The sequence below is a fragment of the Aplidium turbinatum genome, chromosome 14, assembly GCF_918807975.1.
Source record: "Aplidium turbinatum chromosome 14, kaAplTurb1.1, whole genome shotgun sequence".
Taxonomy (NCBI): Eukaryota; Metazoa; Chordata; class Ascidiacea; order Aplousobranchia; family Polyclinidae; genus Aplidium; species Aplidium turbinatum.
In genome coordinates, this window is record NC_137485.1 from 8642659 (window position 1) to 8786837 (window position 144179).

The following is a 144179-nucleotide window of genomic DNA, read 5'->3' on the forward strand; positions in this document are numbered from 1 at the left end:
CAATCAACTAATACTTCACAGAATTCTATTTCGACCATCTGAAAAGTCAGTTACTGGTGAGACGGTTTTGATTACTGGAGCTGGGCATGGAATGGGGCGACTATTTGCTTTAAGATTTGCTGTTTTGGGTGCTGAAGTTATTGTGAGTTTTTGTTTATTAATAGGATAATGTCTGAGTAGAGTTACAATATATAGAAAGAATAGTGTGCCTCGGAGGCTCATGGTTAATGGTCATCGTACAGTACTTAAGCATTATAGCCTACCATATGTTCAAGCGTATCTTTTTGTAAACTATACCCAAATACAGTAGAATTCGCCTATAACGGCTTCGTTTATAACGTCAATTCGCCTATTATGTCACATTTCGCTCGGTCCCGGCAGAATTCCTATCTTTTACGTACATTGTAGTTCGGCTACAACAGCATCGCCTATAACGTCAATTCGCATGTAACAGCACCCTTTTTTGGTCTCTAGACGTCTTTTGTTCGTTTATAACGTCACTTTAAGCCATCACCTTCACCACGAGCGGTCAGTCTTTTAATCCAGTTAGCGCTGCTGCTTGCAAAATGTCTTCCCCTTTATTTTGCTACGTCGTTCGCAGCAGGGACTTTAATTAACTGAATTAACTTTTTTCCCGCGTGAAAAACTATCACGTGTAAAAAGCAGCTCTACAGCTGACCTTTAAACAACTCAAAGCAATAGTTGTACGTGCAGTACTGTATAAACTAGAAGCTGAGTTTGAAGCAGGACGCAATCCAAACTAAAAAGAAAGCGAAAGCACAATATTCTTTTTTAAACAATTTCTTTGTTTACAGTATTTTCTGCGTGACTTTTGTCAGTTTGTTGGTACACAGTAAACCTGACTGGATTATACAACTATTTCTTTAATCAAAGGACAGTTTTGGAATAGTTTGCAGTAGTTCGTCTATAACGTCAATTTGGCTATAACGTCAGTTTTTGCAATCCCCTAGAGGTGCCGTTATAGGCGAATTCTACTGTACTGTTTTAAATATTCAATTTTGTTGATTTGTGCAGCCACCAAACCTACTTGTTGATAATAAAAGTGTAAATACAAAATAAGACTGTTCACCAAGCATATAATTATGAGATATTTTCTTGCATTTTTCTGGTGACTTCAGGCCCAGACAGATGACAACTACTTTGTCCCATGAAAAAAAATGAGATTAAAATGAAGCAGCGTCGATCTCGCTGATCACTTAACTCTAACCCATTTTAGACAAATAAAGATTTCCTAATCATTCCAACAAAATTCAAAACATGTTGTGGAAACTTTGAACAGCGACTTTGGTGCCATTCTAGTTTTTATCAACCTTTTCAGGGACGAAGTAGTTTGCATGCACTGCAGGCTAAGCCAGCTGCCACAAGCAAAAAGGATAAAAACTAGCTTTATTTTCAATGCTTTATCCATCAGTACGATTGACAATTCCAAAAATATGTAGGGCATATAAACAGTCATATGCCCAATCTAGGCTAGAAAGTTTCAAGTGCCAGAGGACCGTAGGTGTATAGACTAAGGCTGCCATATAATAGCAACCATAGCCACTGCATACAATACAGAATAGGCAAAAATGTGCAAATTTTCTAAATATACCGGTACCACTCCACACTGATGATCTCAACCTGACAAATTGCAAAATTTTAACCAATAAACTGAGAAACTTATCTGAATCAGTAAAGAAATGTACAACAATATCTACTGTATGTTATGCTCATTCTGTAAACTCATCCTCTTATACGCAGCATTAACTTATATGCTAAACTTAGCTGATACATTTGTCAAGATTTATTTCTGAACTTACTTTACCACAACTACTTTTCAAAGCTAGTGACTTTTGTTACATTTTTTCTTTGAGATTGTAGATATCAATGCGACAGCAAATCAAGAAACAGCTGAACTGCTTGAAAAATCCAGAGCTGTTTTTCACAGTTATACATGTGATTTAAGATGTAAAGACGATATAAAAAGGTACATACCGGTACTGTTAGATACAGAATGAAACTGTTTACCATGCATTTCATTACACTATAACTTGCATTCTTCTGGAAGAATGCAAGTTATTCTATACCATTAGATGTTGCTTTTTACATAGTGTAAATATTATGAGACAATGTATTCATGCTGGTGATTAGGCTATATCTCATGGTAGGCACTTTAACATGCAGATATCCAATCCAGCACGAACCAATCAGAAGCTACGCTGTTCATGACGTCATCAAGGTTGCGTTTAGAAAGAACAAAGGAAAAACGCAAATTCTAGCTGAATTAAGTCATCGCTTTGCCATCGGTTGGCTTAGCGCAGAGGGTTAGGGCGGTGGTAGGCTAGTCATTTCATTGACGTGGGTTTGATTCTCACCACTGCTATAGCTCTTTTTTCTTCTGTAATTACCGAACAAAGTTCAAAGTAATAGTCAAGTCTCTGGCTGAATGCTGGAATGGTCACAATTGGACAGACAACGTAACATCTGATTGGTTCGTGCTGGATTGGATATCTGCATGTTAAAGTGCCTACCATATCTCATGACAACTTTTCAGTTTTCACGCAACTTTAAATAGCATTGGTCAGCTCTTAGCAGCTTATCCAACATCCTTAGGCACTCATTGACACATCTTGCTTCTACCAAGCAAGCAAAACATGGGCAATGGATGTGCAGTCAAGAAAAATAGATGAAGAAGATGAAATCTTCTTTCTCTCATATATTGTTTTTATAACATTGCAATATTAAAAGTGTTTAATTAAAATTGTGTTTCAGTGATCTCATTCAAAGTCTTCGCCATTGGTGTAACTTTAATTTTCCAGAAACTTTATAGAATATTACTATTAGTAATCTAGGATGAATATACTATAAATGTGTAATAAATACAAATAATTTAGTGGTTGGGAAATGTGTTTAAATTTAATATGAACTTAAGTTCACACTTTGCTGGGCCACTCTGTATATAAAATTTACTTGCTTACCTGAGTAGTTATTACAAATGTTCTACTACCATATTGCTGAATTACTATATATACTTGTAGAGTTTAGCACTTTATATCATTCACTGTATTTAAATTCTCTTTGTTGAGCAATTATACTTGACTTGACACCAAATATTCTTTGTGGGATACTGTTGATTGTATACTTGTATAGGCTTTAATAATAACATCTGAAGGTTTACAGTATTTTAAAAACGTGCATTTTTTTAGGTTGGCAGAACAAGTGAAAACAGAAGTGGGTGATGTTACTATCTTGGTGAATAATGCAGGTGTATTATTCAGTACAGATATTTTATCTTTGTCTGACGAAATGATATCTACAACTTTTGACGTCAACATTTTATCTCATTTCTGGGTAAGCCACATTCATCCAATCACAAGAAATATCCAATTACTTAAGCGTTAGATGAGCTTCTGCTGGGCCCATATTTGTACGAAATGGCCCGTTTCGGTGAGTACGATCCCTTAATGGGGGATTTTTTTTTATTTTTTTCTATTTAAATTATTGGGTACCGTAGCCTAATTATCATTGCCGTTTTAGGGTTAGGGGTTAGAGGTTAGGAACTCACTGAATCATACTCACCGAATCGGACTCACCGAATAGTAGCAGACCCATATTTGTAAACATAAAATTATAAAGGGCTTTTTTTGGTTTTGAAACTTTCCATAGAGTCAGTACAGAGTAAACTTTTTGAACTGAAACTGTTTTTAATGACCAACGTCTGATACTGTAGTGGTTGTCACTATTTATGTGCCCCGATAGCTGTTGCACTTGTAAATAAAGGCATGATAAGATCAAGCGGCGCTGGTTCGACTCTCGGGGTGTGTGCTTGAGCAATGCACGTTAAGTCGTTAAGGACTGCTCTAAATTCACGGAATGGCCCGTTTCGGTGAGTCCGATCCCTTAACGAGGGATTTTTTCAATTTTTTTTTTAAATTATCGTGTACCGTAGCCTAATTATCATTGCCGTTTTAGGGTTAGGGGGTAGAGGTTAGGAACTCACCGAATCGGACTCACCGAATAGTAGCAGACCCCTAAATTCAGTGGCACCTAATGGATGGAATAATTCACACTCAACAACTCTTCAGTGTGCGGAAACTTCACTCTGTCAATTTCCTGGACGGGTCTGCTTAAGTGGTTCAAAGCCTCTACAAGTATGCCAAGCTGCCAGGATTAACTTTTTTTCAGTCCGAGAATTAAGATTTTCATAATCAATCTATGTGGCGTGTCAATCAATGGCTGATCAAAATATTATGCTTTCCCAGTTTATATGTTGTTAATCGGCGGCTTTTCGTTGTCCTGCACACACTTTATTGTTTCAGCTAATTCGAGAATTTCTTCCCAATATGAAAAGAAAGAATCATGGCCACATATTGGCGATGGGTTCATATTCATCTAAACAGGGAGCACCATATTTAACAGATTATAGGTAAATTGGCGTCTCAATTGTGTAAAATTGGTGTTATAACGCATGTTGTGATTCTGACGATAGTTGCTGAGTCATTCCTTGTCACTGCATTCTTTCATGTTGAAAAATTAGTAGATACAGTACGGTACTTGATAATTTTGATTGCGAGTTTGCTGTCACAACTTCCTCATAAAATTTCTTTCTCTTTTGGCAAAGTCGTTGTCTAGCCAATAATTGCGTTCTTTTTACATTGATTAAACATCTAAAGACGTCACATGCTTAATCTTACCCTAGTGTAATAAATTGGCTGGCTGGAGTTGGTCACAGAAATGCAGCTGGGAAAGGCATTGACCACTCTGTCACTGGTGCCATTGGCTTATCACAGTCGGAAAATCAATATTTTTACATGGACTCAATATTTGCAGACGTTGGTGCAATGTTAGAATGGACTGATGTAGTGACTGGCACAGCACGACGCTGTGTATGAGACCACATTTGCCGATTTGGTAGTTTTGTGACTTCATCTTTTAGATCGATTGCGACTGGGTGCTGCCAACTGACTTGATTACTTACCGTAATTATTCTAATCAGACGATTAACAGACATCCATGTACTCCTTTGTTTCAAAATAATTTCAAATTATTTTCGTGTTACCAAATCTTCACTGCAAGTGTACACCGAAAATATTAATGGTGTGGTTTAAAGATGATTCTGATTTTTAGTGGAATTGCCCAATAGCAATGTCGTCTATTGCATAACATATCTGCCTGACAGCTCTTCGAAACATGCTGTGTGTGGTTTAATGGACGGATTGCAGCGTGAGTTGCGGTGGCAAGGGAAGACAGGAATTAAAACAACTTGTGCTTTTCCGACTTTTGTTACCACCGGTTTTGTAAAGAATCCTACTACCCGGAATAGCATGCTGATGCCAGTACTCAAGCCAGATGAAGTTGTGGATGCAGTCATGCATGGCATGCTTACCGATCAGTGCCATGTTGAGGTTCCTTCAATGGCTACGATGCACAAAATATCGTAAGTCATCCTGCAGTTTTTTGTGTCACACGTGAAACAGTTTGTTGCAAACTTTTAACCACTTGGTAGATTGAACCTACCAACGAAACAATGGAAACGAAAGAATAACTTACAACTTTTCTCAATTTTCAAGGGTCATTTAATTATATTCCAGTGCGTTCTTTCCTCGAGAAGTAGTGGAACTTATCTTCGATTACCTTCGCCCGCAAGTCGACAAGATCAAGACTGAGAAAAGCGCTTAAACTTTTTCGCAATACTGATCTGACGACTGGAAAAGTACGAGCGGAAAATAAAAACCTATTTTATTGTTTTTGACGTTTAGAAAGCATGTCAATTCCCATATTCACTAGTTGGGAATACATCATTGACTTTAGTTTTAACAGTTCATAGTTCCAGCATTGGGTCTAAACCTTCATCTCCCGCCATCACTTGCAGCGTGTGCCAGATAGCAAATCACTGATTTTATTTCAAATTAAAAAATATTGCAGACTTAACAGAACATCCGATAATAAAAACTGTAAAAAAACGAGTAATTTACTGTCTAGATAGGTACCTTGGAAATTGTGACATTGTACTGCATATGTTTTGAAGATGCGAGTTGCCGCCGTGAGCGAAACGTGAGTTTAACGTTTAAAAAAAATTTGGTTTATGTTTGCTTTTTATTATCGGATATTAAATAAATGCACTTTTTAATTGAATAATTTTGCTATGCAATGCATTTTACAAACTTGTAATCTCGTGGCTTTGCAAGAATGTGTTTTCCCTGTTATCTTGTGAAATTGTGTTCTGTTCCAGTAAACTAATTCGTGCATTTTTAATTGTTTCTCGTAGGCCTTCCTTAATTGGTTTGTTGTTGTGCAGATCGTCTTTAATTCGTATTTGAAGTGGCATGCACAATGCGGTTTATACGATACAGTTGGAATCCTAAAAATTATTAATAACATTATCAGTTCTAAATTTGCAATGTTGTGTTGTGAAAGAAATGCTTTGAGACTCCAGCTTCACCAGCAGTGTGAGTTTGATGTGGGCTCCTCATGAAATTTGTTATATGACATGTCATTTTTCAACAACTTACTTGCATGCAATCATTTATCTCGTCATTGTAATCAATCTGATCACCTCGCTATATGACAAGACGGCTGCATTAAAAAATTCCATGTAAATATTTCTATGAAAAACGGAAATTTCATTTTTTTTTTCAAGAGGTCTTAGAATGTCCTATTGTATTCTAAAACCAGGGCTAAGTTGAAATTAACATTACCTCCCCCCCCTATTTTAAGTTAACTTCTGCAAAACGTACCTGTCATCTGCTGAATTCTACAAAAAAATGTACACAAAAAGCATTATCAAAGTCAAAAATCGACCGATATAAGATAAAAATTTGTCGAATTTCTTATGGCAGGCATCCAGATCCCAGGCTATTTTCATATACTGTATTCTCATACCTCCACTTAAAAGCTGTTTCAATTTAGTTTGTAATTTTTCTGTGCTCTTTGATACTTTAAGATCAGTTTTAACAATTCACTAAGTTTGTAATTCACTTGCAAACGCAGTCCTGAAATATTAATAAGTTACTAACTGAAAAACATACTGCTCAATAGAAAATTTTTTTTAGAGAAAATCCTGAAGCTGATTTTTCAGTTGTTTTTATTTCTGACCATCACAGCAAAAAACAATACACGTCAACATAGCAAAAGTCTAGAAAAAGGTGGAAGCGACAAAACGCGAACGTTAAAACGTGCATGTGACCGAAGTAAGTTATTAAGTTGAAAGAAATTTGGCACGGTCGCAACACCTTCAGAAAAATTTAAGATAACGCTTTTTTTTCTATTCATTTCATTGAAAATTGATAGATTTTTTTCGCAATCAATTAACTTGGTGTCCGACAAATTGTTCGTAAGCAATTGTTCGTAAGCAATTGTTCGTAAGCAATTGTTCGTAAAATTAATTCTTCGTAAAACAATTCTTCCTAAAGCATTTTTTCGTGCATGCAGTTAAAATTTGATGTAGGCTATACGAAGAAATGCTTTACGAACAATTGCTTTACGAACAATTCAACAATTGCTTACGAACAATTTGCCTATAACCAATTAACTTAGAGTTTCACTCTTTTTAATTTGTAGCCCAATCAATATTTTGTTGTAATCACATTTATTGCAAAACTGAGTGTTAGCCTAATAAGCTGCTGATTAACGTTTTTATTTCTAAATTAAGCATTGATCAACAATCTGCTGTCTTGTAAGAATGAACTTGAACATACATATTACATAGCCTTATAAAAAAAATTCTTTTGTATAAAATAATGTTTGATTGGGAAACTAAACTTTTGTGCGACGTCCTTTGAAATTTTAAAACGACGCATCATGACGTCGTAGAGCACAGTTTGAGAATCACTGAATTATTGAAGTTACTTACCATGAATCACTAAAAAAATAAATTCACTAGCCTTTGCAGGCCTATCTCTCTTTTTTTCTTCTAAATTTTTAAAAATCTTTATCTACCTACATGATAAACAAAGTTTTTTTGAGGTGTTGCGACCGTGCCATATTTTAAACTGATTGTTCTGCTTTGGTATCATGCATGTTATAACGTCCGCGTTTTGTCGCTTCTATCTTTTTCTATATATTTTTTGTGATTCGTTGTGATGGTCAGAAATAAAAACAAAACTGAAACTGTACTATTATACGCAAATAAACCATAAACAATTTTTAAATATCGTATTAATCATTTATGCTGAAAATTTGGAAACTTTCACGGACCCCCTAAAAAACGCTTTGCGTAGGGGAGAGTGTCCAACAGTGCCCCGCTTTTTGGAAAATTGAGGTTTAGACATCAAAAAAAAAATTTTTTTCAATTTTTTTTTTCTATTATGAAAATTCCTCCTTTTCTTTAGTATTTCCACATAAAAAAAAGTTTAAAAGATTTACACAAACTTCATAATCAGGCGTTAAAAATCACCTGTCAAAGTGGGGCACTGTTGGATCCTTTACATGATGGATGTCACTGAGCTGGTCAGGTCAAGACAAAACCTTTTAAAGTGGTACATATGCTACACAATTATCACAGACACAAAATATAACAGCAACAATTATCATAACATGTAGGACACGCTATCTGCCCGTCGTGGTGACTGTGCTTAAACGAAATAATGCGAATAGGTTCCAAGGAACCATGCGAACACACTGAGCTGTAGTTTATAGAACAGCCCAAGTTGCTGTAATTACTTTTTTAAAAGCTTTGGTGTTATGACCTAACCCTAACTACCAATTGCAATAAGGAAGTTGTTTATTCAAGAGTCAATCAGTGAAAGAACATGCAATAATAGCCCCGATAGCTCAATTGGTTAGCGCGTCACTTCTGGAACGAAGAAGCTTCAAGATCAAGCGGCGCTGGTTCGACTCTCGGGGTGTGCGCTTGAGCAACGCACGTTAAGGACTGCTCTCCATTTAGCGGCATCTAATGGATGGAATAGTTCACCGGCAACAACAATCGGAAACTTCACTCTGTCAATCTCGGTGACCGGGCCTGCGTCAGTGATTCAAAGCCTCTACAAGTATGCGAAACTGCCAGGATTAAGCTCTACAAGAAGCTTTCCCAGTCCGAGGATAAAAATTCAATCAATGCAGAAGATTAAAGACATCATTGATTTGGCCACATGGAAGGTATGATTAACACAAGATACAGACACAACACACTTTGGTAGGCCTATATTGGCATGTGGTGCACAAGAAATGGCTTGGTTTATGGAGCAAAATAACCAAATTTAACAGACAAAATTACTAAACAATAGGCCTACATATAGTTCAGGCACGAAGCTTCTTCCACAGCCGAAACTTAGAAACACAGGCTACCAAAAACTCCCCAACACCTATAATATTGTTGATATAACATAAAATGTTGATAATCATTTTGGCACTGCATATTGATTAATAAAATCTCATGGCTTCCAACAGTGCTCCACCAGGGCACTGTAGGAGACCTCAGGGTGGGGCACTGTTGGAACCACGGGCCTACAAGATAAGATGGCGTCAGTTTTTTTTACCGAGGCCTACGATCTGAAACGTTATTACTGAAACCTAGTCTAGTGACTGACCAAGCATGAAAAACTTGTGAAGCATCCCTGAAGCCACCGTAAAAACTGCAACAATAAAGTTCTGAAAATTTACTTTTTACCCCCTAAAACAAACTTTCATTTCTGCCAACAACAAGCAATGACTTATTTCTGCCTAACTTAGTTTCAGCAGCTTCTACGGACCACGTGACCATGGTAATGTACAGTTGAGTGAATAATTTGTCACGGATTACAAAAAACGATGGGAGGGCCACTGTAGGCACCCGGGGCACTGTTGGGCACTCTCCCCTACCACCGGTTGAGAACCACTGGCCAGTGGGATTTCGCATAACAACTTTAAACGCTTGTGTCGCCAGTATTTATAAGAATTATCAACAGCTCCGACTCGAAGTTCAGCGTGTTTTCCACGTTTAAAAAACTTACTGATAAAATCGTTTTTAAAAATATGACCTAAAGTTGATTTGGTTTTGAATCTTTATCCTCGGACTGACAAAGTCTTGATTGGTTATTCCTGGTAGTTTCGCATACTTGTAGAGGCTCTTGACGCAGGGCCGTTTTCCGAGATTGGCCGAGTGAAGTTTTCCGATTGTTGAAGTGTTGTTGCCGGGAAATTATTCGATTCACCAGGTGCCGCTGAATGGAGAGCAGTCTTTAGAATGCGTTGCTCAAGCGCACACCCCCAGAGTGGAACCAGCGCAGCGTGGTCTTAAGCCGGGCGCGTAACCACTGAGCTAACGGGGCGGACGGCGGCTGAAATTCTCAGAGGGTAGCCTTCTGTTTGCAAAAAAGGTTCAAAATCCATACCTTTGATTTTTATTCTAATGGCTGGAAAAATAAGCTTCAAAACTATCAAGCATGTAGGGCGTAGGCCACAAATGCTGAGAGCTTGCTGCCTTGATAATAAATTAAATACGCTGCTCCAGAGTCTTTTTTTTTTTATATAGAAAAAAAGGTCTGGACCATCTTCAAACTTGGTTGGTGGAATTTTGAATCTTTATCTTCGGACTGACAAAGCCTTTGATAGGTTATTCCTGATAGTTTCGCATACTTGTAGAGGCTTTTGACGCAGGGCCGATACCGAGATTGACAGAGTGAAGTTACGATTGTTGAAGTCTTGTTGCGGAGAATTATTCACAGCACTAGGTGCCGCTGAATGAAAAGCAATGCTTAACGTGCGTTTGCTCAAGCGCACACCCCTAGAGTCGAACTAGCGCCGCTTGATCTTAAAGCTTCTTCCTTTACGAAGTCACGCGCTAACCAAATGAGCTAACGGAGCAGACAAGTCTTGAACATACGGGGCGACAACTTTCTAGGTTGTTTATGCAGAATTCGTTTTCCAACGTTGAATTTTTTGCTTAAACGATGGGATTTTGGATATCGGCTTTGAATGTATCAATTCCACATCCTTGTAGAGTGGTGTTGAGCTCATTAAGCAGACAGAGTATGTCAATACCGCCCGATTTTGCGCAAAAAGATACCGTTAAGGGCTAGAACAAATAGCTCTGGTTTAGTTTTTGGAGTGTGCGCTTGAGCACAGGCGTCAAAGACACATGGGCAGCTCTAACAATAGGCTACATATTTTTTTTCATCAACACAAGTACGTACCATCCCACGGGTAGAAAAAGCACTGTTTTTGGCTATTCATGCAACTGTGGCATGTTGATTTGGGCAGCCACAAAATATGAAATTATTCGAATCTGACTCTTCCCCTTATAGCTCCCGCGAGCTCTCTGACGTCACCCACTCTTGTCGTGCTGTTGTTCTAACGACGGCTGTGTATGAGCGGGCGTCTGATCATGCAGAGGGAGGGTGGGGAATGGCTTCTTCAGACCGCAGATCATCATGAATGACTGTATGCTACCATCTTCAAGCCACCAAACGGAGTGGAAGGTCTGCACGTCATGGATGATGAAACTAAAGACTGGCTACTCTTTAGTAGCCTTCCAGTGTAGTCCGGGAACATTGTGAATCTGGGGTGGTAAAAGGATAGACCCGAGGCTCACACGTCGACAATGATCATGCAGAACGCCACGTCCGCTACACCCTTTATGAATAAAACTGTCGAAGTCAAAGGTGGGCAACCTGTGAGCCGGACTCGGCGCATGTGCAGCTTTTGTGCTGCAACATTCAAAACTGCTCCATGTATCTGGCCGATAACTACATTAAAAATTAGTGTTTTTTCCTGGTTGGCTGGATGATGAAGTTCATGCTATATTGGACTACTTACAATTTTTTGCGCTTTTGCTCGAGTTTATGTTTTGGCTGTGTCGCTATATTTCGTTGGCCTAATTCGTAAGGAAAATCCAAGTTTAGGCTAAGTTGTCCTCAGATTAAAGACGACAGAAATGCACTTGTGACATTGTTTGACTCTGTAGCCTAAGTTAATTAATGTTTTTTAACTTACACCTTCTTTGGCTGATAAACCAAAAGACACGGCTGAAGAAGTAGATTTTAGTTACCGTATTTTATTAGTATAGACTACCCTTTCTAGGAAAAGATTCAACTAGTTTTGCAAAAATCCTAGCTAAACTTATAAAAAAGAAATTTTCATGTGACATTCCTTCTGTATATAAAACATTTAAAGTGCACCAATATCTTCAATGGAAGTCGCCTGCCCCCTTTGCTCTTTCTTCGAATGTTGTGTATAAATTTAGTTGTTTGCGTGACGCAAACCAGACATACATTGGTATGTCAACCAGACATTTGTTGACAAGGGCGGGGAGCACTGAAACCCAAGCTTTAACAACCAAAAGTGCAATTAAAGAGCACATCGCCGCTTGTGAAACGTGCACTGACAATGTCTCGATCCACCAATCTAAAATCATCTTACGAGGCAGATCTGATTTTCAGACTAAAATCATCGAAGCCTTTAGAATCAAACGTAACACTGCCGGGGAGAACTGAAACCCAAGCTTTAGAATCAAACGTAACAATCCATCTCTCAACTGGCAGTTATTCAACAATGGCTCATCGTTTTTTTTTTGTGTGTGTTCTAATTGTTTGTCAAATGCCTGTAGTTTACACCTCATGTGATCTGTTTCCCACCATATAATTTACTCCTAATAACCATTCTTGTATCCAGTGGCGCCGCCAGACCTTCAACAATGGGGGGGCAAAATTTTGACAGTGCAAGACAGTAGCGTAATCAGGAATTTTGAAAAGGGGGTGTTGACGGCCGGCGGGCGAAGCCCGATGGCGTGTTCGCCGAAGGCGACACTTAGCGACGGGGGGTCTGGGGGGCCTCCCCCAGAAAATTTTGAAAAATTACTTTCAGTTTGGTGCATTCTGAGAGCATTTTCAACAAAATTGTGGGTATGAATATTCCTGTAAAATGGTGCTGTCCGGTGGCATAGCAAAAGGATAAGATCATGTTTTCTTCGGCATTTTTCGAAAATAAAGCTAAGTCTCTATGTTTTGTTGTTGCTAATTCCAGGCTGAGATATTTGAATGTTTAGTATTAGCAAAACTCGCTCTTTTAATGCAGTTTCGTTTAAAATTAGGCAAACTTTGTTTTAGAGACATAGGTTGATTTGCTTTTTTTTTGCGAGATTATTACAGTTTTATTATTTATCAATTTCCTCCTTGGTTGATCCAAAAAACGATCTTATTCCGGTAAGTCACTAACTTTTATGCTTTAAAGTCAACCCAAAGTTTAGAAAATGTAACGTCATAGACGTCATACATCTTGATGAGTGTCAAACAAAAAGCTTTGAGAGAATGAAGTTACTTTATTTCTGATATATTCAAGTTTTGTATAACGAATAGCTTTTTAGACGTTAATCTATATCGAACAAGCGAATTTCGAACAAGTGAAATTACATCATAGGCTAAAGCTTTTCTTGCAAACAATATATTAAACTACGCGATATAAAGCAAAGCAAACAGTATAAAGCAAACTCTCTACCAAAGCTTTACAATATATTAACATCTGTAAATTCAATTTGAAAGGTTGAAACCCCCAACCCCCCTCCCTTGGCTACGCCACTGGTGCAAGACAGTGATATATCATTTAATTTCTCTTGTTTTCTACTGCTATAGTCTACTGTAATATAGACTACCAAAAGTCCTACATTTTTGACATGTTTGATCTGTTGAAAAAAATAAATCACAGTTTGATTCCGTATGGGACTTGCAACTGCCATTGCTAGCGAAATTCTGCGTAGCTGCACTTTCTGATTATCCAACAGTCTGTTAGTTAAATATGCCTCATGATTTGGAGTGGTCTGTCAGTTGATAGAAAAATTATCAAATACTGCACTGAAACGCTGTGAAAACGTTTTTCCATGCTTACAAAATACAGATGTCAAGATATATCAAACACAGAGGCGGCCACAATATGCGTATTGCGTAGCCGTAGCCTTATGACATTGCGAGCATTAAGGCCAACAAAAGTTAATAGAACAAATTTACTGTGACGGCCACCAGGCATAGTTTAATTGCAATAAATGCTCTGCAAATTATTTTTTATTCTTAATATTTCTTTTTCCTTTCCACGAAGATTTCATCAGGAGAATGCACAATATCAAATGATAAGTTTAAAACACAAAGTTAGCGAACAATTCTTATATTTCTTATTAAGATGCCAAAAATGCAGTATGACGGAACAATAGGCTACAGTTAAAGTCAACATGTTTCTTCGTTTATTAGACGTGAAAACAAGCTTCACTTATAGTAAAAATAATCAATTAAAACACAAACCCCAGCCAGCTAATTCTGCTGCTTTTTACATCGATTCAACGTTGTAGGGCGTTGAATCGATGTAAAAAATGTACAATCTTCTTCACGGGGATGCAGGTCTTACAATTTATACAATTGTGCATGAAATCCTCGTGGATAGGAAGAAAAAATATTAAGAACAAATAATCATTTAACACCGGTGGAGCATAATTGCAGTTTAATAAACTTTAAATAATATTAACACTTAACAGGACTATAACATACCAAGCTGTTGAACACTCGACAAGGAAAGCAAAATGCGGCATCCTTAGTTTTTGAACACTCCAGCCAGAGATAGTCATCAAACCATTGTGAGCGAAATTTTCTACCTTTAACTTTCGGATAGTTGGCCTTGACAGTTTTAATTCGTCCTCTACTAATAACATAATTACATGCTTCACGGCATTTTGGCAAAGGGAAGGCAGGATCAAATTTATAATCTTTTAAGTCCATTGTAGAATTTTAGTTGGTAAATAGTAAGATTTACTGAATCACTGCTCTAAATAAAGAACACTGATTGTACGATTTAACAAAATTCTCATTTGTTGACATTTGACAAACCTTTTTCCAGAATTCATTTACAAGGTGATACGCCTAAGCATTATATCACGACTTATTCAAATAGAATCATAATTAACAAATACTCCAGAAAATCTAACATGACCTTTCTTAAATTACGATCAAGAGTTCATTTCAATAGCTCAGTTAACAAATGCAGTAATCTATTTCTAAACTGCTAAACAATTCTATCCATTACTACGTGACCCAAAGGAATGTTCGCTTAGCTGAGCTATTATTGGTGAATTTGAGAAATAATGCGAAGTTCTTCTATTTGAAGCGATGGATTAGGAAAAAGGCTATTCCTGATGCTGAATGTAAAAACGTTACAGATGCATAAAAAGGCGTTCGTTAACGTTTATGCTGAATATTTCACAATACAACAAATTTTCAAGAAATTGACACAAAGAAATAGGCTACGTTTACAAACAAGTGAACCCATTTAGCATAGAAATTAGAATCAACGTCAAACTGTGCTATGCCAATGTATACACAAATGTAATCTCGCAATAATTAATCAACTGGAAAGAATCCGACAACACAGGCTATTTTCGATGCGTTAAAAGTTAAATATAACACAATTTCAGAAATATGGGCTCCACTGTATGAAAAAAAGCGGCATAGACTCCTTTTGAGTCTGAAAACTGTCAGAATCTAAGATAGTTAATAGATGTGAAGAAAGGCGTTCTTCCCGGCTATCAGCACAAGGCTGATTACTCACTAGCACAGCGAGCTGCAGTGACGCTTCGCTAACCAGAACGGTGTAGCTTCCACGCCAGCCATTGAGACCTCCAATTAAACGTTTAAGTTATTTTGGCAGCCGATTGTAGCATCGAATAGACAGCTGTTGGCTCTTTCTTTCCACAAAGATAAGAGTTAAACTGACTGGTAAAGCGGCGGTCGATTACTCAAGTGGCAAGAATACGGTGCGATACTGATGAGCCCAGCCTCATGGGCGAAACACGTGTCTATCGCTGTCTATTCGATGCTACAATCGGCTGCCAAAATAACTTAAACGTTTAATTGGAGGTCTCAATGGCTGGCGTGGAAGCTACACCGTTCTGGTTAGCGAAGCGTCACTGCAGCTCGCTGTGCTAGTGAGTAATCAGCCTTGTGCTGATAGCCGGGAAGAACGCCTTTCTTCACATTGACCTACCCCTGGCACCTGCTGGTTTTGTTGGCTCTTTCTTTCCACAAAGATAAGAGTTAAACTGACTGGTAAAGCGGCGGTCGATTACTCAAGTGGCAAGAATACGGTGCGATACTGATGAGCCCAGCCTCATGGGCGAAACACGTGTCTATCGCTGTCTATTCGATGCTACAATCGGCTGCCAAAATAACTTAAATAGTTAATAGACTTGTTTTTTCCGGACGCTGCAGACAAAGGGAGAATGTAAATGTTTTTCTGTAACCCAACAGACAACCTAATTTCCAGATAGGAAAGTTTTGATTTCGCTCACACAACTTTTATTTTCACAAAAGTGATGTTACACTGTGGAAGCAAATGACCCTTATGCTTATGCAGCAAACAAATTAAACTGAGCTAAAGAATTACAACCGCATGAGATAAAAGATGATATATTACACAACTAAAAGTGAAATAGCCAACCTAAGCAAGAACCAATCTGCTGGGCTGCGACTAGAATCACAAAATCATAATAATAACTGCAGCACAAAGAAAAAGTTAAAATAGAAGAGAGAGCTTTCTAGCCCTAACCCCCCCCCTCCCCCCCCCCCTTACAAACTTGACTTGACTTCAGGTTGAGATCCAAATATTAAAAAAATATATATTAATATGTAGGCTAATAATAAAAAAAAAATTAAAAAGGTGATGCCCAAAACATTGGGGGGGCAGCTGCCCCGCCTGCCCCCCCCCTGCCGGCGCCACTGCTTGTATCATTTGTTCAGTTTGTACTTTTCAGTCCGGTGTATCATTACAGTTGTAGTGCAAAGTCAAATTTATCTTATTACAATCCTTCATTTTATGTTTTTTTTTTCAGATTTAATTCCTGATGAGGACACGCGTAGGCTACGTGTCGAAAACGTTTGAGTTATTATGTTATATATTTTGTTTTGTGTGTAATACATTACTGTATGTTAAACCCGCTAAGGTTACTTTGTTTTGCTTGTCTATTTGTAAAGGATTATGCCAAAAGTAACACTAAACTATAGTTTAATGCGCCATGTAGGATGTAATGTAAAAATCAGTTATTTTTTGTTACTTGAAAAGGGCTAACATGTGTATGGCCGAAAACGTTCGTAGTTTATAGTTTATGTTCAGTTTAATGTATTATGTTAAATGCCGTGTGGTTGCTTGGTTTTATCTGTCTATGGTTGAAGAAAGTCACCTCTTTACCACAATTGTATTTAGCTATCTTGCATACAAAATGCAAACATAGGTCGCATAAATTGTAGCAAAGCTGCATGCGGCCGAGAAGACCCTACTGGTTCACAACGCCGTTTTTGTGGTAGACTGGAGGTTAAATGTAATTTCTCAAGCTCAATGCAGACTACAGATTTGGGCAATGTCAATAAAATTATGCAAGTTTGGGAAAAGTTTTGTTCTGCCGCCCCCTCAAACTGTTTTGGTCTCGTAAACTACTGTAGCCTGGCCAAGGGGAAATTTGAAGAGGCAAACATCATTCAACATGAATAATAACGATATTAAAACCTTGACATAGTAATAAAACATTTTCTGGGAGAGACAAGATAAAATTTTGTGAGGTTGACCCGTCCAGGTGTCTACGTCCCTATTGGTACAGCTAGAGGGATAAAAGAAACGGCAAGGTGAAGCAATGCTGGTTCAGCTTTTTCCGTCGGCCCATTTGTAACCGACTTCAAAGACAGCTCTTTGTAAATTGGCATCTGGTGGATGAAATAATTCACAGGCAACTAGCCCAAACTTTACTGTCACTCTCGTTCAGTGATCGCCCAAAAATATGCCAAATAGGCTATCAAAGTGAACTTGAAAATTTTAGTTTCAAATTGTCTAAGCTCCAAACTATCGTTAAAATTTAAATGGTCAAAGTTCAAATTTGAGTTCTAAAGGCTAAAGTTCAGATTTGACCGTCAAATACATGTCTTAAACTTGAGAAGAAGAATACCTGTGCTCGTATTTGAAGTTGAGCACTTGGGACAGTGGTAGGCTTATATGACATAGAATACAAAAGCGTGATTGACGCTGCTGATATGTGTATTTAAGTATTTAAGTGGTAAGGCTTAGAAAACTTCACAAAAGAGATTGTTATATCAATGCGATTAAAAGTTTGCTAAAGGAGCTGTTAACACAAACAGTGCAATAAAAGATGTTTTAAACGTCCTTTGGACCAGCTGTGTAGAATATATTGGCCCAGGCAACAAAATACATCTTTTTACATTGATTTAACTTTTGCAGACGTTGAATCAATGTAAAAAGAACGAATTTTGTTGTCTGGGAAGCTACTTACGCGCCAAAAAATTTTGTTCGGAGGTTTTTGTTTTTGCGACTTTTCAAAACCAACTGACTTGAAGGTCAAATTTGCAACTCTGGTAGAACAACAGTTTCAGTTCTGTTGGAAACAAACTTTCTTATTCAAGTCTCTAAATACGTTTACACCACGCCGGCTGTCCCTCGCAGTTACATTGTAGGTTATTAGCAACAAAAACAAAGCAGTTCGACAATACAAACTACTTTGATGATCATGTGTTTTTTAGATAAGGGCTACCGCAATAGAAAAAAACAACAGTCAAAGTTACTGTCCGGAAAATACCATCTGCGTTGTGAATACAAATTCTTTGGATTAGTATTTTTAAACGAGCGTGTAAAGTACATAAAGTAAAAAAGGCCTGTGTGCCACAAAAGGGTTCTGTGCCACAAAAGCCAGTATTGTCAAAGTTACGTGACTAATGATTTTTTTCAACAATCATATCTGGTCTTGTCTTGACGTTCTATCGTATCAATTATTTTCTTGTTTCAACAGAATAAAGAATGCGTTTTGTCAAAGGTCAAAATAAATACTTAGGCTACGGTTTTATCTTATTTTTTTGCCACTAACGCAACTGCAACGAAAATGAAAGTTCACTAGCTTCAGTGTGCGCTATATCAGCATGCCGATGAACAGCAAAGAATAGAAAACTTGGGAACTCAAAATTTAAAACACGCATTAATACTATGTAATTGTTTTTAATGTGTTAAGCTTACATGTAGGACAGCTAACACGACTGTAATCTCTCATAGAAAAAGTTCATTCAATGCATTTGTGCTTAGACAAAGTTATAAAACTCAAGCAGTAGAGTAAATATTAATGAGCAGCCTCCCTATAAGTCTACGATATTTTTGCAAATTTGTTACTAATGAACAGTTGGACAAGTAAAATTTTAGGGCCCGCAATGTCGGTAGGCTGCGTAATCGAAAGATATTTGTGGCGTCATAAAAGCCTGGATTAGGAACCACTCTCTCTGGCTATCTCTTCATTACATTGATACTGAAGATAATGTGAGAAACAAAGCTAAAAACTTTACGTTGATTTTGACCGCAACATGAGAAATTAAATAGGTTTGTGAAGGGAGAAATTGAATTCTACTGGTGCTGTAAAAACACATTTTATTTGTGAATTATTTCGTAACATTTATAGCCTGTGCAAATTTTCGCCATTAATGCATAACTTGAACTTTAGCCTATACATAAAATGTTTCAGGGCAGCACTTTATTTATACATTAAATTTTACCAAAAAACAGTGAGCGGATCAAATAAGCTATGTCAAACGTTCCAACGAAACGATTAGGCCGTCGAAGTAGTGTGACAACGCTGAGCAACTTTTCAAGCACTGATTCCAGCCAGAGCGTAGATGGAAATCGCACAAGAAACTCTTCACATTCCGCTTTCCTTGGAGAACTAACGCAGCCTTCAGAGAACGTCTTTTCGCAACAACGATGGAAAAATAAATCTTTTTCACAGCCGCACTCTCTCAATCGGTAAGTTTTGATGATAAAGTTTTGATTTGTTTTATTCTTGCTGTCTTCTTCTTCTTTCGTTTGAGACTAGATCAAATCAAATTTCAGGGCAGGTGATGGAGAGCCAGGTGAGTGTAGCTTCGTCCAGCGTTGCTATACCATGCGTTCCATTTGGTGCCTTATAGATCGGACATTCGAGAACGACATGGTCAGCAGTTTGTTCCTCCGCGCCGCATTCGCAGGCCGGTGAGGGAGCCAAACCCCACTTGTGCATGTTGGAATGGAAGCGACCAACTCCGGTTCGGATTCTGTTGAGCTTGACCCAAGTCGGCCGAGGCAGGTCCATACCAGGGGGGCGCGCCACCGGGTGAGGTATAAAACGATGTAGTTTCGTGTCGGTGGCACACCACGCTGCATTCCAATTGTCTTCCATGAAGTGTGCTGCGCTGATGGCACGATCGCCGAACGGATGTAGCAATTCAACAGCAGCTGACACAAAGGGGTGTCTTGACTTTAATTGCCGGGGAGATTCCTGAAGTGGGATGTTGAGTTTTGCATGAAGCAAGTGGATAGGATCCCCCGCCCGGCGAGCCAGGTGTATAAGGGCTCCCTTTCGGCGAAGCTCAGCAGGTTGGATGCCTGCGAGGATTGGTAAATACTCTGTTGGAGTTGGGCGCAGGCATCCAGTTACAGTTCGCTATTCTTGCTGTTGTAAGTTTGAATTAGGTCAGTGAAAAAGACAATCTCTTTGTCAGAGAGCGGTGGGATGGCACAGCGGATAAGGCGTTCGCTTTCCAATCCTGCAATCCTGGTTCGACTCCCGCCTTAAGCTGGTTGTTGAAAAACACCGCTCACCTCTACCCAGGGTGTAATAAATTGGGTGGGCATAGTTGCTGAAGGAAAGGCGGCCGAGAGAAAGGAACTAGCTCTCGTTAGTGCCAAAGGCTAAGTATAATGAAAACCTTACCTTCTCATTCCCCGATGCTTGGATCAAGCATGGGACTCACCTTTACTTTTTGCTGTTTCAGTGACGTAGCCACAGGAGCTTGAGAGAGCAATGGTCCACTACAATTTTATTTTTCCCCAAAAAAATGTTTTTAATATTGTTACAACGTTTTAATGACATTGTATTACATTTCATAAATGTTTAGCTGTAACATATTCAGTATCTATATTCTTAAACAAACTCTTTATTTGAAACATTAAAATATTTGCCTCTCCCAACAATTGCTTTTGCTCTCTTAAAACTTTCTTACTAGCTACGTCACTGCTCTATGGACTTTTTTTAAGCATGTCATATGAATTGTCGGCTGAGCGACACGCTCTCAACAGATGTCGAACCGACGTCCTTCCTCAGACAGCAAAATCCATCATTTTTACGTTGATTCAACGTCTTGCGAACGTCCACAATCAAACTTATCAATAAATTTCTGCAGCATGTCTCAAAATCGCCTTCGAGTAAGTCACTCTCAAGAATTTTTGAGTGAACTCAGAAACAGAAGAAAAATTCGACCAAACAAACGTCGACCCTCTCAAAGAAAAGTCTCTTCCGTAAGTTTTGCAGTTAATCTTGGTTATTTTTACCTTCAAGTAACTACGTTAACGGGCCTGCACAGTGCACATTTAAAATATCAAGCCAGTTGTTAAATTTTCACAACTAAGCTAGCTGACAGACTACATTACTTTTGGGTACGGTAGCTTTGTTGAATTTGAAAATAGCTTTGATCAGAAAAACAACAGTGACAAGTTTTAGCTTTTCAGGCTTTGCTTCGTAGCCTAATTAAATGATTTTCAACCGGCGTTCCACAATACACTACTGATCGTAAATAGACTAACCGTCAAGTGCTCCGTAAGAAATTTATTGGTTTGACTAGTGTTTCATATACCGGTCGAAAATCGCAAGAGCTTCGTATTTGTCTTTCTCCAATTCCTGCCCGAATATCAACTTTGTGCTCATCCAAACAGGCCAGATATTTTAGGCTACTGACAAAAATTGAAAGTAATTAATCGGTATTGTGTTGTGGTGATTTATTGCATCAATATAAAATCCTGTTTGGTGTTTTGCAAGCTTGTTTTAATGCATAAAGTGTTCCGTGGTTCCAACAAGGTTGAAAAACACTGGCCTAATTGGTGAACACCAGTTTCAATAACAGAATTTTCCCTCAACAAAACTTGTTGCTTTCCAGCCCCTTGAACGGTTTCGACGGATCGTTTCGTTGGTTCGTTTGCTGATTCGATGTTTGCTTGACTATCGAAGGATCACTTTAGTTTCTCATGTCAACCAAATGTCATTTGCTATGCTGTCCACCGATTTAGTTTCGACAAGATCCTACAGACACGGATTGACCTTTGACCCGAACGACTACAAAGTGGCAAAAGAAGTATATTCTTCCATTTTATTATTTTTTAACATTCGGCTGTTGGAGCTATTTCACAATATTACAAGTTTTAGTCAAAAACTGACAGCTAGATCATTAAAACAACTTAAAAACTTTTTTTGAAATGTCACTGCTTATATTGGCTAGTAGTGGGCGTCAACAAAAAGTTTGACGGCGTCATTTGACGGCGTCAACATTTTGTTGACGCTGAGGCTAGCGCCGTCAATTCATTTTTTAGTTGACGGAAGTGATACAGTAGCTCCGTCAACTATTTTTCCCATTTTAAGCGTCAAGCGCTATGCGTCATTTTTTGTTTTCAATTTTCATGAAAAATCTCATTTCACAATGAGAGTTTCACAATGTATTCTGACCAGCGCGTCTCATCCGAATTACCGGCTTTCGCGTTGGTTGGAATGGCTACCTGGAATACAAGCGGAAGAAGTTCGCCAAATGGTGATCACTCATATCGTGAACAGTATCGAGAACGAGGGATCAGAGAGAGAGACAAAACGAAAAATCAATGAATGTCGGAGGTTGAAGATACTTTATTTCAAGAGCTCTATGCCCCTAAAAACAGCGTTATTGGTGCAGTAGACCTCGTTAAAAGATATGTATGTGCTACATCACAGCACGCTTGGAACCGTGATACCTTTCCGAGCAAACGTTTTCAAGGATTGTTTTGAAATACAACAAACCAATACCATCCAGCGCTGCTGTGGAACACATGTTTTCACTTGGAAAGGACGTTATGAGTCCCAAACGCAGCAGACTGTCGGACAAACATTTTGAAATGCTTGTGTTTCTACAAGGCAATAACTAATAGGCTAAGCAGCCAATTACAATACAGTCTCAAAACATTATAACTTACCTGCTCTTTATTTATAGCTATTGTTAGCCTAAACTTGGTTGAAATACTTCTGTTTTATGAGACCCTGGCTAAAATAGCGCTGACGCTGACAATTTCTTAAAGAGCTGACGCAGTACTTTACGCCGTGAAGTTTTTAGGCAATTCGCGCTGACGCCGTCAATTTATTTCATTGACGCGTACAACACTGACTATAAGTTGTCCTTTAACAGATTCTGTAAATAAATATCTCTTAGACTTGATTGAATCTTCCGTTTTTCATCCTAACGTCTATCATGTGATTTTGGAATCATTCCCACTGAAGGCGCCAGTGAGATGTTTCACAGTTTGGGTCGATGAAGAGAATGGCCACGAGCTTTCTCATTGTGCATGAAACTAAATTTGTAGTAGGGAGATGTAACAGCTCAAGTAAAAATTACTTTCCAGGCATAGGACTATCACTGTAGTCAAAATCAGATCTCTTTGTACTGATTCAATACGGAAGCCTCAATTTAAAGTAATGTGGTTGCTTAGGGAGCTTTTAGAAAACAAGACTTCAACAATCGGAAACTTCACTCTGTCAATCTCGGTGACCGGGCCTGCGTCAGTGATTCAAAGCCTTTACAAGTATGCGAAACTGCCAGGATTAAGCTCTGCAAGAAGCTTTCCCAGTCCGAGGATAAAGATTCAATCAATCAATCAATCAATCAACAATGCAGTATCAATATTCCAATCTAGAGATTATCTCTTTTACGGCAGTGAATTGATATTACAATTAAACTAAAATATTTGATGATACTTTCAGACTCCACTAACTGACAAACTCAGAGCTATACTTACTCTTGTTCCGTACCAAAGAACAAAGCAGCAATTAGAATACGTAAGTCAAATCCAAGTATGTTTTCTGTTTGCAACATTGCAAGTACTTGTTTTTCAGTAGCCAATTGTAGTAAAAATTGAAGCAATTTAACACAAGTTGTCAATTGGTCATTGCCTTGTTTTATATAGAAATTAAGCCCATGTAGCCTAATCATTCTGTTGACGACAATTAAAGTTAAAAAGAGAGATCGGAAACTTCTTCGGGATCACCTTCACGTATGCTATGTCTTTAATTCTATTACCAGGACATAGCCATGTGCTTTTAATAGATATTGAACAGGCAAAGTTTTACTAACTTAGTTACTACTGTTAATATTATTCTACCCAGGCGCTGAAATGCCTCCGGGCAGGAGTGGAAGAGTTTGCTGAGTTCCCTCTCAGCATGCAACACGCGCTGGTAAAAGTCGCATGGCTAGACGAGTAAGTAGCCTAATCTGTTCCATCATAGGCACTGATTCGTATAATGTGGCCTATGAGTTTAAATACAGTATATGTATGATTAATACGGTACTAAAATATAATGTTGTTAGTATTAGAGAGTTTTTGCTAGTTTGCTGTTCAATGAGTAAGTATGTAGACGCTTTTGCAAAATTTGAAATTCATTTAGGCTACTAAACAAATAGCACCGGCGCAATTTGGAACTGTATTTTTTTGGTAAAAATCTAGACAAAGCCTAAGCAAGGCCTAGATAAGATAAGAACTAATTTAGGCTTTGACTTTCCAGAGCGACCGGTTTCACTCTGACCCGTTATCAGTAGCGTTTCTGATGATATAATATTTTCACATTGTGTTTCAGATTTGAACCAAAACGAATTATCATCAGACAAGGCTACAAAGCTGAAACGTTCTACTTCATAATCTCTGGCACAGCACTGGTCACGAAAAACCGAATCAACTCAAATGGAGAAGGTTACGTAGAGACGGTGAGCAAAGCTGCTGCAAAATGATTTCTATAAAAAATTAAATGAAACTCTACGCTTAGCCTACAGTAGTTTTTCTTCTACTGCTCATCATAGAGGTGGGCTATATTAGAGGATTACAATTGACTTCTTAATACGCTGTAGGCTATTACGTTATATAATCAATGTTTACGTCGTTTAGTTGAAATGTATAAGAAAAACAGGCTTTAAAGCATAGCCTACCGTACGTATTTGCTTTTTCTCAACTGTAAGTAAACAATCTATGGATAAAAATCTCTCAAGCCACATTTTCATGACGTATAGGTACACCGCATCACATCAAAACCACAGTAAATTTTCTCCAGACAAATGTTTTTGTGATTTTTTTTTGAAGCATTAATTTTTTGTGTTTTAATGATGATGATGATGGCGTATGAGCGATCTTTTCAGGCTAGATTGGAGGGCAGCAAATCTTCAGCCACTCAGCAGTCTAGTCGTCCAGGACCCTCAGACCATGCGCACCTTGTGGAGGCCGGTGGGTTAGGCAGTGGTGGATGACATGGTCTGCGGTCTGTTCAGTGGCACCATACTCGCATTCTGATGAAGGAGCCAGGCCCCACTTGTGCATGTCCGAACGAAAGAGGCCGACACCAGTTCGCAGGCGGTTAAGCTTGACCCACGCAAGCCTTGCGAGGGACATCCCTGGTGGACGGGGATCGGCGTCGGTTATAAAGTCACGAAGCGTGGAGGTGTGATTTTGCCACTCCGTGTTCCACATATGGTTCGTCCAGAGTGCCGCACTTAAACCAAGTTCTTCTGCGTTCTTAAGTAGTTGTTGTGCGGCAGGCACAAAGGGGCGTCTTGATTTTAGCCGCTGCTTTATAGGTGGTGGTCTCTTGAATGTTACATGGAGGAGATGGTCGGGGTACAAAGCGCGGCGAGCGAGAGAAATCGTGGCTCCTTTACGGCGTAGCTCAGCGGGTTGGATGCCTGCTAGGATGGGTAGGCAGTCCGTTGGAGTGGAACGCAGGCATCCAGTCACAGTACGCAGTGCGTCGTTGATGGCGGTATCAATCTGGTGGGTGTGAGAACTACGACACCAGACCGGCGCAGTACTCAGCGGTGGAATAAACAAGGGCTAGGGTAGCTGTACGAAGAGTTTTAGCACCAGCTCCCCAGCCGGAACCCGCCAATCGCTTCAAAAGTGCGTCTCGTGTAGATAGTTTTTTGCGCAGTGACTTCAAGTGCCGGCGGTACGTGAGTGACCTGTCCAGGGTTATGCCGAGGTATGTAGGTTCGGCACAGTAGGGCAGGCGTTCCCCATCAATCATGATGTTTATCTCACGCTGTGCCTCCCGATTGTTAAGGTGGAAGGCCGCCGACACTGTCTTTGACTTGCTGAGCTGTAGCTTCCATTTCTGGAGGTATGCTGATAGTGTTTGCATGTCTTGGCTGAGGTTCCTCTCCACTGACTGCCAGTTTCCTGCTGAGTGCAGGAGTGCCAGGTCGTCTGCGTAAGCATATTTCCTGGAGATGGTGGGGGGGCAAGTCGTAGGTGTATATGTTGAACAGGAGAGGAGCCAAGACTGAGCCCTGTGGGACGCCGTTTTTAAGTCGGCGTAGTCTGCTTTGACGACCGCTACCGGTTGTGAGGGTAAAACTGCGGTTTTGCACAAGTTCCATCATCATATGGACCATGTGTCTGTCAGGGAGCAGACGGAGTAACTTGCAGGTAAGGCCGCTATGCCATACGGTATCATAGGCAGCCGTGAGATCAACAAACATGGCGCCAGCCTTCTTCTTAGCAGAGAAGCTGTCCTCAATGTCTTGGGTCATAAGTGTGACCTGATCTACGGTTGATCGTCCGTGTCGGAAACCAGCTTGTTCACGGGGAGCTGCGGATCTATTATTGGTTCGACACGGGCGTAGATGAGTCTCTCGAGGATCTTGAAGGGGATGCAGAGCAGTGAGATTGGACGGTAGCTCTTCGGGTCCCCTGGGGGCTTATTCGGCTTAGGAACTGCAACCACAAGGGCTCTTCTCCAGATTCTGGGAATTCTCAGGTGGCGCAAACAGCAGGAAAGGAAGGAAGAAGTCTTTTAATGTCTTTTAATGTCTTTTAATTGTCTTTTAATGAAGAAGCTTGATATATTTTATGAATGATATACAAATAGTAAATTTAAAAAAAAAATGCATTTTAGGTGAGCATTTTGAAGAGAGGAAAGAGCTTTGGCGAGCTTGCTATAATGCGCCATGAACAGAGAACAAACAATGTGGTGAGCCAAACCCACATATCGCTTCTTACCGTTGGTCGAAAAGATTTTGTTGAAATTTTTATGCACAGGTAACCAATAGACTAGAATTTCCTTTAGATTTTAAAACATCTGTGTGGCAGCGAGTTGGAAAAATTCTGCCTCGATAGTTCAGTGAATTTTTTCCAAGTAAAAACCGGTAAAATGAAGCAACAGGTAGTAGCACAGCACATGGTGTTTCAGCTCAGTTTAAGGATCCAACTTTTCGGTGTGCAATCAGGGAGCAAGATTAAACGAACAACTTTCTGCTCAGTCCAAGCAACCTGTGGAATAAATTAAATCAATATCATCTCGACTGCAACCAGTAACCAGGTTCAAGCGCAAATTATCTACCGTCCTTTTATGCCTTCAAACTAGGGGCAGGGTTACCCTATGCTCCCTTTTCATAGGCCTTGTGCTTATTAGTTACGCCTTAAAGCTTACGTTATGCATTTGATTATCCAGGATGGACGGTGGCGAACCAGAATTTATTAGCTTTTTGCGGAAACTTCCTGAATTGAAAGGTTTTCCGTTGGGAAAAATACCCAGAAACAAGCCGAAAATTTGCGCTTTCACATATTTTCGCGTTGGTGTGGTTATATGTCCGGACAGTAATAATAGTGATACTATTGTTATTGTGAGATCGGTAAGTTTATAGGCCAAGTTGAAATATTTCAGCGTCACAAGTTTCTTCTTGTGGTTTCAACATGTAACAACAATAGACCTATTGGTGTGTTGTTACGTTAGTGATTAGACTACTATAATACTGATGACGTCCATGTAGCCTAACCATTTTATCATTTTCGATTGTCCAAGCTGAAAAGATAAATTAAGGCTTGAGTAAAAACATCCTTTTGATTTTTTCCAGGGTGTCTGCAGGGTAGTGAAACGTCTTAACGCCACAAAGCCTAATCTACCAGGGTTGCAAGCACTTTCAAGCAATCTTAATTATGAAACACCGAAGTCTCATCGAATTTCAAGTAAATTCTCTGCCATAACTCTTTTTCACAAAGTCCTTTTTTTTACTTGGCTTGTTATGATTAAATATCAATGAAATTTATTAGTTTTGTTGTATTTTTACTAATTTTCGCGCTGTAAACATGTTTTAATGCTTCTGTAACTTACTTTTACGGTTATTAATGTTAAAGTAGGGATTGAAAACTCGTAATAAAGTGCCCCAACATGGGCTTCTTTGGTCTTTCGTACAAATAACTTCAGGCCAATATGCTGTTGATTATGAGTGACCCTATAAACCTTACATCACGTTTGAAATACAAGCTAACTCGGTATTATTTTACTATTTACGATTATAGGCTTATCAGGTTCCTCCACTGGGATCGGACAATCTGTTTTATCAAAATCACTACCATTTCCTTTGCCACAACTCACCGGACCAAAATACTCAACATTGCTAAAGAAGGAAAACTTTTCATATATGCATGAAAGGTGATTCTTAGAAATTATGAAATATTAGTCGATTTGGCCGATCCATAGAAATAATGGTTTTTGAAATAAAGTTGTTGTAAATCTTACAAATAGCGTTTTTATGTTACCGGTATGGGTGATTATTTTACAATTATTTCATTTGCTTTACAGTAGGCTATACTACAATGTATGCTGTATACATTTGTGTTATACAGATAGTTGCTGTACAATTCAGTATAGAAAAAAAGACCATGAACTTTGAGGAATTTAATGTTCCGTTTATTGTGAAAATTAGATTATAGGCAACACCAACAAGAAAGCCCCACGTCTGGAGACGTTAAATCAATATAAAAAACGGTTGATTTTTTGTGTTGTGCAAGACGTGTTGGTTGTTGCTTGGTAATGCATTACTCTACTTCAAAAATTAAATTGTTTTGAAATAATTTAGATTGTTAATAAAGTCTAAATATAAACAAACTAATTTGCTTTTGACACAAAAATAATTATAAATAAAAATAATACTTACTTTTTACAAATATCAATTACACAATAATAATTTACACAATAATGCTTTTACTAGGTTTGGAAGGAGTCCGTCATTTAATGACAGTTTAATGATCGAAACGAAGTCGTGGTCAGAGAAAAACTTTCGTATTCACAGTAAGCTTTATAATGACACGGTGAAATAAAAACTATAGACTAGCCTATACGTCAATACACAATAAATTAGTCAAAGTTTCTCTTGCTTTGCATATATTTGTCCTGCACCTGAATAATTTATTTAGAAAATCAATTACCATATGATTAGTGTCAAACCGATAATTTTTATTTGTAGAAGCTGACAAATTAACCATCTTTTGTATCATCATGCTTAGATGAGGACCAGCACGAACACGAGAGGAACATTCGAGAAGATTATAAAAAATGGCAAAATGATCATCCAAAGTCTCGAGGAACTTTTGCTCTTTTGATGAATGGAAGGAAATCAGAAGAAGACAACACTAAAATTCATGACGAAGAAAAACTCGGTTTGAGTTTAGTATAATATATTATGTATCCCACATAGCAAATCAGTCGTTTTTTACATTGATTCAACGTCTGCAGATGTTATATGAGATCGATACCAATGAACAACAGAAATTGTTCTTTTTTTTAAACTTACCGTGAGATATTATATTTACATGTACATGCATTCGTGATTATTCAAAGCAGCCTGTATTAAGAACAAAGAGTTTAATTTGTTGATACAACAACTGTGGTTTGCAGTTTTGCCTAAAGACGATGAACGATGTGGCCAAACATCAATGAAGAAAAACTTTCAAATACTGAAACGAAGCAGGGCGAGTTATCCTAGCGCATCAAAGGTGATCCACTTTAAATAGTTATATCTTATCTCACGACTTACAAGCAGACCCGTTGAGAGGATAATTTGGCCCGGTACCAATGTGATCCTCATCCCCCACATCAAGACACTTATAAGAAAGTGAATGAAAAAATAACAGTAACCTCTCAAGTAGCCTACATGTAGCTCCACACAAAGTGAAATTTACATGACTTTTGACTCTTTTAGATGAATTTAAATTATCAAGCCATTCCTATTCCTATAGATATGGGCCATTCCTATAGATGTTTGCTGGTACACCCATTCATTTTCTTTGAATTTCAATACTTATAAGAAACACTGTGTCCATAGAAAACGCGGTGGTTTCATTAACTTCCATGGCCCTTTAAAAAGGTTACGGGCCTCTGAAGTCATTCCGGACCGACTCCAAAAATACCCCCTGGACCTCCTGTCAACGCTACTGCTTACAAGAATTTGACTTCACACAAATTAAAAACATTGGGTCTTCTAAAAGGTGTGGAAATTGTGCATTTTCATGAAAATTATAATGAGGAGAAAATTTATATGAAGTCTCCCCCGGAAACGTTTTATTTTACCAGCCAGTAATTTGCGAAATAGGTTTTGTTTGTAGGCATTTACTATGGATGTAGTAGGTCTACTATGAAAATATTATTATTAATAGGCTACTATTATTATTGTGTTATAAACATAGGCACCATCTTTGAGCAGTAACTTTCGGGAGTCGACGGAGCACATTTTGCCATATTCGGCTCGCTCAAACCTGTCCAGTGCTAGAAAGCTTTCCAACAAGACCGTATACATTCATGTACAAACGTTGCGAGAAAAAGATGTTTTTGTAAGTTTATTTGAAGCATGAAAACACAAAAGATCGCTTTCTTTTTTATTGTATTCGGGTTTAACTTTTTGATGGTTGAAAATGACAAAGACGATCATCATTATCTGCGTCATTTTCGTCACAGACGAGCGCTCTCGTAAAAGATGCTTAATCAAAGAATGAAAAACTAGATCAAAAAATAGCATGCAGAAATTAGTGTCATGATGACGATAAGGATGAATTAGTATTGTGCAGTGTAGTTGTAACAATTGATCGCATCAAACGTCGCTAAACTGCATTTATTACACCATTTGTTACACAGGGACTGTTGCCGGTGGTGTTCGATAAGTCTGAGGGAGCAACATCTGTATCTTTGATCTCTGATGGAGCTGAATGCATTTTGATCAACAAAGACTTTTTCATAAAACATTTTGATGACGAACAAAGAGAGAGGCTTGTTCGAATGGTACGATAAAAATTTTATTTATTGTTGCAGACAAAATATGAAAACTATGATTGAAAACATGCAGCATTAGGCTGAAACAGACTTTTTATCTACAATTGTAGAAGAAATGATAATAGCTTCGACCTTTTAAAGAAACCTAAACTTTATCCTTGCAAAAGCGAATCCTGTGCTAAAGTGCTAACTTTGCTAAAGCAAAAGAAGCTTTCGATTTTGATGTGAATACGTTTCAACCAGTTGTCAATCAGTATTTGAATCAAAACTTTACTCCAAATTCATACATGTCATTCAGTGTCCTGGCCACACGCAGTTACTTGATCTCTAAGAGAGTCGAACCGGTAGCCTTTCAAGAGTTATTCAAACACTCTCGCTCCTCTCCAATCAGTCGTTGGTTGGTTGGTTTTCAATCTTTATCCTCGGACCAGGGATGGAGGAACCACGTGGGCCTCGTGGGCCTGGGCCCACCTACTTTATTTTCTGGGTGGGCCTGGCCCACCCACTTTTGAAAGCCAAATTTCTTTGAAAAAGTAGCCAAAACGAAAAATCAGAGAGGGAGTTCCAAAAAAGATCTTCACTCATTTGATACACACTAGTTTGATTATCTTTGATAGCTCAATGATGAAATCCAATCTTCAAACTTTTCTGTTGATCCCACTATTGATGTGCAGCATTGTGGATGTGATTGCGTGTGACTGGTGGAGCAATATATCAATCAACATAGGCTAATTATTCTCTATGCTCTCTATGGTTAGAACAGTGATATCATTACACACAATATGCACGATTGCACGTACTGTATAATGTTGCATATTATTACTCCCAGGTGGTATTATAACTGTGTGTGTATTGTTGCCTTTTTATTTGTGTGTACATCGCCACATTTTGTACAGCGCTATAGAGCAATTCAACAATTTTGTAAATTTTTTTGACCAAATCCGGCCCGAAAATGGAAAATTTTCCCTGTTGGCACGAAAAGCAATTATGAAAACGCAATGTGTAAACCAGGGGTCGGCAACCTTTTTCTAACAGCGGGCCAAAGCCAAACTGTACATGGTCTTGGCGGGCCGTAGCCTATTAATACCAATTTTGATAGATTCAGAGGCATGATTTCAAGGCGTTGACGTAGCCTAATGCCTTCAGAATATCGGCTAGTAATATCCTTGACGGGAATCAGCTGAGCAAATTCTTAAACATCAAAATCTTTGCTTATACTGCATGCACAAATACTGCCAGCTCAGCTGTAGGCTTATCTGTCGTGTCTGTGCTTTCATCTATTGCCATTGCGAAGAACTGTAGATATACAATAACTTTTTGCTAGATGTTACGTTCTCCGATATCTCTTCTTTTCGTCGAGTTACCGTTCTTGTTGAAAGACTGAGGCCTATATCTGAAAAGTAGTTTGTTTTTTTTTCTCTGGACTTATGTTTTCAATAACATCCATCTTACACCTTTTCCCAAATTCTCCATCACTATACGATTTCTTGTCTTTTGCTATTGATTGTGCTACCTTGTAACTAGCAAAAGAATTCTCTGATTCACTGGTTTTTCTTTCCTTTTTAACAGAGAAATTCGCTGTTTCAAAGCTATTTTTGAGTAGATTCACTTTGCCGTTCCTTATTGTTTGACCCATTAACGTGGAAAAAATAATATGTTTTGTATCATAATGGCGCTTTATGTTGAGTTCTTCGTTTATACAAACAGAAACGCTGCAAATCAAAGACGTGGGCCTAGTAAAATGATTAATGAAAAGTACTTGTTCTTCCATTCGATTATACTGTAATAAACCAGCACTGGCCTGGCCACATATTATTATAATTTGTAAAGGAACGGCGGGCCGTGGGTTGCCGACTACTGGTGTAAACGATTTCAAATATTTGGAATGCAAGAATGTTATGGGGGGGTCTGGGGGGCTTCGCCCCCCAGAGGTTGGATTGACTTTGACTGCTGCACCTCTGGACTCACCTACTTTTAAAATGGTTCCTCCATCCCTGCCTCTGACTGACAAAGCCTTGTTTGGTTATTCCTGGTAGTTTCGCATAGGCCACTTGTAGAGGCTCTTGACGCAGGGCCGGTTACCGAGATTGGCAGAGTGAAGTTTTTCCAATTGTCAAAGTATTGTTGCCGCGAAATTATTCTTCCAATTATATTTTATGACTTCAACGCCATTCGTCATAGCACATGACCAGAGAACAGTGTTGCTTATTTACATTGTGAAGTAAGCAACAATCATGCAGCTAAAGCGAAACTCGATCTACATTGTGAAGTAAGCAACGATCGTGCAGCTAAATCGAAACTCAATCTATTCATTGCTTATTCCTGGTAGTTTCGCATATTTGTAGAGGCTTTTGACGCAGGGCCGGTTACCGAGATTGGCAGAGTGAAGTTTTTCCGATTGTTGAAGTGTTGTTGCCGGGGAATTATTCCATTCACTAAGTGCCGCTAAATGGAGAGCCGTCCTTAACGTGCGTTGCTCAAGCGCACACACCGAGAGTCGAACCAGCGCCGCGTGATCTTGAGCCCGGCGCGTAACCACTGAGCTAACGGGGCGGGCTGCTGCGCTAACGGGGCGGGCTCAAAGTCAAACATCCTAACAAAAATGAGCGTGTCAAAAAAGTTTAATGCCGTTACACAGTGCCGGTCTTTGGGGTGTGCAAACCGTGCGATTGCACAGGGCCTGCAAATTAGGGATCCCGCAATTTACCCAGAAAATGCAGCAATTTTTGTCATTTCCAATGGAAAAATTCAACAAGTGAATTCAACAAAGGAATTAGCAACAAGAAAACATAGAGACTCAGCATAAAGACTCAATGGGTGCAACCTATTTCGTCCCCTGAACATTTCGTACCCTGAAAAAATCAAGAAAAAAAAACAGAGCCGAAGTCGCTGATCGGAGTTGCCGCAAACATTTCAAAATTTCTCTCAATGGCGGAGGCGAACACACCGTCAGGTTTCGTCTGCCGACCGTCAAACCACCCCCTCCCCTTTCAAAATACCTAGCTACGCTACTGAATTGGATCATTGTCATTGGGGCCCGCAAAGCATATTCCGCACAGGGCCTGAAATACCCTAAGAACGGCACTGTGTCACAGCTACTACACTTACTGTTGCGTATAGAATGGTCTATACCTCTAAAAAGCACGAAACACGAGTTTATAGTAGTAATATTCTAAGCTTTTGTCTTTAGTGTGTTCTTTATTTAAGTTTTTGATCTCTTCTGATTTAAAAGTAACCTTCTTCTTCTTGTGGTTTATACAAAATAGCCTGATTTAATTGTGTCTTCAGATCAGTCCTTATCCCTCAGACGACACTCTACAAGCAAACATGCAAAACCAAACCAATTGGGATGCGTACAAATTCATGACGGTTCATTCTCATGTGACCAAGCGAAAGAAAACAAAGCAGCAACGAACTTCCTCGTCACCACACGTCATTGCCACAAGTGTTCACTGACAAAAACTTTTAGTGTAGACGTATGCAGCATTTATTTTGTGACAGAGTGCTGTATTGATCCCAGGATTTTTCAATTTACTGTGATTTGCTATCATAAGTTACTGTATATGAAATGAACCAAAGGACTAAATCGGTTGCAAAATACTGTTTATTTTTAACTTTCGAAAAACGGCCCAGTCTCAAATACGGTAGATCTTCTATAGTCCGACAGGTGACTTCAAAGCATGTTAGGGCCACGATGGGTAGATTTTGTCATCAGGTTATATTGGTATCTGGAATTCAATGAACAGTCTGCTGTTTCAAAAATGAACTTGATTACAAAAGTTTGATTGGTTTTGGGCATTATTAAAGCTTTTGAACGTCAGTATTATTTAGATTTGGATAGCCAATTGGTAGATAGTGGCAAATTGTTTCGAGTTGCGCTGATATTCATTTTCACATTGGTGTTTAATTAACTCTGTAATCAGTGGCGGATTTAGGGCAAAATTTTAGGGGGCACCAAAGAAGTATGGAACAACCTCGCCGCAAATGGCTTGGGAAAATTTTTTGCGTCTTTAGCAATAAAATTGCCTATCTAAGTCAGGTAGGCTACCAGTCATTCCCACATCACAAATCAACGCCACAAGTGACAATCAGTTGTAAAGTTGAGGCAATGCCATAATGCCGCTCGTGGCAATTAAAAGCAATAACGAACTTGAAATGATAATTTAGATAGGCTATTTTCCACAAAAACTTTAGGCTATAGGCTACAACAGTGATTGCTCCAAGTGAATGAAAAGGGGTAACTACTAACTACCAAAATCCATTTCAATAAATCATCAACCTAGAGTGCCTGAAGCTCACTGGTGCATAGCCCGAAAAATGCATTATAAAAAACATTCAAACGGTGAGGCCTAGGTGTACTTAGTACAAGTGAGTGGTACTCAGCTAACATATTGCGAATAAAAAAATAATTAAAATATGAACAAAGCGCTTGCAGCAATAAGAGTCTACTATTTCTATTTTGTAGAATAAGCGAAATCGGGCCTATGCCCTATCAGCAAAACAAAATACTGTATTGTGAACTGACAATGATGCAATTGATCAAAAGAACAATACGATTAAACTACTCATGCTGATAATGTTGCAAAAACGTCTCAATACGTAACTGTAATTTGTAACAACGTATAAAAATGACATTAGATTTCCTCAAACAAGTAATTCGATCACAAACATGTTTTGAATAAAATACGTAATAAATTTAGCAGAGATGTGTTCAAGACCAGATCCAGCTTTACTGTTCAAAAGGTTGATGTATGGCATTCCATCCTATCTCTCTGCCTAAACTGCCATAAAATCTGGATTGCTACCATGCATTATATTATTTAAACTTGAGTTAAAAAAAGTTTCTTTATTAGTTATTAGTATTTTATATAATGTCCATTGTCTCTTGTACCGTTATCAGCGGTTATTAGGGGTTAATAGGTCTACTTGCCGAGACTAAACATCACGCATTGTTTTACGTTAGTAAAATGGAAATTTACAAGTTAAAGTATAGCATAAAAAGGAAATTTGCATGCAGACATAAAAAATAAATTGGAATTTTAGGGGGCGCCGCGGCGCCATAGGTAAATCCGCCCCTGTCTGTAATGTTACTTTCTTCATTTAATGCTGACAGTGTTGCAACAAGTAATGAACATGGACCCCCCCTGCACTATTGTAAGCTACATTACATTCGGCGTCAGGTTTTACCTAGAATATTGTATGAGCGACTTGCAGTATTTTTTCACGATTTGTCAAGTAAATTTGTGTTGTTTGGTGAGATTAAAATTTTCGTTTTTCTTCAACAAGATCTAGGCCTACGACTTGTACGTCTATATAGATTGCCAACTAATTGCAATCGCTTTTTATGTTACATTCGATTAAACTGCTGTCGAAAGATGCGCTAAACCTGAGTCGCATTTGCGTATTTAAGTGAGAGTTATCCTAGCTATTTTGGATATCTAACACTGCGCATGAAAAGTTTTATTATTACGTCAGCATCGAGTAATAATGCAGGACAGCATGAAATTAAAATTATAAAAAATAATTAAAGCGTCTTGTTTTCTAGTTTAGTTACTAATAAATAGGTAATTTAACATTAGGCTATAGGAATTACAAGTTGAACCATTGCGAACAAGAAAAAAGAACAACTAACTATGCAGAGAAGAATTAAAGCTTTTTTAACTAGGTGCATGAACTTTACAGTAATTTCAGTGGTGCTTCTGTGTAAGTGTTGTGCACTAGACTTATCCAGTTTACACAGTGTGTGCACGGGTTTTAGGCAGTAAACGTGTACTATAGTCTAATGGCTACTAAAGCAGTAGCCTACTAACTTTTAATTTGGACAAGCAAGCTCAATACTTTAAAGCAGGAGTTCTTGCCATGGTGCTCGCACTGTTAAAGGCTCAAAATATAGGTTAAATACAATTTATGTATAGGCTACATACAATAAGTGATGTCTACGATGTATTTTATTAAAGCTATTTCTACAATACGTTTCTACCTCTTGGCTCCACTTTTTTGTTGTTTAAATGTTATGTATAACTAAGTGTACCTAACAGACATATGAAACTTATCAACGCCAATGGGTTTTACATTTTCTTTCATGTTAATTTTTGTTAATGCATTTAATTTAACAAAAATAAAAAATGAAGTGTTAAATATATTAACAAAAATTAACAAAAGGAAATAAGAAATGTGTTAAACCCATTGGCGTTGATACGTTTTATATGCCTGTAGGCTAGTACAACAAAGTGAACTCTCTACCAAAGCTCTGCATATGTAACCAGCTGAGTAACCTGTTGAGAGGATATTTTAGGCCGGTGCCAATGAAAAACGCAATGTATCTAAAGAATACCCGATGGTTTCTTCAAGTTTCCGAGCCCCTTGAAAAGGTTCCGGCCCCTAAATTTATCCCGGGCCCGGGTCCAAACGTACCCCTTGGTAATGCTACTGTATGTAACCAAAACAACCCAAGTTCACTGAAATGTTAGAAAGTTAACAAGCACTATAACTTGTTACTTTCGAAAAGGCGAAAACGAATAGACGTTTTAGACATTATTATTAAAATGTCCTAAAGCTACATGTAACTTTAAAGGCTATGATAATGAAAAAATACAACAATTTCACTATTGTAGATTAGTGATGTCGTAAACGCTTTGTTGGAAAGTGGGAGTTGTTTGTAACACTCTTGTGTTATATAGGCTGAGTGTATTAACAACTGGATGAAAAATCGAATTGCAAAAACACAAAGCCTATTATTATTTTATTATTATTAGTATTCATTATTATTATTACTACTATTATTATTATTATTATTATTGTTATTATTATTGTTTTTATTATTATTATTATTTTTATTATTATTATTATTATCATCATTATTATTATTATTATTATTATTAGTATATATTGTTTTATTAGTAATATAGATTCACCCATTCAAGTGGAAGTAGCCTATTCTTTTACTGCATTGCCGCAAAAAAATAATTGGTATTTTACTTCAGGTTTGCAGCTATTCAGCGAAGGCACTGCGCAATGCATAAACACCGGAATAAGCAAACTGTTCGGCGAAATAAGCTATCTGCCGATATACACAGCAGTCTATGAAAGAAGGACTTGCTCTTGGCAATTCAAGCCACCCAGCACTGACGAATTTATTTTGATTATTAAATTGCATTATGTTGTTTCCTACAACCAAAATGATATCATTACCTTGCCAGACTGTGAGTAAATAGTTTATCAAGTTGGTAGTTCTAGATCTAGAATTTTTGTGAATCATATGAAAAACAAAACAAGTTACAATAATTACCTACAACATTCCACATAATCATATTGGTAGGTTAGTCCAAAGCAGGGTTGGCTGATTTAAATCAAATGATTTATATCATTGATTTAAATCATGATTTAAATCAAACAATAGAAATCAAAAAAGTCAATTAAAAAAATCAAATGATTTTTTATTTGCTAAAATAAAAATAAATACATCAACAAACGTTTCACTGCTTCTCTGTAATACAAAAGTTATCTTTAAATACTTAAGGCTATAGGCTATGCATGTTTTAAAAGGCAACTTAGTTTACTTGGCAGTTCACAAACAGTGTTGTTCACTAAACATAGTTTTTGAGCAAGTTTTTTCCACTTTTGGTCTGCTTCAATCAGAAGTTCGCAATCGATTGGGCACTGCAAAAGCTGGCGAGCTTGTATTTATGTACAAACTTCTCAATGCAAAATAAACTGCAATTTTGTGTCATCTGAACTTTTATTGTTTTGGTATGGTACGTCGGTAACATAATTATATTACACAGTTAAACTTTCTTTGCAAAAAGTCTTGTTGTAGGCTATGCATCAGTTGAGCAAAAAAGCAAAGTAATTTGTGCTCAAACGTAAGGAAAGATTTTAGTGTAGTGAGATGACAGTCTGAGACGTACCTCAATCTCGATATGCACATTATGATTTAGTATAAAGCAGTGGCGGATTCAGAAAGTAATTTATGGGTGGTGGTCACAGCGGTAAACCATAATCTCTTCGTGGGAAAATTGTAACGTAAGATTCCCAAATCCGTTCGTCTGCATGCAATGACCCAAAAATAAACACACTTTCGAAACGTCTATTCAAACAGTGTATTCCAGTAAAATTAGCCCGAGGCTATCGAAAATAGGTGTAACGCCTACACCTCTAAAAAAACTGTCACTACAATACAGATTAATTGGATAAAAGACGGAACTTTTGTCCAGCTAGCAAGCACTAAGCCAACAGTTAAATGTGCGGCCAACTTTCAAACAATCATTTTACGAATGACCAGAATAGATATCAATATCTCAAATTCACGTAGAAAGTAACTGTGACGCAATAAATGAAAGACAATTATGAAGTCATTCCAACAGGTGTTTAAGCTGATGTAATATTTCCTGTTTAAACAGGCCCAAACAGGTCCAAACAGGTCTTATGAACGATGGTGCAATTTTGGCACATGCTTTAGGAATTTCCATGACGTAATATTCAGTAGACTTGAACGGTTTTATATGACGTTTGATTTGTACAGAGATTGGCCGTAACATAGCGGCCCCTAGTTATGACAGTCTAACATGGCATAACTAAAAAAGAATTGAAGGACAATCGTGAGCCAATGAATAAAACACACGATACACAAATTTTTTGAATCACTCACGTTTAAGTTAATACGCAAATACAAAGGGCATGCAAAGAATGAACAGCAATAAGAATAAACACGACGATACATGAAATTGGTACCATAGGTACACGCTAAAATGACGCTATATACAATAGTTGCGATAATAACCGACTGTTCCGGGCTCAGACAAGTATCGGCCACCGCAGACAAAACCAGGCTCAAACCCTAACACTTAGGTGTTCTTTACGGGGGCGAGGCACGAAATATCCCTCAACACGTAGTCTACTTTTACTTTCCCCGTACTCTCATCATAGTTGCAGACGGCAACTTTAGCTCTACGAACCATAGGCTTCCCTTTCTTAATTTGTGGAACTACCTCATGCACCCTCCCAAGTTGATACTTCCCACGTTTACCAATGTCTTGGAGAGAACCTACCACTACAAGTTGACCAGGCTCCAAATTCTCGGCCATTTTTAGCCATTTTTTCCGGCCCTGAAGACCTGGCAAGTAAAAATCGATCCATTTATTCCAAAACTGCTGAGAAAGTGACAAATTGAACCGATAATCCCTTCTTAATTGGTCACGATCATGTGGTTGCCCAACAGCACAGTATGGGTCTAAGTATGGGGTCAAAAGTGAGGCAGGGGTGATGACAGTAAAATCCCTAGGGTCGTCACTCAAAGGTACCAAAGGGCGTACGTTCACGATCCGAACGGCACTGCCTGTGTACGTAAGCAGTTCAATAAAATTGGGCTTACGAATTGAAGAGTCCAAAATGTGAAAAAAGTATTTGGTCACATCAGCCATGAAACCAAATCTTTCAAGCCGAAATCTAGCCAAGACATCTGCCAGAGGGTTTAACAAGTCAGACAATTCAGGACAAGAAGACATTACATCATTTACACAAGTTCCTCGGAATTCAGATTGTTTTAAAGCCTTCTTCTTTAAATCAGCAGCTCTATCTGACGCCAACACAAAATTGTTAGGTAAATCAATAACTTCCTTCAACGGAACAGGTATCTCAAATCGACCATCTTTCAACTCAATATTCGGTTCGACAAGTTCTCTAGCCAAATTATCATTGCGAGACAATTCACAGGTTTCATTTTGCAAAGTCAAATCCTGAATGACTTTATTCAGGTCTGCTATTTCCATATCACGAGACTCAATTTTACGCTGAAAGCCAGAGATGACATCCGACTCTGAAGACGTCTGCACTCTGCACACTTTAGCAACGCTTTCAACTAAGGGTGACTTACCACCACAAGCCAACCAACCGAGAGGAGTGAGTAAAGCATGCGGTTCACTGCGATTTTCACCAACACGTTCTTCTTTTGCCCACATCAAATAAGCGTTGTCATTGCCAATCAGTACATCTACAGTACTACAATCATTCAAATGAAACATATTCACGTCATGAAAATGACGGAAACCACTTAAATCTTGTTTATGAGGTAAAGTTTTAACATCGTCAGCCCAAGCTGGGTTAACCACCGAGGTTATATCACAAAACAGTTCATCAGTCTCTAACGACTGGATGTTGAGTTTAACAAGGTCAGCACAAGTAGGTTTCTGACCAGCCAGAGTATCTATTTTAAACGACGCTTTATCATACGGTTTAAGACCAAGTTCGCACACCAAGTCACTCGAAACAAAGGTCAACTGCGAACCAGGATCATGCTGACAATACACCAACTTCGATTTGCCAGTCATTGGATTCAAAACACGAGCAGCAGTAACGCGGTTAAAGGCTGCTTTAACATTTCCAATCTTAACATTACGCACAGGAACTCTGGCACCAGCATCATCTTTACCGACCGAATCCAGAGAATCACGTGACGTCACATAAAAATCATGCAGAAGAAAATAGTGTTTCCTATCGTTGGTAGGTCCACACTTACGACAGTTATTTGCATGATTACAGTCCTTAACCATATGCTGGCGCAAACAGTTCAAGCATTTTCCAGCTTTCACAATGACATCTCTCCGACCTTTAGGTGTCAAGCGCAAAAATTCTTTACAATTAGACAAAAAATGATATTCAACTTGACCACGTGACGAACAACAAAAACATGCCGGTATGTCACTACGTCTGGCCACACCGCCGCGCGGTGCGCCAACAGCAGTCGAGTACTGCGAACTCCCTGAAATCACATTATCATGGGGTTTTACCGACGTCTGCCTAACCGGACATGAAGGCAATTTTCCTTTGCCAAACTTTTTAAAATGCTGCGACTCACCAGAATCGCCCATTAGCATAATGCTAAAATCAGTCGACTTGCGCGTTTCCTCCCGTACTACAAAATCAAACAAACTCTGAAAAGTAGGTTCCTCAGTGCTACCATACTGATCACCTAAAAAGTCAAGATAACGCTGCTTAGCGTCAAACGGGAGTCGCTTAGCCAAATCCAAAACAAAACGTCCTTCTAATTTATCACGCTGACCATAAGCTTTCGCGTAAAGCAAACACTGCGACAATTCATCTTTAAACTCTTTCAAATCACTGGAAGAGATAGAAGTCAATTTGCTACCATAGCGATACTTTCTAATTTCTGGTTCTGCGAAAAGACCTCCACGAACTCCAAAACGTTGGGACAAGCGAGCTAACGACATTTCTATCCTGTCTTCCTCTGACAAGCCAGGAGTGTCAGAAACCAAATTAGCAATCGTTTGTGCAGCTGTTCTAACACAAGCTGCTTGCAACAAAGTCAAACGAGTTCCCTTAAAGGGCGAAGCTGCCATCAAGGCCATAACACGATTTTTAAAGAAGACAAATGGCATATTATTACCATCGTAACCAATCAAGGCCGCCTTATCGAAGAACGTCCTACTATTTTGGTATTCAAAAAAGCAATCCTTCTGTTGAGAACTCGATTTAGCGGGAGAAGACAAGCTATATCCCTTAATGGGCTGAGTGGGCTCAGTCACATGCACAGCCCGATCACGATCCTCACATACGTTAAAATCAGGAGACACGATACGCCTCTCACAACCACCCAAATTACGTGTAGCTGGGCGATCAAAAACTAGCGGCGCTGAAAACTGTGAAGGGGGCAAAGCATTACTGCTAATGGCGGCCCCGTGACCTGTACGCTCTGGGGGAGGAGTTCGGTTGTAATTTGCAGACCTTGGCTCTACAGCCTTCGGAAGATCCTTAGCCGCGGCCCTGAGACCTCTTGAAACAGCTTGAAAAGATGTGGATTGTACTGGTCCACTTACAGATTGAACAGGCGTCTGGAAAAGGTTAGGTAAATTAAACTGCGATTGATGTTCACTTCTGGAATGCCTAGAAGAGCCCTTCCTAGAGCTACGCCGGGAGCCCAACTCAGAACGATATTCAGCTAAAACTACCTCTTTACGTTGTTCAGCCCTCAACTGAGCGTCTTTGAGTGCGAACTCAGCAGCTCTGGCTTCGGCCTGAGCTCTCGCGGCAGCCTCAGCTCGTACGGCCTCAGCTCTCGCGGCGGCCTCAACTCGTATGGCTTCAGTTCTCGCGGCGGCCTCAGCAGCTCTCGCTTCGGCCTCAGCTCTCACGGCGGCCTCAGCAGCTCTTGCTTCGGCCTCGGCTTGTATCTGGAGCTCCTCTCGTCTTAGCTGTAGGTTAATTTGTGCAACTATCCGTGACGAGCTCTCAGACATCCTAGTGCTTACATTTGAGGCGCTATCCTCAGGATGTATGTCAGCATCCAACCTATCTGAGAACTCACTTTCTTTTTGTTCGAAGTTATTTTTTAACGAGTTAAATTCGGGATCTACCCTATCACGAAGTTCTGCCAAGATTGCAGAGTTAAAAATTTTACTCAAGAGAGCATGGAAATGCCGTAATTCCTCTTCTAAAGTAGATAACTTAGATCTAAAAATTAACAGTTCCTGCTTATCACTCAAAGAACCTAGGGCTACAGAAAGTTCCCCAATTTGAGTCAAAATATCCCGTCTAAGATGCCGGGCCTCTCGAACTGACTTGGCCTCATCGTTATTGGGCCCCTCCCCAGAATGGCCTGCCCGACCGCAAAGAACATCATCAGGCTTAAACTCAGTCGAGTCTACGGCGGTCGAGTCCCTGTCGCCACCGAGTGTAGACATATTAAATGTTAGGGCTAAATTTAACAATTAAAAAAAATTAAGTTACACAAACACACAAATTACAGTAGTTATAAAAAACTTAACTGCAAAGACCGTAAAAATACAAAAAAGAATTTAAATGCACGATACCGTAGCTGTACGAGTATGTGAAGTCCAAACGTCCACAAAACTTGCTTGGATTCTTCCACTTGAATCTTCAAGCACAGATGGATTGCGTTTAATCTTCTTTCTTGCCAATAAATGTCAAAGTTATTTTTCTTCTGTACCAAACTGAGAAGAAATGTCTTTACTTTTTAGCTTTAAGTTCTTCAGTTGCCTACCGAGAAGAAATGTCTTTAATTTTCTTTGCTTCTTTAGACTACCAACCAATAAGATCTTCTTTTATTATTTCTTTGCTTCTAAGTGCTTCTTAGCCTACCAACTACAAACTTCGTCTTTTATTTTTTATGCTTTTAGTGCTTCTTGGCCTACCAGCTAACAAGAACTCGTCTTTTATTTTTTATGGTCACAGCGGTAAACCATAATCTCTTCGTGGGAAAATTGTAACGTAAGATTCCCAAATCCGTTCGTCTGCATGCAATGACCCAAAAATAAACACACTTTCGAAACGTCTATTCAAACAGTGTATTCCAGTAAAATTAGCCCGAGGCTATCGAAAATAGGTGTAACGCCTACACCTCTAAAAAAACTGTCACTACAATACAGATTAATTGGATAAAAGACGGAACTTTTGTCCAGCTAGCAAGCACTAAGCCAACAGTTAAATGTGCGGCCAACTTTCAAACAATCATTTTACGAATGACCAGAATAGATATCAATATCTCAAATTCACGTAGAAAGTAACTGTGACGCAATAAATGAAAGACAATTATGAAGTCATTCCAACAGGTGTTTAAGCTGATGTAATATTTCCTGTTTAAACAGGCCCAAACAGGTCCAAACAGGTCTTATGAACGATGGTGCAATTTTGGCACATGCTTTAGGAATTTCCATGACGTAATATTCAGTAGACTTGAACGGTTTTATATGACGTTTGATTTGTACAGAGATTGGCCGTAACAGGTGGGCCTAGGAAATATCTTGGTGGGCCTTCACCAGTAATGCCACGGCGGGCCAGCATACAAAAACTTAGTGTTACCGAATATCTCTTACAAATGCTGTGAAATAGTGATGCTACACCAGACAATTTAGTGCCACTTGGTTATTCTAGGGTTAAACATTAATATGTTTTTGTTTCAAGAATCTGATTTTGGGTGGGCCCACTGTCAATCTGGGTGGGCCTGTACCAATCAGGCCCACCCGGTAGATCCGCCCCTGGTATAAAGCAACATATCACACCTACTTAAAAATATGTGCAATAGCGTGACGCGACAATTTATCTAAAGACAATTTATCGAACGACAGTTCATAGAATGACAGTTTATCGAAAGACAGTTCATCGAACGACAATTCATCGAAACGACAGTTCATCGAAACGACTGTTTATCGAAACGACAGTTCATCAAACGACTGTTTATCGAAACGACAGTTTATCGAACGACGAAGCACATATGCAATGGAATACTCAGGGGTTAGGGGCTAGGGGATAATGGTTAGGGTTTAGGGGTTACTGGTTAGTGCTTAGTGATTAGGGGTTAGGTTTTCGATTAACTGTCGTTCGGTAAATTGTCGTTCGATAAACTGTTGTTCGATTAACTGTCGTTTCGATAAACTGTGGTTCGATTAATTGTAGTTCGATAAACTGTCGTTCTATAAACTGTCGTAGTACCGTGCAATAGACACTAGACAGGCTAGCCTACAATGTGATAATAAAAATGATTAAACACTTGCAAAGCAAAGCCTTTTAATCAATCAAGGGGTTAAAAATAATTCTGCTATCTTACTAAAATGATCTCTTCCCCCAAGTAGACTCGACGCTTTTTTATATAAAAAAAAATCCAAAAAATCTGATTTAAATAAAAAAAAACGATTTAAATCAAAAAAATCCGATTTTTTTGATTTTTTTTTTTTAAATCATGATTTTTTCCAACCCTGTTCCAAAGTAAGCTATAGCCAGCGGTTCTCAACCGGGGGGGGGGGGGGGGCGAAGCTATTTCAGAAGGTTCGTGAAAGTTTCCGAGTTCGCAGCATGATTGATAAACTACATTGTTTAAAATTTGGTTGTGCTTTATTTGTGCATTACATTGATTGTAGGCTAGGTTTTGTTTGTTTGTGCAACCTTCTGAGCAACAGAAAAAACGCAAAACGAGCAAAACTTTGATGATCCCAAAAGACGTTAATAATGATTTCATGATCACGTTAGTAAATACGAAGTTTTAATGAGTGGAGTGTTTAAAACATAATATAGCCTAACTTATAAGCTGCACAGTCTAAGTGATCCGTAACCATTGGCTACTCCATCTTCTTTCATTCTACATATTTTAAAAACATTTCGACCTAACTTTATTCATTTTTTTTTTTAACCCTTAACATACCAAGCGGGGTCTCGTAGGGACCCCAGAGGTGAATTTTTTTATCTCCCGCCTTATCTATAGCAACAATTTTTCTCCTTATCTGTGTATGTGTCATAAATTTAAGCAAGTTCAGTATAGTGCAACAAAAATTAAAAAATTATTTGAAACATATGCAAAAAACAGCATAACGTTACCTGGGGTCCTGATGGGACCCCCCTTGGTATATTAGGTTACAAATGCTGAATGTTATCCAGTTAACTTCACGCGAAAAATGGCCTTACATTTTGCCAGAGTTTGAGAATTTGATGACAAATCAACACGTGGTCAAAGAAATGAAAATGCTAAACTTGCAGCTTTTCGGGAAATTTGTGATGGATTTGTAGAAAACTGAAAAAAAATCTATAAGCCATTTGAAGAAGCAACGGTAGATGAAAAATTAGTCTCTTTCCGAGGGAAATTTCCAATGAGACAGTACATGCAGGCCTGGATTTAGGGGGGGCAGAGGGGGCAGGTGCCCCGAGCCCCCCGACTTTTGAAGGGCCCCCCTACGTGGAAAAAATGTGATTTTGTGTTGTTATTTTTTCTTCCTTTCAGCCTTTGAAGCTTCTGAAAAATGCTGTGCAGTGCTGGATTGATGCTACTGTAGACGCAGAGGTGGTTTTTCGCGCCGTAGGCTTGAAAACAATTTTTGCAGGGGGCACCCCGATCTAAAAGTGCCCCGGGCCCCCCATCAGCTAAATCCGGCCCTGAGTACATGAAATCAAAACCAGCAAGATAGGGAATTAAAGTGTGGGCAGCTGAAGACGTGAAAACCACTAACCTGTATAATCTCCAAGTCTATACTGGAAAACTTCTTGGGAGTGCACCAGAGAAAAATCAAGGACGTCGGGTTGTGTGTACTGTGTGACATAATGAAATCACTGTTTGCAACTGCAAGAAGTGTTACCACAGGTATTTTTTGTACATCAGTGCCAACTGCAGAATTTTTGCTCTAGAAAAATATCACCAAGACAGGAACACTGAGCAAAAAAGTCAGATATTCCGGAAGTTGCGAAGGGACGATATGTTTTATCGTCAAACTTTATCTTTTCAGATAAACTGTCAGTTGTAAGCTATGTGCCTAAAAAAACAAGACGGTTCGTTTACTATCTTCTCAGTATCTTGATGATTCACTATCTAATGAAGATCACAAGAAACCCAACATGATACTTGAATAATATAACTGCACAAAAGGCGGAGTGGATGATGCAGACAAGTTGGTGAGTGAATATTTTTGTGCGCAGACGAATGTCAAGATGGCCTTTCCGACTTTTTATGAACGTGCTTGACATTGGAGTCCTGAGTTCCTATATCACTTGGGGGTGTTCAAAAACAGAGACTAGAACAGTAGAAAATCTAATCGAGGATATTATTTCTTGATGGAGTTAGGCAAAGAATTGACGAAACCTAATGTCTTGCACAGAGCATGTAATCCATCTGGTTTTCAGCTTCACATCGTTAGAGCTATTGATGGTATGGGAGTTTCTGTAACTCGAAACACTGATCGAAGCTTCAAATATATTCTTAACGTCAAGGCAGCTAGTGAGACGGAAGAGAAGAAGATGTTTTCAAAGTCCTTGAAACAACTATAGAAAAGTTAACATTATATTCTCCAAATGCAAACGTTTCCTTTGCGAACAGCACCGAGTCACCAACACAACTGTGACAAGTGCAAAAGAATGTGAAGATGACAGTGAATGAACTGTGTGTTTATGAATATGATCCTTTGTTTAAGTAATTTGTAGAAACACATATATTATACTGTATGTGATGCTAAGATGTGTGATGCTAAACTTTTAGTTTTTATAACACTTGGGGTAAAAACAGGGATTTGTTACAGTGTCATAAAAATGGCATCTGCTTTACTTACAATTTCAGCAATCTTCCTTTGTTACATAGGCTGTATAAACTGTAATCTAAGTAGCCTAAGGATGAAGAAAGTAGACTACAAGTTGGCTCTTGTGCTTTAGTGTGCCAGTATACTGATTGTATGTATTGTGAGAGAACGCAAAACTGGCTCAGCCAATTTGTCGTTTGTCATTTCCAAGGAAGAATGGCCTCCTTCATCCCCAAACCTGAACCCCCTAGACTTTGGCATCTGGTCTGACCTGGTGAGCAGGGTTTCGACTAAACACCACCAAAGTTTGGAAGCGCTGAAGGCTAATCTGAAAAAAGAATGAGCCAAAATACCTCAAAAAGCTATTCATGACTCTTGCAGGTCCTTTTCGAAGCGTCTCCGACTTATTATCGACGCAAATAGCCGACACAATGAGTAAAACTTGTTTTTTTCAAATATTTATTTATTTGACAATAATATTATATGTTTATTACTCAATTTTTATCTACCATTTGTTAAATACACTTGTTTGAAGTTCTAATGTTAATTATTGATGACTCTGTATATACTGTATACTTTAAGCAATAAAAATGATGGGGTCCTTGGAGGACCCCACCTTGGTAAACGACGTTGGTGAACTAGGCTTGGTATGTTAAGGGTTAAATTGTGTTAATGAAAAAATTTCAAAACTTTAAAATTATAGGGGGCACGTGTACCTTGCTCCATTTAGAGTTAAAAGCGTCGCTAGTGAACATGTCGAACCAAGGTTCCAGTCACTCCATTGCCAAGGACTACGAGCCGTTACTGATGTCGATTTTCACGAAGCTAAGAGACAATTTGAGTTTGCTTTTTGAGGGAAAAACGGTGATAGCCTAACTTTGTAAACTTGGCTTCTATGGTTTATCCATAATATTGAAGTCATACTTCATTTGTTTAGCAACTGTATTGCCAAAGCAAACGCTCTATTATGGACAGCCTTTCATATGTATGAAATATGTGATGTATACCAGTGAATCATCTTACGACTGCTTGCAAAAAATAAAAAATCTTCATTGCCCTGAAGTTGACCTGAAGCTAATCAATCTTCCCATTCGCTTGTCGGTGGTATCCATTCCGGAACATGCTCCCTGGTCAGAGTTGGTTTATTATACCAATTTTCAACTAACATACTTGTTTGCATTCTGTACAAAGAGTGGTACAGGTGAGTTTGCAGTAAATATATAAGATGTTGTGTGAATTGACCAAAATTTCTGCTTTGAAGTCTGCAGTTATCGCACGATTTTTTCCGTAAGTTGCAAGTCATGGCGATTATCCCTTGACTGCATTTTTGACAAGAATCACTTGCGTGTCCGGATGCTAGAACGTGGCAATAATACACCAAACAAATGATTGATTAAAGTTCCGAAAAACTTGCACATTTAAAACGTTAGTAGCCTATCACAATCGTCAGAAGAGACTTACAGCAGCTTTGTGTTTTTGCCAGAAAACAATTTTAGCTGAAATGGGCCCGTGGACCAAATTCTTAATGCAAATACCGAGCTTTTGACACTCAGTAGGCTACAGATAAGCAAAAGAGGGCCAAGTCTCTACTATTAGCTTGCTTTTACTTATGTCATTTGCATTCCCATAAACTAGGCCTCTACTTTAGCCCACGTACAGCACCGACCTAGTTTTGCTCACCTTTTCTATAATGGTCAAAAACACGTCCTTGAACATCTAGTTTAGCCTACTTCTGGTTATTTTAATGGGTTCTATTTCAGTTATTACAACAATTCTTGCTAATTGTGCCAGGAATGAGCTCTGCGGCAAGATTTCTTTACGTAAACCATTTGATGTTTGTTCTGTATTAGGCTAGATATATTTTGCTGGGCAGAGCTTTTTGGAATGTTAAGCGCAGTCAGTATTTTCACTGTAACTGCACTGATAAGTTTTTCAAACTTAGTTGTTCAATAAACAATTAGTATAAAAGTTTTTTTTACACAAGCCCGTATCTGTTTAGGAGAAAACCAAACGAATGAAGTGCATGACGTCATATTGCAATTTGAAAATGAGCAGAATCACCATGAAGTAATCGAGAAGCACAAAGAAGTGTTGTACAACCAAAACGGAGAAATAGTGGACAGCTTAGGTCAAGTTGTTGATTCAAAACCGGAAAACACGAATTACGACTCCACTCCTACTGTTTTATTCATTGTCTTTGTTATTTTGAGTGTAATCGTGATAACGACTCTTTACTTCAAAATAAGGTGAGCCCCTCTTTACCCCACGATAAATAACCGACGTTATTTATTTTGAGTAAATAATATTATTAAACAACGTAACTTTAATATAAGTCTCCCAGGTGAATCATCAAGTCTGATTCCCCATGAGGTTGGGTTGATATTGAAAAACAACTACGTTTTCTTGTAGGCTACGATACATTTGATAAACAGTAGCCTACTTGAATCGAATTTAATTTATTTTTTACTGCTGGTAAAAAGATCTGGAAAATTAAATAGTAAAAACACGAGTAGGCTAATTTAAGCAAAATAAAATGTTTAAAATCTGCCAGGGATGTACGTATACGCTGCAAATTCTACGCCGCATGTATGCGGCGTAGACTTTTTGCTTGCGCTAACGCTTGCGGCCACATTTTTTAGGATAGTTTGCGCATGAGGCTACGCCGTAAAGTTTTCGCGGTTTTTTAGCGCATAGCGTCAACGCATACTTTTCAATGTATTTTTTTCGCTACAACACGCCAATACCTTCCAGCGCTGCAGTTGAAAAAATGTTTTCAATGGGCAAAGACATATTGGAACCAAAACACAGCAAAATGTCAGATGAACACTTTCAGATGCTTGTGTTTCTTCGTGGCAATTCAAAATAAAACTTGTTTGTTTCGAGTAGTTTATACCGTGTGAATGTTTGACACCTATAGCAAACAAAATGAGTTTACGCTAGTGTATGCGCTGACGCTGACGCCGTCAACTTTTTTTACAAGTTACGTTGACGCATACGGCGTATATGCTGACGGCGTCAATATTTTTTGTATGCGCGTACATCACTGAAATCTGCATCAGTGAAATTAGGTTTTAAAACCGTTCTGTTTGAAGTAGCCTAGCCTAAGTGGCTAGGTCTAATATTTAGTAGGTTTGCCCACTCTTTGAAAGCATTTTTTTGTGATTTGATGTTTGCTATATCTACTGTAGGAAGGACGTGTTTAGAAAATGTCGAAAAGGATGACAGTCATAAATCTAATAAGGTTGTCTAACGAAGAAAAAATGTAATGGCAACAATAAAAACTTTCTGCCAGGTGTTTTTTCATTCTCATGTTGAAAAGCGTTAGTGAAGAATTAAATGGAATCTCCGATATAATTGAGTCTTTTGCTTTTTGTGTCCTTTTGTTGTAGGCAATTATAAAAAACAAACGCAATTTCGCTTAAGTGACGTAGATTTCAGTTATACTGTAGCCTAGTGATGCAAGCCGCGCCGCGCCGCGTGCGCGGCCGCTTATGACTTTTTCGCCGCGTGCCGCGCCGCGTGGAAAGTTGAAATGAAAAAGCCGCGCCGCACCGTTTGCCGCGTGAACTTTCAAGAAATTAAACTTTCGTAAACTTTTAACTTTTCAAGAAAATCAGTTATGAAACTTCAAATTGAAATTGGAAACACGGATCAGTTTTTTTTCGGAAACCCTAAGCTGGAAAGCTCAAAGCTATGCTGCAAATGGCTTGCAGTTGACAGGGTTTTTGGGGCTGGCTTGTGAGGAAGCTGTACGAGTGTTTTTGGTTAATAGCCTAGCTGATAAGCTCAATTACCAGGCTATAGGCCTAGCGCAACTACCGCATTAGTTACTGTAACAGTTAGCCTAGTGAGTTCAGGCTATAAGTTTTACTCTTGACATCTTGTCTGTCTGTGTAGTGCAGGGACGGGCAACATACGGCCCGCGACGGGATTTTGAGCGGCCCGCAAACAGTTCCCTCTCTTTACTTGATAATGTGGCCCGCGGCCACACTCTGCCGCAATCACTCACTACTTGCTTACTACGTCAAATAATACTGACTGTTAGTTATTCTTTAGTTGTTTGTGTTCTTTGACTCTTTGTTTTCGGTTTTTAGTCAAGTGACAAGCATATTATGTTACGTCATAAACAGGCCCTTCCATCCTTTTTCTTTGTCTCTTGTAAGAATCTCCTTCAGTCTCAAACCTCGCCTCAAGCCGGAAAAATAAATCAAAGTGAAATTTGGCTAAGTAGTGTAATAATTAAACGGAGAACGTATGCAAATAATAGTGACTGTTAGTTATTCTTCAGTTCTTTGTGTTTTTAGATTCTTTGTTTTCAGTTAAAATTAGATTATGAATTTACAATAAATATTTTCCCATTGATTTTGCCAAGAAACGTAAGCAGTATAGGCCTTATGTTTGCTTTGCAATGAAAGTGTTACCGAAATCGACCACAGATGTCTCACTAACTTCAGCAGCTATTGAAGAACATTACGCTAATTGTTGATAAATTCATTAAATACTGTTTTTGATCTCTATGCTTTAAACTTCAAGTTTACATTACATACGATTTATTTCTTGTCTAAGTAGATAAATACGCGATTAATGTAGCAATTCGTGAATCCGGCCCGCCAAGTACTTCATTTTCCCATATCTGGCCCGCCGACTGGAGAAGTTGCCCGCCCCTGGTGTAGTGTGTAGTTCATACAGCCACTGACATTAAAATTGCATTATTGCTTACAAAAACTGTTCAAAAGTCCTGATACTGGATCCAGGAACATTCTATTTGAAAAAGCATGATGTCTTAGAACTTAAATGCATTGCTGGTAAGAGAATATGATCTGGTTAGCCTAGTCATTATAGTGCACAACTGTACTGGTAGGTTACTGGTACCAGTTATATGCCTTGGGTACTTTTTGCCATAATTGACTTTCTAAAAAATAACGCGTAAAACATTTTTTGAAAATTTTGTAATTTGCGGTGTGCGGTGCGGTGCAGTGTTAAAGTTCCAGATAAATTGCGGTGTGCGGATAGGTGATTCAGTTGCGGTGCGGTGTGCGGATAAAAATTTTGGGTTTGCTGCATCTCTACTGTAGCCTACTACGCCTTCCATTTATAGGCCACAGCATTTAGCACGACGCTCTAAAGATTCTAACAGGGATATCTATAACTACGGGATTGGAAACTCTATCCAGTGCTATACATCAGTAGGGTCATCACATTACTACGACTACAGAAAGATTAACAAAATAAAATATCGACTAAAAGATATACAAAATTCGATTTTACAATAATAATACAAAATTTACATTCACATTAAAGCTTAATTGATTATAAAAGTACATTTACGCTGCTAGAAAAAAAATGATGAATCCAAAAAATGAAAGAATGCAACGAGTCCAAAAACCACCTACTGTTGTTCTTTAGCATTTTGCGTGCTGCAAATCGGATCAGAAGTAAATGAGGAGTGTTCAGCAATCAGTGAAATATGCTGTTGTATCATCAACTTGTTCACAGACCAATCTAGTACGAAACCAATACGTTTACGATGTCATCAGAACTTAAACCAATAGCCATTCTGGAAATTTTTTAAGCACCAAACAAAATACATCATGACTGCACTAACGGAATACAAACAAATAAACAAACCAGGCAAGCGTAGTCCTTACAATTTACTGCATGTGAATTGATTGTTACACTTTTGGTTGTTTGTTAACCTACTACTTGCTGCCCTTTGAGGTCAATTTATGTGATTATTTATCAAAGCAGCGCCCAAAGAAAAGTGACCCTACTGGTGTAGTGTAGTGTAGCTACTATATATGCAGTGTAGTGTAGTGTAGTGTAGTGTATGCAGTGTAGCCTATATATAATGAAATTATTTCTTGTTGCAGGAAACACAAGGATACGTTGTTTTCGTTGCTCAACTTTTTTCCAAGACCAACGAGTTTTGACAATATTGCTGATCAAGGAAGAAATCAAAACGCAACTGCAAGCAGACTTGACAGAAAAAAGAAGTGTTGCCGCGTTGATAATAAATATTCATCGAATGAGAGATGCGAAGGCAGAGCCGAAGAAATGTATAGCAGTGCAGTTTTTTCTGAGGCACCTGAGAACTCTGCTCTTTATGAAACATTAAGAATCCCATCAACTATTGAAAACGAAACAAGTGAACTCAACAGCTCCATTCCGGAAAAAGGCACTCATACAATTGAGACAACGAGCGAAGAAGTTTGCAAAAGTTCCACTGGACATCTTTCTGCATTCTCTGCTTCCAATGAATCCTCTTCCCTCATATCAGATGCCTACATTACGTCCAACGAAGACCGATTTGAAAATGCTGCTGAATCTGTAGTGAGGAGAGATGAAGAGCTATTGAGAGCTGTTAGTCACGAGCCATTGGTTATTCCGTGCCAGACGAAGCGTGTAATATGTCACTCCTCCAGTATCAAAAAAGTAATTTCGATAGAAAACATTCCAGACAAAAACGTCAAAAAAGAGCAGAATACTGAGAGTAGTATGGAAGGTTTTAATTGTGAACCACTTGACCTGTCTATTTGTGCTAAAAAGAAATAACTTTATTTCAACATTTGGTATATTTTGTCTGTTGAATTAACTTGCTAGATTAATCAAAGACCTAATCTGTAGATAAATGCAGGCTATTTGGCAAGCTAGAATACGTAGGCTACAAGTTAGTAGTAACTACTAACTAGTAGGCTAACTAGTAAGGTAAATGGAATTTAAATCAGATAGGGTAATTTACACTATATTTAAAGCGAGTAGTAGCACTAAACCGGTGTGAAACAATGCACTAGAACACAAGCCAGTATCTGTTTAGGAGAAGACCAAACCAATAAAGTGCATGACGTTGTATTGCAATTTGAAAATGAGCAGAATCGCCATGAAGTTATCGAGATAGTGGTGTATGTAGAAAACGTTCGTGATCAGGGGTTGAAAAAGATGTGTAGGCCATGAGGCTAAGTCCATGAGTTAAGTTTAAAAAAAAATATTGTCAGTAGCCTACCGGTAACCTACTTTTATTCTGCGGCTGAAACAAAGGCAATGTAATTGCAGGCCAACTGATAATGAGGGCTATAAGGTGGTCATGCAAAATCAACCAAAGTTACGTTTTTTTTTATCAAATGCATATAGATTTATCGATTTAGTTAGTGGGGAGTTCAAGGCAGGCTATATAGCCACGTAAGCTATAGGCTATAGCATAGCCTACCAACCAGTGGATATGTAAATATAAGCTTTAATAAATAGGACAGCGTTTGCTTCATAGTCTACTTAGCTTAGTAACTGCGTAGCCGAGTGGTAAGAACGTCTGCGCGACGTTCGTATAGGACGTGGGTTCGACACCGCTCCAGAGCACGCGGCTGTTGTTACAGACGGTTGTTCGCCTGGTCAAACGTCATGTAGAAACCGTTCGGGTCTACTGAATATTACGTCATGGAAATTCCTAAAACATGAGCCAAAATTGCACCATCGTCCGTAAGACTCGTGTCAATCCTGTTGAAACCGGTTTAAACATGAAATGTTGCGTCGCCTTTGAGTTATCACAAATTTTTCTGATTCATTCTCGAAGTTGTTTGTTGGAAGTCGGTCGCACATTTAACTGGTTTATTTGGTGCTTGCTAGCTGGACAAATTCTCCGTCTTTTATCCAAGTAATCTGTATCGTAGTGACAGTTTTAGAGGTGTAGGCATTGCATACCCATTTCGATAGCCGCGGGCTAATTTTACAGGAATACACTTTAAGAATAGACGTTTCAAGGAGTGTTTCCTTTCGGTCACTATATGCAGACAAACGGATTCGGGAACTTTATGTTACAATTTTCCCACGAAGAGATTATGGTTTACCGCTGTGACCAGCTGTGTCTTGGCAAAGGCACTTAATGACAAGCCAAAATAAGGGGAGCAGCTGACTCGAAGACTACAGGGTGCAGACGAAGTCCTTGAACTAAAATTAAATTTTAATTTACTATGTCTTTAAATAGATTTAGTAAGTTACAGTTTTCATTTTTGTGTCAATAGGCTACTACTTCTATTAGGCTACGGTACATCTATTTAATAATTTCAAAAGAACGTTCATGCATTTAAAATTCTAGTCAAAGCAACTCGAGCACTCGAGTTTTTACACAAAGGTAATAGGAATTGCAGTTGAAAGCTTTGCAACAAAGCTAGTCCATAAGATACTAACGTCGCTTTTCCACACAATAATCCTAGCCTATTTGTTTCATGCAATTTGAAAACAAAAGAAAAAAACTACACTGGTACCAGTGCCACTATGTGTATATAGCGGCTCTGCAAGTACTACGCTAAAATATCAAATATTATGGAACGGTACGTTTGAAAAATCATAACACTTTTCCAATACAATACCAACATCATTCAAAATGGAATAAACGCATGAATGAATTTCTTTTGGAGAAAGTAACAACAAGTAAATTGATATTACCAGTGAATTTTCTACCACGAAACCCACCTTGCTTTTTGCGGGTCGATCAATATATTAATATAGATTGATTGATTGAATCTTTATCCTCGGACTGAAAAAGCTTCTTGCAGAGCTTAATCCTGGCAGTTTCTCATGGCCTACTTGTAGAGGTTTTGAATCACTGACGCAGGCCCGGTCACCGAGATTGGTAGAGTGAAGTTTTCGATTGTTGAAGTCTTGTTGCTGGGGAACTATTCCATCCATTAGATAGATGCTGCTGAATGGAGAGCAGTCCTTAACGTGCGTTGCTCAAGCGCACACCCCGAGAGCCGAACCAGCGCTGCTTGATCTTGAAGCTTCTTCGTTCCGGAAGTCACGCGCTAACCAACTGAGCTATACAGCAACTGTCTTAATTATTTTATGGTACTCATAATAACCATTCGCTATCTCTGCTTGCAGCAGAGATATGGTACTCATATAAATTGTTAAAAAAAATTCACCAAATTTTTTTTGTCTCTCTTTTTTTCTAAACTTTTAAAAATTTCATTAAGGTGTTGCAACCTTGCCATATTTTAAACTGATTTGTCCTGCTTTAGTATCATGCACATTATAACGTCCGCGTTTTATCGCTTCTACCTTTTTCTAGACCTCTGCTATGTTTGGCACATATTGTTTTTTTTTCGTTGTGATGGTCACAATTCAGAAATAAAAACAAATTGAACTGAATTGGGTCGATGAACCGCGACGGCCATGGGAAATTCATTTGTAGATATCTGGCAACACTATACTGTCCACTAGATCGATTTTTCCCAGTTTCCAAAACAAACAAGATTTTCACGGGAAGATATTTGAGCTCCTTCCAAGAATTTTATAATGCAATGTTGATAAACTTATAAGGAGACAACTGGTTGGGAATGATTGCTGAATGAAAGGCAGCCGAGAGAAATAAACTTTTCACCTACTCTTGTTGTTGCCAAAGGCCTAGTATGACGATAACCTTATCTTCTCACTCCCCAAAGCTCAGTAACTGAGTATAGAACCTTCACCTATAATGCAACTTTTTTTGTTTTGTAACTGCAACGTTTTTCAAATATTGAGCCAACAGAAAAAATAAAATATTTTGTGTTGACCTTTACAACGATCAGGTTGGATAAACTTGTACCGGTATGTGGATCATCGTCTTGCAACGAATAGTGACCTGAAAGTGATTGCAAAAGTATCCCAGCCAAATACTACTCAAGTGTTATATTCAAATTATTACATTGCCAAGCAACTTCATGCAGTGTTTGTGTAAAGCCACAGCAATGAATGCTCTGCAAAAGATTGTTGAAAATCTGTCAATTTTCAATAGAGAAAGTTTGGAAACATTTTGCATTGTAGGTTGCGGTGTATGAAAAAATCACATGAGGTGCTCCTGCAGCTTAGAATTCTCGTGCATAATTGCAAATTTTTACTTAATTTTTGTTAAATATGTGCAATTTTTTCACTGCAACAAAAGCTTGCCTTTGGGCAAACTGCTCTTTCATAGACTATCAATGATTTCAAAGAGATGTAAGATATACATTTCAGTTAGAGTTTCCAATCAAAATAACATTAGCCTGTAGCCCAGTTAGAATTATAGCATCATTCATTAGCAAGGGTTGTGCGTAAAGGCCACTATGCCTACTTAGTATCTAGCTAGGCTTACATTATGTGTGCAAGTCATCATATTGAAGAGACTTGTTTTTATTTCATAGCGCAGAATAGCTTATTTTCATGCCATGATTTTCTATGCTATACTATAGTTAATTTTTATTTACGGCGATAGTATCAATGTTTGCAATGAATACAAAAAAGATCAGAAATTTATCAATATATCCTGATGAAAATATTGTGAGTGATGGAAAAGATTTTCAAGAGACTCAGTGGAAACAAGAATCAACTAAAACTGTGGGAGTTACTACCATGAGTTTAGTTTCAGAAGTCAAAGAAAAATACCATACTACTCTTCATACGATCGAAAACTTTAAAAACTATGTTACCAGTACTGAAGGAAAAATAAAGCTTGGTGTAATGTTTGTTGGTTTTTCTGGTGGTTGTGTTTTGGCATACAGGTCTAAATCAAGAAGTATATTATTGAAGCGTCTCATTCCAACAACTACACTAACTCTAGCAGCATCAGTTTGTTATCCTTACACAGCCTGGGAAGTTTCTAAACATATCTACAGAGGTTCTGTTGTTGTTGGGGGTGCTTCTGCCAGAGGAGTGTCATATGTTTATCATGCTTTGGGGGCAATGTATGAAGAAAAGGAGCAAAACAAGCCTGTGCAGAATGATAAAGAAAAAGAATTGGTAATTTAAACAAACATTTCATAAGAATGTAATTTATTTGTGATTAATTTGAAATTACAATAAATTTAATGTACTATCTTGAAAGTTTATTGATCATTTGTTGATAAATTTAATGTGATCCTCATATATACATTGGTTTTCTTCTGTTTCAATAGGTTTAGTCAAAACTAATCGAAGTTATATATATGGTTATATAACAGCATATAATAATATTTTATGGACTTTCAAATGTAAATTGAGAGATGACCATATGTGACTGTCAATGAATGAAAAACTGTAGAAATTTGTTATTTTCAAGTTAAGGATAAAGAAGCTAAAAAAAGAAAGCTATAGAAATCATTGTTATTTTTATAGCAGCATTCAAACCATTGCATCAGTGCTGCAAATTCAATGGCAGATTAATTAGTTTATTACTAAAGAGATCATAGACAACCTCAGTATAACAATTCAAAAGTTGCATGTGATTCAAAATGATTTATTATTTTTGTGAAAAACGTCACACATACTAAAAATGTAGATGAACAATAGTCATTTAAAAATAAGATTAATGTGTAATGACAGAAATATATGTCGGCTGCATAGCCGAGTAGTGAGATCCAATGTATAGCACTCGAATAAATACCTGTTCGACACCGCTCAAGAGCATGTGGCTGTGTTTTTAGCAAGACACAAAAAGGCATGCCTGAAGTTCATTGTCTTCCTGTCCACTTAATCTAAATTTTCAACCACCAACCTCAAGCCTAGACATGACAAAAGTAATATATATATATAGTGATGAAAAAGGATATACTATATTGTTTCATTGGTCTGTGGTTTCTGAGAGTGAATTTCTTAATCCAAGCTTAATTATTCCTTGTAGTTTAAGTTTTAGCTCAACCATGGCCACTTGACCAGCTTTGTTTCTTTCAAACCAATGATTCCCAACTCTGAAAGCAAAAAGTGAAATGGCATGTGGTTGGTCTGGCATAATTTCCAGACTACTTGTATACAGTGAAAAAAATATTTGAATCAATTTTAAGATATTAACGTCTACCCTTTAAAGTATGTGTTAATTTGAAGAGAAGGAGACATTATTTATAGTCTCTGTTAAAGAAGGACCTTTAGTGCAAACTAGCACACGTTAAAATTATTTGGATTTGAACCAATCAATTCATACTAAAACTTAGTACTAAAACTAAAACAGTTACTAAAACTTCTGGACTGCTGCACCAACATCAATCAAAACTTAGATTAATTTTATTCACTGTCCTAGACTAGACAGTCTAGGTCAGGGGTAACCAAACTTTTTTCTCTGAGGGCCGGATTGCCGCGAGATTAACAGCTGCGGGCCGGATGCCAATTGCGAAAAGATATACAACTATTTAGAATCTCCATTGACTTGAGCACAATAAATAACAATGTCAGCTGTGGAATAGCAAAGTTGTGATGAAAATCGAAAGGTTGCTGGAAAAGTTATCCCCTGCTGTGATACACTACAGGGCATCGTGCTCTTGAAAAAACATTACATCTTTCCAAATTTGGCCTAGGCTGTCCCCATTTGTGGTGGCCTAATGATAAACAGCAACGTTAGTCCTTTACAAACAGTTTGGTATCTTTTTTTCTTAACAGTTGTAGTCCAGCTGTTATTTCCGCAGGATGAAATCAGTTTGCGGGCCGGTTCCGGCTCGCGGGCCGTAGTTTGGTGACCCCTGGTCTAGGTCTATTTGTCATCATCATTATTCAATCCAACTTTACCGCTTGTTAGGTTTTAACCATAGATGATAGAGGAGAACGGTTTGAAAAAGTGGAGGAAAGTCGTGAGAACACTTCAATCTCAAGCACTGTGCCTGAAAATCGTGCCACTAGTTCGACAATCCTTAAGCTTGTGCTCCCTTCAGTGAATTCAAACGCAAAGAAAGAATCTCTTTCTTCACCAAACCCTTCACTGGGAGATTTTGGTCAAAGCTCACCAGAAGATAAAGACTTGTACACAACTCGGTCGTAGAAATGACAAAATCGTGTGTGATTATTATTGCAAGCACAAGCCAACGACTGTTGTAAGTGTTATTTAATGCTTTAATTAATTGACTAATGTGGTTATGTTGATACTTGAATTTATCTCCTCAGTGTGCTTCTATTTGTGTTTATCAATTGCATGGTTTCGCTGTACAATTATACATATTAAGTTCAAAAACCAGGGATCTTAACATGCCCTTTGAGGTGAAACAAGCTATCTCATTAAGCTACGATTCATTAATTTAGCGGTGCCTAATGGATAAGCTTTCATGATAAATTTTGAATTTTTGACTGGATTGAATCACCAAATATCTGCAGTATAAACGTCAGCTTGCTCCACCATCGAAGATTGTTGGAAGGTTGTTTTTACAGTAAAGTGTGAGGTATTTCTGGACAATTCTTTTTGCTTACAAACGTTGAATGGTTCACATCATGTGGTTTTCGTCTTAAGTTTTCCACAACTGAAGCGAAAGCAACAGCTAGCAGGCAGAATATACGATAGGTTATATCATGATGATATTATTATCACACCAATGAACGTGGAATGTGACAAAATGTTGAAAGACTTGGTGTGCATTTTGCAGGAAAAGTTCTTTGGGCAACAAGGTGAAAGTTAGCTACTGCTAGCACAACCAAAACAATATTCGTGCTTTATAAATGAGTAGTACCTATTGTACTATATTTAGCAGTGCTATTGATTGACGTGCTTCATTTTATTTTCATCCATACTCAAAAACATCGCACCATCGTTGTCGAATATCTATTCACTTGCTGTGTGTCAATGAATAGAAAAAAAGACATTGCGTTTGTGATGACATATGCCTGGCGGAGCTAAAAACCTTCATTGAGAAAGGAAGTTTGGTCACTGCACGCCGTTACCTTCAAGTCGATCGTTTTCGGTTTTGATCTATCTCAATGAAACCGTATTTTCTTGAATAGCAACCGCGGCTACTATTTTTTTTTTTTTTTGAACGTTTATGCGGCTTCTAATCGAGGGCGGCTTCTTTTTTTTGTATCAACTTTTTTGTCTTCTAATTGGTGCTCAGTGGGCACTGGGCATTCGAGTTTATCTACCATACCAGTAACAAGAAAACGGAAACAGTATGTCAGCTGCAATTTTAATCTCTCTTTATGTCTCTTTGTAAAACCGCTGATCCGACAGCTGCTATTATTGTCGCATCTACCGGTAGAGTTGATTAGGTGACAATAAAATTCTACGCTTTCTTTTGTCAATTTTTTTATTTCATTACTATCCAACCACTACTGTAAAGTGACAACTGCTTTTTTTCGCTTGTGCAAGCTCTCAATGACAGCCTTTGTATTACACCGGACTCAGCACTCTGTCGTTTTATTTTGAAATAGTCGTACCTTAAGCAAGCTGCGGTGTTTTGGAGAAGTTATAAAAAGTCACTTGTAAACATGAGCAAAAGACGTGCATATTCTATGGAATTCAAGACCGAAGTAATTAAGTTTGCAGAAAAACATTCAAATCGAGAGACCGGAAGAAAGTTTAAAATCGACGAGTCAATGGTACGGAGATGGTTGCAAAAGAAGGAAGAAATAAGTGAAGTTTACGAGAAACCAGGACCATCGAAAAAGAGATTTAGGCTTGAAGGAGGTGGGAGAAAGCCATGCCTCTCTTCAGTAGAAGACGAGTGAATAGAGAAAATTGCCAAAGAACGAGCTGAACAGCGTCATGTCTCCACTAAACTAATCATGGTCTGGGCCACCAAAATGGCCGAAGAAATTGGTTTGACTGAATTTATGGCTTCTCGTGGTTGGTTGTTCAACTTCATGAACAGATTTAATTTGTCAATCGGATGGCGAACGACTACAGGACAATCATTGCCAATGAAAACGACCATTGATACAATACCGTAGTTGAAATAAAGGCTGTGGCTATTCTTACAACATATTGTAAAAATAGCCTCAGAGGCTATTCTTACAAGCACCACTCAAGCATTACGTTTGACATCAATATGCGCTCATGCGTGATCTGGAACTGGTATACAAGTCGCCACCCTGGTTAAAAAGGCGATGACGTCACACAGGAGGAATCCACCATAAAATGGTGGAAAAGTGGGGTGAAAATAGTCAACCATGACAAAAAAAAGCATGCAAGTGTCCGCTTTTACCTAATAGCTATGTAACACAGGCCCGAAAAACACCACATATCTCCTTAGAAAAGAGTTAAACTTGACCAAGTTTAACTATTTATCCGAAGAATACTTCTAAAGATACCAGCATTTAATCAATAATATATCTTTGTCGTTTCTGCTTCGATTTTTACAATTAAACCATTGCTGGAAAGCGCAAGCTATCGTTTATCCAAATGAAGGTCAGCCAGACTCTAAAAGTTAAAAATATTTCTTAGGTAAAGAGTTGAACTTGACCGACTTTAACCATTTATCCCAAAAATACTTGTAAAGATACCAGCATTTAATAAACGCTAATCTAAAGAACATATCTCTGTCTATTGACAAGCAAAAGTTGAGGTTGATAGCTTTTTCACAAAGCGAGCAACCGGGCTTCAAACACAAGCAAATAGCGCCCGATGACTCGTTGCATTTCCGAATCGAAGCAAGTATACAAGTCTCCCCGGTCTGCGATCATTATATGTCTTTATTAAATTAGTTGTAAGTTGCTTGTTTCTGCTTCGATTTTAACAATTGAACCATTGCTGGAAAGCACAAGCTATCATCTATCCAAATTAAGGTCAGCCAGACTCTAAAAGTTAAAAATATTTCTTAGGTAAAGAGTTGAACTTGACCGACTTTAACCATTTATCCCACAAATATTTTTAAAGATAACAGCATTTAATAAACGCTAATCTAAACAACATATCTCTGTCTATTGACAAGCAAAAGTTGAGGTTGATAGCTTTTTCACAAAGCGAGCAACCGGGCTTCAAACACAAGCAAATAGCGCCAGATGACTCGTTGCATTTCCGAAAAGCTAGGCTATTTACAAAAAGTGAATACCGCACATGTTAAACAAAAACTGTACATATTTTGAGCACAGCACAGTAACTGTTAGGCCAGATCATCACCCATGTGTCCCTCCTCTCCTTGCCTAGATGAGACCTGCTATTTGTCCTCGCAACCCTTTTTGTTTCCCGACCAAACTGAGAAGTTTAGAGTTTCGTTATTTGTTGGATGCAAATAGACGCATGCTTACATTTTTGACCACCTTAAAACACTAAACCAGTTTCTGCTCGACATAGCCTACAGTGTTCAATTTTTGTCCCAGGAATCAACTCTTCAAGCAATACTTTCCCTACTTTGTGTGCACTAACATCCTAATTTATATGCCATTGTTAACAATTGCGATATTCGTGAATTCATTTGAGGCTTTGGGTACCGGAATTAATATACTTATTTGAACTAGCAAATTCAATCCACAACACTTTCCACTAGGCTGTTACTTAACACTAAGCACGCATATGCGCTGCGATTTGTGGCCGTGTTAGCAACTGAAAAAAAGCCTTGGTGTGAAGATCACAGAATTGTTCAAAATGTGAGCTCAGTAGCCTATTACTGTGCTTGCAACTGCATGGTGCTATCAACGTGCAAAACAACTCGGCTCCAGGTCCCCTGCGGTCACAGACACGCATATTATCCCTGAATAGGGGGGTATCGCGTTTGCCATTCGCTCATTGTCGCCTGGTTTGATTGCAAACAAGTCTGTTCTATGTAGTTGCTTTCCTCATTGCGTCCAGTATGTCAGCACAATTGCTTTATCATCGCGAACGCCATTGTCACTTTTCCTCATCCACCTTTCCCAGGCTTGTTCGCGATGAAAGGCACAGAGTAACACGTAGCAATCTGCGGAACAAGAAGTCGTGGGCACTGAGTGGTAAAGTACAGTAGCAACTTAACAGTGACGACACAAATGCATGAGCAATGGAGACAGCACACAAGCAACGAAAATGTTAATGCAATTCACTAACTTGAAAAAACGCTTTCGATGGCCTTGATTTCCGCCTCACATTTATCGGTCATGAAAAACGAAGGGTTCCAGTTTTCTGACCACCCTTTTACAACAGAAAGTGCTTCTGCTATGTCCGAAGCTTGTTCATTTTGGATAATAAACGTAGCAACAACCTGGTAACCAACATTCGTTCTGACGCAAAGAAAAAATAGAGGAAGGGAATACTTGGACGTCTTGTAAGTTGCATCCAAGAGGCAAATGCCTTGGCCGCAACGATGCAACAATCGTATTATCTTCATCTAAGATGAGTTACAATCAACTAAATTTTCATCTTATGATAGTAGCCTACAGAAATAATATACGGTACTGTACGTAACATTGAAAACCACCAAGCCTACTACGTGAATATGGTAAAAAATAAATTGTCTCAAAAAGATTGGTTGTGACCCAAACCCTGCCTTTGGTTACCGCTGGACATGTCACTTGGTCCAATCAATAACACCACATAGGCGTATGGATTTGGCACACTAGATGGAAAAAATACAAAAGAGGTCAGTGAAGTAGGCTAGGCTACTCTGAATCAACAAAGCTTTTACACCTGAAAACTGAGTGTCTTTAAGAAACGAGATGCAAAGTTGATGAAACAGAACACATTTACATATGTTTATAGCATTTTTTGCAGTTAGTAAACCGTTTCCTCTTTTATGATGCCTAACCTCCACTTTGGTGAAAACACTGTGCTTTGCAGAAACCTTTTCAGAATCTTTGTCAACAAAGAAAAGGCTTATTATTGTAGTATGAATATCAACACTTAGTACACTAGTGAATTACAATGACAGGATGTTAAAAATCAACATTAACATGGCACCGTATGCTCGTTTCTGAACAACAACAAGCTTCGTTCCTGCTTTTGCTTCGTACTCTTCAATGGATCTCATGGCATCTTCAACTGAAGCCAACCACTTTCAACAATAAACAATTGATTTTTTACTGTTATAAACTTATGGATCTTCATCACCCATTTTTTGCCATAAGAAATCAAAGCATTTATGCCATAGCCTAAGATTACAGTGAAGAAATGTAAATACTACACACATGCAACAAATCTGGATTTAGCGAGTATAAGGTAGCTGATAGTTTGAAGCTCCAGTTTTTCTTCTTTCCTTCTACTATAAGTACTTCACCACATTTAGGTTTGTTTTATTCTGATGACAGCTCCTGATGAGTCAGTCAAAAAAAAAACTGCAGCTTCGAGCTACCTTTTACTTGCTATTTTCAAGTTCTGTACCACCATTTGCTATGAAAGAGTTCAACATACGTATACTAATTGTGTTAAGTTGGAAACAGTAAAATAGTTGAATATTGATGAACTGTTGAAGGTCTTGTTGGACCGTAGTATATTGCAGCAACTACATTACAAACCTGTACTAGTCCATGACTTTCAGCCAACTCTCCCAAAGAATGTTAAATGTCCTAAATGCATCAGAACTTTTAATGCCAGGATTGGACTCATTAGTCATTCAAGAACACATCGTTAGCGTTTTATGTGAGGACCATTGAAGAAACGATTTTTATCAAATGTTACAAGTTTCAAGCATAACGCGTCAAGGCCAATAAGTCTTTTCGTAGTTCACGGTTTACATAACCTTGGTTTAATTGACAAAGCGAGATTGCAGTATCACCTGAACATTCAATGTCACTTCTCCATAAGGTTGCATTTCCTGCAGAACCAAGACTTCGTTTTTGGCGGCATTGTTCTACCAAGACATCTCAGATGGTGCCAATCCAGACACGAGTCGCACATGATGCTGTCGCCTGCATCAAGATCTAAATAACAGGAGATGCACAACCAGCGGCCTTTATTTCGCAAAGTGGTCAGTAGGTTCTCCATCAACGTCCAACCGTCAAAAGAAAAATGTCTTCGCACAGAAGCAATGGCAATGTTTTCATCTAAACACTTCATTGGAATTCTTTCGGGCAACGTTTCAATTTCATTTTCTTCGATCAGTCGATCGCTGAATGGACGCAAGACCTCTTCTACTACCTCAGAATCGACAAACCAACTGAGTATTGCTGAAAAATATGACCATGGGTGACTTTGTTTGATGTAGCCTACGTACGCTTTGACGTAGCCTATCGGCTAGGCAGACCCACAGAAGTCAAAGTGTAGTTTTTTAAACTAACGTAGGCTATAACAAAAATGAAGTCACACAAACATAAATGCAACAAACCTGCTTCTTTCTGAAAAGACGACTTCAGTCTGAATGAAATTGGTCCGCTCTTTTTTTGTCTCTTGCGTGGTAACCCAATGACTGTCAATCCAGCTCCTTTTGGCCTGCCACGTTTCATCATCTTCGGTGGAAATTTAATTGATCCTGCATCATCTGTTAATAAACACAACGAGAATCGAATATAGGCTACAACGTAGAAAACATCACTATTTCAACGTTTTTATTAAAAAATTAATAAACATAATGCATTATGCAATGCAAGAAAAAACAACTAATCAGAAATGAATGTTTCAGAAACAGCACATACTTGTAAAAGACTGAATAGAACTGGACGGTGTCTGCATCATAATCGCACTGGTATCAACGGTCGACAAGACGTCACCGGGTGTGTGCTGTAAAGTACTGTTTGAGACCGTAGGAAATACAATTCCAGGATCATTGCTGGAAGATGTTGCAGCAGCACTTCCAGTATCAGTGCCTGAAAAGGATCATGCAGTTGTTCACAAAAGCAGAATTACTGAGCATCTGCAACCTTGTATAATCGTAAATTAGTGCGCAACTGCGCATGCAGTACATATTAGCCCACATATTGGATAGCTCAACGCCATAAAAATCATTGCTCAAAAAAAAATTGACTGCAAAATCACGACGCAAGTTGCAGTAACTAACCCATATCTCTTCAGATATTTGAAAAAGTAGGCTAGTTTTTCTGATTTAGTAAATAGTGCTAGCATATAGGCCTACCTTTCTGAGTTTGACCCAAAAAGTTCACAACTTGGAATTTCTTTCCTTCCTGCAAGAACTCTGCAATTTGTCGTAAATTATCCAGGTTGTATTGGAATTCATCCATTCCTTGTTCAGATATCATTAACGCAATCTTCTGGGAAATATCTTGAACACGGCGATACTTTTGCTGTTCTGATAAAACACATCTTCTTTGAGGCTTGTTAAGAATCTCAACAGCTGGTAATGTGGATGCAGGACCGTTGTCCAGTGAGTTTCTTGTCAGGCGATGGGATTTAAGAAAATATTGCATTGTCCACCGTTCTGAACAAAGATTGGGATTGTACTCTGACATATGGAGCTGCCTTCTAACTGCCAAGACATGCCTACAAGGTAGCAGCATTGATGATGTGAATCCACAAGGACATGCTGTTGTTGTGACTGCCAATTCCCCATGGACACGAGATTTTACTATGGCAGAATCATTCAAAATCTCTGACATGGCAACCTTTTCCGCTAACTTGAATTGTTGTTGCACATGAATATATGCAAATGGTGTCAGTAGCTGTTGGTATTGTCTCTCCGCCACACTTGAAATCGCATCAATTGGAACCTTAAGGAAAGCATTTGACGCTTTGTGGTCACGTTCGGTGGAAAGAGATTGGATACATGCCATCAGATCTTTAAAAAACATGGTCATTCCTGAGTATCTTGTTATGACACTTTTCAACTTTCCATTGATGGATTCCAGTCGATTATTAGTTCTGTTCAAAAAATTAGCTTTCAAGTTGCTCAGTCCATCCACCCATTGATGTCGAATAGCATGCCAGTTATCGTTATAATATGTTGTGACAGCAATTGGGACTGTGTCAACGAATTGGTTATACAGTAAATTATAAGCTGACTCATTTTTGGCATTTGCCAGTTTTCCTAAAATTTCCAGTGATACCTGCCTTTGGGCTGAAGAAATGCCTAATTTTTCCATGGAAACTTCTCTACGAAAAGTGCGAAGGGTATGAAAATAGCAAATTAAAATTTCTGCAGTAGGCAGCATTTTCATCATGGCATCCCGCTCTGCCATGTCTTTGTCAGCCATTACAACCTCCACTTTATCCCTAGCTGGATTGTGGAGTTTAAACTGAGTTAACAGCTTGCTGATGGTCAGTTTGTCTTCAGTGGCTACAAGCCACAGACACACAATTTCACTCTGACCTAAGCCATCAACATTCAGCATCACATATAATGGCATTCTCAAGTCATTAAGTTTGTAGGTTGCATCAATCAGCAGCATTTCGGGATATGCCGCAAAGGTTTCCCGCATGTCTTTCGTTTGAAAGTATATCGCCTGCAATTGTTTGTCATCATCTGCAAACACATCTACTGCAGCACCTAAAATGAAAATAAACTGAGGATTAGTATACCCTACAAAGCAAGAATCTTGACAATCCTGGGCCAGACTAAAATAGCGCAAAACAATTAGGCCTATTAGGCACTCCATCAGATTTAAAAGCAAAAACATCAACTTTTAGTGAAATTTGTTTTCTATTCTATGTTATTTTAATTATTGGCCAGAGGAAGGATGTTTAGGCCTTTGGTAATATTTACATCATATAATCAATGTTCCAACTGAGCGGTTGTATACCACTCTCACCCCATTCTCTAAAAGATGCCACATTGCAATGCTTAGGGTCCGTTAAAAGGATCCATTAGGAGTAAACTTTTACGTAGATTTCAAATTTAGCAATGTTTTCTATTTCTATCCACTCAAAGTAGAATTGTTTCAAGATATTGAAGACCTTTGATTGAATTCCTTGATCCCGCTTTCAATCTTACAATCCCCATAGCGCCTTATGTTGCAACAAAAATCTTTGGAGCATGAGTTTGGGAAAGTAGAATGAATTCTTGTGAAGAAAATGAAGCAAAAAATACTCTCAATTGACCCTTTATAGCTCAATGTTGCAAATTTTCCACACGTTGTAGGGTACTGCTAATGTTCTGTGTTGGTTATACTAGACAAACGTTTTCTGAATAGAAAAACGTCTGAAAATTAGATATTTTTCTTGTGTAGCCTACTATGATGTGCGTACTGGTAATCCGCAGTTTGCTGCAGTAGACGGAGTCTATTGACCGGTAAACCAGGCGGTCAACACTTTAAATTGAACTGGCAATGGTGAGATTGAACCCACGTCATCGAAATAATTCATCTGCAGTCTAAACCATTACGGCAAGAGGTCAATCGCGAATTGCTTAATTGACATTATATCTGAAATGGTTTAAGAAGAATGCTCACAATATCATGTGACACTCAATCTGCAGCAGCGACCTGTAGATTGCAAATACGCCTACGGTGTTGACCAATGTTACAGGCAACCTGGTAGCCTATTCTTGCATTGCTGCAGTACTACAATGATGCAAAAAATTAGATTTTTCCAAGGTCATGACCCTGACCACAGCTTGCACACACACATCCGGCTCTAGGCCGGAGTCACATCACCTCCAGTACGGAGCCAGAATTTGACCGGAACCGGAGCTCATTCTATCACTACTTATCATACTGCACATAGAAATTAGAAAGTCATCTCTACTATTTAGCATGAACATATCTTGTACTGTATAACAGACAAAAAAGTTTTGTCTGTCGACTAACCTTTTTCTTTGTTCATTTCATTAATAAGTTCATCATAGGTGTTTTCATACAAAGGTCTCTGTTTTGCGGCAATATTATGCAGATCTTCAAGAATAACTGTTTTTCCTGTAGAAGCTGGAATGTGCTTTTGTACCAACTTTTTATTTGCTTTGGTGGCAAGCATTTCTCCGATCACACTGCTTTCTGTTTCATTTAATCTTCGTTGTTTAGGCATCAAATTAAATGCATTCTGAAAAATAATTTATATGCACATAATCAAGAAAACGACATATCTTTTGACAGGTGTCCAACCCACAGAGATGGGCAAGATCACCAGGTTTGGTGAATCGGCGGCTTGAATATGACCAGTTTCGCACAAACTGGTCATATTCAGCATGTGCGTAGTCATGCGCGCAAAGTGAAATGACCACTTTACCGTGTCTTACGATGAAGTCAAGATCAGAAAAACTGTCTTGCAACATTCTTAACGTGTTTTAGTACAGTAGCAAACAATATTTGAACTTCAAGTGTCATAATCAAAATGCAATTATACACGAAAAGTAATTTTTTGGATAGAGGGGGTTTTGGACGGAAATTTCAATTTTTTTTACTAGTGGTCTTAGAATGTACTGTTGTATCCTAAAACCTGGGTTAAAATTGAATTTGAAAAAAAAGCCGATTAACCCCCCCCCCCCCCCCTAATGTTATTGCTCTTTTTTATCCTTCACATAATTTCTGATGAAAGCCTCCTTATCATATACAGGGCTAGTGTGACCATAGCTCAAAGGCTATGACTACTACAAAGGGTTATTTCCACTTACTTCATTGAAATCATGATTATGATCATTGACATTACTAATCTCAGTGATGCATAGCGCTTTTCCATCTGACGTTGCATTTACTTTGATTCCAAATGGACAACCTTTGATAAAAGTACTGAAAAACAACAAAGATGAGGTGACATAGGCCGTGTTGAATCACCCATAAGTACACCTGAATTAGCCATAACTCACGTTAAAGTAGCCATACAGCAAGTCATGTCAAATTGCCCATAAGTTGCATCCAATTACCGATAAGCCCACCTGAATTACCCATAAAGTCACGTTGAATTACCACAAGTTCAGCCGAGCATTCTCATAAATCTAGTCGATTTACCCATAAGTGACGTCAAATTGCCAAAAAGCTGCGTTGAAGTACCCATAAGGCATGTCTTTATGGATAATTTCATGAGACTTACGGGTAATTCGACGAATTGTGCTGATGAGCAATTCGACGTAACATATGGGTAAATTGACAAAACTAATGGGTAATTCAATGCAACTTAGGAATAATTCTGGGCATGACAATTCAATGGAAATTACAATAGACAGCATGCGGGAATGGTTCAGCAGAATATATGCATTTTGCTAAGTTCTAAGCATTCATAAGGAATGTAGGCAATTTGCACTTATGCAAAACTCAATCTATTAGCAAAACTTATTACAATAGACAGCATGCGGGAATGGTTCAGTAGAATATATGCATTTTGCTAAGTTCTTAGCATTCATAAGGAATGTAGGCAATTTGCACTTATGCAAAACTCAATCTATTAGCAAAACTTATGCATATAGGCTACATGAGTAGCTCAACCTATGGGCACCAAGGACAAAACCATCATTACTTACCTTTGATTTGGTCTTTTTCCTTGACTACATGATTTGGGTGTTCTTCCTCCATGCACACAAGCATACTGTATTGTATTGACAAAGTTTTCTTTTTCCCATTGTTTAATAGCCGAAGAAAGTGTCTCAAAACTGTAATATAATGCTCCCTTCGTAATCATGATGACAATGGATTCATTGACGTGTAGTTTCGATCAGCAAAATCAGCAACTACCGCGGTTCACTCTACGATCAAGTGTGCAGCACAAGCCAATACGCATGCGCGCGAAATTACGTATGAGCGTCGTCGGATGAAACGCCTGAGCGCATTAAGGTCTTGCTCGAGTAAACAACGTCTTGCTTGAGTGGTGCTTGTAAGAATAGCTTCAGAGGCTAGTTTTACAATATGTTGTAAGAATAGTCACTTCGTGAAATAAAACACATGTAGCTACAATGCTTGAGTTGTTTTTGATAGTTGAGAAGGAGCAATCTTCGTGGCGTCAGCATTACCTGACTACTCACTATAGAACAGCGAGCATTGTGTTTCACTAACCATAGGCTACCGATGTAGCCTCCACACTTGTCTATCGTTGAGTTCTTGTCTTCTGCCTCTTCTATGCAAGTGCGGCTTCTATTGCTTCTATTCGAGGACGGCTTTTATTGTTTATTTTTAATCAAGTCATGCGGTTTCTATTCAAGAATATACCGGATCTGTTATCTGACAGTTGCTTTATAGAAGCGTTGCAACAAAGTTATTGTGCGGTCCGCGAGATATGGTTCGTTTTTTGTTACGGCGCTTGTACCATTTTGAGGTGTGCAGGATTTTTCTGTTGTGATTTAAAGCAGACATTTTGCAAAGATTTTAGTGGCCCATTACAAAGAGTCAACGTAAAGTGCAGAGTTTCCATTGGCCATGGCAAAGTGGCCATGACCGCATTATAATATTCCTGCCGAAAAGGCCTTGGGCTAGCAGGGATGGCGAACCTTTTTTAGTGCATGGGTCACAAAAGAGACCTTAATTCTTGAAAAAGCAAAAGTGGGTCATACATTTAATTACATGTTAATGCGAAACTTGCTGCTGCATCTTCTCGGCAAGTCTTATTATCCTTGGTTGGTAATCCGTAGTTTAACTTCACACATGCAGCACTCATATCTGAGCTGAGACGATTCCGTGTGCTTGATTGTATAAAAATTCATGTGAGAAAATAAAGATTCGCACGAATATGAAGAACCAAACAACGCAGAGCTACCGCAAATCTTTTCATAGTTTCAAACGAATTTTGCAAGGAGTTCCACTCTGTAAGAATTATATTTTCAGCATGGTTTTCAACAGCAGGAAAGTCACAACCATCCATATCCGTTTTCATTTCAATTTTTTGTAGGAGATGATTTAAGTCTACAAATTTTGTTTTCCAAACTGCACTTTCTTGAAAGTCCATCATTTCCATTTCGAAATTGTAAAGACGAAGCCATTCAAAGTTTGATAATAATTCAAGATTTTCAAATTGAAGTGCATGCGGGAAAAGAATGAACTGCAATGTAGTATCTAGCTTTCGGAACTGGGTAAATCTTTCTGACATTACATTTTTGGCCTCTTTCGTCAGTAAAACATACTTGTTGAGTGCAGTTTGCTTTTGTTCATAAGTTAAATTGGTGCTGGTAAAGTGGTTCAAAAACTGAGGAAAATATTTCAGTTGACCTTGTTCAAGGTCTACAGAAAAAATAACGAGTTTCTTCTCAAATGCTTTAATGTGCCCAAACATGGATAATACAATATTTCCACAGCGTTGCAATTCAGTATTTAACTTATTGTAATGCATTGTGAAATCAGCGAAAAAATGTAAATCATTCATCCACGTACTTTCGCTTAACTCTGGATATTTTTGATTTTTTTCAGCTAAAAAAAGTTGTAGCCTACTTCTTCCAACAATTCAACAAATCGCTGTAAAACATTACCACAACTTAAGTTGTGTCAGACTGCTATATGGCAATTCGGTACGATACTAGATTAAAATAGGGTGGGGTCTTATTACAAATATTTAGTGAAACATTTATTCTTTGCTGAAATATTTGTTTAAATTTCGTTATTTAAAAAAGACAAGTGGGTCACTTAAAATCTGTGATGGGTCACTTTGTGACCCGCGGGTCAGTGGTTCGCCATCCCTGGGCTAGGCTAATGTCTATGTTTTCAAATGTTACGACATGTGTGGAGAAATTTCAATACAACCGCTCTATTTTCCCCTAAGCATCTTTTGATCCCATACGATTTGTCATCATCAACAAATTGTGATGACTGATGGCACAGGCCATTAATTAGGCTAATTCGTATGTTGAGAGTGCGGCCTATCTGTTAAGAGCGAAGTCTTCCTTTGCACACCTCGCGGTTCGTTAGGTTGGCAGAGGCCGTATTTCGGGCTGCTAAATCACGTTTATCGATCGATCGACTTCTTCCCAGGAAAGTTTTGAGCTACCTTGACTCCGCTGTAGGCTACTGCAATACTGACGGATCTGATTTGCGAGATCTAACTAGTGCTGTAGGCTACTCAAAGTGTCCAAGCCATCTCATTTTACCCAATTAGAGGACTTCACCAGGGTAGAAGGGGGTGTTTGGCTATATTTTTAAAATAACGTTATTAAAAGTGCGCACATGCAAGTTAACGAGCTGAAGTTTTTCACATACCGTATTTAAATAATAATTTGTTCATTAAACTATGTGACACCAGGGCCGGATTTAGCTGATGGGGGCCTGGGGCACTTTTAGATCAGGGGGCCACCGTGCAAAAACCCCCTCCACGTCTACAGTACCATTAATCCAGCATTTTGCAGAAACTTCAAAGGCTGAAAGAAAAAAAATAACACAAAATCACATTTTTTCACGTAGAGGGGCCCTTCAAAAGTCGGGGGGCCCGGGGCACCTCCACCCTCTGCCCCCCCCCCCCCTAAATCCGGGCCTGTATGACACCATAACTGATATATAGAAGCATGATTGGGAGTTGTACTAGTTGGAAGAACTTATGTATGAACAAATCTGTAAACAAAAGATCTTTGGAGGTGAATTGGCCAACGAGTTTCATAGATCTCACAAAGTAGGCCTACCGTAGCCTACAAAATGTTTTTGTAATTTAACAAAATTTTGCAACAGGCTTTAGTTTATATGATTTAAATGTCATAAAAACACTGAAGGTGTATCACAATGAGAGCTTACAAATTACAATTGCCTACTAGGAATAAATTTATTTTCAATGTGGCCGCATTTCACATGCATAAGCATAATTAATTCTCTCAATTCTTTGTCGAAAGTTTTCGACCGAGACACATAGCTCACCCTGGGTAATTTGGGCCATTCCTGCAGGAATGATTGTTTCAGAGCATCAATACTTGGGTGAGCAACGGAACAGGCCTCCAATAATGGCGACCACACACAAAAGTCAATGGGGTTCAAATCAGGCAATGAGGGAGGCCACATTTCCTTGCTCCAGAATCTTGAAAGTTGACGTGAGCACCAGTGATGAGTCTTTCTTGAGGTGTGAGATGGTGCACCATTTTGTTTCAATGTGAAGGCAGGGACCTCAGAATACTTCAGAGATCCCTGTGTGAAGGGCTGATCTTTGTAGTGTTTCCTCATCTCTTTAAGGGCTGGAATCAAAATATTGTTGCTGTAGCGATTCGAATTGATTTTAACCCATTTGCAGGGAGTCGAACCGAACCCGAACCGGATTTTTGTAAACCGGTTTTGGTGCGATTTTGTCTGAACCTTAACCGGAACTGAACCGAAAATTTGAGTTAGCTTAAACCCTAACCGAACCCGAACCGGTTGAAAAAAGCGGTTCACTCCAGCATTACGTCATTGTTCGCATTGTGGTAGGCTAAGTGAAGTTGTACGTAGCATGTTATTATCTCGGAGGCCACATTGTACGGATGAATTATAGCCTATTCCGTAATACACGATCCACTATCATCGATGCTTTGGAGAGGAATTTTTTGAGGTAAGCAACTTCTGTTCTGTGACATCATAGACAATATAGTTTGATTGAAACTTGTGCAACAAACAAAAAAGGCAAGTTAATTGAGCAAAGCAGTGTTGAGATCAGTGTTGCCAACCTTACGGTTTTCACGCCCAATTGGGCTAGTTAGTAGTTGGGCAACAGTAGGCCTAGGCTTAATTTTATCGGACCCGAACCGGAACTTATAAAACCGGTTTTAAGATTCTTCGAACCCAAACCGGAACTGAACCTAATTTTGAAACAATCTTTGAACCGGAAAAATCAAACGGTTCGACTCCCTGCCCATTTGTTCCAAGAAAATCAGAGGAGACTTCCAAGTTTTGGAGATGCCGGCCTACACCATGACAGAAGACAATTCTCACAAAATTTTTAGTATCTGCTGAGGAGTGAAGACTTTGCATAAATTCTAACATTCTGATTATTGAACTGAGCTTCAACTGTGAAGAGTTTTTCGTCTGAAAAATGATCTCTTGTCCAGCCATGCCTACCTTCAATTCTTTGTGGTCTTTCATGTTTCTTTTGCTTTTGGAGAGGTGTAAGGAACTGGCGTTTTCTCATCTTGTAAGGATATAACTGAAGATCCTTTTTCACAATGGTTCTCATTGAAGTGTTGCTCACATTCATGTCTTTGACCATTTGACTGATGGGTCTGTTTGTATTTTTGTCTTTGTTTTTTTTACTCATATAAATTGTTAAAAAAAAATCCACTAGCCTATTTTTTTCTCTTTTCTAAATTTATAAAAAAATTATTGAGGTGTTGCGACCGTGCCATATTTTAAACTGATTGTCCTGCTTTGGTATCATGCACTTTATGACGTCCGCGTTTTGTCGCTTCTACTTTCTTCTAGACCTCTGCTATGTTTGTCATTGGTTACAAGAGTAGGCGCTCATTGCTTTCCTACAACCCCTCTTCCTGCCTCAACCATACTTGCAAATTGCAATCATTTCTTGTATTTTTTATTTATTGAGTGTTGAGTGTTACATGTTACAAGTCTGAATTGATTTAGTGAGTAGGGATAAAGCTGAATTTTTGTACACACTTATAATTCTTAATAACGACTACACTTAAATCCGAATTTCAAACATAGCGCAGAGTTGGCCTGGCATATCTTTAGCTTGCTTTACCGATACTGAAACCCAACACAGAAGGCAAATGGTCTCCAGAAACAACGGCTCCCGGCACGCGACAAAACGTGACAATCAGAAGTGAAATGTCTTGGTAGTCAGGCAAGCCACGTCAGGTAGAACACAGGGACAACGCAAATTCAACGTTTACAAGATTTATCATAATTACAATCAAGAGGGCAATCGACCCGCCGGAACAGTCATATATTGTTTTTTCGTTGTGATGGTCAGGAATAAAAACAAACTAAACAGTTTGGGTTTCTCACTTTTTTATTTGATCATCGCTCTGTCACTGCACTGTAGGCGCTTGCTAATGTTGTCCACGTTTCGGAGCCACAAAACATGACACACCTCCCACATTATGAACGTAAAAGTAGCTTAATTAACCTACATCGACGATGTACCGTTGCAAAATGTGAATAGTAACCCGGAACAATAACCTTATGATCACAGCTTATGATCCACTCATTCCATATTTCATCAGTTCTCTACTGCCGCCACTACAATTGTAAAAATTGGCGTGTATAATCCAAAGTTGCCAGTTCTGCGGAATTTCCTCGAAATTTGGCTAGTTTTGTTAGGAGTCGCGAGAAAATTCGCAATTGCGGGTTTTGTGCTGGTTGATTTTAAACCAAATTTTTCAAAATAAATATTATTTTTAGCTGCAAGTTTTATTTTTGACTGTAATTTTAACTTGTTTATTGATTGGGCTACTGTTTAGTAGTAAATTGGGCTGAAAATGTAAAAAACTTTCTGGCAACTTAGCTGTGATCAGTCAGCTTCTGAGCTTCTCTGATTTCTGTGTTAGACAATAATTTGTTCTACAATTTTACATCAAATATAATGTGACCAGGGTTGCCAGATTGGCCTTTTTACGGCCAAATTTCAGAAATTTGGCCTTTTTGAAAAGTGTTTGGCTGGACAATTTTTGTTTGGCCGCTTGGCCTTTTTTTGGCCTTTTTTAGTTTCCCGATTGGCATTATTTGGCCTTTTTTTCTTGTGGTTTTCATAGTTCTTTTGGTTATCCCTAGCAACAGTGAAAAGTTTTGGTGTAGCGTTTTACATCATGCACATTTCAAAGACCTTGCTAGCTATGCTTTAACATGTCTCTGCATCCCTGTCAGTAAAGCAGTAGTAGAGAGGATTTTTTCATTACTTACTGCAGTGAAAACAAAACCACGAAACAAAATGCAAACTGAGCTTTTGGAAGCGATTTTGCGAATACAAACGGACATGCCGCTGAATGGAAAATGTTGCACAAACTTTGATGCCAGTGCCATAATGATAAGGCGTTTCATATTTGATATTGTTTATGGTGAAACTAGCAGTAACGAAATGGCAGGGGCGCTAGCATTCCTAGAATAAGAAGTGTTCATTGTGGAAGAATGTTGGACATAAATGCAATTAATTTCTCTGATTTTGCAGTGTTGGGTGTTTAATGTAGCCTACAAGTAATTGTATTGGGTATAAATATTGTATGTATATATTATTATTATTTATTTGCAATCAGACTCAAAGTCCATAGAATTCAAATTTTTACCAGTCATCACACAAAATATCAGACTAACACAACATCAAGCATACTATTTCATATTGCATTAAGTGATATGCCAATATTTACTCCTTCTCACTAGTCACCAGGGTCTCACTGGTGGACGTTAATGGCTTTTTAGTCTACAGGATGATGCTTAGCCTAATGTTGTATTGTAATTGTTTCCATACCTACCGTATCTGTTTGTATTTTATGGATTGCATTTTTTCAGGAAATTTACTAAGCAATTCTTCTTTAACAGATAACATGTAGAACAATAGAAACTGGGTAAATATTATCTAACTTGTTGTTAAAAGTAAGTGCAAAAACACCACTGGTTTCAACAAAGAGAACAAAACCTCAGGTTTGGCCTTTTTTTCTATAATTTGGCCTTTTTTGGGGATGCATTTGGCCTTTTTTGTTTTATCAATCTGGCAACCCTGAATGTGACATGATTTTCATCAAAATGATATGACCTTCAAGTGGAGTGTGCAATTTTCAGCAGGGCTTTGCTTCTATTATGTAAGAAAAATAAATTTGTTTTAAGAAATAAGAGAATTTACGAGAAATTTAGATAGGTTACTGAGTGATAGTGATAACAAAATCTCTGCTCTTTTTGTAGAAATATGCGGCTTAATTCACAATGTAAATACTAGGCTGTGGCTATATTAGTGTAAATATAGCCTCAACAGCATTGCCAGTGGAAATTTTTTTAGTCCTGGGCAAAGATCAAAACCCTAACCTTTACCATAGGGGGGCGGGGGGCTTAAAATTTACTTTGGTATGAGTACACCTTAATTTTATGTTATAAGACAAATTTAGGGCACTAAGAAAAAAAATTGAAATTGGTTTGAAAAACCCCCCGGATAATGGGATTTTAAAAAATCCGGGGGAGTAGCGCTGGCGAAAATGTGATTTTCAGACATTATTCAACAACCACTTGTCAGAAACTGTTCAAATTGGTCTCAAAAGATGCAAAAAAATTAGGTAAGTGGTTAACGACCACTTTTGGAGCTCTAACCAACGAACATAATTATTCTATAATCATAAAATATAGGCAGTGGCTATTTGACCGGCTCCGGTCTTTGAATCTGAAACACTATTTGACCGGTCATGACGTCACTACATAAGCACTTTTTTCTTTTTCTCTTTCAAAGCAAAAGACTTCTTCTTCTTTTCAAAGCAAAAGACGATAAGCGCCTTAAGTTTTAAATTCAATACGTTTTCTTCAACTGAGTCCGTGGCGCATACGTAACGTCTCGGACTGCCATTTTAAAGGGAATGAGTTCGATACTATCCGGAAGCGTTCTTTTTTTTTTTTTTTTTAACTAAATTTTGACCCAAAGTGCATTTTTGTGGTCAATTTTTAATTTGAGTAGCCTACAGCCCATTTTTTTAAATCTTTCCAAATGTGAGTAATAAAGTTAAGTTTTTTTAATTTGTGAATAAAAGAATAACAGTTAACCTCTCAAGTACATGTAGCTCCTCACAGAGTGAAATTTACATGCCTTTTGACTCCTTTTTATTTCTTTAAAAGTAATATCTAAAAAGACATTATTGACCAAAAAAGAATGTCTAAAAAGACATTATGAAAAGCAACTACGGACAAAGGCCAGTGTTTCGATCTCCCGACCTCTTCAGCCTAGTGTAGTAAAGTGAAAGTGGAAAGTTGTCTTGAAGGGTTGGTTGAGATGATGATTTGAAGCTTGACTGATTGTGGTGCGACAATGAGACTGGATTTAATTTTTAACTTCGGACTTCAGCGAAACGTAATCTTACAGCCTATTAGAAGGTGTGATTTTTTCAGAGAATTTGTGCTAAGAAATGAAAGGAATTTGTTAAAAATAAAGACTAGAAAAAACTTTTTTAATTCGTTTTGAAACTTTTTTATTCACTTGTTGATTCATTCATATCAGTTTGTATCCTTTTGTAGTTAAAAAAATTAAAAAAAAAAAGAACACTTCCGGATAGTATCGAACTTATTCCCTCTAGAACGGTAACCCGAGACGTTACGTATGCGCCACGGACTCAGTTGTAGATACCGTGTTGAATTTAAAACTTAAGGCGCTTATCGTCTTTTGCTTTGAAAGAAAAAAATGCTTTTGTAGTGACGTCATGACCGGTCAAATAGTGTTTCAGATTCAAAGACCGGAGCCGGTCAAATAGCCACTGCCTAAAATATATGACATTTTTTGACTAATTTCCTCCAGAAAACAAGGATTTTAAATATTTTCATGAGAAAATACATTTTAATATTACATTTATATACTTGTTAATGATTAAGTATTGAAGTGCTTTAATAAAAACAAAAGGTTAACTATACTCCATGGGCTATATAGTTGGCTATATTAAGAAGAGAAAACTAATATTAGACCCAAAAATGTAAATGCTTTTTTAATGAATGTGAGTATGCAGTCCCTTTTAATATGCTATATTGTAAGCAAAACTTTTAAAACAGATATAATATGTATTGTAATCAACCAAATTAGATGGCATCTATTAGTGGGGTATGTACCACAAGATCAAAAAGCCAAAGGGTAGTTGAAGAGGAAACATACACTGAAGCAGAAGAGTTGAGAAAAGGGGGTAACACTAAAAGGCGGAAATGCGGAACGCGGAAATATGCCGGGCGTGAAATGGCGTATTGTCCGCAGAAGTAGCGATTTAATGCCGATGTAGAAAACGCGGAAGTACGATCTTGGCGTCCATATTGTTTAACATATGGATAACTTCATCATGAAAGAATGAAATGTTGCAACCTTGAAAAAGGCGGAAATGCGATTTTTAACAACAACTCATCACCGCACCTACTTTTATGTTGAAATATCATTGAAAGATATTGTTTAGAAGCAATTGTGAGGTCATTAAATACTTTGACTGCTTTAATTCCACAGTTATTGGAGTAAATTTCGAAAATTAAAAGGAATTTATTTAAACAGGAAAAAAGCGGAAATGCGATTTTTAGCCACAACTCAATCCCGAACATTTTCTTATGTTGAAATATCATTGAAAGATATTATTTGGAAGCAATTGTGAGATCATTAAATACTAGAGATGTACCGATACCAATATTGTGGCCGATACCGATCCCGATACCGATATCACTTTTTTAGGCCGATACCGATATTGATACCGATATTTTGGCCGATACTTTGGTGTTACAAAAAGATGCAATTTTGGTATTTGCAAGGTATTATATCAAATGCTAAGTTTTACCTTATTTGCATAAAACTATTAAAAAAAGCTTTCAATTGGTATAATTTATTAAAGATTCAAGAATCCAATCTCAACCGCATTTTTGTGTCATAATAGTAGGTTTTAGTAATGAAAGGCCACCATAATTGAGGACTAGGGTATAAGGGAAGAAACATTACATCATAATTGGGGTTTCTGAAAAATTAAATAAAGTATTTGCGCAAACTCTCCAAATAGGCTATTATAATTGATAATAAGATGTAAAATGTAAACCAAGTGATTTGTGTAGTCGTACAAAAACTATTCAACAAGTAATATGCAACCTAAGGGCGCTTGTCGTTTGGTTGAAAAGCTTTTGCCAGGCCAAGACCACCCAGGCAGCAAAAATGCACAATCCCGCATCGCCCCCACGCTGCTAAACGTCCAAAAAAACTATGCAACCCGGCTGCCCCCAGCAAGCCGGCTCCACCAGTCCGCGACCCAACTTCCACCCCTCGCTGCAACATACCCACCAAGCCCAAACAATTCCACGGCAGAACTAGCAGGCTGCCCAACACGAAAGCAATGGGACCACGAATCCTCACCAAACCAATCAAAACGGTCCTGCCGCGCCCAAGACGACAACCCCACCGCGAAGAAAGGAGCGCCCCTCCCGGCCACCAGCACAAGGCCGAGCACCCACCAGCACAGCGAGCAGCTGCGACCCGCCAACCACAACGGTGCAGCTTCCACACTAGCCATTTCAATTCTTGTCGATGTCAATTCTTGCTGCAAAACGGCTGCCGAGAAACATATAGTTGATTGGATGGTCTAAATGGCTAGCGTGGAAGCCACACCGCTATGGCCAGCGAATTGCAATAGCCCGCCACACCAGTGAGTGCCCAGCACCGCGCCGACAGCCGAGAAGAACGCTCCCCCCACAACGAGGCCGCCATCCCAGGTGCAACAAGACCACTTATTGACCAGCCCAGCGAGGACTCGCAGTCTCACCGCTCCCACCCACTCCGCCACGACATTGCCCAAGCTTGGCGAATCCACCATAACTAAATGCGGAAACCAAATCATAAACCGACAGAACCAGCCCACCAAAAAGAACCAAGTTACACGGGTCCCCCAAACGTCCAGCAACGCAAAAACGATGCAAAATTATACACATTTCCGCCACCTGGGCAGTCCTGGCCTGGTTTTATCCTCTGTTGAGAGTAAAAAAGAAACACAAATGATAAATATTGGAGAAATTGAGTCTCCTTCACAACTTAAGAGTCGAACAACGCAAAACTTCTGAAACAAAACGTTTTGTTTGAGTGAAAGAATCACTGTAAGCAAACAATGCCAAAAGGTGTGCGCATGAAGTCATGGGAGTGTGAGGTATCAAAAATTTGAACAGGTTTTTATTTTTCTACATCAATGTGACGTTAGTTACTACTTTAAAAAATCTATATCTTTGCTTCTGCAGAAAATTCGCAGCAAACGCCTTTTTATTACATGTTTAGTATCGGCCACAGTATCGGCCAAATTTTGCCGATACCGATGCCGATACCGATACTCAAAAAATGGCCGATATCACCGATACCGATGCCGATACCGATATATCGGTACATCTCTATTAAATACTATGACTGTTTTAATTCTAATGTTATTTCGGCTTAATTCCGCGTTTCCGCATTTCCGCCTTTTAGTGTTGTCCGAGAAAAGGAATTTTGCCGTCCAAAAAGATATTGTTCAATGTATGATATATTTGCTGCGTGATTACCGTGCTGGCAAAGCACTAAGAACTGTAGATGAGGCATGTCATATCATGGTAGGTAATCTAATGGATCACTGGATGTATTGCAACGTGTAAAGCATGCTATTAGTCTTTATAGTTTGTTCAAAGATACCATGAAAAGTCAAAACAAAAAATTTTATATGCAACCAGCAAAGAAGTCCATCTTCACTGACTTCAATGCATCCATGACCAAGTTATTTGATATATTTTGTGAAAATAAGGAACGAAGAGTGGCTTTGGAACATATGTATGGAATAAAGATGGGAGAAATGTAATGGAAGTTTCTGGATGATATGAGAACAGTTCGCAAGCACTACTGTGAAGAAGCAACAGATAGATGGCAAAAATACATGGAAAGGAAAATTGCTCAAGAACGTACATTTGAGAAGATCAAGCCTTAAAGCAGCCGGCGGCCATGGCCGCTAAGTAGCGCTTGAATGACCGCCGGTGCTACCTCCTCAGTCGGCCAAGTTTGGCCGCCGGTTTCTTCTAGCCAATTATTTATTTTCACAATAGAATGATCGTGGATCAACTGTCGAAAATATCTAGTATCAAAGAGTGACGCAGAATTAGGTCAGCGCGTCATTATCACCACTGTTGTATTGTGCGGAAACATTTGCCATTGTATGGAAAATATCCAGCTGCGATCACCGGGTCTGCTACTATTCGGCGAGTCCGATTCGGCGAGTCCGATTCGACTAGTCCGATTCGGCGAGTTCCCTATTCGGCGAGAGCCTTTTTCGGCGAGTGCCCTATTCGGCGAGTTTTTGAAATTTTTGAAAAGAAATTATTGGGTACCGTAGCCTAATTACAATTGCCGTTTTTACATTGTTTTAACGTCGCTAAACGTTGAAATCGTGCAGAAAGGAATAAAAATAAAATGTTTGAACTATTAAATTAAAATTCGTCATGTCAATTCAGTTGTTTTTATTTCTGACCATCATATGAAAAACAATACATGTCAACATAGCAAAGGTAGAAGCGACAAAACGCGAACGTTAAAACGTGCTTGTGACCGAAGTAAGTTATTGAGTTGAAAGAAATTTGGCACGAAAATGTTACAAAAAAAAATCATGTTTATGTCTATAAGTTAGTACTTTTGAATAGTTAAAATGATTAGTTTGGATCAACAAATGTGTGGCCTGCAGCTTGGATTGAAAGGAAATTATCGGGTACCGTAGCCTAGTTATCCCGACCAGCAAAAATTTGTTCCAAAAACACAGTTCATTTTTACATTGTAGTAACAGAATGATAAGGCTAAACAAATGTGTGGCCTATCGTGTTAACGTCGCTAAACGTTGAAATCGTATAGAAAAGGGAGCTTTTGCTGACTAGGATACTTTGAAACTTTCACAGAAGCCTTTCGATTTGTTCCAAGAACCCAGTTAGCCTAACAGTTCATTTTTACATTGTAGTAACAGAATGAAAAGGCTAACCAAATGTGTGGCCTACAGCTTGGATTGAAAGGAAATTATCGGGTACCGTAGCCTAGTTATCCCGACCAGCAAAAATTGCCGTTTTTACATCGTTTTAACGTCGCTAAATGTTGAAATCGTGTAGAAAAGAGAACTTTGCTGACTAGGATACGTTGTGTTGTAAAATTACGTTTAGTCTACATTATGTTCCTACGTTCTGGTTTCCTTGCCTAGAGCGCTTCACGTTGATTGTTTTCTCAGTACGCGTTCAGTTCTCAGGTTAGCGCTCAGTTCTCAGTTTTCTCATTGTGTGAAACAGACCTACTTTGTTCGCTTTATATTTATGGTTTGTGTTTTGTAGGTACACTTCGTTTCTTAGTTTTTTAAAACTCAATAAATGGATGTTACACGTTGAAGCTGAGAAACATTCACAGAAGCCCTAAGATTTGTTCCAAAAACCAATTTAGCATAACATTTGATTTGTACATTGATTCAACGTCTGAATACATTATCTTAAAAATGCAACGTATCGTAGGGCTTCTGTGAATGTTTCTCAGTTTCAACGTATCCTAGTCAGCAAAGTTCTCTTTTCTATACGATTTCAACGTTTAGCGACGTTAAAACGATAGGCCACACATTTGGTTAGCCTTTTCATTCTGTTACTACAATGTAAAAATGAACTGTTAGGCTAACTGGGTTCTTGGAATAAATTTTTGCTGGTCGGGATAACTAGGCTACGGTACCCGATAATTTCCTTTCAATCTAAGCTGTAGGTCACACATTTGTTGATCCAAACTAATCATTTTAACTATTCAAAAGTACTAACTTATAGACATAAACATGATTTTTTTTTGTAACATTTTCTTGGTTTTATTTTTTTTTCATATCTTAAATTTTTCTGAAGGTGTTGCGACCGTGCCAAATTTTTTTCAACTCAATAACTTACTTCGGTCACAAGCACGTTTTAACGTTCGCGTTTTGTCGCTTCTACCTTTTTCTACACCTTTGCTATGTTGACGTGAATTGTTTTTGATATCATGATCAGAAATAAAAACAACTGAACTGACATGACGAATTCAAGCACGTTTTAACGTTCGCTTTTGTCGCTTCTACCTTTGCTATGTTGACGTGTATTGTTTTTGACAGGATGGTCAAAAATAAAAATAACTGAACTGACATGACGAATTTTAATTTAATAGTTCAAACATTTTATTTTTATTCCTTTCTGCACGATTTCAACGTTTAGCGACGTTAAAACGATGTAAAAACGGCAATTGTAATTAGGCTACGGTACCCGATAATTTCCTTTTAAAAATTTCAAAAACTCGCCGAATAGGGCACTCGCCGAAAAAGGCTCTCGCCGAATAGGGAACTCGCCGAATCGGACTAGTCGAATCGGACTCGCCGAATCGGACTCGCCGAAACGGGCCATTCCGGCGATCACCAGCTATAAGTCTTGTTTGTAATTCTCGTTTATGTTAACAAAGTGTTAATCCGAAGTGCTAATTTACATCGGCTGGCAATATTGTCGTTTTTATGTCGATTCGATGTTGTATCTTCATAGTTGAGAAATGTTCCCGCTGTGGGTTAGTGACTTCACACCCTCAATGGTGACATCATAACGGTATAAATGGTCAGGTTTTATGAAAGGCGGTATGCAGTTGAAACAATTTAGTATCATTAGATGGTCCCGCAATACCGGATTACAATCCCGATAAAGCAGTCATTGCGTGGTACAACCATTCTATAGGGTCATTCCATGTCAAATCACCCAATGGGTTTAACCTCTACCTCTTCAATTTTGCTGAAATTTGGTATATAGGGAGGCCTTATCATAGTTAGCCCAAATCCAAAATATTAGCTCAATCGGACCAGTGGTTCTGGAGATATAGGCCCTCAAATTTCCATATTTTGGCAAAAATGGGCGCGGCGGCCGATTTTTAGGGCCCGATATTTTGGTAACCGGTGGGCCGATTTTAATGAAACTGGTGTCATTGGAAAGGTAATTTCACAAGGAATCCAAATCTGTAAATCTTTCCTTGATAAGAGCAAGTTAAATATTTGTGACCTTTTGACCTATTGTTTGACCTTGAATTTGACCTTGTGGCCCACGTGACCTAGAAAATAAATTAAGTGCAAATTATACCTCAAGATGTTACCTACAACATATAAAAAATCCAGAGATGTAAAATTTTTGGTTTATTAATATAATACACTTAAAGTGGACATACCTGACCACAAAATGACAATTTTCAAACTTATAATGCATTAATGTACACAAATACACTACAGGAGATATGTCATAGTTTAGTACAAATCCAGAACTTATAATCCTTATTCAAAGTAGGCTATGATGTCATATTGTATTGACACTATAACAGGCTTTGCTCATACTAATTGACGTATTTCAATTAATTAATTAGGCCTTCACGATGTTTTTCATTAAAATAATGCAAACTGACATCTAGGCTATACAAATCCATGTAAAAGTAGGCTGTTAACAATATTGGCTGTGATAATATTCCTGATATTAACATTTCCACTTTTTACATAGTCCAGTTATTTTAACATTGTCAGGCTTGCCGATGCTGTACATCCGAGTGGAAAGTGTAAGAGATGGTGTGTTGATGACACAAAGGATGTTCTTCTTGTCAAGCCAACATCTGTCTTCATCTCTAGGCCAATGAAAGAGCTTGGCCGGTCCATGGGGATGCATGAACTTTATACTGTAGTCTCCATGCTCGTCTGAAATATCCTCCACCAGGCCAATCCATGGTTCGTTGTCATAAAGACAGCAGACAAATGTTCAGCAATGTCAATCGGCACTTCCGATATTCTGTCATGTTCGACATGCTCTGTGATGGCTACCACAACAGGAGGATCCACTTGTGTACTCAATTTATATACCGAAAGATGGGTTTGCGAAAGTGGTGCAAATCTGTGAAGCTGAAGAGTTCCTTTAATAGTTGTAGCAATATCGAATCGATTTCTCAAGTCTGTGTCTACTTTTGTCACTTCTTCGGGTGGGACATTGAAGAATTTGATTCCTGGAATCCTTTCAACACAGAATTCCATGATGGCTTCTATTGTCAGAATCGGATCCGTGTAGGGTCGCTGGAGATTAGCTTTTGTCAGGAGTCTCTTCACAGTTCCGCCAATACCATCACAAGCACTTTTGCCATGTGATGTGGCAAAGAAGTTCCATTCGGCTTCCAGGCCAAAGTCCTTCTGGTGGTTGCAAAGATTGATAAAGTTATGTTTGTTCTTATATTGTCCAGCGCAGCCATCCGTGAAGTAGTGGACTTTCTTTACTTGTGGGAACTCCTTAATGAATTCAATCACCACTTTCTGGAAAGCATACACAGTCGAGGTTGAATGTTCCTTTACGTCACTTACTACACAAATGTTTCGGTGTTCTAGCGTACCATCTTCATCATCGAGCTTGCGGTAGGCAACGAATGGATGTAGTGCAGCTTGTTTATTTTCCCAATGAAAACTTTGGATCTCATCCTGAACAACGTATGAGTAATTTTCAGCGAAATCCCCCTGTAGAATAGTCTCTTCCAATGGCTTCATTGATGATTTAAGGTCCTTCATGTATGTAGTTTGAGATTTTGCAGTGAAACTGTGGCGGGTGAGTTTTAATAGCTGCGAGGAAAAGTTGTCTATGAAGTCTTCTCTTGATTCAGTAATAACGGCAAGTTTCGTGCGATCGGTGCTAATCCATTGCTGGTATGTCACGTCCTCAACATCGTTCAGATCTTCAGAGTTTTAAAGGTGATCGACAAGCCCTTCACAACCAGGGCAGTCCTTACATTTACAATGACCCATCGGCCATCATACACATTTCGTTCTCGGTACAGCACACACAGAATTTCATAAGGTCATGAACAGAAGATTTCAAACACCCTTAAAGTTAAAGGTTAAAGATAAACTAGTACGCCCATTGGCGTGACGTCACAAGCTAGAGCGATTCGAAGGGCAGCAGCCGACTGCCTGAGTCTGGGGAATGATAGTATTGTAGGTCTGTGATCATGAGATCACAGATCTGAGAATAGAGCTATTTTTTCTATTTGAATAAGCTTAACTGAAGATGATCTAGCTACTAGCTGATCGAAATCGATTTTTAGCTATTTATGATTGAACTGACTCATGTGAGAATAAATTTCTTTGCATTACCGGTATTATATGTATGTGGTCTCTCTCTAATTGTCTATGTCCACTAAAGTGTATTTTATTAATAAACCAAAAATTTTACATCTCTGGATTTTTTATATGTTGTAGGTAACATCTTGGGGTATAATTTGCACTTAATCTATTTTCAAGGTCACGTGGGCCACAAGGTCATATTCAAGGTCAAACAATAGGTCAAAAGGTCACACATATTTAACTTGCTCCTATCAAGGAAAGAATTACAGATTTGGATTCCTTGCGAAATTACCTTTCTAATGACACCAGTTTCATTAAAATCAGCCCACCGATTGCCAAAATATCGGGCCCTAAAAATCGGCCGCCGCGCCCATTTTTGCCAAAATGTGAAAATTCGAGGGCCTATATCTCCAGAACCACTGGTCCGATTGAGCTAATATTTTGGATTTGGGCTAATTATGCTAAGACCTCCCTATATACCAAATTTCAGCAAAATCGAAGAGGTAGGGGTTAAGATTTAACTTTTTTTTGGGTGATTTGACATGGAATGACCCTATAGCAGGACGTCGCCCAGACTTCAACAACACCAAGTGATCATTTTGGCCTTGTTGCAAGTTTAATTCTATTTACTTGTGCTATCGTTATTTGTATTTTGGCCTCCAAGCACGCAGATATGGCCGCCGAGAAGGAGCTCTCGGTAGGCCACGATGGCTGCCGGAAAAAAACACGAGTTTTAAGGCCTGGAAGATGCAGCAAAAGAAGAAAGAAAGGAGGGAAGAATTGGCTTTGAACAGCAAGTGCTGTTGAAGCTATTGATGCACGAGATGTTGCAATGGAAACTGATGACCATGATGATTATTCTCCAGAAATGGAACAATCTAAAAGTAAGAAAAAGGCCCTATAGTCACATTATTACTGATGAATCTTCAAGTGATTGCATTCCCAAAGAATACAGACATATTCGAGAGAGCTCAAACACTGTAAGGCAAACTTTTTACAAAACAGTTGATGTGTTGATTAATGATTAGTAGGTAACCATTGCTCCAAAATGCAAGCAACACCTGCAGTGATTGAAACTGGTCGAAATAATGTTTGATCGGAAAAACTGGAAATATCATAACGAAAATGAACAGCTGATTGATCTTGATACAGCTCCCCACTGCAAAAGTATTCAAAGAGCTGGAGGTGCCATACATGCTTTTTCTCTAGGTTGCTTGGTAGAGGAGATTATGGATAGCAGTGATTCTGTGGTAACCTATCACACTGATGGCTCTACTGTAAGGTCCAGGGTACTGGAGGGTATCACCATTAATGGTACTTATAGAAGGCTCCCAGCTTTACCTGTGAGCAATGAATACAGAGAAAACTAGGCTTTATTAAAGCAAATCATCCTTGCTATTTTATCCACTGTGAGTGGTGTTGCAGTTGAGGAAATTTTCAAGAAAATTACATTTCAGATGACAGATTCAGCTACACATAATCTTCATGTGGATGAAATGGTTGCTATTGATCTTTGATCTTAGTGTTGACCATATTCCTCAACATCTCTTGTCACACACATCCTTGCCTTATGTTCAACTGGAAACTTTTGCAAGTCATCAGTGACATTGAGAGTATGTTTGCTGATGCAAATATATGCCCAGAATCTGAAAGTTTACCTTCGGAGTAAACTTCAGTGTTCCTCAACCGTAACATAGGAAGATTTTGACTCTGCCATTGAAACGTTAACCGTATCTAATGTTGAATGAACTTTCTGGGAGAACATGTTCGAAGTACCGGTATTGCAACTTTGTGGACTCTATCTCTTTACATACTGCAACACTTTCCTGTGTTTAATGCATGTATTTAGAGGTCATTTTGCATACGGTACTTATTTGTAGGCTATGTATTTTTGCGTACTTCACCCAGTTTACTTGATTATGTTCCTTCAGTTTAAGACCATAGAAAACTTTACCTGTTTCTTCCAACCTACAGAAGAAGACTGGCAACTGTTATTATAACTACCGTACTCCATCACTAACCTATAATTTGGTAAATTGTAAGCATGTTTTTTTATTCAAAACTCTGAGAAAATGCAAAACTAACATTTTTTAGGGATGAGAAAAAGAAAAAATGTCACTTTTTAAAAAAAATATCATGTTGATGTTCTGTTAAATTAAAAAATAAGGTCTCAAACTGCTCAGACTGTTATTCTGCATCTTTTAAGACCAACTGCAAGCATTTCTGACAAGTGGTTCTGGAATTACCTTTGAAAAACCATCTGCGCCCCCCCACATTTTTGATATCTGATTATCCGGAGGGTTTTTTTTTTGCAACCAAAAAAAAAAATTTTTTTAGTGCTTTGACATTGATCCATAGCATAAAGTTCAGGTGTACTCATTATTGAATTGTTGATTTTGCAATTTTGTGCCCCTCCCTACCTTAAGGCAGTTGGCTTTTTGACCGGCTCCGGTCTTTCAAACTGAAACACTATTTGACCGGTCATGACGTATTTTTTTCTTTTTCTCTGTCAAAGCAAAAGACAAGAAGAGAAGAAAAAGTGCCTATATAAGTTCTAAATTCAATAGTTTTATTCAACCGAATCAGCGGCACGTACAATGTTTCGCATGCTGGTATACCCAAGGGTATGAATTCGATGCTACCCGGAAGCGTTTTATTTCAAACTAAATTGCCTGCTAAAAACACTGCCTAAAACTTGACATTGATACAATTTTTTTTTAAAAAAGTGTTGTAACTTTTTACAGCCACCAAACTAACTTGTTGAGAGCAAAAGTGTAATATGTCGTTCGGCAAACACGGTCACATCCTCTTATGACGAACGGAAACTTACCCAGAGAAATTCTCAAATTCCAGCAAATTAAAAAAACTCTAACTTTATTAGGCTACTCATATTTGAAAAGACATAAATAAATTGGGCTGGAGGCTACTCAAATTAAAAATTGCCCACAAAAATGCAGCAGCCTAATGATTGAGTCACTTCGGGTCTAAATTTAGTTTAAAAAAAAGAACGCTTACAGCCGGGTAGTATCGAACTGGGTGCAACCTAATTCGTACCATGAACAATTCGTACCGTCAGTTCGTACCTTGAAAAGATCGAGAGAAAAAATTAAAAAAAGCTGATTGTAAGTTATAGAATTGTAAGTTGTAAGTTATAGCGAATTGTAAGTTATAGCTGTTGGTAGATTATGGCTCAATAAAGATGGTACGATAGCAAAAGACCACAAGTTCTCATCTAGTCAGCCACTACCAGGTATAGGCTAACTTCACACAGCTTTGAGCTAGCTTAAATTTCACTACTACAATTTTATTAGGTTTGTAGACAAAAGATTTTAAATACCCAAAAACAAGCTAATTGGGTAGAGCAATCAACTTGTGATCAGTAGGCTTAAAGCAATAACCAAAAAAAAAACAGTTGTCAAGGTCTTAAGCTGGGTTTTTTTTTCGCTGAGACTTTTCGGTCATTTGTCCGAAATGACTTGAAAAAATTCGGTCAATTTTATTTAATTCGGTCATTTTTAGTCATTTTTGGTCATATATAGTCAATTGACTATATTTTTTTCGGACAGTTTGACCGATTTGACTATATTTTTTTCGGACATTTTGCTAAAAAATCGGTCAATGACCGATAAATGAGCGAAAAAAAAAACCCAGGTCTTAAGTATCCCATCACATCTATTATGAACTTTTTGAAAGCAAATACTTTCATTGAAACTTGTGGTTCCATTGTTTCAAATATTCAATGCTAGATGGATGAATAATTACTAATTAGTCTAACTAATCAAAAAAGTATAATTTGTGTGCAGGTTCTTGTAGGTTGTAAAATGCGTATTGAAACTTGTTCATTTTGCTCCTCTCCTGTGTATCCTGGCCATGGGAGTACATTTGTAAGAAATGATTGCAAACAATTTAAATTTTGTAGAAGCAAGTGCAAAAAAGCATTCAAAAAGAAGAGAAATCCAAGAAAGGTAAATTAATGCTGTTACTCGATAAAGTGTTTGTAAATTAAATCTATGCACCTGACGTTAACCACTACATATGAAATTTATGATCTATGGTACATGTTAGCCTTGTTAGGGTGCATCATTTTCCCCGACTTAACAATAGACCCTACCTTTTTTGTGTGTGTGAGGTTAGCTTAAAAAATAACGTTTTTGTAAACCCACTGGCATTTTTAGTGAAAGTGTAATACGTTCTACCAAGCTGCAGATTGCAAAATAGTTAATGTCTACAAAGAACAATTGTGTGTACACAAAGCGATTTGGCTCTGGCTTTGGAAAGCCTTGTTTCCCAAAGTGCCAGAAGACACCTGTGGAAAGCTTCATAACTATACTGGAGAAGACTCATGGCCATTTTTTTTTTATATTTTGAAAATCGATCCACCTTTTAAGTGCACCCATTACATTACAAAAATGTGAAAGAAGTTGTGGAAAACATCGCGGTTGTTAATGACATAAGCTGAGCAATGAGCATGGAGTCCAACTGGCTGAGGATTTCCATGTGTTTTCTCAAGAAAAAGCGGTTTCAAAACACTTTACAACTTGTGGAGTATTCTAGGAACTACTTACCAAACCAAACAACTCCCACACAAGCTTTGTCAACATGATACTGTGCAGTTTTAGAAAGCTACCTCTGTACTAAAGTGCAACCTATTTGCTGTTTTTACTTTGCATGTTTTATCACTTTATTTCAATATGAAGTTGCATTTTGCCACTGTTTCCAAATTACATAGGCCTACCGTATTTTCTGTGGTTACTATTTAGTATTATATTATTTTTTTTGAACGTTTTTGTCTTTTAATTGGTGCTCAGTGGGCATTTGAGTTTATCTACCATAAGTACCAGTAACAAGAAAACGGAAACAGTAAATCAGCTGCAATTTTAATGTCTCTTTTTGTAAAACCGCTAACTGCTTTTTTTCGCATGTGCAAGCTCTTGCGTGTTGTTAGATATGTTTGCTTTGTTTTCTTTTAGTTTTATCAGTAATGAAAGAAGAGATTTCATCATTGTCTTCTGCTGGTTCTATTGTTTGTTTTTAATCAAATCGTGCGGTTTCTATTCAAGAAAATATGGTAATTGCGTTTAACGTTATCGAATATGATGAATAACAGTTACTGTCCTCTAGTGTCCAAAAAACAAAAAGTAACACCAAAAATGAATTCTTCACCCTTGAAAATGGGAGTGTAGCCATCAGTTTTACATCATTTGGACAAACATTGCAGGAGATACTGTCAGTTATGTGTTGGCCACTAGAGGCAGTAATGTACTGGGGAAAGCACAAAATTGCCTTTTCTCTCGGCTCCTACGTTGTAACATCCGCGTTTTGTCGCTTCTACTTTTATAGACTCCTGGTATGTTTGATATACGTATATAGCCTAGGGCCCTAGGCTATTGCTTTTTGTTATGATGGTCTGAAATAAAAGCAAACTGAACTGAACATTGATGACACTATTTTTTTAAACAATATTGTTACTTTACACACACAGCCTTACTTTAGTTACTTATACTTTATTTTTGATGATCACGACAAAAAATAATATTTGCCAAACATTGCAGAGGTCTAGAAAAAAGTATATTATATTTATAAGCGACAAAACGCGGATGTTATAACGTGAATAAAACTAAAGCAGGACAATCAGTATAAAATATGGTTTGGAGTGTTATGTTATATATTGGCTTGGAGTACATGTGTGCACTGTGCACTTGTGCAGTAAGTTTACAATTGACATAAAGATATTACAACAAATGGAAAAGGGTGTTATGCAAGTGTCTCAATTTAGTTCTGCTTTATGTTTGTTGTTTAATATACAGTATAGTGAAATATCGTATAATACATTGGTTTTAAAAAGTACAGCTAAAATCAAGCAACAGAAAGCCAATATCATAATGATTGTTACGGTATGGCGGTATATCCTTCTTTACAGCGATGAGATAAGGTGCTCACTTTCTAATCATGCAATTTTCTCTGTGCTTGCTATGAGGCCACCTTCATAAAATTGCCAACGTTTTTTATTTATTTTTAGACAAGATGGACAAAGACTTATAGGCGGGCACAAGGAAAAGAGTTGACCAATGATGCTTCATTAGAATTCGAGAAAAGGAGAAATCGACCAATCAAATATGATCGAGAAACGTGGAAGAAAACTGTCAGTGCCATTCGTCGTGTTGAAGAAATCAAATTGAAACGCCACAGTCAATTTATTATGAACAGGTAAGGGCTAAGTAGACTTCTCTGATGCATGGCTTCAGTAAGCAATGTTTCATTATCTGCGTTATGAATAATAAATCTTACGCTTGTAGAAAGCTGTGTTCTTCATTAAGAGATTGGTTGCTTCCGCTCATGATGTTTAAATTTTTCATCTGTAGAATTTTCATTTTTAAAATGTGGTATCCGGTATTGGAGAATCACATGTCCAAGGCTACACACGTCTGCAGCATATCATATTAAGTTGATAGATGAAGAGTTGATAGTTTTTTACTTCTGGAAATTTTTGTATTCATTCTAACTGTCATGCATATGATAGGGTATACGTAAAGAGCATGTAAGACCAATAATAAAGCATCGTCCCTGGGCAAGGACTTTTCTATTATATCGTGGAGTTGTTTGACCTCAACTTCTCCAGAAGAAGTTGCAAAAGAATACAATCATTGACTAAAAGAACCATAACGTTGATGAAAAGAAAGTTGTCTTGTTCCACTTGTAAAAAACACTTTGACATGACTGTTTCTCTTGTTACTAATGATTCATCAACGCTTTCTTGCAGATTGAAAGTTGGAAAGAAAGTTGAAAGGCAAGCTGATATAAGAGAAGTTAAGGTAAATGTGAACTTGATTAAATCTCCTGCTGCCGGATTGCTTCAGAGGAAAGAAGAAGAGAAAATTATGGAAGTTCTTCCAGAAGATGAAGAACTAATGGAAGAGGCTTAAACACGCTTTGTGTCATATTGAACCGCTTGTCAACCACTTCTACAATGACAATATGTAGGGGTATTTGAAGTCCCCTCGAGTTGGGTGCCGGTATCGGTATCTTGCTATGATTTCAAATTTGTTATTGTCTATCAACTCTCTCCTATTTTCTAACTGCATTTATGATCTTCTTGTACAGTACCTACAACGATTGGGCAAGCCCTGTGTTTGTGATGATTATACAATATACAATGTATTTTGTGAAAACAACATGGGCTAAGTAACGATGAGGGACATAGCGACTGGTCAAATACAGTTAAAGTGTGGAACCGATTTAATGATGTGTTTTCGTGGTCAAACTTTGATCACGAAACTTTTATTTCATCTCTACGATCATGAAATAAAACTTCTCTCGATATTTTGAGTAGGCCGACACGGTGAAAACAAAATTGATTTCGAAATGCTGTTGATGTTTCACGCTGAAAATACAATATCAGAAATGACAATACGTAGTGACAATGTATGGTACAATTGCACTCGTCTAGTAGGGCTACCATATTTCCTCTTTTTTCCTATTTTTTCAAGAATGAATGGTTCTCCGAGGACACTCAAAAATGCTCAAATGCCCTCTTTTTTGGCATTTTGAGTTTTCACCTGGGCGCGGCTGGCGGAATGTCCACTTAGCAGTCGACCTACACACATATCTCAACATTAGAAACGAAAAGCTAAAACAACCCCGTTCCCCACTTTCCGAACAATGTGATTTTTGCCCACGTCTTTTCCATCATAGACTGGGCAGTGGGCATTCCAAAACCACATCTTTCATCACCATCTAAAGACAAAACCAATGATCGAACATGAGCTGGAGCCGACGACAAGAAAATCGCGTGCCTTGTTGAACTGTTTCTCGGCAGCCGATTGTAGCAAGAATTAACACCGTGCCTCAGATAGCCAGGAAGAACGCTCCCTTTTTCATACCGTTGAATTGTCGCTGTGCTGTAATAATATAAACAACCTTAGACGAGCATTGCTTTGCGGTTCTCATATGGAATGCTGTGAGATCGAGCAGAGCTGTGAGTTGACTTTTGAGGAAATTGATCAACAAATTCATGAAAAAGGAAACTTGTAACGAAATCAGAATTTAAGCAAATAAAAAAACGAGGAAATAAGACATTAAAATACAGTAGAACTTGGTTAATCCGAATCCTCGCCTAATCCGGATAAAACTGGAAGTACAAATGATTTGTAATCTTTTTCTTGAGAAACAGCTTTGGATTATCCGGATTATTTAATCCGGATCTTCGCCTATTCCGGACAATAGTTGCGCTTTCTCTATCGCTTTATCCGGATTTGCCCGATTTTTTGTAAGTTTTCCATAGAAACTCGTCTTTGGTAACTGTTTTCAAAAGTTTTGAGTGACTACAGAATGTTCCGACACGCATGTCTGAAGATGTAACTTTTGCCAGTGTGTTCTTGCGCTAGACGCAGGTCTACAAATACATTCATTTTACATGCATACTGCATTTCAAAAGAACTCTATCACTGGGTCGCTAATGTGGTGATCGCGCGTCTCGGAATTGGCAGATGACCACACTAATGCGTTCAATTTCGGTGATTTTCACCGATACCCTTCTATCTAGGTAACGTCAGGCTTGATAGAACTGTCATCGGTTAATCCGGATGGAATCGCCGGTCAAATCGAATCCGGATTAACCGAGTTCTACTGTTATATGTCTTCAACACAAAAAGTTTGTCGTGTTTATATTTTACTGTATTATTAAGCAGCATAATAATAGTACGGTAGTCACCTGGTGACCATCGTTTTGCATTCAATCTTTGTGCCTGAAAATACTGCAAAGTTAAATGCTTCCAGAAAATGGTAAACCAGGGGGATTCTTAGCTCTTTTTAATGCTCATATTCCCCTAGCTGTTGTTTAAAACAAGCCAGCTAGCTTTGCACCAGTTGTGCTCGGGAAACAGTGTATCTGTCATGTTATAAATAGATTAATGTACCAGTTGAAGCTTAAGCATATCTTGTACTCCTGGCTGAGAACCCAAGGAAGAAAATAATGTAATGCAACAGTAGTCATACTAAATAAACAACCAGCAAGAATGCATTCGTACAAGTGGGCATACCTTCACGGTAATCAAATTGAACAAAATGTTCTGAGCACACTCTATCATGCTCGCCAGGCACCCATTTCTTCCCAACTGCTTTCGAAGATGATGATCTTTTAATTGCGGTAATCCATTGTTGTCGCACAGACATATCGTTGGAAAACACATGTCCACCTTTACGATTCGTACAAAGAGGAACACAGCAATACTGTGGCATTTTAACAATTATCTATGATTAGCCTAAGATGCTTTAAACCTGTATAATACAACTTGCTGTGTAAGGCAAAAGTGCAGTAGCATGACAGACACAGAACCAGGCAAGGATTAATCAGTAACATTTGTGGATCACAACTGAATAAACTTGTATAGGAGTACCATTCTCAAAGTACGGTAAAAACTACAAAAAGTAAAAGCTACAAAAACTGCTCTGTCTCCCTCTCTGCCTGTCACCACAAGTCGATACCTTGTCATGCAATGTGTTCGAAAAGCCTGTTTACTTATTTGCTTTTATAGCCACAGCAACGTTAAATCAAGCCTAAAATGTATCCAGCTTTGTAATATGCACCTTCTTACCCTCACATCAACACAACACTGCACTCCCATCCCACCCATATCAGCTGTACGCGCGTTACGCAAAGCGTGCTAAAGCTTGAAGCAATCACTGCGTGCGTGTTGCTAGGACCCAGTTGTAGCGCCACCGAGTGGATCGCACAACCCCATTCTGACGCTTCTATTTTTTTCTGGACCTTTGTTGTGTTTGCATGTAATTTTTTTTCCTGCAATTAAATTGAATGGATCTGGTTTTCAGCGGGGTTGGGTAAACAATTGGGCTATTTAAGAATCAAGCAAGTTGCAGAAAAACTTTAACACTTACACGTGGACTGTTTGATTAGCTTGGTTTAGCGTTATTTTAAACAATTTCCTTTGAAATTTTTGTTTTTATTTGCTTTACTTTGTGCAAATTTTGGGCTTGTTTCGAGCTGCTAACGGTTGGAATACTTGAGGGCTGATTATGGATATGTTTTTTATGTACAAATAACAAAATGATGGTATCGTCAGCAAACATAATGGCTGTGCCTCGTTCAATCATTGTAGAAAGTTGTTCACACATATTAGAAACAATAATGGGCCGTGCCAAAAGCCTTGCATTTAATCAATCATTTTTTTCTCGAGCACGTATCAACGTTCGCGTTTTATCGCTTTTGTTTTTTTCCAAACCTCTGCTATGTTATGGCAAGTGAAAATGTATTGATTTTTGATTTGATGGTCAAAAAAAAAAAAACTTGAATGAGTGGTTGGGTTGGAAGTTTGAAAACATTTGGCAACACCGGTTGACACCATCTGATGTGTGACGGATGATTCCAAAAAATCTTCTGAGGCTAATAGACTTGGAAAAGCCCTGCCTCTAAAATAGAATTTGTGTGATGAAAGAGTCTCATCATCAGATGGTTTTAGCTTAGCTGTCAAGAATCAATATTTGTATCAATATTTACGTCTTTCCTGGCTTTGATCAAGAACCAGTGATGATCCTTTTACATTGTCTAATTTCTCGTAGCCTTGTACTATTTATTTTATTGGCTTGAACTTTTCTTGGTTGCACTGAAGTTTAAACGCCCTTGCTACAAGAGTTTATTGATTTCAAAAGTTTTTCCTATTTTTAGTCACCCGGAATAAGTTTATATTTGAATAAAACCACAGGACTTCACTTGAAGATCGCAGCAGCACATGATTTCTTTTCTTTCATTAATATTACTGAACATCAGCCTATCTTGTTTCAACGTAATTTGCCGATGCTTGACATTTGTCACATTGAGAACTGGGAAGCAGCTGACTCGATGACTGATATAGTCTTTCGCTGCTTCCTGTCTGTTGTGGTATTTAGATAGCTATGGTACTATTTTATTCGTATTGTGTATAATTGTACCGTACTATTGTCGCAACAGACAAAATAAAAGGTTTCTCTCTCTCTCTCTCTCTTTTATTATAATATAGTTTCCAGATTTACCATACCGTACCTTATGTATCTGAAAATATCTAAGCTCAATTATCACAAGACCTAGGTTAGTCACTTCAGTAAATTTATGTTTGAGCAGAACGTTAAAAAATTTTACCTTGGCAGACCATTTGTTCTTTCTAAAGCAATTCCAGTTGAAATGTTTTTTCTTCTAAAGTTGGAAAGATAATAGGAAGTACTTTTTAAAATTATTTATGTCTACATTACATTTATTTATCATACAAATTAAGTGTTGAGTTTTTCAGAGGTATGCTGAGATTAAAATAAATGTATTGAAACACTATAATATTCTGTAGGTTAACATTACCCAATGGAAAAAAGATACCTTGGTACAATATCCGGAGCTGGTATACAAGATCCGGAGCTGGTATACAACTCATGACAAAGAGGAATTGACCAAAACATGTGAATTGAAGTGTGTGAACAGTAAAGCAAAGGTAAAGTAGTTTCACCCTATATATTTGGTTGAGTCCTGTCTTTGTCATGAGTTGCCAAGGGTGGTGGGGGGGGGACTTGTATACCAGCTCCCAATATCCTATCTTGAATAAATACAAATTCAGAATAACTTGATGAGACAAATTTAAGTTCTGCTAATATTAAACAATAGCTTATGATAAATATATTTTTGCAGAATACATGTAGTTAAAAGTGTGTTAAACTTACTTTCATGCAAAGTAAGTTTGTTGTTTTTTCATCAGAAGCATTCGTACAAAGTAAACTCTCAAGGCAATCCCATTCTTATTTAATGGAATATATACGAACACCAAAGGTGAGTATCGGAATTCAACAAGATTATTTACATAAATAGACATCACAATAAACAAATTTTAAAGTTGGAAATTATTTTATATTTGTGAATTTTCTTATATTACCATACCGTACTAGTGTCTGCGTACAGTGATACCAACGCATTAGGTCCCCAGTGCATTGGGTAGATCAATTTATTTAGCCTATTGATAATATTGATGAATTTTTGTTTGTGGTGCTTAAACAATATCCACATATGGTACCTTTACACACCTTGCTGAAATGCTCCATTGAGATGTGTCACTAGCTATAGACAATGACATTGTTTTGATCTTCAGATTTTATCAATGCAATAGGTGCACTTTATATAAATCACTTTGTCATATTTCATTTCTTTTTTTATTATTTTTTTATTTGCAATAATATTCCTAGTTATTTTAATAGTCATGTTGGATGCTTTTTTTGTTTATTTTAAAGCTTTTTCATTTATGGTCTTTAAGTTTTAATATTAACAAATTTTTTCGATACAATCATTTGAAATGTTTAAGCATAGTTTGAATTTAATGAAAAATTTCCATATGTTCAAATTTGGCTCTGAAAATAAAGTTTCATTTCAATGTTTTTATCCAAGACGTGAGATAGAAGCCAAAGATTATAATATACAGGGTTTTTAAAGAAAAATCTACCACTTCAAATAAGGAAAACAAACCAAAATTAAGAGCAAGCAAAATATTTGCTGCCTCATCTCAAAGTCAAAATGTTGCCATTTGACACATTTATGTTTTGAAGATTTTATCTTCTAGGTGGCACCCTCAAGATGCGACACATTGTTGTAGGTGATTTCAATAGATTTCTATCACTCAGCGCGTCAGTCTTACAGCTTTACTACTGTGACAATTTCAAATGTGATAGATTCTTTTCCAGACCTTCTGCATCCAAGAATAGGGTGTTTTGCATGAAATTGTTGTCATTTGAAGCTAATGGTTTATTCCTCTACCAGACCATAAATTATTGATATTTTTGTCCAGGTGGAAAATGTGCGTTTGGTAGACAACCACTCACGCAATGCTGTTAGTGGTACACTTTATCTGACGGCAACCCATCTAATTTTTGTTGACCTTGCTCGCAAGAAAGAGACGTGGCTATTGCACAGTCATATTCAATCGCTTGAAAAGTCCAGCATAACCCAAGATGGTTCTCCTCTTCGAATAAGGTACTAAATCAGCAATGCAACCAGTGTTTTAAAAAACGTTGATCTTTTTTTGCTATTGAAAATACTTGTTAATTTGTAACAAAATTGGGATTAAATTCTTAAAACACGATGTGAAAATCATCCCAGATATGTTTGAAATTTTACTTTTGGTTAGCAATAATAATTTGAACTTGTCTACCTCATAAATTTGTTCAATCTCAAGTTTAAGTTATTGTCATGTAATTGTGCCCCTATCACAATTCAAATACCAGTAAACTCATATTCATTATCCGTTTTATAAGATGAGTTCCTGATGTTCCACATAATTCTGTGTGAGTATTTTGCTCTTTATTTCTACATTCAATTGTTGCTGTGTTTTACTTATTTGATGAAACTATGCAGAAAATGTATTTTACTTTTGATCCAAGGATTAAATGCTGTTTTAATTTGTAGGTGTAAGACCTTCCAGGTGCTCACATTTCTCATATCCCAAGAGCGAGATTGCCACGACCTGTATTCTTCACTTATGAAGCTTTCAAAGCCTGGTATGGAAGACAGTATAGTAGCATGTGTTGTGTCATTGCATAATTATTATCCTTGTGCATATTGTGATTTTGACTTGTTGAATCTGCAACTTTACAGTGATGGTTAGAAGGAGCGGATGACTTAGAAGGGTTTTTGGCGAAAAGTTATGCTCTAATAGGCTGAAAAAATGGACCATGACATGACTATTCCAACATGTTCAAATTCATGTCTCTGGACCGTTGTTTATCCCCTTGAAGATGACCACTTAGTGATTACAGATATTTTCATGCAGTGTTGCCGTATAAAATAACATTATCACTTTTAAACCTTTTTTGTCTTACAAAATTGATTAATCTATAGGTATGAAGAGTTTTCTTTAACCACAAAGAATGGCAACATCTGTTCTGCTTAGAAAAATGCAAAATTGCAGTTTTTCATTGTTGATGCAGTTTGGTGCTAGTGATAATACAAACCAACTAGGTCATTGTTGAATGCATGAATAATAGTTCTTAGTCTAAGCTGTTCTAATAGGCTACAGCTTTTGGTAAAATACTTAACCTTTAGTCTATTGGAATCTGAAATAGTACCATACTGTAGTTGCAACAAAGGGGTAGTAGCTCATGTTGTCTGGTTGATGTCTTTAATTTGGTGTTGTCTTTGTGTTAATCCCAACCGTCTCCCAATATCGATTGAGTAAGAATAGAAGACTGTAAAAGCAAACATTGTCCAGGAAATGAAAACGAAATACATGAAGGGACACTCTGGATGAGGACAAACTGGAAGTGGTTAAAAAGTTTTGCTACCTAGATATTTTGAGTATGGATGAAAAAGTGCAAAATTCAATGATATCAAGAATAGCTGGTTGAAAAAAATTCAATCACATGTCCAACTGTCCAGGATTTTGTGTCCGTGCATTGTTCATAAGACAACAAGATATATCCATAAGAAGTACAATGTGCTATGGAGCTGGAAGATTGGCTATGAAGATGAACAAGTTGGAAGCAACAGAAATGAGAATAGTGTGAATGATGTGTAAAAAAATCTTAAAAGATAAAATTAGGAAGAAAGTATTCGTGAGATGACACAAGTAAAAATAATCCCTGAGTTTCTTAGAAGCCACCGTTTGCGATGGTATGGGTGTGTGGGACATGGGTGTGTGGGACATAGGCTATGTCTGATGACGAGACTTTAGCAATGGCAAAAAATGTTTCTATCCACAAGAAGAAATTTTGGGAGACCGAACAAAAGATGGCTAAAGTTGGTGATAGAAGACATTATTGCAAGGAATCTGGATAGAATTAACTACAATAACCGAAAAGCATGGACAAAGGGCTGCAAAAACTAGTGGACTCCTGCTAGTGTGGACAGACGCCAGGTTTTATCTAATAAAGAAGAGACAAATAGATGATGATGATACCACATAGGCTGACTCAAAACTGATACCTGCATTTCATGTACTGGTAGCCTACTGCATGGTATGCTGAAGAATCCTGCGAAGTTGCTTGATCTTGATAGCCCTGCATCCAAGTTTATGTCTTAAACCTATGAACGTTTTCAGTTGCAAAATACTGCCCAGAAATATGTGTAAGCCTAAGGCAAAGCGTTGCACAAGTGACAACAATTATGCTACATATGGAATGTTGCAAGTTTTCTTCCAACTAACGTTAAAGCATTCCAGTGGCAAAATGAAAACATCTTTGGAGTTGGAAACCAAAACCTAAACATATGCTTAGACTCATAGGCGCCGGGTTTTGAAAATTGCCGGGAGGGCAAACTTTCTAGCCGACCGATTGTTTACATTCAAAAAGCTGATGTTTGTTTGTCAGCATTGATGTTTGTTTGCGTCTATCGACCATTGTATATCGCTAAGCTTTATAATGTAGGCTCAGGCCTCGAAATTCACGGCGGACATCGCCGTCACAGCATGTGATGTCCGCGGGAAGTACCATCTAGATCGGTCATATTTGTCCGCCGAGAAATAACCCAGGAACTAGCGATACAAATCGTCATTGCATAGCACGAACAAATAGTTGTTGCGATAATATATTTTCCAGCGCATTCTAGCACGCATCTAGAAAATGTGAATACTGTATCCCTTAGCTTCCATTCAAGGAGGAAAACTTTCGATTTTTACGTTGCTTCAACGATTGATGACATTGAATCAGCGTAACAAAGGTGAATTCTTCGCTAAGAATCGATAGGAGTACAGGTACTTCTACACTAATCACGCGCAATTTAGTTCAAGTTTTACGTCACAATGTCTGGCTTTGATCTCCGAGTAATATTGATACGGCAAGGTTGGTTCCTGAATTAGATTATACGAGTAGGCTATTACAGCAAGATGCAACAAAATTTGTTAAGTTTTGGTATTACAGTAAAAAAGAAAAGGTCCAGGAAAATTCACTTTCGCTCACATGACACGCAAAAATAAACTTAAAGATAAAAGCCTGTGAACTTTGCACAGCAGAAAATAGTAGCGTTGGTGTAGAAAATTTCCGACTCCTGCTCAGAGCATTGTGACGCAATAAGCCACACGACCTCGTTTGGTGGAAGTTAATAAGTTATGTGACGTATTGACCAGCTACGCGCCGCTTTGACTCTTCGAGCGCAAGTCCTTGGTATGATGAAAGCCTTTCAAAGTGACTTTACTGATTTTTTAAAAAGCCTGTCTAAAACCGTAATTAAACTAATTATAGTTCTGAATTGGCGAAGAATTATTTTCAAGATTAAGTGATTAAGCATGACGATCGACGGCTGAAACTGGTGTGTCCGCCGTGAGACTTGATTTATCTGCCGAGATGGCTGCTCAGACTGGACACGTTTATCCGCCGTCAACAAAAACGAATTTCGAGGCCTGTAGGCTACTTCGAATTATATGCTGGTCACTTTGAACTTTAGCTCTTAATACGCGTCGATACTAAACTGAGCAAACTGCAAACTGCACCTCGTTATTGATACTCCCAAGAAAAAGCAAAGCGAAAGAAATCAAGAAAAACGTTTTTCAATCATTGTTAATATGCTTCAACGTCACCATGCTGGCGTTTATCAGCTACCGTACTTCTGTTTCTTTTGTTATCTTAGGAGCAGCGTTCTTGTTGCAACAAGTAGATCTTTTAATTGAGATCGATCCGCAATGAAGGTCAAACTAACGCAAATCTGAACTTATAAACATTTGATTTAGGATTTTTTTTAAAATAATTTGCGGGGGGGCAGCCACCCCGAGCTAAATTCACGGGGGGGCGCCGCCCCTCCGCCCCCCCGGAGTCGGCGCCTATGCTTAGACTACATGGAAAGGAAAAATCTAAAAGCAGTGCCTATCTACAGCATTTAGCGATACTTTTAGGTTAAGAAAGGACACAGCAACCCCTAATTTCACACCTACACAATAACTTTGCAGATCTGTCTTGAAATAATTTCATCAAAACCTGATGTGACACTAAAATACTTCAGCGAAACAATAGGCACTTTTTTATTATTTCAGAAAAGTAGTCTGTTTAGGTACCATGTATTTTAACTCAATATTATTTAATGCAATACCATGGTATCCTTTTTACAGTCATTTTTTATTTGTGCCAATCGTAGACTATGAATTTACTCTTTAGTAAACTTTGTGTTTTCCTTTACATGCAAATTAAGTTGATTTCAGGTCTAGAGCAAAAACATCCCAAAACATTTGCTCATGTTTAGTTTGAACCAGATGTTTTTCAATCATTCACATGAAAATAGCTGTAAGATCCTTGGATTGAAGTGTATATTTCCATTTTTTGTATCCAGTTCTAATTCCTTTTTTTGTACAATCGTCATTTGAGTTGATAATGTTTTTGCAGTGAAGATGGAAGAGTTATACGCGTTTTCTTACAATCCGCGTGAAGCCCAACTTACACAGAAAGAAGGGTGGGACTTGTTCAGCCTGAATAACGATTACTTGCAAATGGGATTGAACACGAAATACTGGAGAGTGTCAAGAATAAATGACGATTTTTGTAAGTGAGAAAAAAAAATTCTGTGAGTGAAACAATATGATATATATTTGTAATTGAGCGAAACGATTTCTCTGGTTGATATTTGTAATTGAGCTAAACATACTCATCATCATCATTCAAATTCGATTTTTTCCCACTATTGGGGGTGGCCGATTCTGTACTTACAGTGATTGCCTTCACTCCTATTCTCCATCTCGTTCTGATCATCGCATCATCTTCGTTTAGTCCGACATTGTCTGCCTTCTTCTTCTCCTGTTTCTTCCATGTTTTTTTGGACGTTCCTCTTTTCATCTACCTTCAAAGGCAATGCCTTTTGAAGAAAACTTCCTCCCCATGTAGTGCATGTCCATTGTCCAATGTCCATACCATCTTACTCCGTTTGCCCTGGCAAGTTGTTCAATAGGCTAGTCTCCCTCATCTCAAGCATATCCATCAGTTCTGCAGTTTTTTTCTTCCTTTTGGTTTTCACTCCACACATTGCTCTCACAATTGCCCTTTCCATTCTTTTCAGAATAGCCAGTTCACTCTTAATATTTATGTTTTGTTGCCATACAGTATTGCAAGCTATTCTACCAGATGCCTTGCTCTGCTCATAAATTTCTTTTCATTGTCTTTCCTAGTTTTCAAGCGCTTCTCCAGTAAACTCGTTCTTCACAACTTTTTTTAACTTATTGTGTACCGTATCTAAGCATATTGTTTTTCTAATTCTGTCTAATCATTTAATAGACATTTATTTCTATCCACAATAGGAGCTTGCAACTTCATCATCTCTCGTCACATCGAACGATAGCAAACATCAATTTTTTTAGAAGGGCGTCTATCTATTGATCTAATCAACAACGTTCAGTAGTCTAACTTCTGCCGGAGCGATACATGTGCATGTACTTCGGTGCATGTGAACTTAGTAAAGGGTTCTTTGTATCAGAAAGGATGAGAATAGGCTTGAAAGAACAAGAATATCTATTATTATACGGTATCATAAGAATTTGTATTTTTTTATTTTATTAAAAGTATATTGTTCTTTCTATGCAGCCTTGTGCGACACATATCCTAAGCTTCTTTGCGTTCCTTCGCTTGCGAGCCCAGCACTAATGTTTGGTAGCGCGGCATTTCGTAGTAGGAGACGCCTTCCTGTAATGTCATATTTACACACTAACGGATCAGTCATTGTGAGGTACTGTGACCTAATGATATCTGATTGGGAGTAGGCTATATTATAACGATTTTGTATGGCTGCCAATAAAAGCACAGTTTTGTTGTGGAATACTTACACCCTAAACCCATGTCTATGTTGGAATTTTCGAGTCTCCTTTTTTTCTTATGCCCTGTGAACGAAATGAATGAATTAAATTAAACAAAAGAAACGAATGAACTATTGTGGATGAAAAGTGATTGGCGAATAGAAGAGGAAGTCAACATAATGGAAATGCATACATGCAAGCTTGCTGTATTTGTTTTTATGAATAGCTGCATAAAATTCTCAGTGACCGATTTTTAAGATCTTCCACGTACCATTTTCTTTATTACGGTAGAAACTTCGGGTCTGCTACTATTCGGTGAGTCCGATTCGGTGAGAGCCTTTTCGGTGAGAGCCTTTTTCGTTGAGAGCCCTATTCGGTGATTTTTTTGAAATTTTTTTTGAAAATTATCGGGTACCGTAGCCTAATTATCATTGCCGCTTTTACATCGTATTAACGTCGCTAAACGTTGAAATAAGACCCTAACCCGTAATCCTTCACCCCAAACCCTTAACCCCAACCCTAATTTCTAACCTCAACCCCTAACCCTATAACGGTAAGGATAATTTGGCTACGGTACCCAATAATTTATAAAAAAATCACCGAATAGGGCTCTCACCGAAAAAGGCTCTCACCGAATAGGGAACTCACCGAATCGGACTCACCGAAACGGGCCATTCCGAGAAACTTCTCATTTCCCACACAGCAAAATCTGTCATTTTTACATTGATTGATGGATTTTGCTGTCTGGGTTGGTGTTTTGGCTAACAAAATCAAAAAGAACAACTTTGCAATATTGTAAAGAAATCCCTGAAATGTTCGTTGAAAAACCTGGATTGTGCATTTCGTAACTTTTTCGTATCCATGGGCTGATTTTACTTTGACAGGTGTAGCCAACCAATGGCTGGTTTGAAATCCCGTTCGGTAGAAGATGAAGCTTTTGTTGATTTGATTCGTCGCTCAAAGTCTGACAATAATGATTTCATGTATATTGTCGATACACGGCCAATGGTAGGTAACTCCAGTTTGAAATTTTATTAACGTGATTTGATGTACCGTTTCATATTTTTATCAAATTTAAGCGAACGCCCGATGGTTGAAGATTTAGCTTACGTGCACGGGAAGGCAAAGAAGCCAATCTATACGTCTACCTCTACCTTCAAGCGAGCTATTAAATCAAGAAGTCAGGCAAAAAATATACGACTCCGGTTTTAGTGTTGCCAGATTTTATTTTTTAAATTTCATATTGCTCAAGTTGTGATCGAAATTGGAACAACCACTTTCATTAAAACTGACAAGAACAAACACTTCTATTTTTTGGCAAAGTTTTAAGGCGTAATACAGAGAACATGAAATAATATTTTTAAAAACCGAAGATTGCTAACGAAAATTCTAGTGTTCATCGTTTTGTATCAAGTCGAAGTCGGCCTTTTTTGTAACGAGTCCGACTCCACAACCCCACATTAAATACCTTGCCAAAGATATATCGCTTGCTTTTTGTTGGAGACTTGGAGTCAAACTGAAAACCTTCAAAACTTCGACCAACTCTAGGCCACGCAACCTGCCTGGCGTTTATAGCTCCCAGACAGCAAATCAATCGTTTTTTTACGTTGGTTTAACGTCTGCAGATGTTAAATTAATGTAAAAACCGTTGATTTTTTGTCTGGGTAAGTGTACATTGCGCAAAGAAGTAATTCCCAGCTCGTTGTTGCAATGTTCAGATTAACGCTGTTGCCAATCGCGCCCAAGGAAAAGGATATGAAAATACTGATCTGTACGAAAATATCAAATATCGCTTCATTGGCATCGACAATATTCATGTGATGAGGAATAGTTTGAATAAGATGCTTGAAGGTAATGTATAGGTTTCATAAAATGCAACGAAACAATTAGTTTTGCTTCACTTTTATCCAATGTTATGAATTTAATTTGTTTAAGTGGTTGGGATTATTTGCATATTTCAAGCTTATTTTAAACTTATATTTTTACAACTTTCATATCAAAAACATTTGTGCAATGACGTATGAAGTTTTTCTAGCGTTTATTTTCGAAAACTGCGCAGATATGCCATCAAATCGCTGCGTCATGTGTTTTTAGTGTAAAAACGTCTGTGTCTAAGTGCACTAATTGTGACTGTAGCACTTCCTGCTGATGTTTACCACGTTCTTGTGCGCAGCTTGTGAAGATTCATCTAGCAGCATGGGGGCTTGGCTGGAGGCGATCAACAGTAGCGGATGGCTTAAGCATGTCCATAGCGTCATTCAAGTATCCCGGTTCATAGCCAACGTGAGTATAACTTGTTTATAATCGGTTGCTAAGTCACAAGTTGTTTACGGTTGAAAGCGTCCAACTAGAGTACTACACCATCTGGAAAGATTACTAAGCGGTCGCAGATAAATTCCGACATTGGTACACAAAAAGATCTGACGGAGGAGATCTTCAAACAAGGATTTACTTTAAAAAAAACCGACAAGGTTTAAATAGCAACATTTTGTATTGGAGGTTAAGAACTCAATTCCCAACAAAGTAGTGATGTCCACATATATAATATTTGGTTCTATCAAAGGTACACATCGGGCCCAAAATCATCACGTTGCTTTGGAATGGCGGCACCTTTGCTTCTGTTCAATGGTCAGCAACTGACAAGCTCAAAAATAGTTGTTCCCAGCTGAAAATCAGTCCCTTTTTACATTGCTTCAACGTTTACAGACGTTCAACGTAAAGAATTGATGTGCTGTTTGGGTGAACTAAACAGTCGGTGTAATTCAGTATTAAGTGTGATATGGGAATAATTTCTGTTTTTGTTTGTTCAAAAAATTGATCAGATCAATCTTCAAGAAATCGATACCAGTGAGCCGTGTCACTTTGTCATCCAAAATGACCAAACAAAGAAATGCTGTGATTATATACTTGATGTGTGCTTGCTTCAGTTGACGAAGTAATTTAGCTCTTTCGATCTGTGAAACCTGTAGATTTATTGATTTTTTGTTGTCAGAAAAACCTCAGTTTTTTCAGTTCATTATACTCCGCTGACCTTTTCAGGCAACAGGTGTTTCAAAACTTTTGTCACGTAGGATGAACGTAAAAAACAAAAATATTACGTTGTTGCGAAAACAAAAATGTCAACCTGATCGAAAACGAAAGTGTTGCAATGTTTGGCGATGGATGGTTAGTACAGATATTGCAGAAAGTATAATTGTCTTATCGACACTAACTACTAACTAGTGCGACCAAGCGTTTTAGTGTTATGTTGATCTGATGAATGTCAATGTGATTATGACTACAATTGTACTTGAATCAATAGGCTGTTGGTGTGGAGAACCGCAGTGTCCTGGTACACTGCAGTGATGGTTGGGATAGAACTGCCCAGACTTGTGCTCTCGCCTCCATCATGCTCAACCCACACTACCGCACAATAGACGGACTTCTCGCTTTAATTCAAAAGGAATGGTTGAATTTTGGACATAAATTCGAGCATAGGTGAGCAAAGTATTTTGAAATTGGACTTTTCATTTTGGACTAAATCTATGCCTGTTTGTGGCAATTTTCTGTTGTTTTTTTCCGTTTGCTCAAGTGATTGTTTCATCCGCTTATAACCAACACAATCAGCGCTAAAGCATCAACGAAATCTTACCACTCCAGGTGCGGCCACCTTGACACAGACATTAAGGAAACGTCGCCAGTTTTCACTCAGTTCCTGGACGCAGTATGGCAGCTGATGAGATTGAAACCGTGCTCTTTCCAGTTCAACCAACAGTTGCTGTTTGATTTACACGATCACGCATACTCCTGCCAGTTTGGTACTTTTTTAGGAAATTGTCCAAAAGTACGACAGGACATCAAGTAAGACCAGGTTTCTGTGATTTAAAATGCTTTAATCAGAGCTCATTATTACAGTAAATACTTCTATACGTTCTTCGAATTCTTACTCGTTCAGTGCATGAGGTAAAAATACCTTGATCTTTTTTAACAATATTTTTTTGGTTTTCTCATTTATCCTTCAATATATTTCCTGTTAATAATAGCCCATTGGTTTGCACTTGCCGTCAAAGGCCTGGACATAACCCAGGATTATCATGGTCGTTCAGATAATAACAATTTCACAATCTTCAATAATTTATCTCACCTTTCTAGCCTTGAAACTCGGACACATTCGCTGTGGGGTTGGATGATCAAACGAATGGACGTTTATACGAACCCTCTGTACAGAGCTGCCGAGCAGCATCGCAGCGAAAACCAGCTTTTCCTCCCTCCTACTACCCCACATTTTGTCAGGCTCTGGACTGGAATGTACAACAGGTGCTTTTATTTCATCGGCACTACTGGGAAATGGGGTGGTCAGTTCCTTTCTCTAGGTCATCTTTTCTTTAGTAAACATGCCCAAACAATTTACTTTTTCTCGGGTGGAGATAAGCGGTGATTTTCAACACCCAACTTGAGCTGCAAGGCAAACGAGGTTGCATAATATAAAAGCAGCGTCTTTTCTACTGTGTCATTGCACTACAGTTCACCGAGTACACGACCATGGCATTATTACAATTTGCGGTAAGGAAAGCAATGCAGCTAAAAGGCTATCACTGGGAATTTGTCATGAAAACACATGCAAAAGGACCCCCATAAATCTAACCTCACAAGTAGGAGCAGTGGACTTAACATGTTTGTGTGTAGTTAAATCACAATTGATTTGCTTGTGGCAGATTTGACGGTGGGCTTCAGCCTCGGGAGAATGTCGCTTCTGCCGTCAAAGCTTTGCACGGGGAAGCGATGCAGCTCGCGAAGGGAGTCAGAGACATGAAGAAGCTTCGCGACCAGTATCTGGAAGCATTAGGAATGACAGTCCCAGATGACACCGAAATCCCGAATGAAAGCAGTGAGTGGGAGAAAAATAATTTTGACCCTTTAGCTCCTTGTCACCATAACTAGTCTTACGTTTTTGTGAGGAAGTTTTTAGTTTAGTTTAACGAGCTAAGATTTTAGATTATTTCAGTGTCAAGTTTTGAAATTTGGTTTTCTCAATCGCTATCTATTGTCACCAGATCTGCAAATTTTGATAATCGTAAGCAAAGAATGCGCCGTGTAAATACTATTACTGTAAAATTAGTTGTTTTTTCAAAGCCATGGGCATATGTGCTTACTCTGAGCCCTTCTTATCCCCCACATTATAGTTGAACGTTGAATTATACACTGCTAATGTTATGGAGAATCTGGTGGAATGATGTAGTCACAGGACATTTTTAAATTTTTACCACTCAGTTCAGTTGTTTTTATTTCTGACCATCATATCAAAACAATACACGTCAACATAGCAAAGGTCGAGAAAAGGGTAGAAGCGACAAAACGCGAACGTTAAAACGTGCTTGAGACCGAAGTAAGTTATTGATTTGAAAGAAATTTGGCACGGTCGCAACACCTTCAGAAAAAATTAAGATATAAAGGGAAAATAAAAAAAGAAAATGTTACAAAAAAACAAAAAAAAAATAAATAAACAACATATATTTAGGCTATAGCTTTATTAGCCCACATAGCTTTAGCTGATATATTTAAGATTTGTATGGACAGTTGCTATAAAGATCGGCCATGGTGCGTTATCACTCCACGTCCTTCAAACCGTGGTTATTGCTTTACAAGACGTTGGATCATCGTCATCTAGTGGATATCTTACGTCTTTTGACAGTTTTCCTTTTCCGAAAACACTAGATCTTACTTTTCATGGCAACAACGTCCCTTGCTTGGTTGGTAACTAACTGCTGCTTTAAATCGACTATTTCAAACATGTTTCAAATGACAGCTTTTAATTTAGGCGAAACTGAAAACAGCACGAAACGCTTCACGCCACGCATCGAAAAATCCTCTTTCCCGGTCACGCCTCGTCGCCCTGCCAGCACCGATGACGTCACCAGTCTAATAGCCGTCAAGAAGCAGCCTGTGTTGGGGTTGGCTACGCATAGCAGTCCAAACATAGCGCGAAATAACAAAAAGATGGCGTCCTTGTCTTTGAACGAGGATAAAGCGTCACCTTCAGTCACGGTATCCTTCTCTGCGAACTGTTTGTCTGACGACGAACAAAGCACTGACCATGATTCGGCGCTTGAAGACGGTTTATCACTTGTACACAACGTTAGCTCAAATCAAACTGACATTACCAACCAAAGCCAAAGAGACGATCAGCCACCGAGTAAATCCGCCTCTACGGACAGCTGGGTGAGCTTACACAAAGATGACTTTGCCAAAGGACGACCAATTGCTGAAGTGACGGAGGAAACACCGCCGTCAAATTGAACTGTTTTTTTATCCGACTTTTTTTTATTTCATTCAATAATACTTGCGTTTACGTTAATTTCTTATATCGTTTCAAGCAAAGTTGTACCAACCGTTCATTTCCCTTGAGGCTCACTGAGCAATATTATCAGCACACGTTTATTCTCTACAACGTCCTTTTTTTATAAAATCGAGTTCAGGTTGTACCCGGAAGCGAAGACTTGGATTAAGCGTGCAGAAAGAAAGAAAAGTTTTGCTTTTGTGCCCACCTTCAAGCATGTCATTAAGTGCCTTGCCAAGGCATAACCGTCTGTCCTCGGTGGGTGTCGAACTAACGACGTTTTATGTTTCTGGGCAGTCGAGTGCAGCAAAAATTGACAACAAAAGGCACGTGTTTCGCCCACACGGCTGGTCTCATCAGAACGCACAGTAGTATATCAGTAGCCTACCACAGAGCCTCCGACGTAGGAATAAGTTCCACTTGGCTAAGCAGCCGGCGTTTAACATGTTGTACAACCCCAGATAGCAAAATCCGTCATTTTTATATTGATTCAACGTCTGCAGACATTAAATCAATATAAAAATTGTTAGAGAAAAAAAAAGTGACGAATTTTGTTGTATGGGACATGAAAGCTAGAAGTTGTATACTAGCAAGCAAATGAGCCTTTTTGCATTGAATCAACGTCTGTAGACGTTAAAACAATGTGTAAAGGACTGGCGTTTTGGCTAAGCAAACGCATCGTTTAAACAGCGTATTCCAGTAGACCTATATTGCGTCTTAAAAGCACGTTAGCCAAAAAAAGAATGCAAAACTTTTTGTTATTTTCTTGCTTTTGAATTGGCTTCTGTCATGTTACAACTAATCGTTTTGTTTATAGGTGTTTCACATCACTTAGATTTTGTATACTTGTCGTTTCAGAAGCTACATGTATTTTTTTTAAGCAATTTGTTGATGGTTAGAATTTTCACACTCGTCGTGTTAAAAAAAAGCTTTTCAGCAGCCTAGTCTGGACAATTTTAGATACTGCACTTGCAGGGAGTTTAAACTGCTTGTGCATGCAATCTAACGGTGGTATGTGTGCATTATTGTATCTGCTAAGTGCTGCTGGTGTAAAGCTGTACTTTAAGTGTTTTGTTTAACTGCTCTCTCAGAGAATTGAGCCGTTGTTGCTCCATCTTGCCATTTCTTTGCGCGGAAGACTGCTTGTTGCTATAGATGTTAGGATTAACTTGGTCGTCACACGTATCACGTCACGACGTCACACGTATCACGTCACGACGTCACACGTATCACGTCACACGTATCGCTTGCATTTTTAACTCTGGTACATGCTTAAAGATTCAGCATGCTAAATTTTAATTGTCAAGTGTAGTTTGCAAATTTCAAAACGCTAATCTGTTTGACAATATTGGTGTTCTCCACCATAAAGTAACTACCCACTCTTGGATTACTTGTTCATTACAAATGTGCTCTTTAGCTGCACATGTTCTCGTTTTAGGCTACTACAAATCTCCCATATCCTACTAATCATTGAGTTGCCTTATATGTTATTTTGAATGGAGTTGTGAACCATGTATTGCCATGTAACTTTCATGGCATTCGGCTATTATTTAAGAAGTGCAATTAATCCCATGAAAAAAGTGGTTTTATTTAAATATTCTTAATACAGATATTAGCTTTGGCCAAAAATACCTATTAGATAGCCTATGGTATGTCTATCTGTCATTTGTGGTAAGTTATCACTTGAATCCCAATGGTGGTACCACTTGTCTTCTAAAGGTTGTGATTGAGATCCAATTATGTTATTGGGTAGTAAATCATTTCTTGCATCCTGTTAATTTTAGTGCAATAAACCTAAATTGTAATACCGGTACCAGAAAGTTTATTCCTCAAGTAAACTGCGGTTTTCGTTGTTAGCCTACGACGATGTGTTCAACTGGAAATTTTGAGCAGTGTTATGATACAGACCACCCCCTGCGCTACACTTACAGTACTCATGGTTAATTAATCCTATCAGGGAGAGGCGAAAAGATTAAACTCCAGGCTACACCATCTCTTGGCTACACCGAAGAAAAATAATTTGAAATGACCTACTAGAAAACTACTGTAATAAGTTGTATGCTACTATTTGGAACACAGTGCAGACTGATGATGTGCTTTAAAGTAAGGCAGTCATTTGTCCTTTTTACAGGAAAAAAAGATGGTCCTCCCAGGGCACTCAAAAATGCTCAAATGTCCTCTGTTTTGGCATTTGAGTTTTCTTGCTTATATTTTCAACAGGATTTTATTATATGTGACATTTCGGGGAAGGCTTGTATTTGACTTCCAAAAAACATTTCTGCACTAATAGCCTATAACATCCTGATTCGTAGATTCTCCAAAAAATTGGCGTAGGCTACCCACCCTACTTTGTAGATTTGTTTGCAGGCAGCAAAATTCGTTATTGTTACATTGATTCAACGTCTGTAAACGTAATTTATATGGTAGGCTAAATTGCGAGAAAATATGACTTAAACACAAAAAATTGCAAGAGCTTCGGGATAAAAACCAGGTTTCGTTGAAGTGTAGAGAGGGAGATACAATGTAAGAAAAGAAATATTCTTTAAGTTAAGTCCGTTTTTAGCATCTTAAAATGGCTATGTATAATTTCAATCATATTTTGTTTAAGTAATTTCGTTAGAGCTGATCTTTCGGTATCGTAGTTTGGGCTGAATAGGGACAATTTTGAAGGTTTCTATCACTAGTCATGGTTGGTTTTGACTCTTTGTTCTCGGACTGACAAAGCCTTGATTGGTTATTCCTGGTAGAAACTTCAAGATCAAGCGGCGCTGCTGGTTCGACTCTCGGGGTGTGCACATGAGTAAGTAACACATTCTAAGGACATTCAAAAGCCTATACAAGTGTGCAAAACTACCAGGAATAACCTATCAAGGCTTTGTCAGTCCAAGGATAAAAATTCAAATCAAAATTTAAAAGAAAATTCAAACCAAACCAGAAAATAGTGTAGGCCTATGAAATGTTAGCCTGTTTCATCCATGGCCTATCTGTCTCGGAAAAATTGATGCAAAATGCGTTTGTAATTATATTTTGTTTTGCACTTTTTATAGGCGTGTTCTTTTTCAAGTTTTTCTATTTTTATTAAATTTTTTTTTTCAGAATGACAGTGGTTTTTAACAAATGACGCAGGCCTGATTAAAAACTTTAGACGAGTGAAGTTTCCTGTTGTCAAAGTGTTGATGTCTATAAATCAGTTTCAGTTTGTTTTTATTTCTGACCACCACAATGAAAACGAGTACGGTATGCAAATCATAGCAGAGGTCTAGAAAAACGTAGAAGCGACAAACGCGAACGTTATATAACGTGCATGATAGCCTACCAAAGCAGGGCAATCAGTTTAAAATATAGCATAGCCGAAACACCTAAATTCTTTTATCTACTGCAGTGGTTCCCAATCTTTTTGTTGTCACGGACCCCTTGAGACAAATTATTAATTCTGCGGACCCCTAATTAAATTTGCCTGAAACTCAATTAACATAGGCTACTATTGACTATTGTAATAATTATTATGCTACTTCTTCTCTCGTTTGACTTGTAGTAGCTTAAATTGACAATGCCTCATCGTGCAGCCATGATACGGTAGTTGGGTCCAGTTTGCGAATACCAATGATTCCACTTGGGGGCCTTAAGATAGGGCATTCGTGGAGTATGTGTTGCATTGTTTGTTCTACCGCTCCGCAGACACATATCGGCGTATTATGCAACCCCCACCTAAATAGATTAGCTCCAGTGCAGCCAACGTCACATCTGATCCTGTTCAATGTGACCCATGCCTTTCTTGAGAGGTCTGCTCCAGGAGGGATGGAGAGTGCTGGTATAACTGAAAACTGGGGAGGGATATGTGGCAGCTCGTTCCATTCCTGGGCCCATGTCTCCATGCAGCTGAAGTTCTTATCCACAAGCTGTGTAGCATATCGATGGAATGGGCGCCTTGATGACAGGCGTTGGGGTCTGACTGGTCCATATCTTTGGGAGTGACTGTGGAGAAGGTGTTGAAGATCGAGTCTTGCATGCAAAGCCAGTTTGTGAGAGGCTTCTTCCCTACGGACATGAGCAGGAGCAATGCCAGCCAAAGTTGGCAGATAAGCAGTAGGTGTGGGGCGGAGACAGCCAGTGATGATGCGCAAGGTGTCGTTAATGCATACATCCATCTTTTTTGTGTGTCTGCTACGGTTCCACACAGCTGTGGCATATTCGGCTGAGCTGTAGACCAAGGCTAGTGCACTTGTACGCAAGGTTGATGCTCGGGCTCCCCATCCTGTTCCTGCAAGGCTTCTCAAGAGGTTATTTCTCGAGGTAACTTTGGCACGGAGTGACTCGATGTGGGGTCTGTAGGTCAACTGTCGGTCAAGTTTTACTCCAAGGTAAGTTGGGTTTGGATATTGGTTTGGATATTGGGTTTGTATATGGTAAAGGATTTCCTTTTAGCGAAACAGACAGTTGACGCTGGGATTCCCGATTATTTAGATGGAAAGCGGAGATTGTTGTTTTCGACGCATTCAGTTTGAGCCTCCACTTGTCCAGATAGTCAGCCACCAGTTTCAGGTCAATTTCAAGTTTTCTTTCCACCTCGTGCCAGTTTCTGTGAGCGTATAGAAGAGCTAGATCATCCGCATAGCCATACTGTTGCGATGTAGTGCATGGGAGGTCACTTATAGCCTATAGATATTAAATAGGAGTGGCGATAGTGTTGACCCTTGGTGGACGCCATTTTTCAGGCGGCGTGGTCTGCTGGGTTTTCCCTCGTTGGTATGCAGTATGAAGGTACGGTTCGAGATGGTCTCTACCAGAAACTTAACCATGTGTCGGTCAGGAATGAGTTGTAATAGTTTCATAGTAAGACCGCGGTGCCACACAGTGTCATAGGCTGCTATAAGATCCACTAGGACAACACCCACCTTCTCACGGGCTTCAAAACCACTTTCGATGTCATCCGTAAGCTTGACAACCTGGTCAGTTGTACATCGGCCGCGTCGGAATCCAGCTTGTTCTTTTGGCAGTTTTGGATCAACGATTGGTTCGAGTCTGCTCAATAAGAGACGCTCAAGTAACTTGTATGGTACACAGAGCAAGGAAATGGGCCTGTAACTTTTAGGGTTATCAGCTGGCTTGTTGGGCTTTCTAATGGCTATGATGTTAGCTTTCCTCCAGATCTTTGGGAGGAGCAACTTCTTTAGGCAGAATGACATGAACTGTCGCAGCAGCCACTCTCTTGCGAGTGGTCCAATATGTTTAATTAGCTCTGGTGGGATCTTGTCTGGGCCTTGTGATTTGCCAGTTTTTAGGTGTTTGATGGCTGCGTCCAACTCAGAGATGTTAAAAGAGGTAGATAGGAAACAGCTTGAACTGGGTACCTTCCATAGTTGATTGATTTCATTTTTCACTGCTCTGGCATGCGCTTTATCAGCTCCTTGATATTGGCCATTTGCGGGAAGTTGTTTCGCTATGGAGTTGGCCGTTATAGGGCATGGCTTATTATGCTACTGTGCTGTGTCATATTGCATTGCCGTTATGACTCCTGCGGCAAATATCAGGTTAAACGGTTGCTCAAATAAGAAAATGAATGAATTGTTCAAGAAATGCAGGGATGAAGAAATGTCAGCAGTATTTGAATATGAAAGTGCCATGCCGAAACTTTTTCAACGTAAGCAAATTTAATGAGAGAAATGAAAGTGAAAAGATCGCTTTTCGTTTTTTTCCAAATTCATCAAGGTAATCACCGACCCCAAATGCTTTCTCACGGACCCCTAGGGGTCCGCGGACCCCAGGTTGGGAACCACTCATCTACTGGGTGCAGCTGAATGGAGACTAGTCATTGACATGCTCAATTGCTCAAGCGCTTGCTCCAAGAGCGAAATCTGCACCGTTTGATCTTGAGGCTTCTTGGTGCACCTATCCGAGTACCGTGCGGTAGCTTACTTTCTTTTCAAATAAAGGTTTGGACAAGACATGGTTCAAAACTTTAGATTACAACGTTTCGTTATTTCCTTTTTTATACATGTTTTGGTATATTAAACACACGGAAAAACAGTAGTATTTCATTTTAGTGCAAGTTTTGGCAAGATTAACATGGAACAACTTGCTGACTTGCATTTCCTCACACTCACCGTTGCTTGAATTTTACACCCCATAGGCAATAGTAATGGTTAAACCTATTTTTGTCATTTGACAACAATGAATTGGAAGCAGGGATGCCAGGTTGGCATTTTTTAGGTCATTTAGCATTTTTTGACCAGTTGTTTGGCATTTTTTTTCCATAAGTGGACCTGGCAACCCTGATTGGAAGGCAAATTGAAACTTGTGGAGTGAGACTCGGTGAACCAAACCATTGTTTGTACATAAATTGAGTTGTTGTTTTTGTCAATTCTACTTTCCCCACCATGCTGATATACACTACTGTATAGCCTAGTGTTCTGTGTCAGGAATCAGATTGTGTTTTTCATGTTGTCAGGTTACAGCAAACACATCGCCAGCAGTCTGGCACAATAGCCTGGTAATATCGCTAATTGGCGCTCGAGTTTGTGAATAAAGAAATGGTAAGATCAAGAAGTGACGGTTGTGCTATTAAGGCATGTGCTTAAACAACGCACATTATGAACAGTTCTTCATTCAGCGACAGTTAAGTGGAGTTTAATTTAAACAAGCAAAAACTCCACTCTGTTAATCTCAATGACCAGGTCTGCATTAGAGGTTCAAAGCCTTTGCAAGTTACTTTCTACTGCTGCAAATTCGTCTAACTGTGGTGATGTGTCAAAGAATTGTTCAGGTTCAGAATGTGCAACAAGACACATCATCACAGTTAGACGAATTTGCAGCAGTAGAAAGTAACTTGCAAAGGCTTTGAATGAGTTTTGAGTAGGCTACCGTACCTTACATCTACAATGAGCTTTGATTTCTGACTTGAAAATATTTACCGCACTACTTTATAACTTACCACTAACCTAAATATTAGGCAGTGGCTATTTGACCGGCGCCGGTCTTTGAATCTGAAACACTATTTGACCGTCATTACGTCATTATACAGTCACTTTTTTTCTTTTTCTCTTTCAAAGCAAAAGACGAGAAGCGCGTAGGGATAACTTCTAATTCCACGATTTTATTCAACTCGTTACGTGGCGCGAGCGATACGTCGCAGACTCCTATACTAGAGGGCCTGAGTTCGATACTACCCGGAAGCGTTCCTTTTTTTTATTAATTTGTTTTTTTAGCTACATTTTGACCCGAAGTGCACTTTTGTAGTCAATTTTTAATTTGAGTTGCATTACATTTACATACCATTACAATTTTTTAAAAGAAGCATTGTATATAACTACTTGTTGTTGAGAGCAAAAATGTAATGTTTCGTTCGGCAAATACGGTCACAACAATCAATCAAACATTTTATTTTTCGTCATTAACGCGTCCGGGACGAAAAAGATACTAACTACAAAAATCGATATAGACCTACCAGCACGTTAATGAACGGGAAAAGGTGGCAAAACCTTGAAAGGTTTAAAACGTGCCTGAATGAAAAATTATGTAGTAGGCTATAGTTAGCACGGCCCCAAACGGAAAATTACCCAGAGAAATTCTCAAATTTCAGCAAATTAAAAAAACTCTAACTTTATTACTCACATTTGAAAAGACATAAAAAATTGGGCTGTAGACAACTCAATTTAAAAATTAACTACAAAAATGCACTTCGGGTTAAAATTTAGTTAAAAAAAAATAATAGAAAAAGGAACGCTTCCGGGTAGTATCGAACTTAGTCCCTCTAGAACAGGAGCCGGCGACGTAACGCTCGCGCCACGTAACGAGTTGAATAAAACGGTCGGATTTAGAACTTATATATACGTGCTTCTCGTCTTTTGCTTTGAAAGAGAAAAAGAAAAAAAGTGACTGTATAGTGACGTCATGACTGGTCAAATAGTGTTTCAGATTCAAAGACCGGCGCCGGTCAAATAGCCACTGCCTAAATATTACAAACTCACAGTTTACTTTATATACTATTTCCAGCTATTGCAAGCTATTTTAACATACCATATCATTGCTGAAGGCTTCATGGACTAAATACTGTTTGATGTACCGTATATAAGAACTGTAATTCCTTAAACAAAAAAAACAAAATTTTTGTTCTCCTGGTTTCGGGCTACTGGAATGACTTCTGTTGCAACCTGGAATACACATACCAATGGTAAATTATTGTGTTAACTTAGTCTTATTAAAATTCCTACCTTTCTTGCACAGTTATGGTAACTTTTTGCAGATGCATACCATGTTAAAATTCATCAAGATATTGCAGCATGACTGGCAGTGAAACGTACATGACTTTCTTAATATGAAGAAGCATTCAATGGGATATGTTACTGTTATAACCTATACTTTTGAGTAACCTTTTTTGTAGTTGGTAACTTACATACTGTGTAGTGTTTAGGACAATATTACAGAAAATTGAGCCATGACGGTGATGTGTTAGTGATCTGCGCAGCTTTGTTTTCACTGAGATTTAAGTTTACATTTATAGATGTGGTCTGACAAGATGTTTAGCCTATGTCATACCTAGGATTCTAGCTAAGCATTCTTCATTAAGCAACTGTTCTAGAGATGTACCGATACCAATATTTTGGCCGATACCGATCCCGATACCGATATCACTTTTTTAGGCCGATACCGATACTGATACCGATATTTTGGCCGATACTTTGATGTTACAAAGCAATTTTGGTATTTGCAAGGAATCATATCAAATGCTAAGTTTTACCTTATTTGCATAAAACTATTGAAAAAAGCTTTCAATTGGCATAACTTATTAAAGATTCAAGAATCCTATCTCAACTGCATTGTTGTGTCATAATAGTAGGTTTTAGTAATGAAAGGCCACCATAATTGAGGACTGGGGTATAAGGGAAGAAACATTACATCATAATTGGGGTTTCTGAAAAATTAATAAAATGTTTGCGCAAACTCTCCAAATAGGCTATCATAATTGATAATAAGATGTAAAATGTAAACCAAGTAATTTGTGTAGTCGTACAAAAACTATTCGACAAGTAATGTGCAACCTAATGGCGCTTGTCGTTCGGTTGAAAAGCTTTTACCAGGCCAAGACTACCCAGGTAGCAAAAATGTATACTTTTGCATCGTTTTTACGTTGCTAAACATTTAAAAAACCCGTGTAACTTGGTTGTTTTTAGTAAGCTGGTTCTATCAGTTTCTGATTAAATTTCCACCTTTCGTTGTAATAAACTCACCAAGCTTAAACAATGTCATGGCAGAATAAGTATGCTCAAAATGAAAGCAATGAAACTACGAATCCTCACTAAACTAATCAAAATGGTCTTGTTGCGCCTAAAATGACCAAGGCTTATGAGAGGGGGTACGGAGGGTACGGCGTACCCTTGACGGCCCAAGCCTGTGTTTGTTGGGAGGGCCCGAAATTTTGGTTTTATAGTTTACGCGCAAAAATGTTTGGCTAAAACCATTCTAAACGACTGATTTCAAGCATTAAAGTTGTTATTCTTTAGTCTTGGGGGCCCATAATCTAGCAAAAGGGCCCAGAAAGGTAAGCGAGTGCTTTGCAAGCAAATTATGGGCCCAAAGTGGTAATTTAATGCTTTACGTGCAAAAATGTTCTGTTTAAAGCACCCTAAATTAAATCATAACACTTAGTTATTCTGCTGTCCGGGCGTACACTAGCCATTTCAATTCTTGTCGATGTCAATTCTTGCTACAAAACGGCTGCCGAGAAACATATAGTTGATTTAATGGTCTAAATGGCTAGCGTGGAAGCTACACCGTTATGGTTAGCGAATCGCAACAGCTCGCTGTACTAGTGAGTGCTCAGCCTTGTGCTGATAGCCGGGAAGAACGCTCCTTTCTTCACAATGAGGTTGTCATCTTAGGCGCAACAAGACCATTTATTGATTAGTTTAGTGAGGATTGGTAGTCCCATTGCTATCATTTTAAGCCTACTTACTCTGCCATGACATTGTTTAAGCTTGGTGAGTTTATTACAACGAAATGTGTGGATATTAAATCACAAACTGATAAAACCAGCTTACTAAAAACAACCAAGTTACATGGTTTTTTAAACGTTTAGCAACGTAAAAACGATGCAAAAGTATACATTTTTGCTACCTGGGTAGTCTTGGCCTGGTTTTATCCTCTGCTGAGAAATAAAAAGAAACACAAAGAAAAGCATGATAAATATTGGAGAAATTGAGTCTCCTTCACAACTTAAGAATCGAACAACGCAAAACTGCTGAAACAAAACGTTTTGTTTGAGTGAAAGAATCACTGTAAGCAAACAATGCCAAGAGGTACGCACATGAAGTCATGGGAGTGTGAGGTATCAAAAATTTGAACAGGTTGTTATTTTTCTATATCAATGTGGTGTTAGTTACTACTTTAAAAAATCTATGTAATATCTTTGCTTCTGCAAAAATCCGCAGCAAACGCCTTTTTTTACATGTTTAGTATCGGCCACAGTATCGGCCAAATTTTGCCGATACCGATACTCAAAAAATGGCCGATATCACCGATACCGATGCCGATACCGATATATCGGTACATCTCTAAACTGTTCCTATTGCAATGCAGCACAAGTAGTTTATGGTAGCCATGATACGGTAGTTGGGTCCAGTTTGCGAATACCAATGATTCCACTTGGGGGCCTTAAGATAGGGCATTCGTGGAGTATGTGTTGCATTGTTTGTTCTACCGCTCCGCAGACACATATCGGCGTATTATGCAACCCCCACCTAAATAGATTAGCTCCAGTGCAGCCAACGTCACATCTGATCCTGTTCAATGTGACCCATGCCTTTCTTGAGAGGTCTGCTCCAGGAGGGATGGAGAGTGCTGGTATAACTGAAAACTGGGGAGGGATATGTGGCAGCTCGTTCCATTCCTGGGCCCATGTCTCCATGCAGCTGAAGTTCTTATCCACAAGCTGTGTAGCATATCGATGGAATGGGCGCCTTGATGACAGGCGTTGGGGTCTGACTGGTCCATATCTTTGGGAGTGACTGTGGAGAAGGTGTTGAAGATCGAGTCTTGCATGCAAAGCCAGTTTGTGAGAGGCTTCTTCCCTACGGACATGAGCAGGAGCAATGCCAGCCAAAGTTGGCAGATAAGCAGTAGGTGTGGGGCGGAGACAGCCAGTGATGATGCGCAAGGTGTCGTTAATGCATACATCCATCTTTTTTGTGTGTCTGCTACGGTTCCACACAGCTGTGGCATATTCGGCTGAGCTGTAGACCAAGGCTAGTGCACTTGTACGCAAGGTTGATGCTCGGGCTCCCCATCCTGTTCCTGCAAGGCTTCTCAAGAGGTTATTTCTCGAGGTAACTTTGGCACGGAGTGACTCGATGTGGGGTCTGTAGGTCAACTGTCGGTCAAGTTTTACTCCAAGGTAAGTTGGGTTTGGATATTGGTTTGGATATTGGGTTTGTATATGGTAAAGGATTTCCTTTTAGCGAAACAGACAGTTGACGCTGGGATTCCCGATTATTTAGATGGAAAGCGGAGATTGTTGTTTTCGACGCATTCAGTTTGAGCCTCCACTTGTCCAGATAGTCAGCCACCAGTTTCAGGTCAATTTCAAGTTTTCTTTCCACCTCGTGCCAGTTTCTGTGAGCGTATAGAAGAGCTAGATCATCCGCATAGCCATACTGTTGCGATGTAGTGCATGGGAGGTCACTTATAGCCTATAGATATTAAATAGGAGTGGCGATAGTGTTGACCCTTGGTGGACGCCATTTTTCAGGCGGCGTGGTCTGCTGGGTTTTCCCTCGTTGGTATGCAGTATGAAGGTACGGTTCGAGATGGTCTCTACCAGAAACTTAACCATGTGTCGGTCAGGAATGAGTTGTAATAGTTTCATAGTAAGACCGCGGTGCCACACAGTGTCATAGGCTGCTATAAGATCCACTAGGACAACACCCACCTTCTCACGGGCTTCAAAACCACTTTCGATGTCATCCGTAAGCTTGACAACCTGGTCAGTTGTACATCGGCCGCGTCGGAATCCAGCTTGTTCTTTTGGCAGTTTTGGATCAACGATTGGTTCGAGTCTGCTCAATAAGAGACGCTCAAGTAACTTGTATGGTACACAGAGCAAGGAAATGGGCCTGTAACTTTTAGGGTTATCAGCTGGCTTGTTGGGCTTTCTAATGGCTATGATGTTAGCTTTCCTCCAGATCTTTGGGAGGAGCAACTTCTTTAGGCAGAATGACATGAACTGTCGCAGCAGCCACTCTCTTGCGAGTGGTCCAATATGTTTAATTAGCTCTGGTGGGATCTTGTCTGGGCCTTGTGATTTGCCAGTTTTTAGGTGTTTGATGGCTGCGTCCAACTCAGAGATGTTAAAAGAGGTAGATAGGAAACAGCTTGAACTGGGTACCTTCCATAGTTGATTGATTTCATTTTTCACTGCTCTGGCATGCGCTTTATCAGCTCCTTGATATTGGCCATTTGCGGGAAGTTGTTTCGCTATGGAGTTGGCCGTTATAGGGCATGGCTTATTATGCTACTGTGCTGTGTCATATTGCATTGCCGTTATGACTCCTGCGGCAAATATCAGGTTAAACGGTTGCTCAAATAAGAAAATGAATGAATTGTTCAAGAAATGCAGGGATGAAGAAATGTCAGCAGTATTTGAATATGAAAGTGCCATGCCGAAACTTTTTCAACGTAAGCAAATTTAATGAGAGAAATGAAAGTGAAAAGATCGCTTTTCGTTTTTTTCCAAATTCATCAAGGTAATCACCGACCCCAAATGCTTTCTCACGGACCCCTAGGGGTCCGCGGACCCCAGGTTGGGAACCACTCATCTACTGGGTGCAGCTGAATGGAGACTAGTCATTGACATGCTCAATTGCTCAAGCGCTTGCTCCAAGAGCGAAATCTGCACCGTTTGATCTTGAGGCTTCTTGGTGCACCTATCCGAGTACCGTGCGGTAGCTTACTTTCTTTTCAAATAAAGGTTTGGACAAGACATGGTTCAAAACTTTAGATTACAACGTTTCGTTATTTCCTTTTTTATACATGTTTTGGTATATTAAACACACGGAAAAACAGTAGTATTTCATTTTAGTGCAAGTTTTGGCAAGATTAACATGGAACAACTTGCTGACTTGCATTTCCTCACACTCACCGTTGCTTGAATTTTACACCCCATAGGCAATAGTAATGGTTAAACCTATTTTTGTCATTTGACAACAATGAATTGGAAGCAGGGATGCCAGGTTGGCATTTTTTAGGTCATTTAGCATTTTTTGACCAGTTGTTTGGCATTTTTTTTCCATAAGTGGACCTGGCAACCCTGATTGGAAGGCAAATTGAAACTTGTGGAGTGAGACTCGGTGAACCAAACCATTGTTTGTACATAAATTGAGTTGTTGTTTTTGTCAATTCTACTTTCCCCACCATGCTGATATACACTACTGTATAGCCTAGTGTTCTGTGTCAGGAATCAGATTGTGTTTTTCATGTTGTCAGGTTACAGCAAACACATCGCCAGCAGTCTGGCACAATAGCCTGGTAATATCGCTAATTGGCGCTCGAGTTTGTGAATAAAGAAATGGTAAGATCAAGAAGTGACGGTTGTGCTATTAAGGCATGTGCTTAAACAACGCACATTATGAACAGTTCTTCATTCAGCGACAGTTAAGTGGAGTTTAATTTAAACAAGCAAAAACTCCACTCTGTTAATCTCAATGACCAGGTCTGCATTAGAGGTTCAAAGCCTTTGCAAGTTACTTTCTACTGCTGCAAATTCGTCTAACTGTGGTGATGTGTCAAAGAATTGTTCAGGTTCAGAATGTGCAACAAGACACATCATCACAGTTAGACGAATTTGCAGCAGTAGAAAGTAACTTGCAAAGGCTTTGAATGAGTTTTGAGTAGGCTACCGTACCTTACATCTACAATGAGCTTTGATTTCTGACTTGAAAATATTTACCGCACTACTTTATAACTTACCACTAACCTAAATATTAGGCAGTGGCTATTTGACCGGCGCCGGTCTTTGAATCTGAAACACTATTTGACCGTCATTACGTCATTATACAGTCACTTTTTTTCTTTTTCTCTTTCAAAGCAAAAGACGAGAAGCGCGTAGGGATAACTTCTAATTCCACGATTTTATTCAACTCGTTACGTGGCGCGAGCGATACGTCGCAGACTCCTATACTAGAGGGCCTGAGTTCGATACTACCCGGAAGCGTTCCTTTTTTTTATTAATTTGTTTTTTTAGCTACATTTTGACCCGAAGTGCACTTTTGTAGTCAATTTTTAATTTGAGTTGCATTACATTTACATACCATTACAATTTTTTAAAAGAAGCATTGTATATAACTACTTGTTGTTGAGAGCAAAAATGTAATGTTTCGTTCGGCAAATACGGTCACAACAATCAATCAAACATTTTATTTTTCGTCATTAACGCGTCCGGGACGAAAAAGATACTAACTACAAAAATCGATATAGACCTACCAGCACGTTAATGAACGGGAAAAGGTGGCAAAACCTTGAAAGGTTTAAAACGTGCCTGAATGAAAAATTATGTAGTAGGCTATAGTTAGCACGGCCCCAAACGGAAAATTACCCAGAGAAATTCTCAAATTTCAGCAAATTAAAAAAACTCTAACTTTATTACTCACATTTGAAAAGACATAAAAAATTGGGCTGTAGACAACTCAATTTAAAAATTAACTACAAAAATGCACTTCGGGTTAAAATTTAGTTAAAAAAAAATAATAGAAAAAGGAACGCTTCCGGGTAGTATCGAACTTAGTCCCTCTAGAACAGGAGCCGGCGACGTAACGCTCGCGCCACGTAACGAGTTGAATAAAACGGTCGGATTTAGAACTTATATATACGTGCTTCTCGTCTTTTGCTTTGAAAGAGAAAAAGAAAAAAAGTGACTGTATAGTGACGTCATGACTGGTCAAATAGTGTTTCAGATTCAAAGACCGGCGCCGGTCAAATAGCCACTGCCTAAATATTACAAACTCACAGTTTACTTTATATACTATTTCCAGCTATTGCAAGCTATTTTAACATACCATATCATTGCTGAAGGCTTCATGGACTAAATACTGTTTGATGTACCGTATATAAGAACTGTAATTCCTTAAACAAAAAAAACAAAATTTTTGTTCTCCTGGTTTCGGGCTACTGGAATGACTTCTGTTGCAACCTGGAATACACATACCAATGGTAAATTATTGTGTTAACTTAGTCTTATTAAAATTCCTACCTTTCTTGCACAGTTATGGTAACTTTTTGCAGATGCATACCATGTTAAAATTCATCAAGATATTGCAGCATGACTGGCAGTGAAACGTACATGACTTTCTTAATATGAAGAAGCATTCAATGGGATATGTTACTGTTATAACCTATACTTTTGAGTAACCTTTTTTGTAGTTGGTAACTTACATACTGTGTAGTGTTTAGGACAATATTACAGAAAATTGAGCCATGACGGTGATGTGTTAGTGATCTGCGCAGCTTTGTTTTCACTGAGATTTAAGTTTACATTTATAGATGTGGTCTGACAAGATGTTTAGCCTATGTCATACCTAGGATTCTAGCTAAGCATTCTTCATTAAGCAACTGTTCTAGAGATGTACCGATACCAATATTTTGGCCGATACCGATCCCGATACCGATATCACTTTTTTAGGCCGATACCGATACTGATACCGATATTTTGGCCGATACTTTGATGTTACAAAGCAATTTTGGTATTTGCAAGGAATCATATCAAATGCTAAGTTTTACCTTATTTGCATAAAACTATTGAAAAAAGCTTTCAATTGGCATAACTTATTAAAGATTCAAGAATCCTATCTCAACTGCATTGTTGTGTCATAATAGTAGGTTTTAGTAATGAAAGGCCACCATAATTGAGGACTGGGGTATAAGGGAAGAAACATTACATCATAATTGGGGTTTCTGAAAAATTAATAAAATGTTTGCGCAAACTCTCCAAATAGGCTATCATAATTGATAATAAGATGTAAAATGTAAACCAAGTAATTTGTGTAGTCGTACAAAAACTATTCGACAAGTAATGTGCAACCTAATGGCGCTTGTCGTTCGGTTGAAAAGCTTTTACCAGGCCAAGACTACCCAGGTAGCAAAAATGTATACTTTTGCATCGTTTTTACGTTGCTAAACATTTAAAAAACCCGTGTAACTTGGTTGTTTTTAGTAAGCTGGTTCTATCAGTTTCTGATTAAATTTCCACCTTTCGTTGTAATAAACTCACCAAGCTTAAACAATGTCATGGCAGAATAAGTATGCTCAAAATGAAAGCAATGAAACTACGAATCCTCACTAAACTAATCAAAATGGTCTTGTTGCGCCTAAAATGACCAAGGCTTATGAGAGGGGGTACGGAGGGTACGGCGTACCCTTGACGGCCCAAGCCTGTGTTTGTTGGGAGGGCCCGAAATTTTGGTTTTATAGTTTACGCGCAAAAATGTTTGGCTAAAACCATTCTAAACGACTGATTTCAAGCATTAAAGTTGTTATTCTTTAGTCTTGGGGGCCCATAATCTAGCAAAAGGGCCCAGAAAGGTAAGCGAGTGCTTTGCAAGCAAATTATGGGCCCAAAGTGGTAATTTAATGCTTTACGTGCAAAAATGTTCTGTTTAAAGCACCCTAAATTAAATCATAACACTTAGTTATTCTGCTGTCCGGGCGTACACTAGCCATTTCAATTCTTGTCGATGTCAATTCTTGCTACAAAACGGCTGCCGAGAAACATATAGTTGATTTAATGGTCTAAATGGCTAGCGTGGAAGCTACACCGTTATGGTTAGCGAATCGCAACAGCTCGCTGTACTAGTGAGTGCTCAGCCTTGTGCTGATAGCCGGGAAGAACGCTCCTTTCTTCACAATGAGGTTGTCATCTTAGGCGCAACAAGACCATTTATTGATTAGTTTAGTGAGGATTGGTAGTCCCATTGCTATCATTTTAAGCCTACTTACTCTGCCATGACATTGTTTAAGCTTGGTGAGTTTATTACAACGAAATGTGTGGATATTAAATCACAAACTGATAAAACCAGCTTACTAAAAACAACCAAGTTACATGGTTTTTTAAACGTTTAGCAACGTAAAAACGATGCAAAAGTATACATTTTTGCTACCTGGGTAGTCTTGGCCTGGTTTTATCCTCTGCTGAGAAATAAAAAGAAACACAAAGAAAAGCATGATAAATATTGGAGAAATTGAGTCTCCTTCACAACTTAAGAATCGAACAACGCAAAACTGCTGAAACAAAACGTTTTGTTTGAGTGAAAGAATCACTGTAAGCAAACAATGCCAAGAGGTACGCACATGAAGTCATGGGAGTGTGAGGTATCAAAAATTTGAACAGGTTGTTATTTTTCTATATCAATGTGGTGTTAGTTACTACTTTAAAAAATCTATGTAATATCTTTGCTTCTGCAAAAATCCGCAGCAAACGCCTTTTTTTACATGTTTAGTATCGGCCACAGTATCGGCCAAATTTTGCCGATACCGATACTCAAAAAATGGCCGATATCACCGATACCGATGCCGATACCGATATATCGGTACATCTCTAAACTGTTCCTATTGCAATGCAGCACAAGTAGTTTATGATATTTTATTTTTGTTGTATTTAATAATTATTGATACTGATTGCACAATGGTTGACTGGTTGTAAGTTAGTATTTAATAATCATGCTAGTAGATGTTGCATTAATGGGATTCATGGCTTTGGTTGTCATTTGGTAGTGATAGCTTGCAGTGTCTGTAACTCTGTATTCCGTAAGTTTGCACAGAAAGTATTTCCAGTGTAGAGTTAAATGACATTAAATATGATCATGTTTAACAGTTATGTAGATGTTCGGAAAGACTTGGTTCATTGCATAATAATAAATTTGTGCTATAATTACATCAATCTGAATACTGAAAAGTTTACTTTGTTGCTGTAAAGTGTAAACAAAACCACGACTTCGTTCTGACTTGATGCTTGGTGTCCAGGTGCTCGATGATGCTGAGCAGGGATTGTGCTGAGCTTGCTGGCCGTAATGCCCTCAGTGTTCAGCTGCAGTACGGTGGGTCGTCGGCACTTTTCAACAGTGCGTGCCCTGAAAAGGGCATTCCCCTACCCACCCTGCGCTGAACAGTCTCGTGAGCTCTTGTTTGACAAGCTTCATTTCGCATACATTTAGTGTGTTACTGACGGGGGGACCATGTGAAGGTGCTTGTCTTCCTCCCCGGGGGGGACCACGTGAAGGTTCAGCTTAACCGCCTACAAACCGGTGTCGGCCGCTATCGCTCAGACATGTGCCAATGGGGCCTGGCTCCCTCACCGGATGTGAGTGTAGTGCCACAGACCAGACAGTGGACCATGTCGTCCATGACTGCCCAATCCACCAACCACCACATGGAACGCTTGGACTGAAGGCCCTGGATGACGATACTGTCGAGTGGCTGATGACCTCATGCCCAAACATATCGTCCGGAAGAAGACAGCTCATACGACGAAGAAGAAGTTATGACTTGAATTCATTTCTTTGATTGAAATAATCTTAATAGGATTTAGTATTCAAGTTTAAGAGTTATAATCTGAAGACTCTTAACCTCTGTTCTGGCTTCTCGGTGTTTAGAGAATTGCAGGACATATATTATTTGTAGGATCCATGTAAAAGGATTCAACCAAACGTATAAAATCAGTAAAAAAGCATTTACTGATTTTAAGAGTTATATACCTAATTATTTAGAACAGATGTAGTTTGCAAATGTCCAAGTCAATTAAGGTTCAAGATCAATGAATAATTGAATATCCTAAACTACCGTATTTATCCGTGTATAAGTCGCAAAATTTTGCACCAAATCTTGCTCAAAAAGGTTGGGGTGCGACTTATACACGAGGGTGCGACTTTTACACAAGGTTCTGAACTTCTGACAAACGAATGCTACATATCGCTCGTTAGCGCTGCTATTAAGCGTTTGTATTTTGCGTGCGGGGATTGCAAGCATCGCATTAACATGCTCACTGCACAGCATGCATGTGAATTTTAACGCAAACATCTCGCATGTGAGTTCAAAGGCTTCAAAACGAGTTTGAAGGCTATTAAAATTTTGATTGTTGTTTTTCAATAAAATTTGCTAAAAAAATTTTGTACCAATATTTGAGCCAAATTTTGGGGTGCGACTTATACACGAATGCGACTTTAACACGGATAAATACGGTAAAGTTCTGTTATTTGAATCCTTTCTTGCCATTGATATCTGTCTTGAAACAGAATGCAAATAAAATTTTACCAACTTTAGCTCATACGTGCACTTTAATTAGACACAGTGTTAATTAGATACAAACTTATGAACTTTAAATATTGAATTATTAACAAGTACAGTTGAATCATTTTTTTCTAAACAATTTGAGAGAATACTATATTCATTTTTGAAAACTGCTGACTACATTATTTTCAGTCATACCAACTAAATGGCAAGTGCAGACAGCATTTAACCATTGTTAACCATTGCTTTGTGCAATATCACTTAATAGGTTTGGTAATGTTTAGGTTAATTTTGGAAGTTTTGTTGGTTGTTTGACTTGTTTGTTTTCATTGCTTCAGATACTAAAATAAAATACGATTTTAAGTGATTGCATTGCTATTTACAGTCTTGGTTTTCAAACGTAAATAAGGCTTGGCATTTATTTAGATTTAAATCTACTGAACTAGGTATGGCAGGATTGGCAGCCTTACATGTTTAAGCCCTGGGGCAAAAGATTGATTACAAGTCAGTATGTATGGCACTGCACTTCAGTAAGCCCAGGGTTTTGAAGATATCTTTGCAGATAAGAAAAGAGTAGAAAGATTTTTATTCTATCTCATGAAATTAGCAACTACTGTATGTTTGTGGTTTTTTCCTGGTTCAATAAATAATTTTTAACCTTATTATATTATATTGACATGGCAACTTTGTAAAATATATATATATATATATAGCTTTAAATCAACTATACTTATTACTATCTGAATCCTTAACAGCCTGTTTCATCTTTAACGGATCATCAGAAGTTCTTATTCAAATAGAATTTTTTGCTTAGCATTGAGCACTTTTTGTAGTATTAATAGTTTTTATTGTTTTTATATAGCTTTAATGTGCTTAGATATAACTACCATACTTTTCTAAAACTCTTAGTTGTAGTGAAAGGTCATGTTAGTATGTTTTTGTCACCAAGTACAAAGGTGAAAAAAGTATTTAATTTTGCAACCAGGTTAATATACATGCAACATTCAGTAAAGTAACAGTTGATTCATGATCAGTTACGTACTTGCTATTTAACTTTCAGGGAGAAGACAAAGCAGTGGTGTGAGTGATACAGACGACGAGTTACTTGACATGACTAGTTTCTCACACAACACTGCCTATCATGATGACTCGGAAGATGATCCACTGCTTGGAGATCGATCGTTTCAAGGTATTAGTTCAGTTAATTTATTTTTTCTGCTGGTGAATAAACAAAAATAATTATACACAACACAATAAACAAAAATAATTCGCACAGCAAGGATGGCAGCGAAAGACCAAAAGGTCACCAAAGTCAGCTGCCACCTGTACATTAGGGTGGGGTGAACCAAAAATTTTGCTTTGTCTCGTTGATATTTCTTGTGGAACAACATAAAACGACCAGAAACCGAATTTGAGGAAATTTTGACCTTGGGAACCTACCCACTTTTTGGGTTGAAAATTCTGCCTTTTTCGAAAAATATGCAAAACATATGCTTACGAAAATAGAACTTTAAAGACACTTTTTTTGGCTATGTTCAATATACTATTTTACATTGCACTAATAATGACTTGGACTAGCTTCTAATACAAGTTTTGTTTAGGTTTTGAGATTCGATTGCTTTAATTTTTTTTGCAAAAACATGCAATTTTTTTCAAAAATCGAATACCATTGCATTTTAAACTCAGTTTGGGAATATAAAATGACAGTCATGCAAAATCAATTGGATTCAACAGTCACTAATTCAATTGTAACACAAATATACTAACACTTGATTTTAGTGTTAACAGTATCTACAAATGTGCTTGGCTGTAGTGCGCCTTTGTATCTGCAGCAGGAATCAGATTCCTGGAAGCTATACCAGCACGGATGAATCCATGTCTTCTATCAAACCCACACACTTTGTACGATGCATCAGTCACCATTTTCACAATTCTTTCTACTGATTGGGAGTGGTTTGGATAGCTTTTCACTTCTATTTTGCTTTCACGATATGAGATGATGTAATTAGATGTAATTGTGGTTGTGAAGATAGGTTCATAACATAAATATACGGTGATGTCGAATAATGGTTGGCCTCATAATTTATCGTTGGAACAACAAACTTCCGAACGGATCTATCACCAATATTTGCCCCATTGCGAATTTTCAATATTGCCATGACTGCATTTTCTCGAACTTTTCTGGTGTCATCCGCAAGCATTGCCATTATCACATTTTCAGAGTGTGCTGCGGTCGTAGAAGTAACTACACTCCGTGTTAGGGATGCAGAGTGCGAGCGCCTCTACCAATCTTTTGTTAGCTCTTCAGATGGTCAAACAACACCCTCAGCCGCCAAGGCTCTTCTGGAATGACTCGATGCAAAAAAAAAGAACGCTGGACAGAGACCATCCAATCTCTCGCACTCAAGCCGTGCAGCGTAGAGCACACTCATTAACCTTACGGACGATCAAGACAATCACCCCGACAATGTCCCATTCCTGCTAATAAGATCGCATCGCAGGTAATAAAAAATGGGATATATAAGCCGTGTAACCATATCTCCGATCGGTTTGTTACCAAAGAAGTGACAAAGCTTTGGGAGATCAACACACCAGACTAGGAGAGCATTTCTAGCTCCTTCTCACGGAGCGAATTCAATGCTGCCCTCAAGCACCTAAAACCTGGAAAGGCCTCTGGTCCAGGTAGGATATGTCCAGAGCTTATCATGCACGCTGGTTATGTTCTAAAGTCCTGGTTATACAATTTCCTGTCGTCCTGCCTGTGCCGCCTCAAGATTCCTAAAGTATGGAGAAGATCTCTGGTCGTCGCAATCCCTAAGCCATTAAGCCAAACAAACCACTAGACGATGCAAATCGCCCCATTTCCTTGCTCTGCATCCCTTTCAAGATCCTTGAGAGACTGATCTACGCCCGTGTTGAACCAATAATTGACCCACTGTTTCCCAAAGAACAAGTTGGTTTCCGACACCGGAAGTCAACTGTAGACCAAGTCACACTACTAACTTAAGATATTGAGAAGAGCTTCTCGGCAAAAAAGAAAGCGGGGGCTGTTTTATCCACCTAACAGCAGCCTATGACACTGTTTGGCACCGTGGCCTAGTCTACAAGCTACTCCGCCTACTCCCTGACAGGCACATGGTCAAAATGATCATGGAACTCATCCACAACAGGAGTTTTACCCTTGCCACCGGAAGCGGAAAACCAAGTAGACTGCGGCGACTCAAAAACGGTGTCCCACAGGGATCAGTCTTGGCTCCCCTCCTTTTCAACGTCTATACGCAGACCTACCATCAACAACATCTGACAAATATGCATATGCTGATGACTTGGCCATTTTGTACTCTGCGAAAGACTGGCAATCATTACAAACGACGTTGAGCCAAGACATGACGACAATATCTGGATACCTTCAATAGAAACTGAAGCTCAGCGAAAGTAAAACTGTGACGGCAGTCTTCCATGTCAACAACAGGGAGGCAAAACGTGACCTGAAAGTGACCGTTAACGGCAAAATTCTGCCGCCCTGCCCAGAACCAACATACCTTGGGGTTACACTTGACAGGCCACTCACATACCGTCACCATTTACAGTCACTACGCAAAAAGCTGACATCTCGCGTCGCCCTGCTGAGACGTCTGGCAGGCACAACTTGGGGTGCAGGTGCTGACACCTTACGCACTGCAACCCTGGCTCTGGTTCACTCCACTGCTGAATACTGCGCCCCTGCCTGGTGCCGCAGTGCCCACACCCGTCTCATCGACAGCCCAATCAACGACGCATTGCGAACTGTGACTGAAGACTGAATGCCTGCGCCCAACTCCAACAGAGTACTTACCAATCCTTGCAGGCATCCAACCGGCTGAGCTCCGCCGAAAGGGAGCCATAATACACCTGGCTTGCCGGGCGGGAGATCCTAACCACTTGCTCCATGCAAAACTCAACATCCCACCTCAGGAATCTCCCCGGCAACTAAAGTCAAGACACCCCTTTGTGCCAGCTGCTTTTGAATTACTACATCTATTCAGCGATCATGCCATCAGCGCAGCACACTTCATGGAAGATACTTGGAAAGCAGCGTGGTGCGCCACCGACATCAAACTACATGGTTTTATACCCCACCCGGTGGCGCGCCCCCCTGGTATGGACCTGCCTCGGCCGACTTGAGTCAAGCTCAAAAGAATCCGAACCGGAGTCGATCGCATCTACTCCAACATGCACAAGTGGGGTCTGGCTCCCTCATCGGCCAGCGAATGCGGAGCGGAGGAACAAACTGCTGACCATGTCGTTCTCGAATGTCCCATCTACAAGGCACCAAATGGAACGCATGGTAGGATAGCAACGCTGGACGAAGCTACACTCATCTGGCTCTCCACCACCTGTCCTGAAATTTGATCTAGTTTCAAACGAAAGAAGAAGACCGTCTGTATCAAATTGTCAGACAATCACAAAAAGGTAAACGGCTATTCGACCCGGCACTTTTTCGACGAGGCCCTATTCGACGAGGAAACTATTGAATGCGGGAATTATTGGCCTATACAAAACTAGATAGTGTAACTTTTGACTTTGGTAAATTTTTAGAAAAAATCCAAGATTTTTACACTTTTTATGATTCATTTCCCTACTTTAATTTGCATCTATTGGCCCCATATTGGGAAAAACACATAAGTAAACTAATAGTTTTAGGTATAAAAGAAATATTACAATATTATATCAACTTTAAATAATGCGAAAAAAACTTTGAAATTTTAGGGATATTATGAAATTTCAACTCAAAAAGTGGGTAGGTTCCTGTTGTCAAAAATCGCTGAAATTTTTTGTGTGATGTTTTCTCAAACCTCCACAAGAAATATCTGCGAGAGAATGCTCAAATCCAAAATTAGTACTTTTTCACCCCACCCTACTGTACATATAAGCAAAACACAAAAATTAAGTAACATAATATCGGTACTTAACATAATACAGGAAACAACAAAAGCAAAGCGACATACAGACTATGTGCAAGGAGATAAGCAGATGATATGTTTTAGGAATGATTACTGTACAAATTTTTTAAGAAACATTTATATTTAAATTTAAAAGTATTGTAAGATGTCAGGGATGGATCCAGCCTCTAACTTTTGGGGGGGTGCTGCTGAAATCTATTTTTATTCAAGGAAGTCCATCAGTGTGGCACTGTCAAAATGTGTCTGCTGTATTTGGCATACTGATAAGCATTCATGTTGTTAATACAGATGTTTTTGTTTAATATTAATTATTAATAAAGACCTGAAAATGGAGAAAGTGTGCATGAAAAATCAAGTCTTAAAAACAATCATCAATAAAAACCACTTATAGTACCGGGTATAACAAAATTCAAGAACGTGATGAAATTTTGGGAAATATTCTAAAGTTTAAAAACATGAGCAGTACAAAACACGTGATTATTTCCATTGGTACACATTCCATAATCTACACAGCATCAATTCGTTACATGCTGATATAAAATGCTATGATCTATCAAAATATAAAGTAATACTAGTAGATCTTAATCCCATTAGTTTATTAAAATAATAGCAGTTTGAATTTTTTTTGGGGGGTGCGCACCCCCACCACACCCCCCCTGGATCCATCCTTGTAAGATGTTCCTTTGTTCTTCGGGTATTTGATTCCATAGTAACACTCCATTGAAGCTTTATCTTTAATTCTGAGCACATTAAATTTATGATAAAAAATAGTTGCATTTGCTGATCTTGGCAAAAATAGACACGATTGGACAAACTTGTTCTGTAACACTTGAATTGGAGCAAGTAGTGTAGAATTTGCCCTTCCCCAGTTTATAACCAAGTATTGAATTTTGGATTGAAACAAAGCGTTATATAAAGTTTGTAGTATTGTCAATGGAGCAATGTATCTTAGCTTAAATGTTATACCACACTCCACAGACCTTTGCAAGCTGCTTTCTAAGATTAATAATATATGACTATTCCATTGCAATCGTTCATCCAAAGTTACACCAAGATAGTTTATACTTTTCTTTCAGTACTTTGGCTACTGATTGACAAACTAAAATTTTCTGCTGCACTTTGTTTATTGCAGAGAATCAATTTTACTATAATTTAATGACAGCTTATTGATTTTTATCCACACATCAATTTTTTCTATTTCTCTATTGACATTTTTTTGGAAAGATGACAGACATTTATCTGACATGAAAGTTTAATCATCAGCAATGAGTGAATGTACTGGTGTTGAAATAATTGTGCTTATTGCTTGTTGTACGATGTTTTTACCAACAGGCATCTGTCCAGGCAGTTCTGCAAACATTATTTAATGCATGAGATTAAACAATTACTTAGCACGTAATAATGCTCTCAAAATTTACTATGCCAAGCATTGAAAGTTTGGTCAATTTCAGTGTCAGCATAGTGTGTGATCTATGTGTAAGTTTGTAGTACAACTTAAGGTGTATATATTTGTGATGTGGTCAACAAAATATATAAAGTATTGCAATGTAAATAGAGTACCTCAATCCTAAGACCAAACACTACAACTCAATATTTATACTGCTGTGGATCATTTTCGCGTGTAGATCACATAATTATCCATTAGACAAACCTAACGAAACATAAAGACCATATTGTGGTCAGACTTTAAAGGGATACTAAAGGAAAAACCTGACTTGGCGATTTTCCACGTTCTTTGTGTTTAACATACTACCATAAAACGATTTTCAATAAATTTTTGCCCCATTGCGGTCTGACCACCATTGCGCGCGTGCTTTTGTCAGAACTTTCAAAACGAAATTAGCCTGAGCAGCGAAGCGTGCGACTGTACAGTTACGTCACTACAGACTATAGCAATCAGCTAATCGCGCAATAATTGTTACTGCGGGCGATTTGACTGTAGGCTATGTATGTATGTACATCAAAACAACACATTTCAACATCAAAAAATCAGACAGTTTGCTCAAAACATCAGATGTGGTAACGTGGCTTTTGTTATTGCTGTCTTTAGTGACGTATTCTCGAGTAGTGTTTGCACTTTTGGTTATTTTGAAAATAAATGAAACATTGGACTTTGGACCTTGCCAGCGCCTTTGAAAACGAATTTTTTTCGGTAATTTTTTTGAAATGTATTCTTGAATGTTCAGTTTACTCATTTTAATGCTTAATTCCCGTTTGAAATTTTCATTTAGTATGCCTTTAACTCACAAATTTTGGGCAAAGTTGGACTGTTTAATGCACATTACAAGTAACAACACATACTGTATAATTTAAAAAGATCATCAAAGTGCGCAGATATAGTTCTTGTAAAACGTATGTCGACCAAAAATTTTCATTTGTATTATTATAAAACAGTTGGAAAGTCCAGACGAAATCAACAAACCACGTCCAGCCATCTTCTTGAGTCTCTTGATCGTTCTCAAGATCATGCTGATGAATTAGGGACATATGAAGATTTCCATACCATTGATTGGTTGAGAGAAATGTCACGTAATCGACTACGGCACCGTCAAATATTACACAGAAAAGACGAGTCCTTTTTTCAAACTATCAAAGGTCTTCATGATGCTTGGTCAGGGTGGCTCGTTGTTTTGCTTGTCGGATTGGCTGCAGGTATGATTCTCGTGTAATATCCTATATAAGTCACACTACGTGCTGCATATTGCAATCTCCCAATTTTATACGTCTGCTTTAGCTGTCTATACTTTTAAATCCTTAATTTTCTTTTTGAAACAGAATAATTTTTTTCAGAATAATAACTTTTTAACTTCATGGCATTGTTCGTCTTCTGCCAGGTACTTGCGCCGGTATCATTGATATTGTCACAAAGTGGTTGGCTGACATCAAGTTAGGAGTTTGCCGAAATCGCTTCTGGTTGAACAAGGAATCCTGTTGTTGGGGGATTTGGTCAAATGGGACGTTAAACAATCAAACGATCGTCTCAAACGTCGTTCACAATTGCTCTTGGCAAAGTTGGAGTCAAGTTTTTGGGATGGAGAACACTGTATGTACAGAATAAGCATAATTATCGTTTCTAGCACGAAGTGCAGCGTTCTTCATATGAACGTTGCACCTAGGGGTAGAACTGTATGTGCAGTGAGTAAACATGCGGAAAATAGCCGTTTTACTACAAATTGACGTCCTTTTTTATATTTGAACGAGTTTTGAAAGTGTAGATTTTTTCTATTGTAGGCTACTCACCTACACCATATGTGTGCAATTACCAACAGATATGATTTTTGTTGTTGACTTAATGCTTTGAAGTAACGCCACTTTACTAGTCGCTTGTCGAGGTTTGTTGGTTTTTGGCAAGGTGCAATTAGGTGTATTTTAATTGCTGTTTTGATGTAAGTTTAATTCTTTTATACTTTTAGGTAGAGTAGCTCCCAGTTGTTTACTTTTACACACAAGAAAAACTTAAAAAAAGCAGAAATTTTGTCTGGTCTTACCCCAGCTAGCAAAATCGGTCCCGCTGTAGATATTGAACCAATGTTTGTGAATGCTTAATTGATGTAAAAATAATGGATTTTGCAAGCCCGCATTGTTTTATTTTTTTAAACTTGATTTAGGCTGATGCTTCAGGCTATGCTGTCGACTTCTTCATGTATGTCATCACTGCAGTGTTGTTTTCGTCACTGGCTGGTATTTTGATAAAAGTCTTTGCCCCTTATGCCTGTGGATCTGGTATTCCAGAAGTGAGTAATCTTCACAAAATTTCCAAGATTGTTCATTCCGTTGCATGTTTTGGCATCTTGCAAAGTGTTTTTAAATGGAAGCTTAAAATGTCCGAGACTCAAAGACACTCCGAATTTAGCGTAGCTATAATTTTTTAGATATTCTTTTGAGAAACATCTTTCAATGATAAAACTATGCATCAAAATGCGGTGCATCTTATGTTTAAGTAGTCATGTACAATTGTACATATTTTAAAGAAATGTAGTAAAATGTAGCGTGGGCTCACTCAGATAAATGGTGCAGAAAATTTTACGTTGTCATAGCTGGATGTTAAAAACAAAAGTTTTTATGCAAATCCTCAAGATAATCCTTGATCTTGAAAACAAACGCATTATGGAGATATAAAGCAAGGTTGGAGATGTGTACATAGTAAACTTATGTTGTGATACACTGCCGGATTTTTCCGTTGCCGGACGGCGCAACATGTTGGCTGTGAGAAGAAATTTTTCAGGTCTAACGACTTCACTTGAAATATTAACGCGGAAGTTTATTTAACGAACTTGTCAGACAAGACATTTGAATTGTAATTTTGAAGAAGACTTTTGAAATGTTGCAAGGCTTTGCTTCATTGTAAGATTTTTTTTTCACAGTTTTGCATGGTTTTTATGTCGGGTTTCATTGTTTTAAGGTTAAAACCATTCTAAGTGGTTTTATCATCCGCGGCTATCTTGGAAAGTGGACACTTCTGATCAAGTCAGTCACCGCGCCGCTCGCTGTGGCTTCAAATTTAAGTCTTGGGAAAGAGGGACCGTTGGTTCACATTGCTGCTTGCTGCGGCAACGTCTTTGCTCATCTCTTTCCAAAATATGGCAAGAACGAAGCGAAGAAGCGCGAGGTTTTGTCAGCAGCCGCAGCGGCAGGTGTATCGGTTGCCTTTGGCGCCCCTGTCGGCGGAGTTTTATTTAGTCTTGAAGAGGTAAGTTTTGTAGATATGGCGTTTACATATTTATGATAATGTGATAATATGATAATATGATTTATATGATAATATGATTTAGATTTATGATAATATGATAATGTGTGTTTTTATATAACGCTACATCCATTGAACATATTTATGCGCTTTACAAAGCAGGCAGTGATAGCACAGCTGTATAGAGGCGCAGCCGAGTATATTATTAATTAATACAATGTAGCTATTATTAGTGTAGTATTTTATCACACAACTACAAGTACAAACATCTGCTGTAGCTGCACAGTTACATGTGAATTCGGTACCCTGTGTGGTCATGTTACAAACCTTACAAAAACAGCATCAATATTTGGTCTTGCGCTACTGTACTTCTCCTAAAAGTAATATTTATATAATGATGAAAATAAACATATAAATATGAAAGAAAAACGTATAGTTCACGCAGAAGTGTGCTGCGCTACCCGACGAAAGAGTCGGTATTGCTGCACAGCACAGAAGACAATAGTGTTCGATGCGGAAATCAACGTTGGATGCACATAAAAAACGAAACCCTTATAACATACTCTTGTGTCAGGTCAGCTACTATTTCCCGATGAAAACTCTCTGGCGATCGTTCTTTTGCGCATTGACCGCTGCATTTGTGCTTCGCTCAATAAACCCGTTCGGAAACTCCCATCTCGTTATGTTTTACGTCACATACAACAGACCTTGGTTCCTATTTGAGCTCGTGCCATTCGCTTTCATCGGTGTGCTAGGAGGACTCTTCGGGGCTGCCTTCATTCATGCCAATCTCAAGTGGTGCAAATTTCGGACCACATCAAAGGTTTGTATGTTTGCAACAATCCACTTATACTAAGAATTGCTACCGCTAAAAAGCATCTATCGCTTGTAACTGTATTTTTCACAATTATTTTTAATAAAACAGCCAAATTTATAATTTTTGGTCATAAAGTTGTGTTGCCATTGCATCTATGACCATCATATTGGTTTTGTGATGTCATTGGTTTTCTATTATTATTATTAAATATATGTTATTATTGTACCAACTTTATTTTTCTGTCTTTGTAGCTTGGGAAG

General features: G+C 38.4%; 8 protein-coding genes and 1 long non-coding RNA gene across 12 annotated transcripts in view; 7 read left to right on the forward strand and 2 right to left on the reverse strand.

Moving 5' to 3' along the window:
* Positions 1–8127, forward strand: part of LOC145783210 (17-beta-hydroxysteroid dehydrogenase 13-like) — a 9253-nt gene extending 1126 nt beyond the window's left edge. The window contains exons 2-7 of the mRNA XM_082595013.1: positions 22–142; positions 1875–1987; positions 3207–3351; positions 4320–4426; positions 5180–5437; positions 5592–8127. Of these exons, the coding sequence (XP_082451139.1) occupies positions 22–142; positions 1875–1987; positions 3207–3351; positions 4320–4426; positions 5180–5437; positions 5592–5679 (832 nt within the window). The 3' untranslated portion in view covers positions 5680–8127. The remainder of the gene's footprint in view (positions 1–21; positions 143–1874; positions 1988–3206; positions 3352–4319; positions 4427–5179; positions 5438–5591) is intronic.
* Positions 8128–21153: 13026 nt separating this feature from the next.
* LOC145782871 (uncharacterized) lies at positions 21154–34880 on the forward strand. The gene is made up of 15 exons (XM_082594637.1): positions 21154–21267; positions 21903–22097; positions 23744–23818; positions 24146–24237; positions 24614–24740; positions 26918–27060; positions 27473–27653; positions 27876–27987; positions 28321–28453; positions 29013–29092; positions 29308–29466; positions 29699–29796; positions 30487–30630; positions 30932–31075; positions 34355–34880. The coding sequence occupies exons 1-15, from the start codon at positions 21154–21156 to the stop codon at positions 34520–34522; spliced, it is 1965 nt and encodes a 654-aa protein (XP_082450763.1). The 3' UTR covers positions 34523–34880.
* Positions 34881–36651: 1771 nt separating this feature from the next.
* On the forward strand, positions 36652–54653 carry LOC145783329 (uncharacterized). Its single transcript, XM_082595174.1, has 5 exons — positions 36652–36769; positions 38050–38268; positions 49028–49291; positions 50090–50336; positions 53961–54653. The coding sequence occupies exons 1-5, from the start codon at positions 36700–36702 to the stop codon at positions 54640–54642; spliced, it is 1482 nt and encodes a 493-aa protein (XP_082451300.1). The 5' UTR covers positions 36652–36699; the 3' UTR covers positions 54643–54653.
* Positions 54654–58250: 3597 nt separating this feature from the next.
* Positions 58251–60820, forward strand: LOC145783148 (MICOS complex subunit MIC27-like). The gene is made up of 2 exons (XM_082594940.1): positions 58251–58836; positions 60581–60820. The coding sequence occupies exons 1-2, from the start codon at positions 58318–58320 to the stop codon at positions 60818–60820; spliced, it is 759 nt and encodes a 252-aa protein (XP_082451066.1). The 5' UTR covers positions 58251–58317.
* Positions 60748–96570, forward strand: LOC145783149 (putative ribosome biogenesis protein RLP24). The gene is made up of 4 exons (XM_082594941.1): positions 60748–60872; positions 92972–93133; positions 95188–95375; positions 95929–96570. The coding sequence occupies exons 2-4, from the start codon at positions 92990–92992 to the stop codon at positions 96089–96091; spliced, it is 495 nt and encodes a 164-aa protein (XP_082451067.1). The 5' UTR covers positions 60748–60872; positions 92972–92989; the 3' UTR covers positions 96092–96570.
* LOC145783220 (uncharacterized) lies at positions 64433–68774 on the reverse strand. Of its 3 annotated transcripts, none has more exons than XR_014290912.1 (5): positions 67737–68774; positions 67300–67470; positions 66993–67145; positions 66184–66834; positions 64433–65723 (listed from the first exon to the last, which is right to left on the reverse strand). XR_014290912.1 is itself a non-coding variant. In XM_082595024.1 (4 exons), the coding sequence occupies exons 1-4, from the start codon at positions 68767–68769 to the stop codon at positions 66458–66460; spliced, it is 1734 nt and encodes a 577-aa protein (XP_082451150.1). In that variant the 5' UTR covers positions 68770–68774; the 3' UTR covers positions 64433–66457. The 3 variants fall into 3 exon arrangements, 1 of the variants encoding a protein (XP_082451150.1); XR_014290911.1 differs by having other exon boundaries at positions 64433–64655; positions 64781–66834; XM_082595024.1 differs by having other exon boundaries at positions 64433–66834.
* Positions 96571–96931: 361 nt separating the features above from the next.
* On the reverse strand, positions 96932–98464 carry LOC145783002 (uncharacterized). Its single transcript, XR_014290893.1, has 2 exons — positions 98207–98464; positions 96932–97066 (listed from the first exon to the last, which is right to left on the reverse strand). It is a non-coding gene; the product is annotated as an uncharacterized LOC145783002 (long non-coding RNA).
* Positions 98465–100572: 2108 nt separating this feature from the next.
* LOC145783134 (phosphatidylinositol-3,5-bisphosphate 3-phosphatase MTMR8-like) lies at positions 100573–116000 on the forward strand. 2 transcript variants are annotated; one of them, XM_082594917.1, is made up of 14 exons: positions 100573–100639; positions 100901–100971; positions 101978–102162; positions 102595–102686; positions 106494–106649; positions 107682–107823; positions 108775–108898; positions 109609–109741; positions 110064–110173; positions 111192–111367; positions 111530–111730; positions 112022–112186; positions 112585–112757; positions 113688–116000. In XM_082594917.1, exons 2-14 carry the CDS (start codon positions 100948–100950, stop codon positions 114164–114166), a joined length of 2160 nt encoding a protein of 719 aa, XP_082451043.1. In that variant the 5' UTR covers positions 100573–100639; positions 100901–100947; the 3' UTR covers positions 114167–116000. The 2 variants fall into 2 exon arrangements, with proteins under 2 accessions (XP_082451043.1, XP_082451042.1); XM_082594916.1 differs by lacking the exon at positions 100573–100639 and having other exon boundaries at positions 100852–100971.
* A 13286-nt stretch (positions 116001–129286) lies between these two features.
* Positions 129287–144179, forward strand: part of LOC145783456 (H(+)/Cl(-) exchange transporter 4-like) — a 21586-nt gene continuing 6693 nt past the window's right edge. Inside the window, exons 1-8 of the mRNA XM_082595335.1 lie at positions 129287–129404; positions 134533–134661; positions 140810–141067; positions 141250–141458; positions 142024–142149; positions 142818–143105; positions 143677–143925; positions 144171–144179. The exon at positions 144171–144179 is cut by the window's right edge and continues 156 nt beyond it. Coding sequence (XP_082451461.1) covers positions 129368–129404; positions 134533–134661; positions 140810–141067; positions 141250–141458; positions 142024–142149; positions 142818–143105; positions 143677–143925; positions 144171–144179 — 1305 coding nt within the window. The 5' untranslated portion in view covers positions 129287–129367. The remainder of the gene's footprint in view (positions 129405–134532; positions 134662–140809; positions 141068–141249; positions 141459–142023; positions 142150–142817; positions 143106–143676; positions 143926–144170) is intronic.

Excerpts from the sequence above, each read along its gene's own strand:
- LOC145782871 (XM_082594637.1), top strand. The coding sequence starts at position 21,154 with ATGTCTCAAAATCGCCTTCGAGTAAGTCACTCTCAAGAATTTTTGAGT. Across the intron at positions 27,061-27,472 it reads GTTGAAATTTTTATGCACAG|GATGGACGGTGGCGAACCAG; the intron begins GTAACCAATAGA and ends TTGATTATCCAG. Across the intron at positions 29,093-29,307 it reads GAAAAACTTTCGTATTCACA|ATGAGGACCAGCACGAACAC; the intron begins GTAAGCTTTATA and ends CATCATGCTTAG.
- LOC145783134 (XM_082594916.1), top strand. The coding sequence starts at position 100,870 with ATGCAAAGTAAGTTTGTTGTTTTTTCATCAGAAGCATTCGTACAAAGT. Across the intron at positions 109,742-110,063 it reads TTTGAATAAGATGCTTGAAG|CTTGTGAAGATTCATCTAGC; the intron begins GTAATGTATAGG and ends TCTTGTGCGCAG. Across the intron at positions 112,187-112,584 it reads TGGACTGGAATGTACAACAG|ATTTGACGGTGGGCTTCAGC; the intron begins GTGCTTTTATTT and ends TGCTTGTGGCAG.
- LOC145783220 (XM_082595024.1), bottom strand. The coding sequence starts at position 68,769 with ATGCTGCCTACTGCAGAAATTTTAATTTGCTATTTTCATACCCTTCGC. Across the intron at positions 67,146-67,299 it reads TTCTATTCAGTCTTTTACAA|ATGATGCAGGATCAATTAAA; the intron begins GTATGTGCTGTT and ends GTTTATTAACAG. Across the intron at positions 66,835-66,992 it reads GTCTTTTCAGAAAGAAGCAG|CAATACTCAGTTGGTTTGTC; the intron begins GTTTGTTGCATT and ends CATATTTTTCAG.
- LOC145783329 (XM_082595174.1), top strand. The coding sequence starts at position 36,700 with ATGCAGAGAAGAATTAAAGCTTTTTTAACTAGGTGCATGAACTTTACA. Across the intron at positions 38,269-49,027 it reads TATCATTACCTTGCCAGACT|CAACTGTATTGCCAAAGCAA; the intron begins GTGAGTAAATAG and ends TCATTTGTTTAG. Across the intron at positions 49,292-50,089 it reads CTGTACAAAGAGTGGTACAG|GAGAAAACCAAACGAATGAA; the intron begins GTGAGTTTGCAG and ends GTATCTGTTTAG.
- LOC145783148 (XM_082594940.1), top strand. The coding sequence starts at position 58,318 with ATGTTTGCAATGAATACAAAAAAGATCAGAAATTTATCAATATATCCT. Across the intron at positions 58,837-60,580 it reads ATGATAAAGAAAAAGAATTG|GTTTTAACCATAGATGATAG; the intron begins GTAATTTAAACA and ends ACCGCTTGTTAG.
- LOC145783149 (XM_082594941.1), top strand. The coding sequence starts at position 92,990 with ATGCGTATTGAAACTTGTTCATTTTGCTCCTCTCCTGTGTATCCTGGC. Across the intron at positions 93,134-95,187 it reads AGAAGAGAAATCCAAGAAAG|ACAAGATGGACAAAGACTTA; the intron begins GTAAATTAATGC and ends ATTTATTTTTAG. Across the intron at positions 95,376-95,928 it reads AGTCAATTTATTATGAACAG|ATTGAAAGTTGGAAAGAAAG; the intron begins GTAAGGGCTAAG and ends GCTTTCTTGCAG.